At 45.0% G+C, this 144,179-nt stretch overlaps 5 protein-coding genes across 6 annotated transcripts in view; 2 read left to right on the top strand and 3 right to left on the bottom strand.

Annotated features, from left to right (window-relative positions):
* The first annotated feature begins 592 nt into the window (after positions 1 to 592).
* On the top strand, positions 593 to 20,895 carry LOC121555182 (cyclin-Y-like protein 1). The gene is made up of 10 exons (XM_041869012.2): positions 593 to 1,681; positions 11,114 to 11,194; positions 11,491 to 11,534; positions 13,548 to 13,648; positions 13,740 to 13,775; positions 13,942 to 13,993; positions 14,897 to 15,016; positions 17,288 to 17,454; positions 19,875 to 20,037; positions 20,229 to 20,895. Exons 1-10 carry the CDS (start codon positions 1,525 to 1,527, stop codon positions 20,343 to 20,345), a joined length of 1,038 nt encoding a protein of 345 aa, XP_041724946.1. The 5' UTR covers positions 593 to 1,524; the 3' UTR covers positions 20,346 to 20,895.
* Positions 20,896 to 20,997: 102 nt separating this feature from the next.
* LOC121555181 (frizzled-5-like) lies at positions 20,998 to 25,819 on the bottom strand. The gene has a single exon (XM_041869011.2). It carries the CDS (start codon positions 24,819 to 24,821, stop codon positions 23,070 to 23,072), a length of 1,752 nt encoding a protein of 583 aa, XP_041724945.1. The 5' UTR covers positions 24,822 to 25,819; the 3' UTR covers positions 20,998 to 23,069.
* Positions 25,820 to 48,258: 22,439 nt separating this feature from the next.
* On the bottom strand, positions 48,259 to 106,683 carry LOC121555155 (pleckstrin homology domain-containing family M member 3-like). 2 transcript variants are annotated; one of them, XM_041868963.2, is made up of 9 exons: positions 106,610 to 106,683; positions 103,077 to 104,138; positions 91,882 to 92,125; positions 90,852 to 91,636; positions 73,612 to 73,757; positions 73,197 to 73,390; positions 60,618 to 60,681; positions 54,160 to 54,317; positions 48,259 to 48,771 (listed from the first exon to the last, which is right to left on the bottom strand). In XM_041868963.2, the coding sequence occupies exons 2-9, from the start codon at positions 103,573 to 103,575 to the stop codon at positions 48,609 to 48,611; spliced, it is 2,253 nt and encodes a 750-aa protein (XP_041724897.2). In that variant the 5' UTR covers positions 103,576 to 104,138; positions 106,610 to 106,683; the 3' UTR covers positions 48,259 to 48,608. The 2 variants fall into 2 exon arrangements, with proteins under 2 accessions (XP_041724897.2, XP_045067930.1); XM_045211995.1 differs by lacking the exon at positions 106,610 to 106,683 and adding an exon at positions 104,479 to 104,782.
* A 7,811-nt stretch (positions 106,684 to 114,494) lies between these two features.
* On the bottom strand, positions 114,495 to 124,650 carry LOC121555197 (isocitrate dehydrogenase [NADP] cytoplasmic-like). The gene is made up of 9 exons (XM_041869038.2): positions 124,543 to 124,650; positions 123,834 to 123,963; positions 120,320 to 120,611; positions 119,327 to 119,429; positions 118,551 to 118,728; positions 117,986 to 118,137; positions 117,618 to 117,758; positions 117,133 to 117,295; positions 114,495 to 115,365 (listed from the first exon to the last, which is right to left on the bottom strand). Exons 2-9 carry the CDS (start codon positions 123,953 to 123,955, stop codon positions 115,278 to 115,280), a joined length of 1,239 nt encoding a protein of 412 aa, XP_041724972.1. The 5' UTR covers positions 123,956 to 123,963; positions 124,543 to 124,650; the 3' UTR covers positions 114,495 to 115,277.
* A 15,163-nt stretch (positions 124,651 to 139,813) lies between these two features.
* The window catches only part of LOC121555092 (potassium voltage-gated channel subfamily H member 3), a 169,131-nt gene continuing 164,765 nt past the window's right edge, over positions 139,814 to 144,179 (top strand). The window contains exon 1 of the mRNA XM_045211996.1: positions 139,814 to 140,232. Within this exon, the coding sequence (XP_045067931.1) occupies positions 140,157 to 140,232 (76 nt within the window). The 5' untranslated portion in view covers positions 139,814 to 140,156. The remainder of the gene's footprint in view (positions 140,233 to 144,179) is intronic.

The raw sequence follows: 144,179 nt of genomic DNA on the forward strand, positions 1-144,179 counted from the left end.
GGCCAATTGCGCGCCGCCCCATGGGTCTCCCGGTCGCGGCCGGCTACGACAGAGCCTGGATTCGAACCAGGATCTCTAGTGGCACAGCTAGCACTGTGATGCAGTGCCTTAGACCACTGCGCCACAAGTGATATTTGTTTCAGTAAGATTGGATTTTTAGCATTTATAGCAATGGTTATTAATTGTACTGCAGGGATGGAACGCTAGTCGAAGAAAATTGAGGTTGTGGTGGCAGCTGCAGAGAGGTATTTGGGTGTGCGAGACTTGACATCAGAAGAGTTACAGGGAGTGTTAAGGGGTGATGTCCCATCATTTCAGGTTGAGGGCATGAGGTAGGAGTGAATATATTTAAATAGTGGAGTAGGGTGGTGTTAATTATTAATAATATTTTAGAATTTGTGGGTGTAGTGTTAGATTGTAGGGTATTTCTTTACTGTATTTTTCAAGCAAAATATAAGGGAGTTGTACTCCAGTCTAGTAGGTGGCGGTAATGCAACAAATTGGATGCCAACCGCCGTTAAACCTCATCGAAGAAGAAGTAGAAGAAGAAGAAGAAGAAAAACGTACTGAACGGAACGCAGCGCAGGGAGCGGTGTGTTCGGAGTAGATGGTGGTGGTGGCGGGTAGCGGATCGCAGAACTGGCGGGTGGAGAGGAGGGGATAACGGAGGTTCTTCAATCCGAAAGTTGTGAGATCGACAATGAACTTCAACAAGACTTGACCAGATTACATTCGCTAAATGATTTGAAGCTCTCCGGTTTTGATTTCTTTGTCAAGCAGGCAGCTAGGTTAGTTTGTAGGCCTCAAGCCTCGGGATAAAGTTGTCGTCTGATCCTGAGATTGGGAATCCAAGAAGGGACTGGCGTGAGAGAGCTACCTCGGACAATTGGGAATCCCTGTTCGGAAACTATTGGGGATCGATGCTTGGAAGAACTAGCTAGTGGTATATGAGTGGAGTCGTTTTTTAATTGTTTAAACGGCAGCTCCGGAGGCGTTGATGCATATTGGCAAAGTTAAAGGGACTAGCTAACTAGTTAATCGCCCCTACAGACAATGTCCCATTGCTGCTAGCTTGCTGGCTAGCTGATTTTGCTAGCAAAGGAATGGATGAATGGGCAACCGCTTGTAATGCTCGGATTTAAACAGCTGGTTGATGACCTCAGTGTTAGAAATCATTTGTGTAGTTAGTTAGCAACTGTGTAAATAATAGAGCATACTAGAACAAACATCGATTTTTATTTTGCTGTACAGCCAGAAATCTGATTCATGGTGCGGACGGAGCACACACTCAGATGGACAGGAGTGCAATTTATTGACATTACTGGTCAGCAATTTAGTTTATAATTTAAGTGTTTCTCTCATCTGTTTTCATTATCGACTTGTTTTTTTAGAATCATAGGACATAGCTAAATCATAGGCTTATGTAATGTAGTTGTATGTAGCTGTAAAGCTAGCTATCTGGCATCCTTGATTTGAAGGAATTTTGCACTACTTAAATAGTGTTGAGGTTATCCCTGGTTTGGAATGGGGAATACGGTATCATGCTGCGTGTCGCCCGAGGGGAGCCCAAAGCTACCAAGGCAACCGGCGGACCGCCATGAAGACTACCAAATAATCACGGACGTGAGTGATGACACCGGCCCGTACCTGCAGCACATCAGCGACAGAGAGGTGCCAGACGGTAGGTGTCACACCCGCCCGCATAGCTGGGATTGGAAATATTTACAGAATGTCACTGACTGTGGTTACTAGAAAAACAGAACTGGTAGGGGTCTCTCCTGTGTCGGGTTGGTTTCCTCCAAATCCACATTTACATTGGCTGTGCTAGTTGCTGCAGTAGAGATACAGTACTAACATATACAGTGAGGGAAAAAAGTATTTGATCCCCTGCTGATTTTGTACATTTGCCCACTGACAAAGACATGATCAGTCTATAATTTTAATGGTAGGTTTATTTGAACAGTGAGAGACAGAATAACAACAAAAAAATGTTATAAATTGATTTGCATTTCAATGAGGGAAATAAGTATTTGACCCCTCTGCAAAACATGACTTAGTACTTGGTGGCAAAACCCTTGTTGGCAATCACAGAGGTCAGACGTTTCTTGTAGTTGGCCACCAGGTTTGCACACATCTCAGGAGGGATTTTGTCCCACTCCTCTTTGCAGATCTTCTCCAAGTCATTAAGGTTTCGAGCCTGACGTTTGGCAGCTCGAACCTTCAGCTCCCTCCACAGATTTTCTATGGGATTAAGGTCTGGAGACTGGCTAGGCCACTCCAGGACCTTAATGTGCTTCTTCTTGAGCCACTCATCTGTTGCCTTGGCCGTGTGTTTTGGGTCATTGTCATGCTGGAATACCCATCCACGACCCATTTTCAATGCCCTGGCTGAGGGAAGGAGGTTCTCACCCATGATTTGACGGTACATGGCCCCGTCCATCGTCCCTTTGATGCGGTGAAGTTGTCCTGTCCCCTTAGCAGAAAAACACACCCAAAGCATAATGTTTCCACCTCCATGTTTGACGGTGGGGATGGTGTTCTTGGGGTCATAGGCAGCATTCCTCCTCCTCCAAACACGGCGAGTTGAGTTGATGCCAAAGACCTCGATTTTGGTCTCATCTGACCACAACACTTTCACCTAGTTCTCCTCTGAATCATTCAGATGTTCATTGGCAAACTTCAGACGGGCATGTATATGTGCTTTCTTGAGCAGGGGGACCTTGCGGGCACTGCAGGATTTCAGTCCTTCACGGCGTAGTGTGTTACCAATTGTTTTCTTGATGACTATGGTCCCAGCTGCCTTGAGATCATTGACACGATCCTCCAGTGTAGTTCTGGGCTGATTCCTCACCGTTCTCATGATCATTGCAACTCCACGAGGTGAGATCTTGCATGGAGCCCCAGGCAGAGGGAGATTGACAGTTCTTTTGTGTTTCTTCCATTTGCGAATAATCGCACCAACTGTTGTCACCTTCTCACCAAGCTGCTTGGCGATGGTCTTGTAGCCCATTCCAGCCTTGTGTAGGTCTACAATCTTGTCCCTGACATCCTTGGAGAGCTCTTTGGTCTTGGCCATGGTGGAGAGTTTGGAATCTGATTGATTGATTGCTTCTGTGGACAGGTGTCTTATACAGGTAACAAGCTGAGATTAGGAGCACTCCCTTTAAGAGTGTGCTCCTAATCTCAGCTCGTTACCTGTATAAAAGACAACTGGGAGCCCAACATTTTTCTGATTAAGAGGGGGTCAAATACTTATTTCCCTCATTAAAATGCAAATCAATTTATAACATTTTTTACATGTGTTTTTCTGGATTTTTTTGTTGTTATTCTGTCTCTCACTGTTCAAATAAACCTACCATTAAAATTATAGACTGATCATTTCTTTGTCAGTGGGAAAACGTACAAAATCAGCAGGGGATCAAATACTTTTTTCCCTCACTGTACATAATCCATTTAGTATTTTTAACACACTATTTATCATACACCACCCTCTCAGAGGCCTGTAGCCAATGAAATTACATGCACATAAAGTTAGGTGAGATGAGGCTGCCAATTGGGAAGGAGGGATATTTGATCCACAGCCCCCTGGTGTCCCTCCCTTCCCTCCCAGCAGGGTTTGATGTTGCTGGTTGTTCACAGCTTTTTATTACTATTGATTGTAGGGCCTGTATGGTGTTGCACCCTTGGTAAAGCCACACACACACACTTCCTGCTGCTGCAACACCAGTGACACAAGCCTACCAGATGAGCTAAATCACTTCTATGCTCGCTTCGAGGAAAGCAACACTGAAGCATGCATGAGAGCGTCAGCTGTTCTGGATGACTATGTGATCACGCTCTCTGTAGCCGATGTAAGACTTTTAAGCAGGTCAAAATTCACAAGGCCGCAGGGCCAGACGGATTACCAGGACGTGTACTCCGAGCATGCGCTGACCAACTGGCAAGTGTCTTCACTGACATTTTCAACATGTCCCTGACTGAGTCTGTAATACCAACATGTTTCTAGCAGACCACCATAGTCCATGTGCCCAAGAACACTAAGATAACCTGTCTAAATGACTACCGACCCGTAGCACTCACGTCTGTAGCCATAAAGTGCTTTGAGAGGCTGGTCATGGCTCACATCAACACCATTATCCCATAACCCTAGACCCACTCAATTTGCATACCGCCCCAACAGATCCACAGATGATGCAATCTCTTTTGCTCTCCACACTGCCCTTTCCCACCTGGACAAAAGGAACACCTACGTGAGAATGCTATTCATTGACTACAGCTCAGTGTTCAACACCATAATACCCTCAAAGCTCATCACTAAGCTAAGGACCCTGGGACTAAACACCTCCCTCTGCAACTGGATCCTGGACTTCCTGACGGGCCGCCCCCAGGTGGTAAGGGTAGGTAACAACACATCTGCCACACTGATCCTCAACACGGGGGCCCCTCAGTGGTGCGTGCTCAGTCCCCTCCTGTACTCCCTGTTCACCCATGACTGCATGGCCAGGCACGACTCCAATACCATCATTAAGTTTGCAGACGACACAACAGTGGTAGGCCTGATCACCGACAACGATGAGACAGCCTGTAGGGAGGAGGTCAGAGACCTGGCCGTGTGGTGCCAGGATAACAACCTCTCCCTCAAAAGACAAAGGAGATGATTGTGGACTACAGGGGATAAAAGTGGAATGAGCACGCCCCCATTCTCATCGACGGGCTGTAGTGGAACAGGTTGAGAGCTTAAAGTTCCTTGGTGTCCACATCACCAACAAAGTAACATGGTCAAAACACACCAAGACAGTCGTGAAGAGGGCACGACAAAGCCTATTCCCCCTCAGGAGACTGAAAAGATTTGGCATGGGTCCTCAGTACAGAAGGTAGTGCGTACGGCCCAGTACATCACTGGGGCCAAGCTTCCTGCCATCCAGGACCTCTATACCAGGTGGTGTCAGACTCCAGCCACCCTAGTCATAGACTGTTCTCTCTGCTACCGCACGGCAAGCGGTACCGGAGTACCAAGTCTAGGTCCAAAAGGCTTCTTAACAATTTCTACCCCCAAGCCATAAGACTCCTGAACAGCTAATCATGGCTACCCAGACTATTTGCATTGCCACCCCACCCCCACCCACTATTTTACGCTGCTGCTACTCTGTTTATTATCTATACATAGTCACTTTAACTCTACCCACATGTACATATTACCTCAATTACCTCGACTAACCGTCTTACAGTTGGACGCCAAGCAGTTGCCATACCAAGCGGTGATGCAGCCAGTCAAGATGCTCTCAATGGTGCGGTTATAGAAACTTTTGAGGATCTGGGGACCCATGCCAAAGAAAATTCAGCCTCCTGATGGGAAAGAGGCCTCCTGTAGCTCAGTTGGTAGAGCATGGCGCTTGCAACGCCAGGGTTGTGGGAAATGTATGCACTCGCTAACTGTAAGTCGCTCTGGATAAGAGCGTCTGCTAAATGACTCAAATGTCAAATGTAAATGAAGAGGCGTTGTCGTGCCCTCTTCAAATCAAATTTGATTGGTTGCATACACATATTTCGCAGATGTTATTGCGAGTGTAGCGAAATGCTTGTGTTCCTAGCTCCAGCAGTGCAGTAGTATCTAACCATTCACAACGAGACAAGACGACTGTTGGTGTGTTTGGACTATGATAGGTCCTTGGTGATGTGGACACCGAGGAGCTTGACGCTCTCGACCCGCTCCACTACAGCCCCGTTGATGTGAATTGGGGCGCGCTCGGCCCTCCGTTTCCTGTAGCCCACAATCCTTTTTGTCTTGCTGAAGTTGAGGGAGAGGTTGTTGCCAGGTCTCTGACCTCCTCCCTAAAGGCTGTCTCATTGTTGGTGATCAGGCCTACCACCGTTGTGTCGTCGGCAAACTTAATGATTGTGTTGGAGTCGTGCACGGCCGCGCAGTCGTGGTTGAACAGGGAGTACAGGAGGGGATTAAGCACTCACGCCTGAGGGGCCCCCATGTTGAAGGTCAGCGTGGCGGATGTGTTGTTGCCTACCCTCACCACCTGGGGGCGCCCGTCAGGAAGTCCAGGATCCAGTTGCAGAGGGAGGTTTTCATTCCCAGCTTAGTGATGAGCTTGGAGGGCACTATGGTGTTGAACGCTGAGTTGTAGTCAGTAAACAGCATTCTCACATAGGTGTTCCTTTTGTCCAGGTGGGAAAGGGCGTGTGGAGTGCAATAGAGTTTGCGTGGTCAGTCAGGAGATAGACGATGCGTCCCAAATGGTACCTAATTTCCTATGTAGTGTACTAGCTACTTTTGACCAGAGTATTGCACTTTGGCATAGGGTGCCATTTGGGATGCACCCAGAAGATGGGGGTGGTGGGGCTGGTGGGTGGAAAATGGAGGAGACCCCTAAGAATCTATCTCCCAGCTATCACTGGCATCCTGACGATGTGGTACCACAGGACAGCTGCACCCCTCTTTCTCTGTCTCTGTCTCTGTCTCTGTCTCTCTCTCTGTCTCTGTCTCTCTCTCTCTCTCTCTCTCTCTCTCTCTCTCTCTCTCTCTCTCTCTCTCTCTCTCTCTCTCTCTCTCTGTGTGTCCATAACGTCAGATAGAGGTGGAAAGCTGTTTCAAACCAATACTATGAACACTCTTTTCTGAAAAGCCTTGTCAATGGATGACACACGTGATTTTCATAAAATGCCTTTCAGCTTGGTATATCCTAATAAAAGAGGAATTGCAGCGACGTTTTAGCAATCATTGCCATTAGCGGATGTAACATCTCTGCTCTCTGCAACGCCTCACCCACCCTACTGTAACTGACCGAGGCATTCCCTTGAGAGAGCACTTTCCCCGCTCCCCAGCCCCTCTGGTTTATTTTGGACTTCAGAGGGAGAGGGAGGGCTTGTCTGCTAGCACTAACCCTAGTGTGGTGGACCCAGGGTAAGGGTTAGACGGCCAATCCCTCCCTCTCTGTGTCCTTATGAAGGCAGTCCTCCAGCTTTTCATCACAGGTCTGGGATCAGCTGTAGGTGGATGATATAAAGAGGAGTAGACTGAACTGAGACAGGTATTGGGTATATCACCTGTTGTCTGTCTTTTGAGAGCCAGGAAATGAAACATTAGGCTATAGAGCTTAATCACCACGTTCAGACAGCCACTCTTCATCTTTGGCCTAGCACCGGTGACACATTTTAGCATTATAGGCTACTGCATCACCATCACAGCCTGATCACCCTGGTTCGGGCAGCCCATCCATCCTGCTGTCTGAACTGTGAAGACCAATAGGCCATTCATCTCACAGCAAGGACTTCCCTCAACAGACGCAACAATGGCCCTAATAATCAATAGAGCGGTTATCAGTGCTACCTGCTCTGCCTGGTGGCGGTCCCTTTCACCTATAACCTAGGGCTCAAAGCATGTTTCTGCACAAGCAGACAATAAAGTAGGCTAGCTCTCACTTGATCACTAAAGCATTTTTCATATGGATCATTACTAGGCTAAATGAGGGAATCTGTGGAGCCAGTTTTATTGTAATATGACCCAGACCTAGGCCTACTACTGCAATAGTGGGTACAGGGACATGGCAGATTCTTATATAGACCTACTACTGCAATAGTGGGTATGTATAGGCAATTGAGGAACGGTGTCTGCATGCTTCCCAGCCGAAACAGTTCAGAGGAGTTTGTGCATATATTATGACATTTTGGGACGTTTTGGATCGTTTTGGACTTCAGTGAGGGTTGTTCGGGCACACAAAATGTTTTCTAGAGGCAAGACAAAGTTCGGCGCCGAAGTCTATGCCCCTTCGTCGGTGATTGGTCAACAGTAGGGATGATTCAATTTTTTGTCATTCAACGAGAGACAACTGGTATTCATGCACATTTTTTCATTGAGAAATACTGCACCAAATGTCTTAGTTAGATATAAAATTGTGCGACTAAGATCTCCTCTGCAAAAATGTCAATTTATGATAGATTTCTTGAGTGATCTCAGATTAATTCTGACTATTTTGAGGAAGTGTATACTGCCAACCAGGGCTCAATGGACAAACCGTACTATTGCCTATTTTTTCTAGTTTTTCTAGGTTCGGTTCAGCTAGCCAAGTTCAGCTAAGCGCCAGCTGAACTGAAGCATGCTGACGCCTTAACATGCCAACCAGGGCTCACCCCCGCTTAGTGTTGCAAGGTATGCCCGCCCGGCACTCCTCTTAAACTGGAGCAGTGGACCCGGGACAGAAATACCATGACTTGCGACAGTCGGGCACAGAGGGCATGGAATGCCCCGGCAGGAAGACTCCAGTCCAGGGAGAGGCCAGGGAGTGATTGGTGGAGGGATAAGAGTGGAGCTTTGTGGCTGGGAAGAGGAGCTGAGGCTCCATCTTATCTAGGATGGAGTAATCACATGATGGTGTCTGACAGACTCATCTTAGTGGATCTGATAGGTGGTGGCTGAAGAACTTTGTGTGTCGCACTGTGGTTTTTGTTGTAAAAGGCTACATGTAGGCTAGTCTACCTGCTAGTCGCTCCTTTATGCTCTATATAGAGCACACTGTTTGGTTCGGTAGCGTGTCTGTAGATGGGTTGGCATGACTGGCACGGGCCCTCCGCCCTGCTCCCCCTTCCTGTTTCTCAGCGTGCTGGCCAGTGTGGAAGGGGTGTAGAGAGTGAGGACTCAATGTTCTCCACAGAGACCCCAGACAAAGGCCTCCTTGTTGCCCCCCTCCCTGCCAGTCCCATACCACCATCCCTGCCACAGAGCCACAGCCTGAGTGGGCAGGGGGCACACACTGCCAAGCCAACCCATCTGGCCCTGCCTGCCACGTCTGATCCAGAACAGGGGCACCCAATCCCAGACAGAGGTAGCTGTTAATACATTAGGGTTTGATCAGGATGTCTAATACCTAAACCTGATCATTGAGCCTGTGTGTAATGGACCTTTTATGTGGTGCGAATGAGATCATCATGCTTCTGCTGTCAAATAGTGTGTATGGTTACATAGCCTTGCTGCCCTACACAGATTTGTTTTATTTAATTCACTTACTTATTCATTCATTCATCTATCCATCCATCTAATTGGGTAGGGCTGGGAATTGCCAGGGACCTCACGATACAATATTATCACGATCCTTAGCTGCCGATAAGATATGTATTGTGATTCTCACGATTCTATATGTCTTGCGATTCGATATTTGGATTTGACTTTCCAAACATATTGCTCACTAACGCTTCGAACACACCAACTGCATCATTGCGTTTTGGTACACCAGAAGTACATTTAGCATGACAGAGCTCCAGAGTTCCTCTGTGGAGATGGGAGAACCTTCCAGAAGGACAACCATCTCTGCAGCACTCCACCAATCTGGCCTTTATGGTAAAGTGGCCAGACGAAAGCCACTCCTCAGTAAAAGGCACATGACAGCCCGCTTGGAGTTTGCCAAAAGGCACCTAACGGACTCTCAGACCATGAGAAACAAGGTTCTCTGGTCTAATGAAACCAAGATTGAACCAAGATTTGGCCTGAATGCCAAGTGTCACGTCTGGAGGAAACCTGGCACCATCCCTACGGTGAAGCATGGTGGTGGCAGCATCATGCTGTGGGGATATTTTTCAGCGTCAGGGACTGGGAGACTAGTCAGGGTTGCGGGAAAGATGAACGGAGCACGGAGTGCTCAGGACCTCAGACTGGGGTAAAGGTTCACCTTCCAACAGGACAACGACCCTAAGCACACAGCCAAGACAACGAGAGGATCTGCAGAGAAGAATGGGAGAAACTCCCCAAATACAGGTGTGCCAAGCTTGTAGCGTCATACCCAAGAAGACTCAAGGCTGTAATTGCTGCCAAAGGTGCTTCAACAAAGTACTGAGTAAAGGGTCTGAATACGTATGTAAATGTGATATTTCAGTTTTTTATTTTTTATAAATTAGCAAACATTACTAAACCTGTTTTTGCTTTGTCATTATGGGGTATTGTGTGTAGATTGAGAGAGAAAAAACAACAATGTAATACTTTTTAGAATAAGGCTGTATTGTAACAAAATGTGGAAAAAGTCAAGGGCTCTGAATACTTTCCGAATGCACTGTAACTGTATCCATTTTCCCCTAGGTATCACTAGGTACTGTAATAGCATGCATTCATTCCAGGTACTGCAGTACAGGGGTAGTTCAAATGGTTGAGTGATGACCTGCACTGGACTGTACATTATGAAACGGGTTGTTTGGATCCTGGATGCTGATTGGTTCATTGTTGTGGGACAACAACTCCCGCAAAATACCATGACGTGTTAATGTTATAAACCAACCTGTCTGCCTCTACAACCTGTGCAACAATGTATCATTTTACAAATGCGATCTCTCCCGTGCCAGCAAAGAGGCAAGCACTGGCTGTCACCAACCAGGACCATGGACAGTTCTTCCACTCGTGTGCCATCAACGGAAACTTCACTATTAACATCACCAACTAGCTTGGTTAGCTCTGACTCGCCAACCATAATAGTTGTTGCCTATGTAGCCCTATTGGATATTTATTAAATCAAGTTCTTGTCTCATCATCATTGAGTCCCTGCTAGATAGCTACATGCCAATGATTTGTTTAGCATAGCAACGTCAAAGGAATAGAAAGATTGGAAGGAACGACTGGGTCAGCAGGAGAAAATAAGTAGAAAGACCAGCCCGCTTGGGTAGCAAACTTTTTAGAATGTAAAAACTAATTTACTCCTTCAAATAATGTTTTTAATGAAAACATGTAATTAATATTTAAATATATGTTGGCAACAGTTTTATAAAAGCAATATTGCCCTCAAACCCAGGAATTATCATGTGACAACTTCGCCTTGGGCCTCAGAACAGCCCTTGTCGGGAGTTGTCACACGATAATTCCCGGGTTCTCAGGTGTTATTGCTTAAGGTACAGTAGGCAACAGGTCACTGTTCTGTCTGTATGGAATATCAGGTCTAATTTTTCTCTCACCGGCCTCGAGTCAACATAATCACCTCAGGTGAACTAAGGTAGTTTCCCCCCTTACACAGGCGGTTTTATGGATCACTAACCTTCCAAGTCAGGTTCTTCTGTTTCACTTCATCTGTGTCATTACCCTTGTTATCTACTCTGTTTCTAATGGTCAGTGGTGTCTGTGTTGTTCCAGAACTGGCCCAGGAGTCCAACCCATCAGACCATGCCCGAGCCAGCACAATCTTCCTCAGCAAGTCCCAGACAGACAGTGAATGTAAGGACTCTACTCTACCCTGCTCACAACACATCACACAGGAGAACTGATTATGATGCCATGTTAGCCCATACGACTCTGGTCTTACGCACTTTAGCTACTTGGTAAGGTGGTAACTCACCACCACCCTCTGTCTGCTCTAGCAAGCTATGTAGAGAGATGATACTGAGGCTACTGTAAGTGACTCTAATATGGCGCTCTCATAAGCACAATGTGACTCTTCACCGTTCTTCATCATTTTCAACATGACTGTTTTTGTCTGGGTCTGACATGGCCTATTTTCTTTTTCCTTCCAGTGCGAGACAAGAGGAAAAGCAATCACATAAACCATGTTAGTCATGTAAGTATTTCAATACGAAGATTTGAGTTTGTGTTAACAATAATGGATTGTGTGTGTGTGGCTACTGTGTGGGTATGGGAGAGTTGGGTTGCGATTTATGAGAATACATCTATAATCTCACACACTCGCCTCTTAACTTGGGTCACTGGAGGACAACACCAAACTCATGCATATGCAAATTTAACTATCTGACCATCACACCTTATTGGTCACCTCTTATAGGATGTAGCCCTTTACACTTATACCCGTATATGGGTTGAAAAGGGCAGATTTGGACACTGATACGCGCCTGAATTGGAACGCAGTGAGGGAAATGCTGTCAATTACCATGTATTTTGAAAGATAAGACGTTGAAGAGTCCAAATGTTCACTTCACATTTCCATATCATAAAACTCATGTGATATACAGTGTCAACGTTTATGATCACTGTGTTTGATATACAGTTACAGGATGACATGGCGTTATACCCTGGGTTGTCCTGAACAGAATGAGCCTATGTTGTATTGGGAAGAAAATGTGCCGGGACCACGTATCTGAATGCACTCATGACTCCATTCTATGCGACCAAAATTACCATCTGCTTCTCTGAATTACGTTGTGAAAGCATAACACTGTAAGATCGTTTTTTATAATTTAGTTAGTCATGTTGGCAATAGAACAAGCTTTCAGATTATGCCCACCTGACCCAGATTGTGATTTATAATGGACCGTTTTTGGATTGCGTAAACAGCAACAGTAATTGTGTGATGGCGGGGATGCAGGGCTGTGTTCCATAGAAAGCAACTACCAGTGTGCTTGCTCTAGTTCCTCAACAGCACAGCTAGGAGAGCTCCGAAAAACACCTTATAGTTGAAGACTTCTTTGAGTCATAGAAATGCATTGAAATGACTTAGGAACTGTGCACACCTTGGAGAGGTGGTTGGCTAGGAACTGTGCACACCTTGGAGAGGTGGTTGGCCACTTGGAAAAACCAGTTAGACCGATCACTCAAACCATTGTCATTGTTTTGTCTTATGTTGTACCTACCTCAACATTTCCAAGAATATTCTTATCATGTTACTGAATGTATCCAGAGTATTTTCAGATTTCGTTATCAACAAATGGGGCAAAATGTACAGTAAATGTATTCTAATCAACGGTGTAATGTTTGGATTCAGTCTTGTGTCAGGTAACTGTTGTCTTCACCTGTACTCTAATAATTTCCCCATAATCTCCATTTAATTGCTACCATGGTTATGCATATGCATTTCCATAATTCTTCTGTAAGAAACATTTCAATTCAGCCCTGTCCATATAAGCCAATTCAGCCCTATCCATATAATCCAATTCAGCCCTGTCCATATAAGCCAATTCAGCCCTGTCCATATAATCCAATTCAGCCCTGTCCATATAATCCAATTCAGCCCTGTCCATATAAGACAATTCCTAGAAGTGTAAGTGGTTAAGCAGAGGGTTGGCTGGGGTTATGGCTGCCCTCTTTTACACCGACCTCTGACCTCTATAATATAGCCCTGTGGAAACTAGCTAAGTGCCAAGACCTTTTGACCTGGTAAAAAGAAAAGGCAGGGCTGTGTTGCCCTTGCCTGCTACCCTACTGTGTGTGTGTGTGTTCATGTAGCCTGTGCTTGAGGTGACCACAACAAGCTGTAGCCCCTGTGGCTGTGGGGTCCTGTCAGCTAGAAGACAAACACAGATAAACAGGAGACCTGGTATGAATGTTTTGTGAGGGTCCACTGTCCACCCTCGACTCCACCTCATCTTATTCTCTCTGTATTATAGAACACACTTCCCTGACCCAAGGCTACATAGCCCAGTTTAGCCACATTTCAAACCAAACCTTTTACCTTGGAAGTAGTTTATGAGCCAGGAGTGACTGCAACCTATTGGTGATGTCATTATTTGGCTATGGCCACCACAGGCTAGCGTTAGCATCAATTACCTCCGAAGGATTGGGTACAACAGGGCCTACATTAGCATCGTCTGACTTCCATGTCACATATTTCCTTTTGCAGACCTCTCCTGGCCCTCTCTCTAAGAAGTACAGTTCCTGTTCCACCATCTTTATAGATGACAGCACGGTCAGCCAGCCTAACTTGAAAAGCACAATAAAATGGTGGGTACCCACTACCTTCATATATGCACACACAGGAAACCTTTTCTAGTTGAACTCTGGTCTAATGAATTCTGTCTTTCTCCTCTTCCAGTGTCACATTAGCAATATACTACCACATTAAAAACAGGTGAGTGGCAGTGTTTAACTTGTTCAGTTTAAGTATGCACAGGTATTAATTTAATGGGGGATCAGAAGGTGGCCTCTGGGCCTGGCAGAATGTCTGTATTGGACTAGGGACAGTGTATTTGGTTCATAGTGGAGGCGTTCACTCTCTGTTCCTCTGTATCTCTCAGGGACTCCGACAGGTCACTGGACATTTTTGATGAGAAGATGCACCCTTTATCGGTGAGTGGGCGGATCAATTTGACCATAATCCACTCAGGGTTAACAGGAAGTGAATAGCTGTTATGTGTTTACAGGAAGTGAATAGCTTTTATGTATTGTATTCTAAAGACCTGCTGCTAATACAGGTTTACATCAAAACAGAGGTCTGCAGTAGATGTGGCAGTATTGGTTTCTCAGCCCTTGTCTACATCAATATCTGGCATCACCCAGCCTCCTCACTCCCTTCTAGACCTTCCACTGGAACTGTATATGCCCCATAGCCCAGTGTACCTCTTAGCTCCAACTTCAGCATAGCACACACCACTGCAGGGGGAATGAATAAGATATAGTTTAGCTCTGGTAAGAAAGTCAACATAAACCCATTAGGAAATTTAGAAATTACTTAAATGTTTCCTTATCTTGTTGAGGGTAGTCTATGCGCTATTCAAGATTGAATGTGTGTTTTGTGTTGTATCTGAGCTGGTCTGTGTGTGTTGTCTCTGGGCTGGTCTGTGTGTTGTCTCTGGGCTGGTGCGTGTGTGTGACGTGTGTGTTGTCTGGGCTGGTGTGTGCTGTGTTGTCTCTGGGCTGGTGTGTGCTGTGTTGTCTCTGGGCTGGTGTGTGCTGTGTTGTCTCTGGGCTGGTGTGTGCTGTGTTGTCTCTGGGCTGGTGTGTGCTGTGTTGTCTCTGGGCTGGTGTGTGTTGTGTTGTCTCTGGGCTGGTGTGTGCTGTGTTGTCTCTGGGCTGGTGTGTGCTGTGTTGTCTCTGGGCTGGTGTGTGTTGTGTTGTCTCTGGGCTGGTGTGTGCTGTGTTGTCTCTGGGCTGGTGTGTGCTGTGTTGTCTCTGGGCTGGTGTGTGTTGTGTTGTCTCTGGGCTGGTGTGTGTTGTGTTGTCTCTGTGTCTAACACTGTCTTCTTCCTTCAGAGAGAGCAGGTTCCTGATGACTACTCTCGTACGGACCCTGAGCACAAACTCATCTACCGCTTTGTCAGAACTCTGTTCAGCGCTGCACAGCTCACTGCGGAGTGTGCCATCGTCACCTTGGTGAGGAGTCCAGTCCAGTCAGCAACCATACACTCCTAATCAAAACACGCGTATCAGCAGTTAATACATGGTTAATCAACTGATATGAAACCATACAGTAGATGTATTGTAGCTCAGCTGGTAGAGCATGGTGCTTGTAATGCCAGGGTAGTGGGTTTGATTCCCGGGACCACCCATACGTAAAATGAATGTACGCATGACTGAAGTCGCTTTGGATGAAAGCGTCTGCTAAATGGCATTTGTTATTATCATATACTGTATTATCCACTAGGTATTGTGGTGTTGTATTAACCTACATGATACGGTAGATGTATTGTGGTGTTGTATTAACCTACATGATACGGTAGATGTATTGTGGTGTTGTATTAACCTGCATGATACGGTAGATGTATTGTGGTGTTGTATTAACCTACATGATACGGTAGATGTATTGTGGTGTTGTATTAACCTGCATGATACGGTAGATGTATTGTGGTGTTGTATTAACCTGCATGATACGGTAGATGCGTTGTATTAACCTACATGATACGGTAGATGCGTTGTATTAACCTACATGATACGGTAGATGCGTTGTATTAACCTACATCAGGGGTGTCAAAGTCAAATGGACGGAGGGCCAAATAAAAAATTTAGCTACAAGCCGAGGGCCGGACTGTTCGAATGTTCATTGAAATTTTTTTAAATGACGCATATAGTCTAGTGAACCTAATTGAACCTACTGAAAACCTAACAAATATATTCCAATATGATCAGATAAATAAAGCAATATTTTCTTATGGCTCTGTCAGTAATCTTTAATTTTCAACAGACACAAAAGACAAATTTCCTTTATATAAAAATCCCCATAACATGAACATTAAATGAAAGAAACCGGTATTCAAGGCACCATCAGTAGCCTATATTTTCTATTTTAGCAAAAGTGGGCTAAATTTACTTCAAAGAAAAAAACAATAATAGCAATTTTCTATCATCCACTCAACTGAAATATTTTTAAAATATAATTGGATTGAAATACAATAAAATAAAGTGCAAAAATCTATTAATCAAAAACAACACTTTGTTTAAGGAGAAGTAACATGCAGTGAAAACAAATATTAAACTTTAACTTTTAAACTTGAACTGAGTAAAAACTCTAAATATGTGATTGCACAGTAATGTTCACTTGTTTGAGGTTGAGGGTGATACTTGGTGGTGTCCCATCTTTTCCACAAGTTCATCAATGTTCGGGGTAAGGCTCTGAGCTGAGGAAATCCTCAGAATTGAGTGGAGGTGTTCAGCACTACCTACTCAGTAAATGGCCGGGCTGATTTAGCGATCTCTTCTGCCAAAATAAAACTGGCCTTGACAGCAGCCTGGCCTTGTGATTTGGCTTTTTTGAACAGAGCCTGTCGAGATTTGAGGCCTCGTTTTAATTCCTCTGCCTTTTGTAGCCTTTGTTCCATGTCCATATTCTTGTTTTTGTCCGCGTGTTTCGTTTCATAATGTCGTCTCAGATTATACTCTTTCAGTACCACCACACTTTCTCCACACAGAAGACACACAGGTTTTCCAGCTACCTCCGAGAACATATACTCCGACTCCCACCTTGTTTGAAACCCCCGGTTCTCAGTGTCCACCTTCCGTTTTGCCATTTTTGATGGGTATCTGAAAGTTAATTTTACTGTGATGCTGACGACTGCTGTGCCAATAAATATTGAAATGAAGCAGCCTACTGCTCGGTGCGTCACCGTTGCATTGTGGGAAATGTAGTATTGGTGCGTGTAAAAGATCTGCGGGCTGCCGGCTTGCTGCGGTCTGCGGGCCGGTTCTAATAATAAATCAAGGTCATCCCAGGGGCCGTAAAAAACCTTCTCGCGGGCCGGATGTGGCCCGCGGGCCTTGACTCTGACATATGTGACCTACATGATACGGTAGATGTATTGTGGTGTTGTATTAACCTGCATCTGCACTAATGTACCACTAGGGTGCAGCAGAGTAATAGAAACCATTGACGAAGCACAGCAAGTCACATGAACAGAGTCTCAATGTGAACAGACAGTAGACCTGTATTTGATGATTACAATATGATTGGGCCTAATATATCAAGCATGCCTTATTTATTGGACTCCAAACATAACAAAGTACTATTTCTCACATGTGTGTATAATCAATAATATGCCCTTTTTCCTACAGATTTTCTATGTTGTATACATCACATTTCTGAATGGAAATAACCACCTCAGTTTTTTAGCACATGATCACTTTAAGACTTCTAACCTTCAACCCCACCAGGTGTACCTGGAGCGTCTGCTGACCTACGCTGAGATAGACATCGGTCCGTGCAACTGGAAGCGTATCGTACTGGGCGCCATCCTGCTGGCGTCTAAGGTGTGGGACGACCAGGCCGTGTGGAACGTAGACTACTGCCAGATCCTCAAAGACATCACTGTGGAGGACATGTGAGTGGACAGGACACACACACTGGAGACACACTCAAAATAGATACCCTTTTCTCACTATTGTGTCAACCTTTACTGTTCTGTTTCAGATATGTTCTGTTCACTTTGAAGGAGGAGGATGATTGGTAGTCATTGATGGAGAAGGAGGAGGCTGATTGGTAGTCATTGATGGAGAAGGAGGAGGCTGATTGGTAGTCATTGATGGAGAAGGAGGAGGCTGATTGGTAGTCATTGATGGAGAAGGAGGAGGCTGATTGGTAGTCATTGATGGAGAAGGAGGAGGCTGATTGGTAGTCATTGAAGGAGAAGGAGGAGGCTGATTGGTAGTCATTGAAGGAGAAGGAGGAGGCTGATTGGTAGTCATTGGAGGAGGAGGCTGATTGGTAGTCATTGAAGGAGGAGGCTGATTGGTAGTCATTGAAGGAGGAGGCTGATTGGTAGTCATTGAAGGATGAGGAGGAGGCTGATTGGTAGTCATTGAAGGAGGAGGAGGAGGAGGCTGATTGGTAGTCATTGAAGGAGGAGGAGGAGGAGACTGATTGGTAGTCATTGAAGGAGGAGGCTGATTGGTAGTCATTGAAGGAGGAGGCTGATTGGTAGTCATTGAAGGAGGAGGCTGATTGGTAGTCATTGAAGGATGAGGAGGAGGCTGATTGGTAGTCATTGAAGGAGGAGGAGGAGGAGGCTGATTGGTAGTCATTGAAGGAGGAGGCTGATTGGTAGTCATTGAAGGAGGAGGCTGATTGGTAGTCATTGAAGGATGAGGAGGAGGAGGCTGATTGGTAGTCATTGAAGGAGGCTAATTCATAGTCATACTTTTATGATTCATCATGTCCATGTTTCAGGTGGAGAACAGACGTAGACCGGAGCCTTCTTCCCCCCTGGTCTGATGATCATTCATTAGGCTGTTGTCTATAGTCTGGTACAGGAGTCCTATCCAGTCTCTAGCTCTGATCAGGGCTGTGTGAGATGAGGGCCCTGCTTTGGGCTCCAAGGGAGTGAGGACTAGACCCAGAGAGAGAGAGCGAGGGAGGCGGAGTACTGGTTGTATACAGGAGGCAATCTCCAAGCCATTAGTAGGCTTCTCCTTACTACACTACTGCCTTACATTCTAGTAGCTTTTAGAGTGGGCTGGGGTTGAGTCTTTTGTATGTCTATTAAGTTTGTTTGTTTGAGAGTGTACACGTGCCAAAAGGTCAAATAGGGGGTGCTTATATTTGTCCTGTTTCACACATGACAGTGTTGTGAAATAGAAATGTGTGTTTTGCATATCCCAACTCCTCCTTAGACACCCTTGGAGAGTGGGGGCACGTCCAGGGTCAGCCATTATTGACGGCAACCCAGGAGCAATTAGGGTTAAGTGCCTTGCTCAAGGGCAGATATATAAAAAAAACACGTATACCTAGTCGGCTCGGGAATTCGAACTACGGCTACTGGCCCAACGCTCTAACCTCTAGACTACCTGCCACCCTGTGAATGTGTGCTCTGTCTGTCTGTCTGTCTGTCTGTCTGTCTGTCTGTCTGTCTGTCTATGAGCCCATGTTCCTCCCTCTCTCTTCTCTCGATCTGCAGTCTATTTTCATCTCTTCCATTGAAGTGCTCTTTGTGAGCTGGGGGGTCTGGAGTGGCTCTCAGCGCTCCTACATAATGGCCGTAGCCCTCTCCCACTACATTAGTTACCCTGGGAGACCAGCCTTCCAACACACACACACACACACGCACACACACACCCCAGCCTCCAGCCACCCTGGCCCTCTCATGTCTCCTTTCCGACAAAGCATCCTTGATGCTGTCTCTGTGGTGACCGACCGGCATGCAGCTCTTTTGTCATCGTGGCGATAAGGATGATGAGATGGATCTGTACAGGAGAGACATGATATACCTGAAGCAAGCCGCTCTGTCAGAGAGCCAGTATGGGTCTTCATTATAGTGACAATGAAAAGGCTCAAGTTGTTGTGTGTTGAGTTGTATTTATTGTGGTGGTTTAGTTTTTTTTAATGTAATTCCTGTTTATGTCCTTTTGGGGGGGAAAAAAGCAAAAAAAAAAAGGTATCCTTGCAAAAAAGTATATATTTTGAATAATAAAGAAGCAATTTATGAATACAAATATAGTTTAGTCTCCCGAATGTGGGGGGTGGAGATGGGTTGAATAGCCCCCCTGCAGACATGTACCCTTCTCCTTGCTGCCGTAAGGGAAAGACAAGTGGAGTTTTAATTTGCTATTGATTAGACTCTCGCCCTATGAGGGCTGGCCTGTGGATGACGTTACTCCTATCACTGATCTAAGGTCCATTTGACATTTCTCCCCCACTCATTGTCAGGGTTTCATTTGGGGAGGTTGTTCCTAGATCTGTGCCTAAGAGCAACTTTTACTAGGAGTGTCTATATTAACCCTGTTTAATCTGCTCTCCCTTTGTCAGGAACGAGATGGAGCGTCACTTCCTGGAGCTGCTGCAGTTCAACATCAACGTCCCGGCCAGTGTTTACGCTAAGTACTACTTTGACCTGCGATCTCTGGCCGAGGACAACAACCTCTGCTTTCCCCTCGAGCCACTCGGCAACGAGAGGGCACAGAAACTGGAGGTAAGGTAGTTGTAGAGGGGTATGATGGAGCTTACAGGTATCAGTAGAGGTGGGAGAATGCATCTAGTAGCAGAAAAGATGGCAGCTGAGACGGAGAGCAAGACATGGGAATAGTCAAAGGGGGAAAGTGTTGGAATTCACCAGTGCATTAGGGATGAAGCCAATGAGCCTGTGTGTTGTGTGTTTTCCAGGCCATCTCCAGACTGTGTGAAGACAAGTACAAGGACCTGAGCCGAGCGGCCATGAGGAGGTCCTTCAGCGCTGACAACCTGGTGGGCATCCGCCGCTCCAACGCTGTGCTCTCATAGGCCAGCCACACTTCATCGCTGTTCTCTCATTAGTCAGCGACACGTCACTCCCAACACTGTTCTCTCATTGGATAGCCACACTCCCAACATTGTGCTTTCACTTGACAGACACAATGGTCGAGTTCGTTTCGCATGGCCCTGTGCCCCGGGTGGGTAGAGTTTGCTCATTTTAGACTATTCCATTGGTCCTTGAGTGAAATCTCCACCCACCCGGAGCACCGAGCCATGCAAAATGAACTCCACCAATATCTGACCTCTACAGCCCAACCAACACTCCCAGGATACCCGCCCCAAACCCTCTTACAAACCCCTCTGAGAGACTGGTCATGGGCAGCACCATAGGCCCACTCTCCCCTGCCTGTCTCAGACCTTGTGTGCAAAATCACTTCTTCACTACATAGAGAGAAAAAAAGACTCTGGGTTTTTTTGGTATATATTTTGTTGTTTTTTTGCTTACTATGTAGGCTACTAGCTGTAAAATGTACCTGTTTTTAAATTGAAAAGAATTTGCAGATGGAGTATTTTAAATAAACACTAATCATGTAACAAATCCTAGTGGCTTTCATTGGAGTGGAGATGAGAACCTACAAGTGTGGCAGCGCATTGTAAACATTTATATTTTACTTTAGACATTAAATGACATACTCAGAAACAGATTGGTCCACAGTTTTATTCTCTAGCAGTCAGAGATAAATGAAACCCAAGATTAGGGGAGAACTGCATCTTCATAAATATCTAGAAAAAAATCTTTATTGTAAAGTCTCAGCAATGAATTTGCCACATTTCATGTCCTTGAATGTAGTACACATAAAGCTGCAGTCCAGACTACTGAAGGACGCCAAAGCAGACTTACAAATGATGGGGTACAACACTCTCTCTCACACACACACACACACAGGGAATGTCAGGAAACAGGCTAATAAATGAAACAGACACTGGACCATTTACACACTAGTCTGGTTAGAAAAACACTGAAGCACAACAAAGTAGAAAGGCAGAAAACAGCAACTGGTTTTGGTTCACCCAGAGTTAACCATGTTCTAGTCTAGCTGTCCACCACAGTTCCTACAGCCAGTATATCCCTTGTGAGAAGACAGTTTTTTATGTGTAGGCCGGTAATTGAACAGAAATGTTTTGACCATTTTTTTAAACATTTGACTCAACGTGAGTGCTGACGCTGTCATTGAAAATGTATGCAGAGCCGTAGGAGATGTATCCAAGGGTTCAGTCTAGTTTACAGGCGATCGATACCTGTATGTTTACCATTGGGTTGGTGTGAACAGGTCCATTGTGTACCACTAGGGGGTGTAACACACAGACAACCAGGTGCACTTCCTCCATCCCTTTTCTTCTGGCCCTTGATACAGATCACTGATCTGACAAACAGATAGTAGTCCCTCCAAACCGCTTTAAAACATGTTCAATATCATGGCTATTCCAAAGCACTAAACTCAGTACAGCGGTTATCATCGAGCATGTGTTTTATAGAGGCTACTTTTGACATTGATTTCTAAAAGAAAATACTGGTTGAGAAAAGGATAGACTATAATTTGTTTACTGATACACTTGTAGGCTACACATCCATTTTCAGATTACCTCTTTGGAAGCTGATTTAACCATAGGTCCAGTCCAGAAACTGATCAACAGTTGGGCTAGAGATCCTCATCCTACTATCATGCTGACCGGCTAGGGTGTTCACAGACCAGTCAGTCAACCAAGCTGGATTTTACCGGGCAGAATAGGGTAAAAAGATTGTGTGTATTGGTACATACTGGATTAATTCAACTCGAGCAGCATGCAAACACATCCATACCACACATTTACTAGATTCATACAGAATATTGTGATTTAAATCACATCACTGGGGATCGCAAAGAAGCACATTAAATATTTTCATTGTGTTCCTAGAGTTGTTTAGTTCTCACCCATTACGGACCCAGTGTCCACACTGAATAATACCCTGGATAATGGGGGCATTCTGGGCCAGCTCAATCCATAGTATTTTATAGAGCATCATATATACAGGAATAAATAGTGAGTCTCATCTCTAATGGTCCAGATAGATGTACAGGAGTACAGATGTGCAGGTTATATGTCCATCAACAGTCCGATAAGAACACATCTCCCTTTTTCCCCTCTCAGAGAATGTTCTAGTGCCCTCAAACTAAACTCTGGACCTCGAAGCAAGTGTCACTGCGTTTTTTTCATTGTTGCCCTCTAATCAGGAACTGATATAGACCTGGGACACCAGGTGGGTGCAATTAATGATCAGGTAGAACAGAAAACCAGCAGGCTTCGTGCCTCGTAGGGTAAGAGTTGAATACCCCTGTGGGTCTGTTGAAGTAGTTGTAAAGCAGCAATGCGCACCAGTTGTACCAAAGAGCTCATATGATACAAACGTCCCATTTCTTTCAAAGAAATTCACATTGGGATTTCTACAATATCCCTCTTTTCTTTTCGGTTTAAAACACATTTTTTCCTGTTCTGTGTTCCAAGAAGAGAGTCAGTGAGGCAGGTTTGTCGATAACTGTTGTATTTACAACCTGTGGAATGACTTGGTTATCTCCTCCTCGTCCTCTGACCCTTTTGCTTCCAGAGAACTGCGTGGTGCTTTATCACATTCACCATCTTGTCCAATGTCCAGGTGAAGCCCGTTCTCATATGACAGGGAGGCTATCACTGGACACATGGCATTAGGGGCTCCTCTACCCTCTGAGGTCCCATTCACACGTGTGAGGGCGGGGCATGTTTGTGGTAGGACCCTGGTGGAAGAGCAGCCCCGGGGTGTCCCGTGAGGGCAGTACTGGCCTCGATGTACATGGAGGGGGGCACGGTGAGCATGGAGACCCAACAGGGGCAGCAGCGAGCAGTAAACCTCCTCCACGACTCCAGGGTCTTCCCAGACCAGATCCACACCCCCGACGTGATGCCCACCACCAGACACATGAAGTATTTCAACATGAAGACGGCGTAGTCTGGCCCCAGGCCCAGCCTCTGTCTCTCAGCCTGACAGGAGCAGGATAGAGCCTGGTCCCAGCCAGGCCTGTAGTGCTGTTCGTACACCAGGCAGGCTACTACTATAGTAGCAGGAACTGTGTAAAGCACCGTAAACAACCCAATCCGGATCATCAGCTTCTCCAGTTTATCTGTTTTGGTCCCTCCCTGTTTGATGATGCTGCGGATGCGGAACAGAGACACAAAGCCCGCTAGGAGGAACAGGGAGCCGGTGAAGAGGTAGACCACAAGGGGAGCTAACACAAACCCTCTCAGGCTCTCCAGACTCTGGTTCCCCACGTAGCAGATCCCTGCCACCGGGTCTCCGTCCACAGAGCTCAGAGCGAGGACCGCAATGGACTTGACACTGGGAATCAGCCAGGCAGCCAAGTGGAAGTACTGGGAGTAGCCAGCGATGGCCTCGTTGCCCCACTTCATTCCCGCGGCCAGGAACCAGGTGAGGGAGAGCACCACCCACCAGATGGAGCTGGACATGCTGAAGAAGTAGATGAGCAGGAAGACCAGGGTACACAGGGCGGGGCCCGTGGTGTCATACAGGATGTGCTTCTGGTCTCCGCTCCCAGCGCACGCCACCCTCTCGTGACCCGCCACTAGTCGTATAATGTAGCCCAGGGAGACAAAGAGATAGCAGGCAGCCAGGAAGATGATGGGTCTCTCGGGGTACTGGAAGCGCTCCATGTCGATGAGGAAGGTTGCCACCGTGGTCAGGGTGGAGATGAAGCACAGGACGGACCACAGGCCGATCCAAAAGGTGGTGAAGGTGCGTTCGTCCTGGGAGAAGTAAGGGTGGTGGCAGGGCTGGGCACAGTTATCCACAGGGCCAGTGTGGACCCGGTTGTATAAGGGGTGGGTGTCTTTTTTGATGGGCACCAGAGGGTCCCGACAGCGGCAGTCCCGGTCACACTCCTGTGGGGCGGGAGGCTTGGGGGCGGGCTGCCTGCGGCGGGTGCCCTTGGGGGTGGGTTTGGGGAAGGGAGGGGAGAGGGTGGTGGTCTCACTACTGTTCTGGTCCATACACAGAGTCTCGTCTCCCAGCTGAGGCAGCTGCTCACAACTCATCCTCTCTGGCCACTCAAAACCGTACTGGATCATGAGGGGGGAGCAGCCTCGCTTGGCCCGCTCACACACAGAGCGGCAGGGGGGCAGGGGCTTCTTGTAGTCCTGCAGACAGATAGGGGTGTACATGGAACACAGGAAAAAGAGCAGGTCTGGGGAGCAGCGGATGCGGACCAAGGGCCAGAACTGATGGACCTCCAGCCCCACCTCCTCCTGGCTGTCGTGGTTGAACTGGTTGGGCATGTAGGTGAGGTTGTACCCGATGCCCTTACACATGGGAACCGTGATGGGCTCGCACACTATGTCCTTGGAGGCGGCGTGCGCGAGCGGGGGCAGCTGGGAGAGGAGCAGCGCGAGCAGCCAGCGGACGACACCACACAGCGGGGGTTTGACTGTGGTCGCCATGGGGAAGTGGGATATTTCCTTTAAAAATATATAGGTAGAAAAATGACAGGAATTGCGCTGTGGACTTTAGTATTTTCTAAGCTCAGGCTTTCCTTTCATTTATGACTGCATCTCCGAAATATGAAATCCCAGGAGAGCGTAATTGCTCCAACAGTCCTCTGTTCTATAAATCACAGACAAGTTTCATTCCAGACTGCAGGTCGCGGGTTCTCTTCCAACAGCATGAACCATGGTGATTATAAATGCAGCAGCCAAGATCCGAAAACCCCTGAAATATAGTGCCAGTGTTTTATCCAATAAATCTTGTGAGGATTTCGGAAGATGGCCTATGAACACCAAGTCGACCGAGGCTCTAAAGAGGTTGCATTCAATTGTAAATCATTCACCAAGCTTTACAATTACTTGAGTTGAAAATTAATTTCCCTTTTCCTTGCATTTCGAGCACGCTGCAATAAATGTAACAACTGTAACCATAGGCTTAAGCCAGAAACAATTTCCTATTCCTCCAGTTTGTATTCCGCATGACAGGTGAAGTCACCCGTGCCTTGATAAGAGGAACCCCTCTCACCGCGTCTCTGTGAACAATAAAAGCACTTGGAAGCAAAACTGTTTTGAAAATAATCTAAATGTTTCGCTCCTTTATGGTGCGTAAAACGCCCCAATCGTTTAATTTAAAATCCAGATTACAATCCAATAAAAACTGAATCCACTCTTCATGCAGCCGCTCTCGGGGTCTGAACCTCAGGGTAGAAAACAGGTTTCGGATAAACGTCCACTTGCTCTACTCTCTTTCCAAAGTTTGGGAAACTCGTTACGCTTTTCTTTGTCCAACCAAATGTATCACTTGGACAACCACTGAGCCGTTTTATTCAAAACTTCAGCACTTGTTTTCCAAACTTGTCTCCAATGATATTAACAGGTGTCGCGCTACACATCTCAAAGTGCTTGAGCCGAAATAACTCGCTCTGCTGCCCAAGTGGAAGAGACCCCTGCTACAGAACGCCCACCTCATCCACAGCGCCAGCCCTCGAGCACTCAGTTATATTGACCAAGGACCGTTTGAATAGCTTCACCACGCCTACTCGCAGTCCAACGCCGCGCTCCTTGTACCTTTTGGACCAATCAGGACCTACGTTTGGGCTATAGCGTTGACCAAATCAGTTAATTTATGGTTTACCAAAATGTACCGGATGTGGAGGGACAGGTGGCATTTGGAGACATTAACGCACCTGCACTTCAAGGTGTAAACTGTATATGCATCGTGGGTCAAATAAATAAATAAAGAGAGTCAATGTAGGGACAAATGAAGGGTGGGGATCGTCTTGGAAAGTGTGTGTGTTCATGGGTTCCTGTAGGGGCCATAGGAAGTTGATGGCACTTTAATTGGGGAGAATGGGCTCATGGTAATGGCTGGAGTGGTATTAGTGGAATGGTATCAAATACATCAAATACATGGTTTCCATATGTTTGATGCCATTCCATTTGTGCCGTTCCAGCCATTATTTTGAGCTATTCTCCCCAGCAGCCTCCTGTGCTAGGGGCCCATTCCTGCAGCCTGATTCATCAACACAAACCTGCAGGAAAAAAAAACACATCATCTAGACATCACTTCCTATAGGTTCCTAGGTTCAGTCTCAGGGTCTTAGCTTGCACATGGTCAGGAACAACTCAAGGCCCTACCTACCCATGATAATAGTGCATTATTGGACCAGTCCAACTTTTGCCAATCTGCTATACTCACTGGTTTACAGATGTACAGTGAGGGAAAAAAGTATTTGATCCCCTGCTGATTTTGTACGTTTTCCCACTGACAAAGACATGATCAGTCTATAATTTTAATGGTAGGTTTATCTGAACAGTGAGAGACAGAATAACAAACAAAAAAATCCATAAAAACGCATGTACATTTTTTTATAAATTGATATGCATTTTAATGAGGGAAATAAGTATTTGACCCCTCTGCAAAACATTACTTAGTACTTGGTGGCAAAACCCTTGTTGGCAATCACAGAGGTCAGGCGTTTCTTGTAGTTGGCCACCAGGTTTGCACACATCTCAAGAGGGATTTTGTCCCACTCCTCTTTGCAGATCTTCTCCAAGTCATTAAGGTTTCGAGCCTGACGTTTGGCAACTCGAACCTTCAGCTCCCTCCACAGATTTTCTATGGGATTAAGGTCTGGAGACTGGCTAGGCCACTCCAGGACCTTAATGTGCTTCTTCTTGGGCCACTCCTTTGTTGCCTTGGCCGTGTGTTTTGGGTCATTGTCATGCTGGAATACCCATCCACGACCCATTTTCAATGCCCTGACTGAGGGAAGGAGGTTCTCACCCAAGATTTGACGGTACATGGCCCCTTCCATCGTCCCTTTGTTGCGGTGAAGTTGTCCTCTCCCCATAGCAGAAAAACACCCCCAAAGCATAATGTTTCCACCTCCATGTTTGACAGTGGGGATGGTGTTCTTGGGGTCATAGGCAGCGTTCCTCCTCCTCCAAACACGGCGAGTTGAGTTGATGCCAAAGAGCTCGATTTTGGTCTCATCTGACCACAACACTTTCACCCAGTTCTCCTCTGAATCAGATGTTCATTGGCAAACTTCAGACGGGCCTGTATATGTGCTTTCTTGAGCAGGGGGACCTTGCGGGCGCTGCAGGATTTCAGTCCTTCACGGCGTAGTGTGTTACCAATTGTTTTCTTGGTGACTATGGTCCCAGCTGCCTTGAGATCATTGACAAGATCCTCCCGTGTAGTTCTGGGCTGATTCCTCACCGTTCTCATGATCATTGCAACTCCATGAGGTGAGATCTTGCATGGAGCCCCAGGCAGAGGGAGATTGACAGTTCATTTGTGTTTCTTCCATTTGCGAATAATCGCACCAACTGTTGTCACCTTCTCACCAAGCTGCTTGGCGATGGTCTTGTAGCCCATTCCAGCCTTGTGTAGGTCTACAATCTTGTCCCTGACATCCTTGGAGAGCTCTTTGGTCTTGGCCATGGTGGAGAGTTTGGAATCTGATTAATTGATTGCTTCTGTGGACAGGTGTCTTTTATACAGGTAACAAGCTGAGATTAGGAGCACTCCCTTTAAGAGTGTGCTCCTAATCTCAGCTAGTTACCTGTATAAAAGACACCTGGGAGCCAGAACTCTTTCTTATTGAGAGGGGGTCAAATACTTATTTCCCTCATTAAAATGCAAATCAATTTATAACATTGACATGCGTTTTTCTGGATTGTTACTCTGTCTCTCACTGTTCAAATAAACCTACCATTAAAATTATAGACTGATCATTGGGCAAACGTACAAAATCAGCAGGGGATCAAATACTTTTTTCCCTCACTGTATTTTAAGGGATAGTATGCACTCACTGAAGAACCACCACCAAATTATTGCATGCTCATTGAACCACTCCTTATTACCAGACCTGTCTAGGCTCTGGCCCTCAGACAACTCTCATGCATTCTAAATGAGTGCAGACAGAGGGAGGGAGGGAGGGAAGTAGGGAGGGAAGTGGGAGGGAGGGAAGGAAGGAAGGAAGGAAGGAAGAAAGGAAGGAAGGAAGGAAGGAAGGAAGGAAGGAGGAGGGAGGGAGGGAGGGAGGGAGGGAGGGAGGGAGGGAGGGAGGGAGGGAAGGAAGGAAGGAAGGAAGGAAGGAAGGAAGGAAGGAAGGAAGGAAGGAAGGAAGGAAGGAAAGGAAGGAAGGAAGGAAGAGGGGGAGGAGGGAAGGAAGGAAGGAGGGAGGGAGGGAGGGAGGAGGAGGGAGGGAGGGAGGGAGGGAAGGGAGGGAGGGAAGGAAGGAAGGAAGGAAGGAAGGAAGGAAGGAAGGAAGGAAGGAAGGAAGGAAGGAAGGAAGGAAGGAAGGAAGGAAGGAAGGAAGGAAGGAAAGAAAGAAAGAAAGAAAGAAGGAAGGAAGGAAGGAAGGAAGGAAGGAAGGAAGGAGGGAGGGAGGTACAGTGCATCCGGAATGTATTCAGACTCCTTGACTTTTTTCAAATTTTGTTACGTTACAGCTTTATTCTAAAATTGATTACATTATTTTCCCCCCTCATCAAACTACACACAATACCCCATAATGACAAAGCAAAAACAGATTTTTAGAAATTGTTGCAAATTTATTTTTTTTAAAAAGGAAATATTTCATTTACATAAGTATTCAGACCCTTTACTCAGTACTTTTTTGAAGTACCTTTGGCAGCGATTACAGCCTCAAGTCTTCATGGGTAATGACGCTACAAGCGTGGCACACCTATATTTGGGGAGTTTCTCCTATTCTTCTCTGCAGATCCTCTCAAGCTCTGTCAGGTTGGATGGGGAGCGTCACTGCACAGCTATTTTCAGGTCTCTCAAGAGATGTTCGATTGGGTTCAAGTCCGGGCTCTGGCTGGGCCACTCAAGGACATTCAGAGACTTGTCCCGAAGCCACTCCTGCGTTGTCTTGGCTGTGTGCTTAGGGTCGTTGTCTTGTTGGAAGGCGAACCTTCGCCCCAGTCTGAGGTCCTGAGCACTCTGGAGCAGGTTTTCATCAAGGATCTCTCTGTGCTTTGCTCCGTTCATCTTTCCCTCGATCCTGACTAGTCTCCCAGTCCCTGCCGTTGAAAAACATCCCCACAGCATGATGTTGCCACCACCATGCTTCGCCGTAGGGATGGTGCCAGGTTTCCTCCAGACGTGACGCTTGGCATTCAGGACAAAGAGTTCAATCTTGATTTCATCAGACCGGAGAATCTTGTTTCTCATGGTCTGAGAGTCTTTAGGTGCCTTTTGGCAAACTCCTAGCGGGCTGTCATGTGCCTTTTACTGAGGAATGGCTTCCGTCTGGCCACTCTACCATACAGGCCTGATTGGTGGAGTGCTGTAGAGATGGTTGTCCTTCTGGAAGGTTCTCCCATCTCCACAGAGGAACTCTGGAGCTCTGTCAGAGTGACCATCGGGTTCTTGGTCACCTCCCTGACCAAGGCTCTTCTACCCCGATTGCTCAGTTTGGCCGGGTGGCAAGCTCTAGGAAGAGTCTTAGTGGTTCCAAACTTCTTCCATTTAAGAATGATGGAGGCCATTGGTTTTTGATCTGACATACACTGTCAACTGTGGGACCTTATATAGACAGATGAATGCCTTTCCAAATCATGTCCAATCAATTGAATTTACCACAGGTGGGTTTTTAATACATTTGCACAGATTTCTAAAAACCTGTTTTCGCTTTGTCATTATGGGGTATTGTGTGTAGATTGATGAGGATTTTATTTTATTTAATCAATTTCTGAATACTTTCCAAATGCACTGTAGGTAGGGAGAGAGGTAGGGAGGGAGGGAGGGCGGTAGGGAGGTACGTAGGTAGGTAGGTAGGTAGGTAGGTAGGTAGGTAGGTAGGTAGGGAGAGAGGTAGGGAGGGAGGTTGGGAGGTAGGTAGGTAGGTAGGTAGATAGGGAAGTAGGGAGAGAGGTAGGTAGGTAGGTAGGTAGGTAGGTAGGTAGGGAGAGAGAGAGAGAGGTAGGGAGGGAGGGAGGGAGGGAGGTTGGGAGGTAAGGTAAACAACAGGCATGCTTTGTGTGTTGACCTAGCAGGACTGAGTCAAGGCATGCATGACAATGGATCCAAAACGCAAGACATAGACTGCACTGTGTTCACATGGAGTTGCCTTTCCACAAAGCATGTATGTGTCCCAAATGGCACCCTATTCCCTATACAGTACACTACTTTTGACCAGAGCCCTATGGGGACGAAGGCCATGTTTTCACTCTTAGCCTGTTTCTCTTAACCTGTCTCTTTAAGGTCAGGGAACATTCATACAGGATAGGGTTGATATTTTCTCACACAACTATATTGCTCTCCTTGTCCTAACACTCAAACAGACTCCAACTATAGGCGTGGTTTGCTACTCTGATATAAACTGACTGTACAGTGTTTACCTAATTGCTTTGAAATACAAAGTACACCACATACCATAGGTGTAGATAGATAGCATTAGCATGAGTGTGTAGTGTGGTTGATGTGTGGGTACTAGAGACTCATAAGTATGCCCCACCTAAAACACAACATGAGTTATAGAATTGCTCAGGGGAATAGTTATGCTTTCTTTACTATGTGCAGTCAAACAAACAAGTAGACTTGAGGGATGTTTTGGAATTCTTTGTGGAGGAGAGGGTGGGTTGGACAACAGGCAGAAAAACAAGAGTGTGATAGTCCACCATTCTTCCCTACATCCCCTGGCTTGACACTCTTCTCCCACTCCCCCTCCCCCTCTCTCTCTCTCTCTCTCTCTCTCTCTCTCTCTCTCTCTCTCTCTCTCTCTCTCTCTCTCCCCCTCCATCTCTATCCATCCATCCATCCATCCATCCCTCTCTCTCTCTCTCTCTCTCTCTCTCTCTCTCTCTCTCTCTCTCTCTCTCGCACGCACACGCACACGGCACACACACACACACACACACTTATTTCCCACTCAGGTTGAGGCTTTCTGAAGTCCAAAGGTCTTGCAGGGTGTGTGTGTCTGTGTGCTAGCGCGTCTGTATGTCTGACTGACTGTGTGTCTTGCATTTCTACTGCCTGTTAACACCCAGATTCCATTGGCTAAACTGAATGTTGCCAATATAAATGAGTCAATAGAAAAGTTCACATTCCTGAAAGCCTCTGTGGTATCAATCAAAGACAGTGATACATACACACATACAAACACACTCTCACTAAAACATTAAAGGACACACACACGATGGGTCACTCTTGGTAAATGTCCCTGGTGCCTAAGATGTTTGACTAAGGGGGAAAAAGTAAGGAACTTGTCTGTCGGCCTTGCATTAAAGAACATCATTGGTTAAAGAAAACTGTGATAAATAAAAAAGTATACCAGTTTCATTTAAGGACCAAAGGATTGACAGCCGTCGCATATAGATTGCAAATTGGTTGGGAAGTGATTTTTGACGTACCGATCCCATGGCATAGTGTTTATGAACTGATACGCAAAACGACACCGGATTCAAAACGTAGAATCTTTCAATTTAAATTATTATATACAATTCTTGCTACCAATAGAATGTTATTTATATGGGGGATACAATCTTCCCAGCCCTGCAGATTTTGCTGCGAAGAGATAGAATCATTAGATAATTTGTTTTGGTACTGTCCAGTTGTAGCTTGTTTTTGGACACAGGTCCAGGAATGGCTAAAGGATTGCAATATTTACCTGGAGCTAACCTTGCAGATAGCATTACTGGGTGATCTGAAAAGTCATAGTCAATCAATCAATAATATAATAATACTTTTAGCAAAAATGTTTATTTTCAATTTACAATCTGTAGAAACAATGAGAATAGAAAGGTTATGAACTTCTGTAAAACATCACAGTACAGTTGAAAAATATATGGCAAATAGAAATCCTATATGGATGGTGTTAAGAGATAGATGGGTGGTGTTGAATGGAGTTGAAGGATGGGACTAATAACAACTAACAACAACTTATAACAAGAGGACTAATAACAACTAACAACAACTAATAACAAGATAACTAATAATGTAAGCATACTGTGTCCATAATAAGTATATAGGTTGTAGGTTGGGAGCTTTTGTGAAAGAGCACAGTTAGAAAGATATGGCATATACAGTGGGGAGAACAAGTATTTGATACACTGCCGATTTTGCAGGTTTTCCTACTTACAAAGCATGTAGAGGTCTGTAATTTTTATCATAGGTACACTTCAACTGTGAGATACTGAATCTAAAACAAAAATCCAGAAAATCACATTGTATGATTTTTAAGTAATTAATTTGCATTTTATTGCATGACGTAAGTATTTGATCACCTACCAACCAGTAAGAATTCCGGCTCTCACAGACCTGTTAGTTTTTCTTTAAGAAGCCCTCCTGTTCTCCACTCATTACCTGTATTAACTGCACCTGTTTGAACTCGTTACCTGTATAAAAGACACCTGTCCACACACTCAATCAAACAGACTCCAACCTCTCCACAATGGCCAAGACCAGAGAGCTGTGTAAGGACATCAGGGATAAAATTGTAGACCTGCACAAGGCTGGGATGGGCTACAGGACAATAGGCAAGCGGCTTGGTGAGAAGGCAACAACTGTTGGCGCAATTATTAGAAAATGGAAGAAGTTCAAGATGACGGTCAATCACCCTCGGTCTGGGGCTCCATGCAAGATCTCACCTCGTGGGGCATCAATGATCATGAGGAAGGTGAGGGATCAGCCCAGAACTACACGGCAGGACCTGGTCAATGACCTGAAGAGAGCTGGGACCACAGTCTCAAAGAAAACCATTAGTAACACACTACGCCGTCATGGATTAAAATCCTGCAGCGCACGCAAGGTCCCCCTGCTCAAGCCAGCGCATGTCCAGGCCCGTCTGAAGTTTGCCAATGACCATCTGGATGATCCAGAGGAGGAATGGGAGAAGGTCATGTGGTCTGATGAGACGAAAATATAGCTTTTTGGTCTAAACTCCACTCGTTTGGAGGAAGAAGAAGGATGAGTACAACCCCAAGAACACCATCCCAACCGTGAAGCATGGAGGTGGAAACATCATTCTTTGGGATGCTTTTCTGCAAAGGGAACAGGACGACTGCACCGTATTGAAGGGAGGATGGATGGGGCCATGTATCGCGAGATCTTGGCCAACAACCTCAGTAAGAGCATTGAAGATGGGTCGTGGCTGGGTCTTCTAGCATGACAACGACCCGAAACACACAGCCAGGGCAACTAAGGAGTGGCTCCGTAAGAAGCATCTCAAGGTCCTGGAGTAGCCTAGCCAGTCTCCAGACCTGAACCCAATAGAAAATCTTTGGAGGGAGCTGAAAGTCCGTATTGCCCAGCGACAGCCCCGAAACCTGAAGGATCTGAAGAAGGTCTGTATGGAGGAGTGGGCCAAAATCCCTGCTGCAGTGTGTGCAAACCTGGTCAAGACCTTCAGGAAACATATGATCTCTGTAATTGCAAACAAAGGTTTCTGTACCAAATATTGAGTTCTGCTTTTCTGATGTATCAAATACTTATGTCATGCAATAAAATGCAAATGAATTACTTAAAAATCATACAATGTGATTTTCTGGATTTTTGTTTTAGATTCCGTCTCTCACAGTTGAAATGTACCTATGATAAAAATTACAGACCTCTACATGCTTTGTAAGTAGGAAAACCTGCAAAATCGGCAGTGTATCAAATACTTGTTCTCCCCACTGTAGAAGCAAACCGGATGGACATCATGAAAATGATTGGAGAGGTTGATTGGAGAGGTTGAGGGTAGAAGAAGTCCATTTCAGTTAGCTTGGGTATGTGAGTGAAATGGAGTGCTGTGGCACATTGATCCCCAACCTGGCTCTTCCGTCCACACTCTTCCGTGGCACCTCTCTCCCTCTCCTCTCACCACCTCCCTCCTTCCAGGGCCAAGGATGAGCCTGCGTGCCCGTACAGGTGTCTACACAAAAGCCTTTATCCTGCTCCTCATTCAGACCATAGAAACTCTCTCTCACACACACACACACACACACACACACACACACACACACACACACACACACACACACACACACACACACACACACACACACACACACACACACACACATAAAAGGCTGATGACACAATGTTACAAATTTTCACGTTTGTAAATGCATTCTCATTTTCCTACCTCCACTCCCCCTTCCACTCTCTGGTTTATCCTTTATACAGTGGCTTGCGAAAATATTCACCCCCCTTGACATTTTTCCTATTTTGTTGCCTTACAACCTGGAATTAAAATGGATTTTTTGGGGGTTTGTATCATTTGATTTACACAACATGCCTACCACTTTGAAGATGCAAAATATTTTTTATTGTGAAACAAACAAGAAATTAGACAAAACAACTGAAAACTTGAGCGTGCATAACTATTCACCCCCCCCCAAAGTCAATACTTTGTAGAGCCACCTTTTGCAGCAATTACAGCTGCAAGTCTCTTGGGGTATGTCTCTATAAGCTTGGCACATCTAGCCACTGGGATTTTTGCCCATTCTTCAAGGTAAAACTGCTCCAGCTCCTTCAAGTTGGATGGGTTCCGCTGGTGTACAGCAATCTTTAAGTCATACCACAGATTCTCAATTGGATTGAGGTCTGGGTTTTGACTAGGCCATTCCAAGACATTTAAATGTTTCCCCTTAAACCATTTGAGTGTTGCTTTAGCAGTATGCTTAGGGTCATTGTCCTGCTGGAAGGTGAACCTCCGTCCCAGTCTCAAATCTCTGGAAGACTGAAACAAGTTTCCCTCAAGAATTTCCCTGTATTTAGGGCCATCCATCATTCCTTCAATTCTGGCCAGTTTCCCAGTCCCTGCCGATGAAAAACATCCCAACAGCATGATGCTGCCACCACCATGTCCTCGGGGTGATGAGAGGTGTTGGGTTTGCGCCAGACATAGTATTTTCCTTGATGGCCAAAAAGCTCAATTTTAGTCTCATCTGACCAGAGTACCTTCTTCCATATGTTTGGGGAGTCTCCCACATGGCTTTTGGCGAAACACCAAACGTGTTTGCTTATTTTTTTCTTTAAGCAATGGCTTTTTTCTGGCCACTCTTCCGTAAAGCCCAGCTCTGTGGAGTGTACGGCTTAAAGTGGTCCTATGGACAGATACTCCAATCTCCGCTGTGGAGCTTTGCAGCTCCTTCAGGGTTATCTTTGGTCTCTTTGTTGCCTCTCTGATTAATGCCCTCCTTGCCTGGTCCGTGAGTTTTGGTGGGCGGCCCTCTCTTGGCAGGTTTGTTGTGGTGCCATATTAGATTTAATGGTGCTCCGTGGGATGTTCAAAGTTTCTGATATTTTTTTATAACCCAAACCTGATCTGTACTTCTCCACAACTTTGTCCCTGACCTGTTTGGAGAGCTCCTTGGTCTTCATGGTGCTGCTTGCTTGGTGGTGCCCCTTGCTTAGTGGTGTTGCAGACTCTGGGGCCTTTCAGAACAGGTGTATACAGTGGGGGAAAAAGTATTTAGTCAGCCACCAATTGTGCAAGTTCTCCCACTTAAAAAGACGAGAGAGGCCTGTCATTTTCATCATAGGTACACGTCAACTATGACAGACAAATTGAGAAAAAAAAAATCAAGAAAATCACATTGTAGGATTTTTTATGAATTTATTTGCAAATTATGGTGGAAAATAAGTATTTGGTCACCTACAAACAAGCAAGATTTCTGGCTCTCACAGACCTGTAACTTCTTCTTTAAGAGGCTCCTCTGTTCTCCACTCGTTACCTGTATTAATGGCACCTGTTTGAACTTGTTATCAGTATAAAAGACACCTGTCCACAACCTCAAACAGTCACACTCAAAACTCCACTATGGCCAAGACCAAAGAGCTGTCAAAGGACACCAGAAACAAAATTGTAGACCTGCACCAGGCTGGGAAGACTGCATCTGCAATAGGTAAGCAGCTTGGTTTGAAGAAATCAACTGTGGTAGCAATTATTAGGAAATGGAAGACATACAAGACCACTGATAATCTCCCTCGATCTGGGGCTCCACGCAAGATCTCACCCCGTGGGGTCAAAATGATCACAAGAACGGTGAGCAGAAATCCCAGAACCACACGGGGGGACCTAGTGAATGACCTGCAGAGAGCTGGGACCAAAGTAACAAAGCCTACCATCAGTAACACACTACGCCGCCAGAGACTCAAATCCTGCAGTGCCAGACGTGTCCCCCTGCTTAAGCCAGTACATGTCCAGGCCCGTCTGAAGTTTGCTAGAGTGCATTTGGATGATCCAGAAGAGGATTGGGAGGAATGTCATATGGTCAGATGAAACCAAAATATAACTTTTTGGTAAAAACTCAACTCGTCGTGTTTGGAGGACAAAGAATGCTGAGTTGCATCCAAAGAACACCATACCTACTATGAAGCATGGGGGTGGAAACATCATGCTTTGGGGCTGTTTTTCTGCAAAGGGACCAGGACGACTGATCCGTGTAAAGGAAAGAATGAATGGGGCCATGTACCATGAGATTTTGAGTGAAAACCTCCTTCCATCAGCAAGGGCATTGAAGATGAAACATGGCTAGGTCTTTCAGCATGACAATGATCCCAAACACACCGCCCGGGCAACGAAGGAGTGGCTTCGTAAGAAGCATTTCAAGGTCCTGGAGTGGCCTAGCCAGTCTCCAGATCTCAACCCCATAGAAAATCTTTGGAGGGAGTTGAAAGTCCGTGTTGCCCAGAGACAGCCCCAAAACATCACTGCTCTAGAGGAGATCTGCATGGAGGAATGGGCCAAAATACCAGCAACAGTGTGTGAAAACCTTGTGAAGACTTACAGAAAACGTTTGACCTGTATCATTGCCAACAAAGGGTATATAACAAAGTATTGAGAAACTTTTGTTATTGACCAAATACTTATTTTCCACCATAATTTGCAAATAAATTCATAAAAAATCCTACAATGTAACTTTCTGGGAAAAAAAATTCTCATTTTGTCTGTCATAGTTGACGTGTACCTATGATGAAAATTACAGGCCTCTCTAATTTTTTTAAGTGGGAGAACTTGCACAATTGGTGGCTGACTAAATACTTTTTTTCCCCACTGTATATACTGAGATCACGTGACACTTAGATTGCACACAGGTGGACTTTATTTAACTAATTATGTGACTTCTGAAGGTAATTGGTTGCACCAGATCTTATTTAGGGGCTTCATAGCAAAGGGGGTGAATACATATGCACGCACCACTTTTCCGTAATTTTTACAAGTTATTTTTTTCATTTCACTTCACCAATTTTGACTATTTTGTGTATGTCCATTACATGAAATCCAAATAAAAATCAATTTAAATTACAGGTTGTTATGCAACAAAATAGGAAAAACGCCAAGGGGGATGAATACTTTTGCAAGGCACTGTATACAGAGACATGAGGTCAGGGTTACACAATACCGGACACAATTACTCATAAACACCCCTAATCCCACGTTTAGGGACCTACAATCATGTGTAAATCCCACATTTTGTGTGATAAGATGATGTAAATCCAATCTCATCTCTATAATAGCAGTATTTGGTATAACAGTCCTATTTTATTTCTACAGTGTTGTCACACAGTGAGGAGCCTCAGCCCATAAGTAGGGGCAAGAGTTTTTCCTGGTTGGTTGACATGGTAAGGGTAAAACATAACCTGACCCTATTTATAACACATAACTAGGGCCAGGAATATACCCTGACTAACTGACTATATCCATGAGCCTGGGCCCTGCAAACGACTCAATAACCAGTTCAGACTTTCAGTCAGAGGGCAAAGAGTTGACTGAGAGGGGTGTGACAGGTTATAGAGGGGGTTGGGGTGTGACAGGTTATAGAGGGGGTTGGGTTGTGACAGATTATAGAGCGGGTTGGGGTGGGTTAGGTTGTGACAGATTATAGAGGGGGTTGAGTTCTGACAGGTTATAGAGGGGATTGGGTTATGACAGGTTATAGAGGGGGTTGGGTTATGACAGGTTAGAGAGGGGGTTGGGTTGTGACAGGTTATAGGTAAACTCCATCTTTATTCAGTCAACTTGGGAAGTGGATTGGAATTCCACTTCAGGTTGGGTTCGGTGTTGACAGGTTATAGAGGGGGTTGGGGTGGGTTGTGACAGGTTAGAGAGGGGGTTGGGTTGTGACAGGTTATAGGGGGGGTTGGGTTGGGTTGTGACAGGTTAGAGAGGGGGTTGGGTTGGGTTGTGACAGGTTAGAGAGGGGATTGGGTTGGGTTGTGACAGGTTAGAGAGGGGATTAGGTTGGGTTGTGACAGGTTAGGAAGGGGTTGGGTTGTGACAGGTTAGAGAGGGGGTTGGGTTGGGTTGTGACAGGTTAGAGAGGGGGTTGGGTTGTGACAGGTTATAGGTCAACTCCATCTTTATTCAGTCAACTTGGGAAGTGGATTGGAATTCCACTTCAGGAATTAAAAAATCCTAATTGAAAATAAATGGCCTCTTTTAAATTCTTGAATAGGAATTTTAATTAATCTCCTGAATTGAAATAAAATGGAACTGACCCCAACCAATCTACTAACTTGAGAAAAGCACATGCTGTCTGAGCAGACCAACTATCTAAAGTTTCGATTCATAGGCTTTCACACAAGGACATAGGTCCAAACTAGAGGCCCCAGTCTGAATGTACCATGAGGCAATAGCAGCAGTACTAGCTACTCTCATTCCTCTGATCCAGGTTACCCGGAACAGCAGGGTCCTGTGTGCCTTTGTGTGGCTGCTCAACGTCAGGGGGACAGTGTGTGTGTGTGTGTGTGTCAGAGAACGGGGGGATGGTAGGGGGGGTCAAAGCCCTACTATTTTCCCCCTTTCACAAGCACCGACCCTCACCCCTCACGTTCCATCCCATGTTAACATTGCCCAACCCCCTCATCCCTCTCCCATCTGCACCCATCCTCTCTCCCATCATCTTTTTCTCCTTAAACCATCTTTTGTTTTCTTTTTCTGATGGCATTTCTCCTCTCTTGTTGTCAAGGCCCTAAATGAGTCTTGACTGGCCCCCGGGCCACTGGAGAAGCACAAAGGACCGTGTTCCGCTCGCTACAGTTGAGCCATTGTGGCCGCTGACAACGCACTAATTGGCGATGACAATTAAGCGCGGTCGACACTCAGGTTCAATTTGCCTGCTCCTCAATACAAAATCACAGGCAAATGAGTCAAGCGATACACACACACACATTGTTTTGTTACACTTTTCTCTTGCCTGGTTTGGGACTTGTTGGGAAGCCTGCAGACTCTTGCCTGGTTTGGAAACCTGCAGACTCGGGGAAGGGGAACAAGGACAGGAACTAAAGGCTGAGCTCATTTTCTTTCAACCATGTTTTGTCATGTCAGCAAACTACATGCAGAGTTAATTGTTTCAAAGTTCAGTGACATTTTACAGGGCTTTCATTCATTTTTTAGTCATTTAGCAGACGCTCTTATCCAGAGTGACTTACAATTAGTGAGTGCATACATTTTTTTTTCCATTTTCTTTTTCATACTGGCCCCCCGTGGGAATCGAACCCACAACCCTGGCGATGCAAGCGCCATGCTCTACCAACTGAGCTACACAGGGTAACTACAGTAGATGTATTTCCAAAAAAATAGATGGAATGTTTCAACCCCTCCACTCACTCATTTCATACATTTACAGAGAAAAAAAACACTAGTTAAAACTACCTCACACTGAAAATCTGTTTTAAATCTTGAAATGGTTACAAAGCCTGTAACCCCCGTATCCCCCAATGAAATAAATGTGTGAGGGCTCCATTTAGAAGAGAGAGAAGACAGAAAGGTAAGACTTCAACTCTGGCCTGCCCAACATTAAGAACTTAATGGAGTTTGGAATCTACAGAGCGGCGAGGCTCAAGGCCCCTCTAAAAACAACCCAAACCTTTCAGACCTCTCTGCCACTTCACGGAAGAAGAATAAAAGTGTCAGGTACACACGCACACACATATCCACGACAGGCGGGCATGTTCCAGCCCATCGTTGGGCCGCAGATGGATCCTCAGATGCCTGTGGATTACTGCCTGTCAGCTTTAGTGCTCAATCTCTCGCTCTCTCCCAGACCAGACCAGACCATGAGGAATGGCTGCTGCCTACCGCAGGACAGGAAAAAAGGCAGCGAGGAAAAGTAGAGCGTTGACAAAGTAAACTACATGGGGATTGGGAGGCCACCAGAGCAGGGGGGTGGTAGGAGAGTGCGTTTCTCAAGCTTTGTGTGGACTCAGTGGTTTGCCCTCACAGATGGAACAGGGATCCCATTGGCTGCTGTATGCCCTAACCACAGATCTAGGATCAGATTATAACACTTTTTTTTTTTATTATTATTATTATTATTTTTTTTGTCATTTAGCAGACGCTCTTATCCAGAGCGACTTACAGGAGCAATTAGGGTTAAGTGCCTCACCTACCTACTCCTATGCCAGGCTGGAGAGGTGGTAGAATGTGATCCAAGGTGGATCTTGTCTCACCCATTTATTAACTTCTATTTAACCAGGGAAAAACACATTGAGACCTAGGTCTCCTTTGCAAATGTGCCCTGGGAACAATACAGAAAATAAAATTATACACAATTTAAAACACAAAATTAAATAGCAAATATTATATACACAATAAACAATCAAACAAAACAAACACATTTATCAATATAAAAATCCCTAGCCTTTCTCCTAAACTGACCCAGAGACAACAACACATCTAAATGAAACGTTGCTTGTTGTAATCCAAGTTTCTATATTTCAACAATGATGTTAAGTAAATTGGTAGTTTATTAAGCAAGGCTTTATAAACAAAAACAGAATAATGAAGTGACCTACGTGTTTTTAGCGAGGTCCAACCAACTTTATGATAAAGGATGCTGTGGTGAGTGTCAAAACTGTCAGATGTTATAAAACGAAGTGCGCTATGATAAATTGTGTCCAAGGGCTTCAAAACACTGGTAGCTACATTCATGTATATAATATCGCCATAATCTATAACAGGAATCAATGTAGACTGAATGATTTGACTGTTTTCTACTATTTAATGAAAGGCAAGCCCTATTCCTATAGAAGAAGCCCAACTTCATTCTTAATTTCTTGACTAACTCGTCAACATGCTTTTTAAAAGGTAGCTTTTCGTCAATCCAGATGCCCAGATATTTTTAGACGGGGACACGATCAATGGGGGCACCATCTTATGTACTTATGCACAAGTCATCAGTTACATTATTACATGATTTGCAAAATAACATGTACTTGGTTTTACCAGCATGTAGTACCAACTTCAGGTCAACCAAGGCTTTCTGCAAGGTAGTAAAAGCGTCGAAAGAGCTGCCGTAGGGGCAGTAGCGTATACAACAGTGTTATCTGCGTACAGATGAAAGTTACAGTTTTGTACAGATAGACCAATGCTGTTAATATAAATAGTGAAAAGAACTGGACCAAGAATCAAACCCTGTGGGACACCTTTTGTTATGTCTAGAAATACTGATTTAACGCCATCAGTAAGTACACAGTGTTCTGTCTTTTAAATAATTCTCAAACCAGCTACAAGCAGCCCGATCTAAGCCAATCAAAGAGAGTTTCTGAACAAGTAAGGTGTGATCCACAGTGTTGAATGCCTTGGACAGGTCATGAAGAGGGCAGCACAGTGTTTCTTCGTATCTAAACAATTTATGACATCTTTTAAAACCATAGAAGTAGCAGAGATGGTACTATGACCTGGTCTGAACCCTGACTGTTTTACATTCAGAAAATATGTAGCAGTTAAAAGGGATCTAAGCTGAGTATTAATCAATGATTCCAGGATTTTTGCTAGGCAAGAGAGTTTGGAAATGGGACGATCATTATTTAGATCACTCGGGTCGCCACCTTTATGTAGAGGAAGCACATGGGCCGCCTTCCAAACTCTAGGGATAGTACTCAATATAATTGTCAAGTTAAAAATCTGTGTTAATGCTTCTGCAATCAATGGAGCAGAAAGCTGTAATAAGAAGGGATCAAACATATCAGCCCCAGTAGATTTTTTTACATTAATTATAAGTAGTTGTTCCAATACATCAGAAGGAGACAGTTGCTCCAGAGAGTAAAAGGATTCACTGGGGGTCGTCTGGTCCTCTATCAAGTCGACTAGCGGCTGGGAGATGGACGAGCAGTTTACTGACTGACCCGGGTCTATTAAACCAAGATTTTTTTCAAACAAAAAAAAACGGCGGACATAAAACGTTGATTAAAAGCATGACCTATCTCATTTTTTCCAATAATGATGTCAGAGTTCCGTATAACTTGCTTGGGTAGGGAAGGAGAGGAATTTCCACGCTTTAGCGCCTTAACTGTTTTCCAAAATGTAGATGGATCACCAGCAGAGACAGTGATAGAACTTAGGATGTAGCTTGATTTAGCCTTTTTTACTAAGGACGTGCATTTATTTATCAGTTGCCTGAAAAGCTGCCAGTCCACAACAGCATCAGTTAGTCTAGCTTTGGCCCAGGCATGATTTCTTGTTCTAAAGATATCTGAAAGTTCTGTAGAAAACCAGGGATTGTATCTATTTTTCAGTCTATAGCATTTAAAAGGAGCGTGTTTATCTGCCAGTGATATAAAAATAGATGAGAAATGCTCAAGAGCTAATTCAGGGTCAGGTATACACTTGATGGAGGAAAGTTCAGAAAAGTACAAGTCATGCATAAACGCTTGGGGAGAAATGTTTTTAAAATGTATCTTCCTAATAATACGGGGATCAGAATTATGCTGTCTAGTTTCTCTAATACAGGCTATAGGACAATTATCACTAAGGTCACTAGCAAACACACCAAAAGACATGTACTTATGGGGGTTATTAGTGAGAATTAAATCTAATGATGAGGGTCTATCTAGATTTTTCACATTTAACCGGGTGGGTTTTGTGATTAGCTGGGTTAGATTAAGATCAATACCAAATGTTCTTAAAGTTATCTGAGATAGGTGTCAGCCAGTCCAGGTTAAAGTCTTCCAAGACCACCAGAAAAAGTTTTAAATGCTCAGCTATGATAGTAGTCGCATCAACTAAAGCAGCAGGAGGCCTATACACTCCAGCAACAAATAAATGCACGTTTTGGCTCATGGTCACATCTAAAACCAGGATTTCACATTTCTGGGTTAGTGATATTAAGAGCACATGATGCTACAAAAGTGTATTTCACATACATGAGTGCGGGTTATATCCCAGTCAGTCTCTCAGAGCAGCCTTAAAATGGCCTTGTAACTCAGTCTTCTTTATAGAATCTTTTCTCTTTCCAAAAAGTGTCAAAGTTATCAATAAAGACAACATTGACAGAGTTACAATAACTCTTTAGCCAAACCTGAAGTGATAGCAACCTACTGAATCTACCGTGTCCACGTCTCATCGTGGGTATGGACCCGATATAATGGGATGCTTGTTTAGGTATTTCAGTTTTGCAATTAGTTCCATGAAGTCACTTTTAAGCAGTTCAGAGCTGGCCAACTTAGTGTCATTAAATCCCACATGTACTATAACAGTATCTATGAGGGCATGCCAATGGATTAACCCAATCTCTTAAGGATTCTTCCAGATCTTAACCTTTGAATAAGGATAGAACGGGGTGACGTGCCATCGTAAGCAACATAATACAATTCAGTATTAAAAAAAGGACACAAAGCGAGTGGTAGAATTCAATCAGATCCTTGATGCATCATCTTACATGACATTACAAGGCTGGTAGTATAGTGTGGTTTGTGACAGGTCCTCTGGCTGGCTGGTTCTTGGTTCTCCTCCAGGGAACCTGATCCATCTGGAAGTTAGGTTTGTAATTTGGGATTAGTGAGAGTCGAGAGTTAGTGTTTGGACCTCCACTGGCCCTAAACCAAACCCAATAGGAACCATCAGGGCCACTAACAGAACTATAAGAATAGAAATAGAACAGAACTGAATCAGTTGTTCCACTCTGTTACCATTCTTAGGTTTATTCTGACTCATAACCAGGGAATAATTATGTATTTCATATATAGTGCATAATGTATTGTCTAACTAGGGCCATGGGTTTTTCCAGACCATGTGTCACCAGAGAAGGACATTCTCTGTCTAGGCAATGCTTTTTAACTGGTTTACTTCTCCTGCTCTGGAAAAACTCCTTTCCTATAGTATATCATCATACACGTGTCTCCAATGTGAAATGACAATCCAGATCATAAAATCACTGCCCACACCACCCTGTGTTAAGTAGTTTGTTTTATTGGCATCAGTGGTATAAAAAAAAGCTAAGAAATAAACTGCAGGAGGAAGGAGGGATCGGGTATAGAGGTTGTCTGCTGGCTGTGATACAGATTGAAACAGAAAGATAGAACGGTAGGTAAACCTGAAACAGTGCTGAAGTCCAGACAGACATAATGTTGGTTGGTGCACAACATAAATACAATACATATTGGCCCAAAATAACAAAATGTAACAAAGGCAGAGTAAAATACTAAAATGAATAAAAACACAGTAATGAAAAGCAGGGTGCATTCAATAATTCAGAAACCAAGTGCTCATGGTGCGAAGGTTGGAGTAAATACATTGAAGTAAATAAATCCCTATTTGGTACTCCAAACAGAAAAACATGTCCAGGAGGATAATTCCCTTGGTTCAATGCCCTCATCAGTCCCTCAGTAGGGACAATATTGTCAACCATTTCCAGTGCACAGAATCCCTGATGTTTAAGGATCAGCACACATTAAGAGGAGCAGGTAGACTACTAATATTAGCTCTGTGACAGTCTGTAAGAGTCTGCACTCTGATAGACTTTAGTTATGTACATTTTACTGCATTCATGTACAGCGTTTTACTTCAAGGAACACAGAGGTTATATGCCCTTCCTGTCCACTCAGCACATTACTAGTAGTACATTGAGGAGCTTTGCTAGAAGCCAATTAAAAGAAAACATCACATTTAAGATATTATCTCCTTTTCTTTCCAGATTCGAGTAGACACCTTTAGTCAAGCAACAGTGACCATCGTTTTTGGACCTCGTCTATACAATGAACGAACAGAAACATGGTTCAATACTCCATGGGCAGCTGAGGCATGGTGACATGATTAAAGATAGAAGCCCATGCGTCAGTCACACACAAACTATATTATCGCTGTAGCAGGAACACGTCAACAGGCTGTTAAGGCAGGCGAACGTACAGACACTCAATAAATACCATTAATGAAATGTTCAAAAGCGTGTATACTCATCATGCATTCACACACAAAAAAAAGTGATTTATTGCACATACAACCCCCCAAAAAAGAACACTAGCAAAATAATTGATAGTGCAACATGTCAAAATGCTAATGTTCTGCATCTAAACAAGCACACCCACTTAGCTAGCTGTTATCTGGATCTTGTCCGGATCCAGGAGAGATGGGACGACATGGGGAGAAAAGGGACCAGTGATAAACAGAGGTTTATTCTAGAGAAAGCAGAGTATGACTATGAAGGCCTAGTTGCATAGGGAAGACAGTCAACTCAAGGTAAAGCTTCAGTCGTTGAAAGTGTTGCACGATTAAAGCACAGTACCTCAAAAAGGACAAGAAACAGAGGAGAGAGAAAGGCAACGATGCAAAGAAAAATGTATATTATTACCCAGTATAGTTCAAGTAATGGAAACACACACACACACACTAAACAAACTGCACACACACACACACTCAACTGCACGCACGCACGCACACACACTCAACCAACTGCACACACATGCAAATGCTTCCACATACACACACACACACAATTTATATGGCTCCAGAGTGAGAGCACTGAGCCATAGCAGTAACGTCAGAGTGAGTCCCAGCTCCTGTGGGTTTGTGATGGCTTGGCTTGTGTAACAGAACTAAGCCATGCATGGTGTTTTGCCTGGACTGAAATTTGGGCCTCCTGTGGCTGAGGCCTGGAGATGTAGGGCTGACCTGAAGGAGCTTTTCGTACTGAATATACTGGACAGTCAATAACTCCACCAGCCTCTTGCCTCAGAGGACAGGACTAGTTGCCCTTATTTAACCAGGATTAAGTATACATGATACATGATTTGAAAATGACTATTACTCAATCTCATTCTAGTTTCATGTCGGTCTTGATCATCCGTGTCCTCCACTTGGACCCTTCTAGTAAATATGTCTAGATAAAGGGTTGACGGGTTAGAGCAGGGTTTCCCAAACTTGGTCCTGGTCCTTGTCCGCCCCCGGTGCACGTTTTGGTTTTTGCCCTAGCACTACACTGCTGATTCAAATAACCAACTCATCATCAAACTGACATTATTTGAATCAGCTGGGTAGTGCTAGGGCAAAAACCAAAACGTGCACCCAGGGGTGCCCAAGGACCGAGTTTGGGAAACCCTGGGTTAGAAGGGTTCCAAATGGTAATAGGTGAGTTAAATAAGCAAACACATCCTTCAATACTGTGGCTACTAGCCTAGTCTGTGGCTTGACATCCTAATGAACATGCATAAATAGTGCAAAAACATGAAGGAGGGGGAGGAAGAGAGAGACTGAAGTGCAGAGACAGTGTGGGGACGGGGACGGGGGGACAGTATCCTAATGTAGACTTCAGATATATAGCGAGTTGCCACATCACACCAACTGGCACCAGCTGTCTTTCTCATAACCAGCTGTTGGGTCACCTGGTGTGTGTGTCTGTGTGGACAGGTCATCTCGTAAAACCTTCAGGTGGTGTGTTTGTGTGTGCGTGTGCCCAGAAAGTCAAAAGGACGCATCATAGTCTGTCTTCCTTTATTTGGTGTGTGTGTGTGTGTGTATATGTAGCACTATGAAGATATGGGACACACTCTTTTCACACCACTGATACAGCTACGAGACTTTTCCTAGCAGGTTAGGAGAGCATTTTCACAACCTAATTATTCTAACCGGCTATGTTAATTCCCCTAACCTGCTACGTAAGTTCTCCTAACCTGCTACGAAAAAGTCACTTCCGGTCAAGGGTTGGAACCAGTTCAGGGAACAGAACAAAATTATTTGCGGAACCGACAACAAAAATGAAAGCTATCTATACTGTTCCGGAACAGAACCGTTATTTTAAAAGCATGGTAACCAGTTAATAACGTTATTTTACGTTCCGGGCATTTTTTTCCAGTCCCACAAAAATCGTAACAAAGCGCCTTTGCAAAGCCCTCACTCTGTCACTCAGAAACGTATGTCGCGTTCACGTGCTAGTGGGAACTAGGAAACTCGAAAGTGTTCGACTTTCTAACTGGTTGAACGCGGCACCTGTATAACTACAACCATTTAGCAAGTCGGAAATGTTCAGAGTTCTGATTAGCATGTGAACGCGGCATTATTCCAGCGTCTTTGCCAGTGGGTGTGTGTGTAGGTTACCTGCCCCTCCCCTCTGAAGCATAGGTTAGTGTAGCTACTGACGGCATTACAAGCGTAATTCAGAAATTAGGGAGAGATGTTTAATTAGAGAAGAATGGATTTACTTTTTCAACGCTAGTTAAGGATACTATAGTTATCACGTTTCACAGTGGATTTATTAACTACAAAACAGTAAGACGTGTTTTGAATTCTAGTGCTGCTCTGCACACACAAGCTTGTTAGTTAGCTAGCTAGCTAACGTTTGCTCCGGTCCAACGTTAAACCAACTCGGAAGTTCAAAGAAATGTAAAGTTCCTCTAAAGAAGCACTCCTCCATAGGTATAATTATGTGGGCCTAATTCAGATCATGCATGTCAAAAGATGCCCAAGCTTCCTCCATTCTCTCTCCTGATTAAACCATGCTCTTACGGCAAAATACTATTTGCTCTTAACGACTTTCCTATGCAGATTAAATCGCTTAACCGCTCCACATCAAGCTGCTCTATCTGCACTGATCGGTGAAGTCATTTTATGTCGAGCTAAATGCAAAAAATATATATATTTCAGAGGTTTAAAAAGGAACAGAAAGGAACGATATAAACCAGTTCTTTTGGGTCGAACCGGTTCAGAACTTTATTTAGCTGGTCGGAACAGTGGAACGGAACAAAAAAAAATAATGGTTCTGTTCAGAACGGAATGATTGGAAAATAATTTTGGTTCCAACCCCTGCTTCCAGTCATAGCTGTATCAAAGGGACGTGAAAAGAGTGTTTCTCATGAAGATAGCAGAAAGCAGAGAGGCTAATAAGCAGAGCATTCTCCCAGGTGAGAGTGATGTCAGCTCAGAAAGCAGGTGTGTCTGCGAGAGCATGACTCTTAGTCATCAACACTTCTGTTACTGTGTATCCTGGCCGACTCTCACACACACACACACTTCTATTGACTTTGGTGAGAGCAGCTCTGCTGTTTCTGTGTATCTCCGGAAGTATAGTGTGTGTGTGTGTGTGTGATCAAGTGTCCTGGTAGGGCATTGTGAAGCAGCCTGGTATATCGTCGTTAGGGCTCCAGAAGGACGAGGGTCTCGTGTGGTGGAGCTCTCTGCGGACGCAGCGTGGACACGGCTGGGCTTTCTGACGACACACTGCATGGAACACCGCTCCGCAGACAGCACATCTGGATCACACACACACACAGCAGAGATACAAACATCAATACAACCAAAATCTGTAGTGAAAAAAGCATATTAGTTTGTAGGTTGGTCGATTTCACCGATATCAGAAATGTATGATTAATCAGAGGGAAAACACATCACTATAGTAAACATTTTGATAAACTTTAGTTTCCCTGGCCCTGTTCAGTTCAGCCCTGTCTGTCTGTAAGCATTAGCACCTGTTGCCACCCTGCCAGGTATCTATAGGACAGGACAGTATACTACACAGGTGGCTGTATCTCTCCATCCATCCATCCATCTGCTGAGCAATACATATGCATCTTTACGACATACAGTGCCTTCAGAAAGTATTCATACCCCTTGACTTATAGCCTGAATTCAAAGTGGATTAAATTGATTTATTTCTCACCCATCTACACACAATACCCCATAATGACAAAGTGCAAGTTTATTGAAAATGAAATACAGAAATATCTCATTTACATAAGTATTCACACCCCAGAGTCAATACATGTTAGAATCACCTTTGGCAGCGATTACAGTTGTGAATCTTTCTGGGTAAGTCTCTATGAGCTTTGCACACCTGTATTGTACAATACTTGCACATTATTCTTTTTAAAACTCTTCAAGCTCTGTCAAGTTGGTTGTTGATCATTGCTAGACAGCCATTTCAAGTCTTGCCATAGATTTTCAAGCCAATTTAAGCTAAAACTGTAACGCGGCAACTCAGGAACATTCGATGTTGTCTTGGTAAGTAACTCCAGTATATTTGGCCTTGTGTTTTAGGTTATTGTCCTACTGAAAGGTGGATTTGTCTCCCAGTGTCTGTTGGAAAGCAGACTGAACCAGGTTTTCCTCTAGGATTTTGCCTGTGCTTAGCTCTATTCCATTTCTTTTTATCCTAAAAACCTCCCTAGTCCTTGCCGATGACAAGCATACCCATAACATGATGCAGCCACCACCATGCTTGAAAATATGAAGGGTGGTAACTGGTAGTGATGTGTTGTGTTTGCCCCAAACACAATGCTTTGTATTCAGGACATAAAGTTCATTTCTTTGCCAAATTTTATGCAGTTTTACTTTAGTGCCTTGTTGCAAACAGAATGCATGTATTGGAATATTTGTATTCTGTACAGTGTCATGACTTGCCCTCATGGGTTGAGGATCAAACATGCCGGCTAGGCAAAGGTTTGAACACCCCCTTTCCTGGGGGCCAGTTTTATGACCGGTCGTAAATACCGTGCAGACTTTCTCTTCCTTGCCATGAAGCATTGGGAGAAAGGACCCCTTTGTTAACAAAGGAAGTCTTCCCGCCAAGACTCCAACATCCAAAAGTGGATAATGAAACAATATTACTACTTAAAATAATGTGGGAAATGGTCGGTAGGGACTTAAAGAACAATCATGTCAAATTCGTTACTATGTTGTAATGTCATTAAAGACGGTGGAACATCATAACTGTATCTCTGGGGGTGTACACTTCCCAGTTATGAGGTTTACATCTAATTGTTGTATAAAACGAATGATTAAGTATAATAATACTTTTGTGAAGATAACAATGTGATTTTAGCATTCTAGATGAGATGATTGTTTTCCATATTGATTTGTTCTCAGTCAGTGGCCATGCCCAGATGAGCACAAACATGATGGAATGCCCCTTTTACCCCGAGTGCATAAAAAGCCTTGAAAAACATTTTAACACCAGAACAGGAAGCCCACGGCTTAAAATGGTTGACACTCTACAAGACCAGCAGATGTGAAGCTGAAGCTACACGTTACAAAATGGTTAGACCAGAAAGACCAGAAAATGAGAAACAGAAACGGAGAAACTCTCAACCTCTACACGAGGTGAAGAAGAAGACAACGCACTAGACCTTATCATCTCAGTCTGCAGCTGGCATGTATAGTCGTCTAGAGAACTTTCACTAAAGACACGAGGTGGGAAGGACAATCCCTCTCAGACAACCGATCGTACACCTGAAGTAGCCATTCTAACCACTACTACGACCAGAAACTCTACCAAGGACATTGAGATCTCTGGTGGGCAAACCAGAGTCCTACATCATCAACTCAACTATCGAGGACAGCTACACGTAAATACATGTTGCATTTCTAATCCGAATTAGCGTTATTAGGGTGCATAAGTATTATGATTACTGTGAGCGTAATCTCCAAAGTAACCACGATAGTTTGAATCTCTCTCTCCCTTCCACTCTGACCCTCCTTCTACCCAAGCATTCATGCTAATGTTAGTCCAGTCCACTAGGGACCTGTTTTCATTGTATTACGTTAGTAATCAATAACCTGTGTGTGTTTGTATTGTGTTATTATTTAGTTAGTTAGTAAATAAATAATTAAGCCAATTTGTGTATTGCTGATTCATCAATAAGGTTAGGGTTCTTGCAGGTTCAAGGATTATGCGACGTTCAGAATGAGACTGATAAGACGTAATTATTTAATAAGTGATTGTTATCGATATATCACAATTCTTCTAAGAGTTTAATTCGGGAGATGGTAACTCGCTAAACAACTTCTTCCGTGGTGCCCCAAATTCCTAAATTAGTTCATTGTTACATGATTAATTTAATTGAGTGACAATTAAACATAGTTAGGTGATTAGATAAATAACAGTCATACATTAAAGTAAGTCACGTCACGACAACAGGCTTCCTTCTTTTCACTCTGTCATTTAGGTTAGTATTGTGGAGTAACTACAATGTTGTTGATCCATCCTCAGTTTTCTCCTATCACAACCATTCAACTCTGTAACTGTTTTAAAGTCACCATTGGCCTCATGGTGAAATCCTTGAGCAGTTTCCTTCCGCTCTGGCAACTGAGTTAGGAAGGATGCCTGTATATTTGTAGTGACTGGGTGTATTGATACACTATCCAAAGTGTAATTCATAACATCATCATGCTCAAAGGGATATTCAATGTCCTTTTTTTTTTTACCCATCTAACAATAGGTGCCCTTCTTCGCGAGGCATTGGAAAACCTCCCTGGTCTTTGTGGCTGAAGCTGTGTTTTAAATTCACTGCTCAACTGATGGACCTTACAGATAATTGTATGTGTGGGGTACAGAGATGAGGTAGGCATTCAGAAATCATGTTGAACACTATTATTGCACACATGCCATAACAAAGGTCTTGAATACTCATTGACATTTCAGCTTTTAATTGTTTTGTTTTTTTATTCAAAAAAACTAATTCCACTTTGACATGGGGTATTGTGCGTAGGCCAGTGACACAAAATCTCAATTTAATAAATTTTAAATTCAGGCTGTAAGACAACATAATGTGGAAAAAGTCAAGTCCTGTGAATCCTTTCTGAAGGCACTAAGTATCTTAATGACTAGAAGAAAAGAGGAGATCAGCCTTGTTTTGCATGCATCCTAAAACTTATGGAACATAGAACGGTGAAAGCTGTGCCTGAAAAGAACAACCTTTGGAGTGACATTTTGAAAGCTCAAAAGAGACTATGAATTGGAATACACAATGTTGTAGAACATGATTATGGAATGCTTCAGACTCAACATATCTATAGCATTGGCTATGACACTTGCACCAAAATGGGGCACCAGTCCAATAGAATCCAATTCTGCACCTCTTGATGGTTAACAGCATATATATAGCGGCCAAACAGACTGAGTGTTCAAGGTTATGTTATGAATGGGGTGGTAAAGCTGATGCAACCAGACCGGGAGAGGAGCAGGTCAAAGTCTGTCCCAGGACTAGGCTGTTACTCTTACTGCAGTAGAACTGGTGTACTATCAGTTAACGTGATACTTCCTTGCCAAGGCCAATAAACCCTGGTCAAGTAAAAGTTGAGGTGTGCCAGCCAGCCTGATAGTGAAGGGTGTGTGTACAGTACTGATCAGAGTGTGGGTGTGCCGAACACTGCAATGAAATCATTAGCTCTAGTCTACAGTATCTAGTAAAGAATGAATGAATGTTTCTGTGGGTTGTGATATCTTTATATTAGTATATGTATAGAATATATTCACTTGGCCTCCCGAGTGGCGCAGCGGTCTAAGACACTGCATCGCAGTGCTTGAGGCGTCACTACAGACCCGGGTTCGATCCCAGGCTGTGTCGCAGCCGGCCACGACCGGAAAAGACTTGGCCCAGCGTCGTTAGGGGAGGGTTTGGCTGGCCGGGATGTCCTTGTCCCATCGCGCTCTAGCGACTCCTTGCGGTGGGCCGGGCGCATGCACGCTGACTTCTGTCGCCAGCTGTACAGTGTTTCCTCCGACACATTGGTGCGGCTGGCTTCCGGGTTAAGCGAGTAGTGTGTCAAGAAGCAGCGCGGCTTGGCAGGGTCGTGTTTCAGAGGATGCATGGCTCTCGACCTTCACCTCTCCCGAGTCTGTACGGGAGTTGCAGCGATGGGACAAGACTGTAACTACCAATTGGATACCACGAAATTGGGGAGGAAAAGGGGTAAAAGTACCACAAACCGCTCAGGAAGGAGACGCGTTCTGTCTCCTAGAGATGAACGTACTTTGGTGCGAAAAGAGCAAATCAATCCCAGAACAACAGCAAAGGACCTTGTGAAGATGCTGGAGGAAACAGGTACAGAAGTATCTATATCCACAGTAAAACGAGTCCTATATCGACATAACCTGAAAGGCCGCTCAGCAAGGAAGAAGCCACTGCTCCAAAACCGCCATAAAAAAGCCAGACTACGGTTTGCAAATGCACATGGGGACAAAGATCGTACTTTTTGGAGAAATGTCCTCTGGTCTGATTAAACAAAAATATAACTGTTTGGCCATAATGATCATCGTTATGCTTGGAGGAAAAAGGGGGTAGCTTGCAAGCCGAAGAACACCATCCCAACCGTGAAACACGGGGTGGCAGCATCATGCTGTGGGGGTGCTTTGCTGCAGGAGGGACTGGTGCACTTCACAAAATAGATTGCATTATGAGGATTGCAATGTGGATATATTGAAGCAACATCTCAAGACATCAGTCAGGAAGTTAAAGCTTGGTCTTCCAAATGGACAATGACCCCAAGCATACATCCAAAGTTGTGGCAAAATGGCTTAAGGACAACAAAGTCAAGGTATTGGAGTGGCCATCACAAAGCCCTGACCTCAATCCTATAGAAGATTTGTGGGCAGAACTGAAAAAAGCGTTTGCGAGCAAGGAGGCCTACAAACCTAACTCAGTTACACCAGCTCTGTCAGGAGGATTAAATGTCAGGAATTGTGAAAAACTGAGTTTAAATGTATTTGGCTAAGGTGTATGTAAACTTCCGACTTCAACTGTATAACTCACATTTCTATATGAATTTGATCGGGTCGCCCAAAAAAGTTACATATTGCAGCTTTAAGGTTAGGATTGTGGGATATTGGGCTGATCCTAGATATGTGCATACAAGGGACTCACCTCTTAGTAGCGCTCTCCTGGAAGGGGTAGATGACCTGTCCGTTCTGACACATCTCACAGATGAAACCCTTCTCTCTGCACTGGCTGCAGCTGTAGACGTGGGAACTGGCAAACTTAATAACCTTGGAGAGGAAGGGAGCCAGCTTCCCATCTATCACCTGTAGAGAGAGAGAGAGGGAGGGGAAAAAATATATTAACATAATTTTCCTAATTCCATGTTATAGAATAAAAATGCATCATTTTCTAAATCAACCATTCCATTTCCCCATCTACAAGAATTCACTGCAGTCATATATTCTACTATAGAGAGAGAAGAAGACAGGAGAATTTTCCCTGAGAGGACAAACACTTTTGATACAGGTCCCAACGGGAGCCACTGCAACGCAGCGCAAAGACGAGATGGACAAGAGTTCGTCAGGAATTAACATCAAAACTAATAAAGACCCTGGGAGAAAGAACTGGAGGCTGGAGTGGCCTGGGAAGGGGGGGGTAACCGAGGGGGAAGTCCTTTTTTTGAGGGGCCGGTTTAGTAAAAAAAAATGATATGTGAATGCCATTTACTGCGCCGGGGGGCGCGTAGTTAAAAACCAGCAGGGCCTTTGATTCTTGGGGGCCTGGTAGAGAGAGCATTGTGGCCCCTTTGAATGGGTCTGGGGAAGGGAAGGGGCCCGGCCTGAGTGGACCTCCAGAGAACACTGAGGGAGGCTGAGACAAGTGGCTACACCTGGCAGCGCCCCGGCTGCACCAATTAAAGGGCCTGCCAGGCATTCATCAGCCTGGAGGAGAGAAGAGAAGGAGAAACGAGGAGAGAGAGAGGGAAGGAGAGGGTGAAGGAGGATGGGGCAGGGAGGGGGACTGAAGGAGAAAGGAGAGGAGACCACCCCAACCCCCACTCCTACACACGCATGCACAGGCATACGCACACACACACACTGGAGATGGATGACTGAAAAGGTGCTCTGCAGGGGAGGGGGAGGTTATGTCTGTATGGTTTGGACAGAGAATGACAGATTACATAATGTAATACTAACTGGTCAACAACAGCTCCTGACTAACTACTTAGAGCGGGGTTTCCCAACTGGCGGCACGCGGGCCGAATTTGGCCAGTGGGTGATTTTATTTGGCCCCCAAAGTTCTGAGCAAAACAATTAATGATACAAAAAAATACAAATAATGTTGGACATAAAGACTGTAACAACATTTTGGAAATGTGTTAATAGAGAGATATGTGATCGCATACAAATGTAAGCAAAGTTTGAAATTATTATGTTTTAGTCAAATAATATGTCTGTTTGGGCTTCTTGAGGTCAATTTGCAGTCTACAAATTATTTGTAATTATGTTCCGGCCCCCTGACCATCCGCTCAAGAAAAAAATCGTCCTGCGCTGTTCTGAAAGGCCCCAGAGTCTGCAACACCACTAAGCAAGGGGCACCACCAAGCAAGCGGCACCATGAAGACCAAGGAGCTCTCCAAACAGTTCAGGGACAAAGTTGTGGAGAAGTACAAATCAGGGTTGGGCTACAAAAAAATATCAGAAACTTTGAACATCCCACGGAGCACCATTAAATTATTAAAAAATGGAAAGAATATGGCACCACCAATAAATTAAAATAAATTGGTCATTTAGCAGACGCTCTTATCCAGAGCGACTTACAGGAGCAATTAGGGTGAAGTGCCTTGCTCAAGGGCACATCGACAGATTTTTCACCTAGTCGGCTCGGGGATTAGAACCAGCGACCTTTCGGTTACTGGCACAACGCTCTTAACCACTAAGCTACCTGCCGCCCCTCCACAACAAACCTGCCAAGAGAGGGCCGCCCACCAAAACTCACGGACCAGGCAAGGAGGGCATTAATCAGAGAGGCAACAAAGAGACCAAAGATAAGATATGGGGCGGCAGGTAGCTTAGTGGTTAAGAGCGTTGTGCCAGTAACCGAAAGGTCGCTGGTTCTAATCCCCGAGCCAACTAGGTGAAAAATCTGTCGATGTGCCCTTGAGCAAGGCACTTAACCCTAATTGCTCCTGTAAGTCGCTCTGGATAAGAGCGTCTGCTAAAATGACTAAAATGTTTTTTTAAATAACCCTGAAGGAGCTGCAAAGCTCCACAGCGGAGATTGGAGTATCTGTCCATAGGACCACTTTAAGCCGTACACTTCACAGAGCTAGGCTTTACGGAAGAGGGGCCAGAAAAAAGCCATTGCTTAAAGAAAAAAGTAAGCAAACACGTTTGGTGTTTGCCAAAAGGCACCCCAAACAAATGGAAGAAGGTACTCTGGTCAGATGAGACTAAAATTGAGCTTTTGGCCATCAAGGAAAACGCTATGTCTGGTGCAAACCCAACACCTCTCATCACCCCGAGAACACCATCCCCACAGTGAAGCATGATGGTGGCAGCATCATGCTGTGGGGATGTTTTTCATCGGCAGGGACTGGGAAACTGGTCAGAATTGAAGGAATGATGGATGGCGCTAAATACAGGGAAATTATTGAGGGAAACCTGTTTCAGTCTTCCAGAGATTTGAGACTGGGACGGAGGTTCACCTTCCAGCAGGACAATGACCCTAAGCATACTGCTAAAGCAGCACTTGAGTGGTTTAAGGGGAAACATTTAAACGTCTTGGAATGGCCTAGTCAAAGCCAAGACCTCAATCCAATTGAGAATCTGTGGTATGACTTAAAGATTGCTGTATACCAGCGGAACCCATCCAACTTGAAGGAGCTGGAGCAGTTTTGCCTTGAAGAATGGGCAAAAATCCCAGTGGCTAGATGTGCCTAGCTCATAGAGACATACCCGAAGAGACTTGCAGCTGTAATTGCTGCAAAAGGTGGCTCTACAAAGTATTGACTTTGTGGGGGTGAATAGTTATGAACGCTCAAGTTTTCTGTTTTTTTGTTTTATTTCTTGTTTGTTTTCACAAACAAATATATTTTGCATCTTCAAAGTGGTAGGCATGTTGTGTAAATCAAATAACACAAACCCCCCAACAAATCCATTTTAATTCCAGGTTGTAAAATTCCAAGGGGGGTGTTTACTTTCGCAAGCCACTGTATGCCACCCCTGATCAATGCTGACACCAGGGGTAATTAAGACACTCCATTTAGCTGAGCTGAATGAAACGACTGGCACCACACCACTCTGTGTTCTGACTGTGACTGATGCTCAGTGGACAGGGAGAGAGGGAGATTAAGGGAAACTGAGGGAGGGAGAGAGAAGGAGAGAGTGGCAGATGGAGAGAGCGAGGAAGAGGTAGAATAAGTAAGAGTGGATACATTCTCCTCAGAGAAGTGACCCTCCACCCAGAGCTGGTCTGAGGAAGGGAAGGGGTGCAGAGCAGAGCAGAGCAGAGCAGAGCAGAGAGGGGCCACCGTTCGTTTGTCCTGCCTACAGCTGTCTTCCTTCACTGCAGTGTCATTGTGACCCCCCCAACCCAACCCAACCAAATCCTCCTCATCCCTCACCCCTCATAAACTCACACCCCTCTGGCCCTGTCCCGTGCAGGGGGCTTTGTGGTCCAAACGGCTTAATCCCCTAAAACCTCTATTTAACACCCGCTACTTTATCCCTCTTCAGTGATCCCCTGATGAAGGCCCGGGCCTCCATTAGTAACGCTCAGAAAGCCACCCGGATTACACACATAAAGACAGGGTGAGCTCTGTTTGGATAACACCCTCCCTGCCACCCCACTCACCAAACAGGATTACCACCAGCCCCAGTGTGCAGAGAGTGTGTGTGTGAGTGAGAGATAGAGTTAGAATGTCTGTGTGTGGTATGGGAAAGAGAGGTAGTCGTGTTTTAGATTTTTCTTTAAAGCAGAAATACGTGCAACTTTGTGAGTTTAAAATCAACATCTTCCAGTTTACCAACAGCTCTCAAGATGACCAACATGCCCCTAACCCAGTGACAGTGTAGGGGCATACTGCCTGTGTCTATGCCTGCAGGATGTCTATGTGAAAGTGTTTGTGTCTCTACTAGAGAGTCCTTGAGTCTACGTCAGTGTGGCTACTACATGCCAGGGTGTCAGTGTGGGAATCTGCATCCCTGCACGTAAGTGCGTGTCACCGTGGCCACTGGGCCAGTCTGGGCCGGGTCCCTCAATGCCCTTTTGTCCCCTCCAGTTGTTTGTAGGTCGTTGGCAGGACCAGCGCTGCTGCCACGGCACACAATACAATTAGCATTTACATGGCAGTGCTCAGTCCTCCACAACAAGCCCATCTCTGCACTACCTTACAACAGGAAAAACAGAAACGTTTCAATGCAGCAACAAAAGGGCCAGTAGCCAAACTAGTCCAGCCTCTGGGCAGGCCCTGGGCAAACAAATACGGCAAACAGTACGATGCTTTAAAGACAGAAAGGCTGCTCTTAATAGGAGGCATTTGTTGGGATTTCAATAGCAAAGAGCCAAGTGCACTACTGCTTTCCATGAAGGACTGGGTCTAGTCTATAACTAGCCAGGGAGAGACTGTCTTTATTGAACCTCACTGTGAAACAATAAAAGCCAGGTTTGATGAACAAGCTTTGATTATTCAGGAGAAATAAAAGAAACAGCTTGTTAATATGGAAAGCCAATTAGCTATAAAGAGAGAGAGGGGAGGGGGAGAAAAAGAGAGATACAGAGAGAAGAGAGAGAAAGAGAGAGTGAGATGAATAGAGAGAGAGAGAGAGAGAGAGAGAGAGAGAGTGAGAGGGAAGGGTTGACAGAGAGAGAGAGAGAGAGAGAGAGAGAGAGGGAAGGGTTGACAGAGAGAGAGAGAGAGAGAGAGAGAGAGAGAGAGAGAGAGAGAGAGAGAGAGAGAGAGAGAGAGAGAGAGAGAGAGAGAGAGAGAGAGAGAGAGAGAGAGAGAGAGAGAGAGAGAGAGAGAGAGAGATGGATGGATAGAGAGAGGGGGAGTGGGAGAAGAGTGTCAAGCCAGGGGATGTAGGGAAGAATGGTGGACTATCACACTTTTGTTTTTCTGCCTGTTGATTCTGAATGTGTGTAATTAGTGAGCGGGCCAGGGGGAGAGGGGAACATGAAGGGGAGAGGGAGAGAGGTTGGGTGGTGCAGAGGGGGCTAGGTGGGAAAGATGGGGAGAGGAGTAGTGTGGAACAACTCCAGGCTGTAGGGGGAGGGGGATCAGAGAGAGAGAGAGAGAGAGGCAAGAGAGTACCCCAAACCAAAATAACCCTAATCCCAATAACAGTTATTCATGCCTCCATAACACAGCCTAGAAACTGCTAGTGAGATAGCTGAGGGAAACTCTTCCCACATCCCCACTGTAACTGGCAAAGGAGAATTTGTCCTCTGACTGTGAGCTCTTCTCTCAGCGCCTGGTGCTGCTAGCAGGTTGAGGTGTCAGAGACAGAGCACCTCTTCACTGGGGGAGACTGCTTTAGCTCCACAGGTCTGTCTGAGGCCGAGGAGAGACAGACGCTGGTCCTAGCAGCCATGCATTGTCCTGACACGTGTACACATTTATAAACTGGGTGGTTCGATCCCTGAATGCTGATTGGCTGAAAGCCATGGTATATCAGACCGTATTTACATTTACATTTAAATCATTTAGCAGACGCTCTTATCCAGAGCGACTTACAGTTTAGTCACATTATTATTATACTTTTTTATTTTATTTTTTTTTTTTTTCATACCCCCTGTGGGAATCGAACCCACAACCCATGCTCTATCAACTGAGCTACATCCCTGCCGGCCATTCCCTCCCCTACCCTGGACGACGCTGGGCCAATTGCGCGCCGCCCCATGGGTCTCCCGGTCACGGCCGGCTACGACAGAGTCTGGATTCGAACCAGGATCTCTAGTGGCACAGCTAGCACTGCGATGCAGTGCCTTAGACCACTGCGCCACTCGGGAGTTATACCACATGTATGACAAAACATTTATTTTTACTGCTCTAATTACGTTGGTAACCAGTTTATAATAGCAACAAGGCACCTCAGGGGTTTCTGGTATATGGCCAACATACCACGGCTAAGGGCTGTGTCCAGGCACTCCGTGTTGCGTTGTGACTAAGAACAGCCCTTACCCATGGTATATTGGTCATATACCACACCCCCTCGGACCTTATTGCTTAACTATAACACAGTATATATGAGTGTGTATCAGTGTGCCTGTAACAGTCAGACTCTGTCGTAGCCGGCCGCGACCGGGAGACCCATGGGACGGCGAACAATTAGCCAGCGTCGTCCAGGGTAGGGGAGGGAATGGCCGGCAGGGATGTAGCTCAGTTGGTAGAGCATGGCGTTTGCAACGCCAGGGTTGTGGGTTCGATTCCCACGGGGGGCCAGTATGAAAATGTATGCACTCACTTAACTGTAAGTCGCTCTGGATAAGAGCGTCTGCTAAATGACTAAAATGTAAAATGTAAATGTAAATGAAAGTGAGTGTTGCAATGAGTGTGTACACTATACAATATGTGTAGTGCGTGTGTGTGTGTGTGTGTGTGTAGTGTGTGAACATGTTACCTGTTGCAGGTCAGCCAATGAGTACAGGTGGACATGTTGCAGTAGATATTCTCTGGGGAAGATCCTTTGGAGAGAGAGAGCGAGAGATCAACAATTTTAGTTACGCAATTTTCTTAGAACCATAACTTAGATCCTTTCAGAATATTTTATAGTATATGCCATTTAGCAGACGCTTTTATCCAAAGCGACTTACAGCAGTGTGTGCAGTATTTTCGTATGGGTGGCCCCACCAATAAAAAGTATAATTCAATGTTGTGTGTAATTCTGTCTCTCACTGTACTGACCTGTAACATCAAAGCTGGTGAAAATGTGAAACACTGTTTAATGGTTTCTCATATATTAAACATGACAGGAAGGAGATTTGAGATTCATGTTGAGATTCATATAGGACGATAACAGAATGTACACTATGAGTCATGTCACACACACACACACACACGGACCATGATCATGCCTGTGTAACCGTGGCAACGGCGGGGCCAAATTGCAGAGAAAATTGGGGTTAATTCAATAGAATGAGAGTCTAGACAGGCTGGAGCAGAAGGGGAATGGGTGTTTAAAAGCTCTCTGCCTTATTATGGAGCGAAGTGGGGGTCTCTCTCTGCTCTCGCCGTCTCATCAGTCTCGCTATTACAGACCTCTGCACACCACTCTCTGCATAACCTACACACACACAGTAATTCACACACTTGTCCACACCAGCTCACATTACAGCTCAAGGATCCACAAAGTGACATAGCAAGAGATAGAGAGGTGGAGTTGGGAGTGAAAGATGGAGAGGGCGAGAGATGGGGTCATATGGACAATTTGGGTGCACTCTCTCTCTCTGCACTAATAACACTGTGAAGGGAGGCGCGCACACACATACACACACAATTCCTCTCCTGGGAGTGGAGAGGGGTGCACACACACACAGCTCTATGCAGGTACCATGGAAACCTTTGCGGGAAGGGGTTGTAGTATCTATATCAATTAAGTGAATTTGAGTGCATATAATGTATAAGTGGGTGCATATAATGTATAAGTGAGTGTGTGTGTGTGTGTGTGTGTGTGTGCGCATGAGTGTGTTCTGCAGATAGAGGTGCAGAGAGAGTGTGTGTTTCCCTACAGACAGATAGGGTTTATGTGGTCATTGTGAGAGGAGGAAGGAAGTCAGAGGTCCAGTCAGAGCAGGGCAGAGCCTCATTCACACATCAGCCCCAGGCCTCATTAGACTGGCTTCATTACAGCTCTAATCTGACACACACACACACACTGCAAAACACACACAGAGGCTCACATGCACACACACACACACACACAACGCTAACACACACACACAGGCTCGGACTCAGAGGGCGGGCTATTTGTTCAGCTGAAGATAAATTCCCTTTTCATGTGTTTATGGGAAGCCTTACAGTCATTAAGCGATAGACAGGGAGATGTGTGTGTGTGTGTGTCTTTACAGTTATTAAGTGATAGACAGGGAGGTTGGTGGACTTTCATTAGTGCTAAATTGTCAGAGAGAGCAGCTCCTACTGAGAGAGTGAAGCCAACAGTCAGACATGTCTCCCAAATGGCACCCTATTCCCTACAGTGCACTACTGTTGACCAGAGCCCAATTGGCCCTGGTCAAAAGTAGTGCACTTCATAGAGAATAAATCAAATCAAATGTTATTTGTCACCTACTTCTGAAAAACAACAGGTGTAGACTAACAGTGAAATGCTTACTTATGGGTCCTTTTCCAACAATACAGAGTTAAAGATAAAACATTTTTGGAATAAATACGAAGTGAATAACGAATAACAATAACGAGTAAAAGTATGGCTACATACAGGAAGTACCAGTAAAAGTAACATGGCTACATACAGGAAGTACCAGTAAAAGTAACATGGCTACATACAGGAAGTACCAGTAAAAGTAACATGGCTACATACAGGAAGTACCAGTAAAAGTAACATGGCTACATACAGGAAGTACCAGTAAAAGTAACATGGCTACATACAGGAAGTACCAGTAAAAGTAACATGGCTACATACAGGAAGTACCAGTAAAAGTAACATGGCTACATACAGGAAGTACCAGTAAAAGTAACATGGCTACATACAGGAAGTACCAGTAAAAGTAACATGGCTACATACAGGAAGTACCAGTAAAAGTAACATGGCTACATACAGGAAGTACCAGTAAAAGTAACATGGCTACATACAGGAAGTACCAGTAAAAGTAACATGGCTACATACAGGAAGTACCAGTAAAAGTAACATGGCTACATACAGGAAGTACCAGTAAAAGTAACATGGCTACATACAGGAAGTACCAGTAAAAGTAACATGGCTACATACAGGAAGTACCAGTAAAAGTAACATGGCTACATACAGGAAGTACCAGTAAAAGTAACATGGCTACATACAGGAAGTACCAGTAAAAGTAACATGGCTACATACAGGAAGTACCAGTAAAAATATGATTTGTTGTCCCAGGGACCATGGCCTGACCTGGAAATTATATATATATATATATATATATATATATATATATATAGTTCAAGTCGGAATTTTACATACACCTTAGCCAAATACATTTAAACTCAGTTTTTCACAATTCCTGACATGTAATCCTAGTAAAAATTCCCTGACAACAAAGTCAAGGATCACCAGTATATTTTAAGAATGTGAAATGTCAGAGTAATAGTAGAGAGACTGATTTATTTCAGCTTTTATTTCTTTCATCACATTCCCAGTGGGTCAGAAGTTTACATACACTCAATTAGTATTTGGTAGCATTGCCTTTAAATTGTTTACCTTGGGTCAAACGTTTCGGGTAGCCTTCCACAAGATTCCCACAATAAGTTGGGTGAATTATGGCCCATTCCTCATGACAGAGCTGGTGTAACTGAGTCAGGGCTTTGTGATGGCCACTCCAATACCTTGACTTTGTTGTCCTTTAGCCATTTTGCCACAACTTTGGAAGTATGCTTGGGGTCATTGTCCATTTGGAAGACCCATTTGCGACCAAGCTTTAACTTCCTGACTGGTGTCTTGAGATGTTGCTTCAATATATCCACATAATTTTACTTCCTCATGATGCCATATATTTTGTGAAGTGCTTCACGGTTGGGATGGTGTTCTTCAGCTTGCAAGTACCCCTTTTTCCTCCAAACATAACGATGGTCATTATGGCCAAACAGTTCTATTTTCTTTTAATCAGACCAGAGGACATTTCTCCAAAAAAGTACACTCTTTGTCCCCATGTGCAGTTGCACACCGTAGTCTGGCTTTTTTATGGCGGTTTTGGAGCAGTGGCTTCTTCCTTGCTGAGCGGCCTTTCAGGTTATGTCGATATAGGACTCATTTTACTGTGGAAATAGATACGTATGTACCTGTTTCCTCCAGCATCTTCACAAGGTCCTTTGCTGTTGTTCTGGGATTGATTTGCCCTTTTCGCACCAAAGTACGTTCATCTCTAGGAGACAGAACGCGTCTCCTTCCTGACCGGTATGACGGCTGCGTGGTCCCATGGAGTTTATACTTGCGTACTATTGTTTGTACAGATGAACGTGGTACCTTCAGGCATTTGGAAATTGTTCCCAAGGATGAACCAGACTTGTGGAGGTCTACAATTGTTTTTCTTGGCTGATTTCTTTTGATTTTCCCATGATGTCAAGCAAAGAGGCACTGAGTTTGAAGGTAGGCGTTGAAATACATCCACAGGTACACTTCCAATTGACTCAAATTATGTAAATTAGCCTATCAGAAGCTTCTAAAACCATGACAACATTTTCTGGAATTTTCCAAGCTGTTTAAAAGGCACAGTCAACTTAGTGTATGTAAACTTCTGACCCACTGGAATTGTGATACAGTGAATTATAAGTGAAATAATCTGTCTGTAAACAATTGTTGGAAAAATTACTTGTGTCATGCACAAAGTAGATCTCCTAACCGAATTGCCAAAACAATAGTTTGTTAACAAGAAATACAGTGGGGGAAAAAAGTATTTAGTCAGCCACCAATTGTGCAAGTTCTCCCACTTAAAAAGATGAGAGAGGCCTGTAATTTTCATCATAGGTACACGTCAACTATGACAGACAAATTGAGAATTTTTTTCTCTCCAGAAAATCACATTGTAGGATTTTTTATGAATTTATTTGCAAATTATGGTGGAAAATAAGTATTTGGTCACCTACAAACAAGCAAGATTTCTGGCTCTCACAGACCTGTAACTTCTTCTTTAAGAGGCTCCTCTGTCCTCCACTCGTTACCTGTATTAATGGCACCTGTTTGAACTTGTTCTCAGTATAAAAGACACCTGTCCACAACCTCAAACAGTCACACTCCAAACTCCACTATGGCCAAGACCAAAGAGCTGTCAAAGGACACCAGAAACAAAATTGTAGACCTGCACCAGGCTGGGAAGACTGAATCTGCAATAGGTAAGCAGCTTGGTTTGAAGAAATCAACTGTGGGAGCAATTATTAGGAAATAGAAGACATACAAGACCACTGATAATCTCCCTCGATCTGGGGCTCTACGCAAGATCTCACCCTGTGAGGTCAAAATGATCACAAGAACGGTGAGCAAAAATCCCAGAACCACACGGGGGGACCTAGTGAATGACCTGCAGAGAGCTGGGACCAAAGTAATAAAGCCTACCATCAGTAACACGCCGCCAGGGACTCAAATCCTGCAGTGCCAGACGTGTCCCCCTGCTTAAGCCAGTACATGTCCAGGCCCGTCTGAAGTTTGCTAGAGTGCATTTGGATGATCCAGAAGAGGATTGGGAGAATGTCATATGGTCAGATGAAACCAAAATATAACTTTTTGGTAAAAACTCAACTCGTCGTGTTTGGAGAACAAGGAATGCTGAGTTGCATCCAAAGAACCCCATACCTACTGTGAAGCATGGGGGTGGAAACATCATGCTTTGGGGCTGTTTTTCTGCAAAGGGACCAGGACGACTGATCCGTGTAAAGGAAAGAATTAATGGGGCCATGTATCGTGAGATTTTGAGTGAAAACCTCCTTCCATCAGCAAGGGCATTGAAGATGAAACGTGGCTGGGTCTTTCAGCATGACAATGATCCCAAACACACCGCCCGGGCAACGAAGGAGTGGCTTCGTAAGAAGCATTTCAAGGTCCTGGAGTGGCCTAGCCAGTCTCCAGATCTCAACCCCATAGAAAACTTTGGAGGGAGTTGAAAGTCCGTGTTGCCCAGCGACAGCCCCAAAACATCAATGCTCTAGAGGAGATCTGCATGGAGGAATGGGCCAAAATACCAGCAACAGTGTGTGAAAACCTTGTGAAGACTTACAGAAAACATTTGACCTGTGTCATTGCCAACAAAGGGTATTGAGAAACTTTTGTTATTGACCAAATACTTATTTTCCACCATAATTTGCAAATAAATTCATAAAAAATCCTACAATGTGATTTTCTGGATTTTTTTCTTCTAATTTTGTCTGTCATAGTTGACGTGTACCTATGATGGAAATTACAGACCTCTCTCATCTTTTTAAGTGGGAGAACTTGCACAATTGGTGGTTGACTAAATACTTTTTTTCCCCACTGTATGTGGAGTAGTTGAAAAACGAGTTTTAATGACTCCAACCTAAGTGTATGTAAACTTCCGACTTCAACTGTATATGTATATGTGTGTATATATATATATATATTATATATATATATATATATACATACACACATATATATATACAGTGGGGAGAACAAGTATTTGATACACTGCCGATTTTGCAGGTTTTCCTACTTACAAAGCATGTAGAGGTCTGTAATTTTTATCATAGGTACACTTCAACTGTGAGAGACGGAATCTAAAACAAAAATCCAGAAAATCACATTGTATGATTTTTAAGTAATTCATTTGCATTTTATTGCATGACATAAGTATTTGATCACCTACCAACCAGTAAGAATTCCGGCTCTCACAGACCTGTTAGTTTTTCTTTAAGAAGCCCTCCGGTTCTCCACTCATTACCTGTATTAACTGCACCTGTTTGAACTCGTTACCTGTATAAAAGACACCTGTCCACACACTCAATCAAAACAGACTCCAACCTCTCCACAATGGCCAAGACCAGAGAGCTGTGTAAGGACATCAGGGATAAAATTGTAGACCTGCACAAGGCTGGGATGGGCTACAGGACAATAGGCAAGCAGCTTGGTGAGAAGGCAACAACTGTTGGCACAATTATTAGAAAATGGAAGAAGTTCAAGATGATGGTCAATCACCCTCAGTCTGGGGCTCCATGCAAGATCTCACCTCGTGGGGCATCAATGATCATGAGGAAGGTGAGGGATCAGCCCAGAACTACACGGCAGGACCTGGTCAATGACCTGAAGAGAGCTGGGACCACAGTCTCAAAGAAAACCATTAGTAACACACTACGCCGTCATGGATTAAAATCCTGTAGCGCACGCAAGGTCCCCCTGCTCAAGCGGTCCAGGCCCGTCTGAAGTTTGCCAATGACCATCTGGATGATCCAGAGGAGGAATGGGAGAAGGTCATGTGGTCTGATGAGACAAAAATAGAGCTTTTGGTCTAAACTCCACTCGCCGTGTTTGGAGGAAGAAGAAGGATGAGTACAACCCCAAGAACACCATCCCAACCATGAAGCATGGAGGTGGAAACATCATTCTTTGGGGATGCTTTTCTGCAAAGGGGACAGGACGACTGCACCGTATTGAGGGGAGGATGGATGGGGCCATGTATCGCGAGATCTTGGCCAACAACCTCCTTCCCTCAGTAAGAGCATTGAAGATGGGTCGTGGCTGGGTCTTCCAGCATGACAACGACCCGAAACACACAGCCAGGGCAACTAAGGAGTGGCTCCGTAAGAAGCATCTCAAGGTCCTGGAGTGGCCTAGCCAGTCTCCAGACCTGAACCCAATAGAAAATCTTTGGAGGGAGCTGAAAGTCCGTATTGCACAGCGACAGCCCCGAAACCTGAAGGATCTGGAGAAGGTCTGTTTGGAGGAGTGGGCCAAAATCCCTGCTGCAGTGTGTGCAAACCTTGTCAAGACCTACAGGAAACGTATGATCTCTGTAATTGCAAACAAAGGTTTCTGTACCAAATATTAAGTTCTGCTTTTCTGATGTATCAAATACTTATGTCATGCAATAAAATGAAAATTAATTACTTAAAAATCATAAAATGTGATTTTCTGGATTTTTGTTTTAGATTCCGTCTCTCACAGTTGAAGTGTACCTATGATAAAAATTACAGACCTCTACATGCTTTGTAAGTAGGAAAACCTGCAAAATCGGCAGTGTATCAAATACTTGTTCTCCCCACTGTATGTATGCATGTGTGTGTATATATATATATATATATATATATATATATATATATATATATATATATTATATAGATAGATATATATACACACACACACACACATACATACATACATACATACATACATACATACATACATACATACATACACACATATACAGTACCAATCAAAGGTTTGGACACACCTACTCATTCAACGGTTTTTCTTCATTTTTACTATTTTCTACATTGTAGAATAACAGTGAAGACATCAAATCTATGAAATAACACATATGGAATTATGTAGTACCCAAAAAACTATTTTATCTTTTAGATACTTCAAAGTAGCCACCGTTTGCCTTGATGACAGCTTTGCACACTCTTGGCATTCTCTCAACCAGCTTCACCTGGAATGCTTTTCCAACAGTCTTGAAGGAGTTCCCACATATGCTGAGCACTTGTTGGCTGCTTTTCCTTCACTCTGCAGTCCAACTCATCCCAAACCATCTCAACTGGGTTGAGGTCAGGTGATTGTGGAGGCCAGGTCATCTGATGCAGCACTCCATCACTTTCCTTCTTGGTCAAATAGCCCTTACACAGCCTGGAGATGTGTTTTGGGTCATTATCCTGTTGAAAAACAAATGATAGTCCCACTTAGCGCCAACCAGATGGGATGGTGTATTGCTGCTGAATGCTGTGGTAGCCATGCTGGTTAAGTGTGCCTTGAATTCTAAATAAATCACAGACAGTGTCACCAGCAAAGCACACCCACACCATCACACCTCCTCATCCATGCTTCATTGTGGAAACCACACATACAGAGATCATCCGTTCACCTACTCTGCGTCTCACAAAGACACGGACTGATCAGACCAAAGGACAGATTTCCACCGGTCTAATGTCCATTGCTCGTGTTTCTTGGCCCAAGCAAGTCTCTTCTCTTATTGGTGTCCTTTAGTAGTAGTTTCTTTGCAGCAATTCGACCATGAAGGCCTGATTCACGCAGTCTCCTCTGAACAGTTGATGTTGAGATGTGTCTGTTACTTGAACTTTATTTGGGCTGCAATTTCTGAGGCTGGTAACTCTAATGAACTTATCCTCTGCAGCAGAGGTAACTCTGAGTCTTCTTTTCCTGTGGCAGTCCTCATGAGAGCCAGTTTCATCATAGCACTTGATGGTTTTTGCGACTGCACTTGAAGAAACTTTCAAAGTTCTTCACTTTTTCCGGATTGACTGACCTTCATGTCTTAAAGTAATGATGGACTGTCATTTCTCTTTGCTTGTTTGAGCTGTTCTTGCCATAATATGGACTTGGTCTTTCACCAAATAGGGCTATCTTCTGTATACCAACCCTACCTTGTCACAACACAACTGATTGGCTCAAACACATTAAGAAGGAAAGAAATTCCACACATTAACTTTTAACAAGGCACACCTGTTAATTGAAATGCATTCCAGGTGACTACCTCATGAAGCTGGTTGAGAGAATGCCAAGAGTGTGCAAAGCTGTCATCAAGGCAAAGGGTGGCTACTTTGAAGAATCTCAAATATAAAATATATTTTGATTTGTTTAACACTTTTTTGGTTATTACATGATTCCATACATGTTATTTCATAGTTTTGATGTCTTAACTATTATTCTACAATGTAGAAAATAGTAAAAATAAAGAAGAAACCTGGAATGAGTAGGTGTGTCCACATTTTTGACTGGTACTGTATAGGTAGGGGTAAAGTGACTAGGCAACAGGATATATAATAGACAGTAGCAGCAGCGTACTGTATATGATGAGTGTGAAAGTGTGTGTGAGGCGTCAGTATGCATGTGTGCGCATGTTATGTGTGTGGGGGCGTATGTAGTGTGTGTGTGTGTGTGTGTGTGTGTGTGTGTGTGTGTATATGTGTGTGTGTGTGTGTGTGTTGGGGTGTCAGTGTAAGTATGTGTGAGTAGGGTCCAGTGTGTGTGCATAGAGTCAGTGCAAGAGAGTGCAAAAAAGGGTCAATGCAGGTAGTCCGGGTGGCCATTTGATTAGCTATTTAGCAGTCTTGTTTAGCAGTCTTATGACTTGGTGGTGGGAGCTGTTCAGGGTCCTGTTGCCATTTGGAACGAAGCCTAAATCAGTGCAGAGCATCCATACCAGACAGAGGGAATGTACAGTCATGACATAATTGAGAAGACTAATCTAACTGCTACAGGGTTCACCAGAAGACTAATCTAACTGCTACAGGGTTCACCAGAAGACTAATCTAACTGCTACAGGGTTCACCAGAAGGCTAATCTAACTGCTACAGGGTTCACCAGAAGACTAATCTAACTGCTACAGGGTTCACCAGAAGACTAATCTAAATGCTACAGGGTTCACCAGAAGACTAATCTAACTGCTACAGGGTTCACCAGAAGACTAATCTAACTGCTACAGGGTTCACCAGAAGACTAATCTAAATGCTACAGGGTTCACCAGAAGACTAATCTAACTGCTACAGGGTTCACCAGCAGACTAATCTAACTGCTACAGGGTTCACCGGCAGACTAATCTAACTGCTACAGGGTTCAACAGACAGACAGCACTAGATACTGGAGGATATCAGTGTTCAGAGGAGCAGGACCAGAAGGTGTATCTCTGCAGTCATATTCCTCCAAAACATGTTTGGGACATATTACATGACTGACAACCCACTATGGTCTTCATAAGAACTTTGTTTCTACATTCTAAAGAACATACCCGGCCCAGAACCCCTTCCCAAAACTACAAATCACTGGAGACAGAAAAAGTGTGTTTTTAAAAGCCCTCCATCATAATTGTGATATCTAACCGGAGTGTCAGCCTCCAATAGAGAAATCCAGTAGCCGGCCAGTCTGCCGTTTGACTCCCTGCTAAATCCCCTGTGAGTTGTGTGTGATTGGGTCATGCTTGCTTGCTGGCTGGCTGGCTGGCTGGCAGGCAGGCAAGCAGGCAGGCTGGCTGGCTGGCAGGCAGGTTGGACAGTAACAACTTTTCAACTCCTCTCCTCTCATTGGTCAAGTGTTTGTGGTGGTGGTAACCCCTAGATACAGGCCTGTCTGTCTAACAGAGTAGAGCCAGCTACAATAGGAGACCACTAATCAGTGGTGACTTAGTGCGTCGACGGGACTGTATCAAATGTAAGACGTGTCTGTCACGCACACACCCACACAAGCACAGTGTATTGACTGTGAGGTGTTGACACTTCCTGTGGGTATCAGTGCTGGCTCCGACGCGGTTACAATCACACCCTGCTGGGGTAAGATCACAGTCAAGCCAGGGAGTGGGCAGTCAGTGTGTGGTTTGATAAGACTACAACTATTCTTAATTGATTACAACAGGTTTAATGAAGGAGTTCCTGACCTAGGCTTATGTGTGAAAGAGGACATGAAGTACAGAACCATGTCTTTAAACAGTATGTGACTGGTGCATGCCTGTGTTCATATGTGCATGTGTGTGGGTGCAGACTATCCACACGTATGCAGCAGATCTGTGTGTCTAACGTGTACTATGTGTGCGAATGTATGCCTCCCTGTGAGTGTGTGTGGGGTACGTCCGTGGGGTTCAGAGGTGTGTGTTAGATCAGTGCGGGCGGTGTGGGACGTGACAGCCCTCTCCCCTCTCCCAGGGGTTGAGAATAAACACAGGCCAGGCCTCCTCAGAGCCCCCTAGCCCCCTCCAGGCCGATCGTAGGCCCATAGAGGACCCATGGATGGCCGGGGGAAGGTTTTAGCGCCACCGGCCTCATTAATCCTGCAGTGTTTTGAAGTGCGGGGCATTAGTTGCCGCAGGCTAATGATGTAGTGGTAAACAGGGGCCCCTAGTGAGAGAGGAGCACTCCGGGGTCGCCACCACTGCCGTAAACACAGCGGCTAGATAAAGTCCCGCCTAACGTCCAGCCTTCTTCCCCTTCCGACAACCAGCTGGGATAACTCTGTGGGCCCAGGGGTGTGTGTGTGTGTGTGTGTGTGTGTGTGTGTGTGTGTGTGTGTGTGTGTGGAGGACGAGAGTCTCAGAGCCCCACTCTCTCTGTTCGTCTCTGTCTTCAAACAGACTGCAGCACAGCAGAGAGAGTGAGAGAGACATCAGAAGGACAGGTGAACCTGTCATGGTCTACAGTAGCCTCTACACTACACACTCACTGTAGATAGACGATATCAACCTGCCATTCCAGGACGGATAGGACTCCAAAAACACACAAGGACCATATTTTAGCTCAATACAAGTCATCTGGATGAAGGTTAAATATATTTTTTATATTTTTTTGCCAGGAATTGAGGGGGGGAAATAAGCTTCTCAATTACAAATTGACTGACCAGCGAACACTGCTTTCACAGACATGTTGATCGTTGATGTATTAAACAGAGCGAATGTGTGTGGAGTGTGAGGAGGGGGTTAGGGAGCGTCAGAGAGCGTCCATCACCCCAGAGACAGGCCTTTTAGTCTGGGCACCCTCACATAAACACAGTCCCCTCATTCCCATCATACACTCAAATACTGGCCTCAGAGTGGCCTTTAGGCCTACACTTCACACATTCATGCTCAACATGGACTAGGAATCAAGTCAACAAAAAGGCTTTCAATGAACATCCCCTATCCATCCATCCCTCCCCCTCCCCTGTCCAACCCTCCCCTCCCCCTGTCTATCCCTCCCCTCCCATCCCTCCCTCCCCTGTCCACATCTCTCCCTCCCATCCCTCCCTGCATCTCTCCCTCCCCCTCCCGTCCATCTCCTCCCCCTGTCCATCTTCCTGTCCATCCCTCCCCTCCCCTGTCCAACCCTCCCCTCCCCCTGTCCATCCCTCCCCTCCCATCCCTCCCTCCCCTGTCCACATCTCTCCCTCCCCTCCCATCCCTCCCTCCCCTGTCCACATCTCTCCCTCCCTCCCATCCCTCCCTCCCCTCCCCCTGTCCATCCCTCCCCTCCCATCCCTCCCTCCCCTGTCCACATCTCTCCCTCCCCTCCCATCCCTCCCTCCCCCTGTCCACATCTCTCCCTCCCCTCCCATCCCTCCCTCCCCTGTCCACATCTCTCCCTCCCTCCCATCCCTCCCTCCCCCTGTCCACATCTCTCCCTCCCCTCCCATCCCTCCCTCCCCTGTCCACATCTCTCCCTCCCCTCCCATCCCTCCCTCCCCTGTCCACATCTCTCCCTCCCCCTCCCGTCCATCCCTCCCCTCCCCCTGTCCATCCCTCCCCCCCTGTCCATCCCTCCCCTCCCCCAGTATGCTCTGAAGGACTGGAGCTTCTACCCCCCCATACAGCCTCTTCTACCCCACACTCCCCTCACACTTCCCTTCGCCTCTCACCTTCTACGGAGGTCCTCGGCTATGGCAGCGCGGCAGCTGAACAGGTATGCTCTGAGTGACTGGAGCTGCTGTCTCAGGCGTAGGACTGCAGCCAGGCCTTCACAGTGTTCATACAGACACGGGTTCAACTGCTGCACGTCCAGCAGGGGCTCCTCATAAACAAACTCCAGGAACTCCTTGGCCTGCTTGGACACCTGGACAGAACATGGAGAGGAGGGGTGGGTTGGGCTGTGTGTGTGTGTGTAAGGTCAAATCTTAACTTCAGAAGTGTATGTAACTAAAACTTTCCCACTCAGTGGGTGTTTCAGACTTTTTCTGTATGTTTCTGAATACGTTGCATGCGAGTGCATATGAACACATAAGTCGCTCTGCTAAATGACTCAAATGTGTGAAGAACATGTATCACTATTCTCACCTTGTGTCTGTTGGTGTCCCAGTTGTGCAGCAGGCGGGCAGGGATGAGGAACAGGTTGTCTTGGTGACAGCTCTGGCAGTAGTACCAGCCACTGTAGCAGCACACCTTGGCCTTGCCCCGCGACAACCCCACTGGCTTCTGACACCCTGCACAGAGATATAGGGGAGATACTGGGTGAGGGAGTGTATTTTGTGTGTGTGTGTGTGTATCCATATATGTACGTGTGTATGTGTCTACAGATAAACTAAATCACCAAACACTCTCTGTATCTAGAATTCAAAAGGTGAGTGATAAAGTCTCTCGTTTATTAGCTGTTATTACACGTTGCAACAGCCAGCCCATATACAGGTCAACAATTGAGGTGCTGTTGACCTCCACAGGTCAAAGGTCAGGAGATAGAAAAGCAGACTAGCTACGGTTAATGATTAGAGAGGAGAGTCCCAGTCTGAAACACTTAATATGTATCAGTTTATGGCACCTCTCTCTCTTAATGCCACACTAACCACTTGCAACCAAGCAAACCAACACCTATAACTACAAGGACCATCAAATTCCTGAAACATCCCCTGTTCAGTGAATCCCTCAAACCCAGTTGAGGCTGAGGCACAGATTAGAAGGTTTCCTCACTCCTCCTTGTAGTCACAATAAGAGGGGACTTCAATGCTCTGCTGTCTTATAAAAGGAAAGATCCTAGGCTTCTATTGAGGTCCTTTAGTAGCGCTGCTATCCTCTGAAAACTCTCTGCTTTGTCTTGGTCTCTTTGTTGTTCCTGTCTGCGTTCCCCCAAACACTCTGGGCCCACGCCACGGGCAACGCTCAGAACCCAAACAGGTGACCGCGGCAACGGCAGGTGTCCCTTATCCCCAGGACGATCTGGGAGGGACAGGGGCCCAGGAGCGCCACAGAGGAAGAAAGGAACAAGGGAAGAAGGAGAGGGAGAAGGTAATGGAGGGAGAGGGGGAAGGAGCGCAGACGGATACGGACTTGCACGCTCTTTGTCTTTTTTTGGTGGAGCGTAGCGCCTGCCTCTGTACTTCACAGAGACAAGAGAGGGGGAAGACATCAGACGTGGATAGAGAGAAATAAAGAAGGAAAGAGAAGGAGGAGAGAAAAACACAGAGAGGATAACACTGTCTCCAAAGCCAGACACCAACAGCGGCTATCAGAGCAGCAGATCTGGACTGGAGAGAGGCTCAGCATGAACCTTAATCAAGGCTTAATTAACTGATTGAACAACAGAAACATAATGCAATATGGAATTGTATTAAATAGTTTGGGGTATGGCCTCGTCTCCTTGGAGCCAGATGCTGATGACAGGTAGCCCTTTGCTGGGCAGCTGGCATCGAACCCCCCCCCCCCTCATTCCGACTATGACTGTAGAATAGGAAACAGAGTGAATTAGGTTATGCTGCTTGATGAAGTTAAACAAGCATTCAGATCAGCCTTCCTAATGGCACATTCAGATCAGCCTTCCTAATGGCACATTCAGATCAGCCTTCCTGATGGAACATTCAGATCAGCCTTCCTGATGGAACATTCAGATCAGGCTTCCTGATTGAACTTTCGTGAACTACATTACAAATCTCTGATTTCTGCTATTTATCTGCTGATGCTTTCTATTGGCTGTTGTTGAAACTCTGCCAATGAAGACCTAGAGGAAGTGATAGACTGGCGCTACTGCTCTAGGGCCACAGAGAGAAATCAAAGGGTAATAGGTCTCAACTAAAACATATACAGGGCCGGTTCAAGAGTATTCCTGGACCGAGATTAAGCCTAGCACTTTTAATGGAGATTCTTCGTTGAGCATGCTATTTAGGCCAAGTGTAAGATTAATCTGGGAGTTGGTTTTATATTCGCCATTGTGTACATAAGGGATGTCAATGCAAAAGCCTTACAGACCCCAAAGATGACTTGAACCCAAAAACCTCCCCAGCCAACATCTTTATTTATTTTTATTTTTATTTTTTCACCTTTATTTAACCAGGTAAGCCAGTTGAGAACAAGTTCTAATTTACAACTGCGACCTGGCCAAGATAAAGCAAAGCAGTGCGATAAAAACAACAACACAGAGTTACATATGGGGTAAACAAAACATAAAGTCAGAAAATACAGTGTGTGCGAATGTAGTAAGTTATGGAGGTAAGGCAATAAATAGGCCATAGTGCAAAATAATTACAATTAGTATTAACACTGGAATGATAGATGTGTAAGAGATTATGTGCAAATAGAGATACTGGGGTGCAAATTAGCAAAATAACTAACAATATGGGGATGAGGTAGTTGGGTGGGCTAATTTCAGAAAGGCTGTGTACAGGTGCAATTACCGTAATGTCTTCCTTAAGGTCCCCTCAAACTCTGGGGACAAACTTTGAGGCCCATTAGCTTCTAGTTCTACTCTATGATTCAGTCAGAGGGACACACTTAGGAGAACTCAACCCAATGCAATATAAGAGGCCCCATTATAAATGAGTAAGATAAATTACTAAGCAGGGACTGATGTGCTGTGCCCCTGTTTCTCTTGGAGAACGAGACCATCTCCTCCTTATGCCTTCCTTAAACCAAACCAATATGGCATAAATACAGAGTCTACACTGCCACTGGCTGAGGTTAGTAGCTAGCCACGCACCAGCCAACCACCATCAGGCACACTGGAGCTAATGACAACCTGAGGTTTTTGGGGCAGGGACCCCAAGCTATAAAAAGACAGAGTTGGTGTCTTCCCCCCTCAACTCTAGTCCCCTCTCTGGTCCTGGAAGCTGCAGTGCAGAGCGTACTACAGACCACGCAGCGGGGTGTCGGGGCTGCCCTGTCATCAGTGTAGAATCGCAGCACAAACCCACACGAACCACCCCTGCTCCATAAATACATCCACTCCCACAGAAACCAGCTTGCTCTGCTGGGTCTTGTGGACAGCACTGCTGTCACGGGTTATTAAAGAAAACAAACAAGAAACACCCTTGCACAAAAAAAATAAAAAAACACAAACGCATGCGGCGCTACTTCTTGGGTATATATTCCCCAAAGCCATAGCTCCCTAACACAGCTGGGAGCCTTCTAGTAGCCTTCTAGGGTAGAGTGTAGAGGGCAGAGGGATAGAGCCGTGGTGCTCATGGGAACAACATGTCCTCTTGGAAATCCTGTGTCCACCAGTGTGGGAAAGAAGAAGAGATATCAAACCATGGACCCCCCCCATCTCATGCTCCCACTTGAGAGGCCACCGTAGACTAGAACAGAAACACTGTTCTAATACTGAGGCCCCCCATGCCTACCTGCTATGGTGAATCTGTGGCCCTTGTTCCCCAGTCCCACAGCTAGAGAGGATCTTTCTGCTCTGTCGTCCCCAGAAGGGGGCTCCCACTCTGCCACGCTTTCAACTGTCCCACCGTTTCCACCACTGCACCATTCAGGGGACATTGGCCACTGTGTGTGTCTGCAGGGGGCAAAGACAAGAGGCCTCTGATTCGATGGGTCTCATTCAGGCTGATCAACACTCAAATTAAAATGTGTGCAAAGGAGAGAGAGAGAGAGAGAGAGAGAGAGAGAGAGAGAGAGAGAGAGAGAGAGAGAGAGAGAGAGAGAGAGAGAGAGAGAGAGAGAGAGAAACACAGAAAGAGAGAGAGACAGAAAGAGACAGAGAGAAGCACAGAGAGAGACAGAGAGACAGAAAGAGAGAGAGCGAAAGATTAGAGTGCAGTGAACACAGTGAGCGCATGCGACTGTGTGAGTGTGTATTTGTGTGTATGAGAAGGGTGGGGGATGCGCTGCCCATCTTTTGATGTGAACGCCCACCTCTCCCCCCCCACACCTTTTCCACCCTTCCATCTACAGACTCCCAGTTTCCCACCCAAAGCTACTCTCTCTTCCCCAACCACCCCACCACCCCTCTATTCTACCACCACCCCTCCATCCCTCTATTCACCACACCCCTCCATCCCTCTATTCTACACACCCCTCTACATCCCTCTATTCCCCCACCACCCCACCACCCCTCCCCGATGTTCCCCCTCTACATCCCCGATGTTCCCCCTCTAAATCCCCGATGTTCCCCCTCTACAGCTGGACAGTGCAGTTCTCCTCTCCTCTGTTCTCCTCTCCTCTGTTCTCCTCTCCTCTGTTCTCCTCTCCTCTGTTCTCCTCTCCTCTGTTCTCCTCTCCTCTGTTCTCCTCTCCTCTGTTCTCCTCTCCTCTGTTCTCCTCTCCTCTGTTCTCCTCTCCTCTGTTCTCCTCTCTCTACTCCTCTCCTCTCCTCTGTTCTCCTCTCCTCTGTTCTCCTCTCCTCTGTTCTCCTCTCCTCTGTTCTCCTCTCCTCTGTTCTCCTCTCCTCTGTTCTCCTCTCCTCTGTTCTCCTCTCCTCTGTTCTCCTCTCCTCTGTTCTCCTCTCCTCTGTTCTCCTCTCCTCTGTTCTCCTCTCCTCTGTTCTCCTCTCCTCTGTTCTCCTCTCCTCTGTTCTCCTCTCCTCTGTTCTCCTCTCCTCCTTGTCCCTACAAAGCCCTCTCCTCTGAGGACCCTGTGAATCCACACAGGCTGAATGACCAGGGTCATGCAAACTTTGAGAAGAACCTGGGGGTACATTCTGCCCCCCATAGAGGTGTAGATATGACATTGGGGGGTCTCAGGCTTCAAACGAACACCGGCCACAAAAGAACAACCCTGTGTTCCTCCATGTGTAATTAGCAGAATAAATATTGCTAATGAAATACCGGTTCAATATGGGTTTGATGTGAACAATCACTTGCCGTGGATGGGTGTGGGGCTTGCATTTGCATATGTGGTGCAATTCTATTGAGTTGAAACAAATTGACAAAGACAACATGCGGGAAGGGCACTGGCCTTTCATGGAGAGTCCTGCACGACTGGTAGTAAAAGCCTGCCATGTCCCAAAAATATATAGACCAGTGTAGACGATTGTATAGATTGGCTAAGTGCATTCGGAAAGTATTCAGACCCCTTCCCTTTTTCCACATTTTGTTACGTTACAGCCTTATTCTAAAATGGATTGAATACATTTTTTTCCTGATCAATCTACACAAAATACCCCATAATGGCAAAGCAAAAACAGGTTTTTAGAAATTATTTTAAAAAAAAGATATATATATATTATGTAGATATATTGAAGCAACATCTCAAGACATCAGTCAGGAAGTTAAAGCTTGGTCGCAAATGGGTCTTCGAAATGGACAATGACCCCAAGCATACTTCCAAAGTTGTGGCAAAATGGCTTAAGGACAACAAAGTCAAGGTATTGGAGGGGCCATCACAAAGCCCTGACCTCAATCCTATACAACATTTGTGGGCAGAACTGAAAAGGCGTGTGCAAGCAAGGAGGCCTACAAACCTGACTCAGTTACACCAGCTCTGTCAGGAGGAATGGGTCAAAATTCACCCAACTTATTGTGGGAAGCTTGTAGAAGGCTACCTGAAACGTTTGGCGCAATTTACACAATTTAAAAGGCAATGCTACAAAATACTAATTGGGAGTATGTAAACTTCTGACCCACTGGGAATGTGATGAAAGAAATAAAAGCTGAAATAAATACTTCTCTCTACTATTATTCTGACATTTCACATTCTTAAAATAAAGTGGTGATCCTAACTGACCTAAGACAGGGGATTTTTACTAGGATTAAATTTCAGGAATTGTGAAAAACGGAGTTTAAATGTATTTGGCTAAGGTGTATGTAAACTTCAGACTTCAACTATATATACACACACTTTACTTACATAAGTATTCAGACCCTTTCCTATGAGACTCGAAATTGAGCTCAGGTGCTTCCTGTTTCCATTGATCATCCTTGAGATGTTTCTTCAAGTTTGGAACCACTAAGACTCTTCCTAGAGCTGGTCGCCCGGCCAAACTGAGCAATCGGGGGAGATCGGCCTTGGTTAGGGAGGTGACCAAGAACCCGACAGAGCTCCAGACCTCCACCAATCAGGCCTTTATGGTAGTGGCCAGACGGAAGCCACTCCTCAGTGAAAGGCACATGAAGGCCCGCTTGGAGTTTGCCAAAATGCACCTAAAGGACTCTCAGACCATGAGAAACAAGATTCTCTGGTCTGATGAAACCAAAATTGAACTCCTTGGCCTGAATGCCAAGCGTCACGTCTGGAGGAAACCTGGCACCATCCCTACGGTGAAGCATGGTGGTGGCAGCATCATGCTGTGGAACGTTTTTCATCGGCAGGGACTGGGAGACTAGTCAGGATCGAGGGAAAGATGAACGGAGCAAAGTACAGAGAGATCCTTGATGAAAAACTGCTCAAGTGCACTCAGGACCTCAGACTGGGGCGAAGGTTCACCTTCCAACAGGACAACGACCCTAAGCACACAGCCAAGACAACACAGGAGTGGCTTCAGGACAAGTCTCTGAGTGTCCTTGAGTGGCCCAGCCAGAGCCCGGACTTGAACCCGATCGAACATCTCTGAAAATAGCTGTGCAGCGACGCTCCCCATCCAACCTGACAGAGCTTGAGAGGATCTGCAGTGTATAATGGGAGAAACTCCCAAATACAGGTATGCCAAGATTGTAGCGTCATACCAAAGAAGAATCGAGGCTCTAATCGCTGCCAAAGGTGCTTCAACAAAGTACTGGGTAAAGGGTCTGAATACTTATGTAAATGCAATATCTCCATTTTTTATTTTTAATACATTTGCAAAACTTTCTAAGAACCTGTTTTTCCTTTGTCATTATGGGGTATTGTGTGTAGATGAGGGGAAAAAACAATTTAATCAATTTTAGAATAAGGCTGTAATGTAACAAAATGTGGAAAAAGTCAAGGGGTCTGAATACTTTACGAATGCACTGTAGTGCATTCAAATAGTAGTATTCATCTGGCCAGTCACAATCTAATAGATGCATACAGGTCTTAAGTTCAATATTAATCAAGAACTGTTACATTTTCTGTGTTCAGCCAGGCCCAGAACATTTTTGAGAATGTTGTTTGTGGTTCATGTGAGTAACTAGCTTTGAGACGCCATGCCAAAACATGCCGCTATTCTAACGAGGACATTCTGATTTCTCTCTCCAGTCAAGAATAAAGCTGAGAGAGAAACGGTAAAGAGATTGAGTTAGCAAAACACTTTTTTGGGGAGAAGAAGCTATCAGGGAAAAGGACAGGGCAAGGCAGGGGGAAGGCAGACACAGAGATTCTCAAGGATTGTTTTTTGTTTATTTTGTTGTTGCATTTTTCTATCCATTGTGCTCTGGCCTCTTTTACAAATTCCTAGTCCACTAAGTTGCTGAGGTCTGATGGGTAATTAGGAGACATCAGAGCCCAGCTGAAAGGAGGGTGCACATGCTCCCCCAGAGCCCCCCCTAGAACCTTCACACAGGCAGAGGAGAGGGGGCTAATCCACCATCCATCCTTTGTGGGGGGGGGTGGTAACAAATTGGGACCAGGGGGTGTCGGGCAGTGGGGTGTTGGTGGGGGGATAGAAGAGGCACAGGGTGCTCAATCACAGACCCCTAACAGACAGAGAGGCGAGGGGCAAAAGCCACAGTAATGGGGACCCCTGAACCCCCTCCTACACTCCCTGGACATTGTGCTCTCTGTCAGACCCCACAATGGTAACTTCCCCTCCGTCAGACCCCACACTGGTAACTTCCCCTCTCTATCAGACCCCACACTGGTAACTTCCCCTCTCTATCAGACCCCACACTGGTAACTTCCCCTCTCTATCAGACCCCACACTGGTAACTTCCCCTCTCTATCACACCCCACACTGGTAACTTTGCCTCTCTATCAGACCCCACACTGGTAACTTCCCCTCTCTATCACACCCCACACTGGTAACTTCCCCTATCTATCAGACCCCACACTGGTAACTTCCCCTCTCTATCAGACCCCACACTGGTAACTTCCCCTCTCTATCACACCCCACACTGGTAACTTCCCCTATCTATCAGACCCCACACTGGTAACTTCCCCTCTCTATCAGACCCCACACTGGTAACTTTCCCTCTCTGTCAGACACTACACTGGTAACTTCTCCTCTCTGCCAGACCCCACACTGGTAACTTCTCCTCTCTGTCAGACCCCACAAATTGTAACTTCCCCTCTCTGCCAGACCCCACACTGGTAACTTCCCCTCTCTATCACACCCCACACTGGTAACTTCCCCTCTCCGCCAGACCCCACACTGGTAACTTCCCCTCTCTATCAGACCCCACACTGGTAACTTCCCCTCTCTGCCAGACCCCACACTGGTAACTTCCCCTCCGTCAGACCCCACACTGGTAACTTCTCCTCTCTATCAGACCCCACACTGGTAACTTCCCCTCTCTATCACACCCCACACTGGTAACTTCCCCTCTCTGCCAGACCCCACACTGGTAACTTTCCCTCTCTGTCAGACACTACACTGGTAACTTCTCCTCTCCGCCAGACCCCACACTGGTAACTTCCCCTCTCTATCACACCCCACACTGGTAACTTCCCCTCTCCGCCAGACCCCACACTGGTAACTTCCCCTCTCTATCAGACCCCACACTGGTAACTTCTCCTCTCTATCAGACCCCACACTGGTAACTTCCCCTCTCCGTCAGACCCCACACTGGTAACTTCCCCTCTCTGCCAGACCCCACACTGGTAACTTCCCCTCCGTCAGACCCCACACTGGTAACTTCTCCTCTCTATCAGACCCCACACTGGTAACTTCCCCTCTCTATCACACCCCACACTGGTAACTTCCCCTCTCCGCCAGACCCCACACTGGTAACTTCCCCTCTCTATCACACCCCACACTGGTAACTTCCCCTCTCCGCCAGACCCCACACTGGTAACTTCCCCTCTCTATCAGACCCCACACTGGTAACTTCTCCTCTCTATCACACCCCACACTGGTAACTTCCCCTCCGTCAGACCCCACACTGGTAACTTCCCCTCTCTATCACACCCCACACTGGTAACTTCCCCTCTCCGCCAGACCCCACACTGGTAACTTCCCCTCTCTATCAGACCCCACACTGGTAACTTCTCCTCTCTATCACACCCCACACTGGTAACTTCCCCTCCGTCAGACCCCACACTGGTAACTTCCCCTCTCTATCAGACCCCACAATGGCAACTTCCCCTCTCCGTCAGACCCCACAATGGCAACTTCCCCTCTCCGTCAGTCCCCACAATGGCCACTTCCCCTCTCCGTCAGTCCCCACAATGGCCACTTCCCCTCTCCGTCAGTCCCCACAATGGCAACTTCCCCTCTCCGTCAGTCCCCACAATGGCCACTTCCCCTCTCTGTCAGACCCCACAATGGCAACTTCCCCTCTCCGTCAGGCCCCACAATGGCAACTTCCCCTCTCCGTCAGACCCCACAATGGCAACTTCCCCTCTCTGATTCCCCCCTCTCATCATCTCTCTTTTCCTCTTTCCCTGCTGTCCTCACGCCCCCTAACAGAGCCGTGGTGGCCAGGGATATTTGTTTAGGGAAAAGTGATTAAAGTGTAATACAACAGTCTGGCCCCTGACTCTCTGTCCTAAGATAAGTGACTGACAAGACCAAGCAGTCAAAAGGAAACTGGCACTCTACCAAGGAGCCAAGCAGGGTGATTGGTGGGAAGAAGGAAGAAAGAGAGAGAGCGAGCTGGCTAAAAATACTTGAATCAGTTATAGAACCCATTGCCCTTTATGGTTGTGAGGTCTGAGGTCCGCTCACCAACCAAGAATTCACAAAATGGGACAAACACCAAATAATGCAAAAATATTACATTTACATGTATATTTACATCATTTAGCAGACGCTCTTATCCAGAGCGACTTACAAAATATCCTCTGCGTACAACGAAAAACACCAAATAATGCATGCAGAGCAGAATTAGGCCGATACCCGCTAATGATCAAAATCCAGAAAAGAGCCGTTAAATTCTATAACCACTTAAAAGGAAGCGATTGTCCCCTCCTGTACTCCCTGTTCACCCATGACTGCATGGCCAGGCACGACTCCAACACCATCATTAAGTTTGCCGACGACACAACAGTGGTAGGCCTGATCACCGACAACGATGAGACAGCCTATAGGGAGGAGGTCAGAGACCTGGCCGTGTGGTGCCAGGATAACAACCTCTCCCTCAACGTGACCAAGACAAAGGAGATGATTGTGGACTACAGGAAAAAAAAGAGGACTGAGCACGCCCCCATTCTCATCGACGGGGTAGTGGAACAGGTTGAGAGCTTCAAGTTCCTTGGTGTTCACATCACCAACTAACTATCATGGTCCAAACACACCAAGACAGTCGTGAAGATGGCACGACAAAGCCTATTCCCCCTCAGGAGACTGAAAAGATTTGGCACGGGTCCTCAGATCCTCAAAAAGTTCTACAGCTAAACCATCGAGAGCATCCTGACTGGTTGCATCACCGCCTGGTATGGCAACTGCTCGGCCTTCGACCGCAAGGCACTACAGAGGGTATTGCGTACGGCCCAGTACATCACTGGGGCCAAGCTTCCTGCCATCCAGGACCTCTATACCAGGCGGTGTCAGAGGAAGGCCCTCAAAATTGACTCCAGCCACCCTAGTCATAGACTGTTCTCTCTGCTACCGCACGGCATGCGGTACCGGAGCGCCAAGTCTAGGTCCAAAAGGCTTCTCAACAGCTTCTACCCCCAAGCCATAAGACTCCTGAACAGCTAATCATGGCTACCCAGACTATTTGCACTGCCCCCCATCTTTTTATGCTGCTGCTACTCTGTTAATTATTTATGCATAGTCACTTTAACTCTACCCACATGTACATATTACCTCAACTAGCCGGTGCCCCCGCACATTGACTCTACACCGGTACCCCCCTGTATATAGCCTCCCTACTGTTATTTTATTTTACTTCTGCTCTTTTTTTCTCAACACTTTTTTGTTGTTGTTGTTGTTTTATTTTACTTTTTTATTATTATTAGAAATGCATTGTTGGTTAAGGGCTGTAAGTAAGCATTTCCCGGTAATGTCTACAGCTGTTGTATTCGGCGCATGTGGCATTAAAAAAAAAAATGATTTGAGAGAGAGAGCGAGGAAAAAGAGAGAGTTGGACAGAAAGAGGGAGAGAGAGGGAGAGAGCGGGAGAGGGGACAGAAAGAGTGAGCGAGAGAGCGAGAGAGAGGGGACAGAGAGAGAGATAGAGTAGAGAGTTCAGTGAACACAGTGAGAGCATGAGACGAGCGAGTCTGAATGAACGAGAGAGAAAGGAAAAAGGAGAAATGGGGAGAGAACGAGAGAGCGTAATAAAAGAGGTTTGTGAACAGAGCATGGAAAAAGCTGTATCCAGCTGTTATTCTAAGCTTGGGTCTTGACACATCTCATTCAAACAGCTCTGCAGCCAAAGCGAACAGAGCCCCTGAATCAAACAATTAGCTTCCGCATTGACCACATCATCCCGGCCGCCTGTCTTTGATTCTAAAAAGGGATTTTTTCCTCCGCTTTATGCCGGCCAATTATTGTCAGGTGCCCGCTATCCTTGTTCAGAGGACCTTTCAGACAGCATGCATTAATAGAGGACTGGTTACAGAAGAGAAGGAGGAAAGCACCTCATTCATCCCCTTTTAGTGAGCACATATTTCACACCCAGAGACCAAACGCAGCGCCGCCATGGCTCCATTTACTGAGCTCTCTGTCAGCTTGTGAAGTCTCTCTCTATCTGGTAGTGAGATATCAGTTAGGGCCAAGAGGATGAGGCCCCAACAGATTTAGTGGGCAATAGGACATCTCTAGGGGGAATTATGAACTGTAGCTATAACTCTAGGTTACAGTTTACATTAAGTTGCTCTTATAACTGTGTAGTAACACTGGATTTACACTTGTATTAACATTGTAATAACAAGTTACATAGCTAGTACTTGAGTAATTGCATTTCAATTGCATAGTAATGGAACTCATATATTAAAGACAGGCCATAGTGAATACTAAAACATCTACCACTGGACAATGGGCAGTATGTGTGTGTGAAAGGTGTTTATTTGGGGGAGGGGGGGGTCTGTGACCCCCCAGTAGTGCAACAGGTGACTGGTCTGAGCTCAAAGGTCTGGTGGTGGTGGGTGAGAGCCCCAGACACCTTGATCCCCAGCCGCCCTTTTGAAGCCAACCCCAACAAAGCTGCTTTGCCACCGCACAGGACTCCGGGGAATACCATGGAAAATAAAGACTAACTAAAAGGGCTTGAGTTTGGGTTCAGGTGAGCTCATATAAAATGACAGACTAAAAAATCTGATGTTCTACCAAGTGTTGCCTTGGAGAGCTGCTGTTTGTCTGTGTTTGTTTGTTTGTTTGTTAATTTGGAGAGAAAGAGGCACGGCGAAAGATTCAAGGACACTGGTCTCACTCAGGTCTGGACATGCCGGTCGAGTTTGCGTCGTAAAACGTGGTGAAATGTGGGTTGAGGAATAGATAAGTCCCACGCACCTGCGAACACACACTTCCTTGTGTAACCTCAAAAAGGGGCTGAGGTCAAAGGTCAAGGTTGACGAGGAGGATAAGGGACGAGTCCTTCTGATAGGGTTTAGGATATTATGGCCCCATTGGCTAATGTCACACTGGACTTCTTCAACAGGGCCTATGCTTATCTCTGTTTACAGTGGGGGAAAAAAGTATTTAGTCAGCCACCAATTGTGCAAGTTCTCCCACTTAAAAAGATGAGAGAGGCCTGTAATTTTCATCATAGGTACACGTCAAATATGACAGACAAAATGAGAAAAAATAATCCTGAAAATCACATTGTAGGATTTTTAATGAATGTATTTGCAAATTATGGTGGAAAATAAGTATTTGGTCAATAACAAAAGTTTCTCAATACTTTGTTATATACCCTTTGTTGGCAATGACACAGGTCAAACGTTTTCTGTAAGTCTTCACAAGGTTTTCACACACTGTTGCTGGTATTTTGGCCCATTCCTCCATGCAGATCTCCTCTAGAGCATTGATGTTTTGGGGCTGTCGCTGGGCAACACAGACTTTCAACTCCCTCCAAAGATTTTCTATGGGGTTCAGATCTGGAGACTGGCTAGGCCACTCCAGGACCTTGAAATGCTTCATACGAAGCCACTCCTTCGTTGCCCGGGCGGTGTGTTTGGGATCATTGTCATGCTGAAAAGACCCAGCCACGTTTCATCTTCAATGCCCTTGCTGATGGAAGGAGGTTTTCACTCAAAATCTCACGATACATGGCCCCATTCATTCTTTCCTTTACACGGATCAGTCGTCCTGGTCCCTTTGCAGAAGAACAGCCCCAAAGCATGATGTTTCAACCCCCATGCTTCACAGTAGGTATGGTGTTCTTTGGATGCAACTCAGCATTCTTTGTCCTCCAAACACGGCGAGTTGAGTTTTTACCAAAAAGTTATATTTTGGTTTCATCTGACCATATGACATTCTCCCAATCCTCTTCTGGATCATCCAAATGCACTCTAGCAAACTTCAGACAGGCCTGGACACGTCTGGCACTGCAGGATTTGAGTCCCTGGCGGCGTAGTGTGTTACTGATGGTAGGCTTTGTTACTTTGGTCCCAGCTCTCTGCAGGTCATTCACTAGGTCCCCCCGTGTGGTTCTGGGATCATTTTGACCCCACGGGGTGAGATCTTGCGTGGAGCCCCAGATCGAGGGAGATTATCAGTGGTCTTGTATGTCTTCCATTTCCTAATAATTGCTCCCACAGTTGATTTCTTCAAACCAAGCTGCTTACCTATTGCAGATTCAGTCTTCCCAGCCTGGTGCAGGTCTACAATTTTGTTTCTGGTGTCCTTTGACAGCTCTTTGGTCTTGGCCATAGTGGAGTTTGGAGTGTGACTGTTTGAGGTTGTGGATAGGTGTCTTTTATACTGATAACAAGTTCAAACAGGTGCCATTAATACAGGTAACGAGTGGAGGACAGAGGAGCCTCTTAAAGAAGAAGTTACAGGTCTGTGAGAGCCAGAAATCTTGCTTGTTTGTAGGTGACCAAATACTTATTTTCCACCATAATTTGCAAATAAATTCATTAAAAATCCTACAATGTGATTTTCTGGATTTTCTCTCTCTCATTTTGTCTGTCATAGTTGACGTGTACCTATGATGAAAATTACAGGCCTCTCTCATCTTTTTAAGTGGGAGAACTTGCACAATTGGTGGCTGACTAAATACTTTTTTCCCCCACTGTATATGTTCTACTCAGATTGGACTGAGAGACAAGGACTGTACTGCACCATCTGACAGTCCTTAGCTAGCTGACCTACTAACCGCCACTGAAGTATACAACAAGTTACCAAGAATGCCCACTGAACACAGTACACACATCAGCAGATTGAGATTGTGTGAAGTATGCAAACCTCAGTACATGTTTTCAGACCACTACTAACCTATGCGGTCTCTTTCGGTAGTGAACATACACTACATTACCAAAAGTATGTGGACACCTGCTCGTCGAACATCTCATTCCAGAATCATGGGCATTAATATGGAGTTGGTCCCCCCTTTGCTGCTATAACAGCCTCCACTCTTATGGGAAGGCTTTCCACTAGATGTTGGAACATTGCTGCGGGGACTTGCTTCCATTTAGTCACAAGAGCATTAATAAGGTCAGGAACTGATGTTGGTTGATTAGGCCTGGCTCGCAGTCAGCATTCCAATTCATCCCAAAGGTGTTTGATGGTGTTGAGGTCAGGGCTCTGTGCATGCCAGTCATGTTCTTCCACACCGATGTTGACAAACCATTTCTGTATGGACCTCGCTTTGTACACAGGGGCATTGTCATGCTGAAACAGGAAAGGGCCTTCCCCAAACTGTTGCCACAAAGTTGGAAGCACAGAATCGTCTAGAATGTCATTGTATGCTGTAGCGTTAAGATTTCCCTTCACTGGAACTAGGGGCCTAGTCCGAACCATGAAAAACAGCCACAGACCATTATTACTCCTCCACCAAACTTTACAGTTGGCACTATGAATTGGGGCAGGTAGCGTTCTCCTGGCATCCGCCAAACCCAGATTTGTCCGTCGGACCGCCAGATGGTGAAGCGTGATTCATCACTCCAGAATCCAATGGCGGTGAGCTTTACACCACTCCAGCCGATGCTTGGCATTGTGCATGGTGATCTTAGGCTTGTGTGCGGCTGCTTGGCCATGGAAACCCATTTCATGAAGCTCCCGACGAACAGTTCTTGTGCTGATGTTGCTTCCAGAGGCAGTTTGGAACTTGGTAGTGAGTGTTGCAAACGAGGACAGACGATTTTTATGTGCTACGCGCTTCAGCACTCGGCGGTCCCGTTCTGTGAGCTTGTGTGGCCTACCAATTCGCGGCTGAGCCGTTGTTTCTCCTAGACGTTTCCACCTCACAATAACAGAATTACAGTTGAGCGGGGCAGCTCTAGCAGGGCAGAAGTTTTAAGGAACTGACTTGTTGGAAAGGTGGCATCCTATGACGCTCTTCAGTATGGCCATTCTATTGCCAATATTTGTCTATGGAGATTGCATGGCTGTGTGCTCGATTTAATACACCTGTCAGCAACAGATGTGCCTGAAATAGCCGAATCCACTAATTTGAAGGGGTGTCCACATAGTTTTCTATATACACTACCGTTCCAAAGTTTGGGGTCACTTAGAAATTTCATTTTTTTTGTCCATTAAAATAACATAAAATTGATCCGAAATACAGTGTAGACATTGTTAATGTTGTAAATGGCTATTGTAGCTGGAAACGGCTGATTTTTTATGGAATATCTACATAGGCGTACAGAGGCCCATTATCAGCAACCATCAGTCCTGTGTTCCAATGGCACGTTGTGTTTGCTAATCCAAGTTTATCATTTTAAAAGGCTAATTGATCATTAGAAAACTATTTTGCAATAATGTTAGCACAGCTGAAAAGAGTTGTGCTGATTAAAGAAGCAATACAACCAGCCTTCTTGAGACTAGTTGAGTATCTGGAGCATCAGCAATTGTGGGTTCGATTACAGAATCAAAATGGCCAGAAACAAATAACTTTCTTCTGAAACTCGTTAGTCTATTCTTGTTCTGAGAAATGAAGGCTATTCCATGCGAGAAATTGCCAAGAAACTGAAGATCTCGTACAATGCTGTGTACTACTCCCTTCACAGAACAGCGCAAACTGGCTTTAACCAGAATAGAAAGAGGAGTGGGAGGCCCCGGTGCACAACTGAGCAAGAGGACAAATACATTAGAGTGTCTTGTTTGAGAAACAGATGCCTCTCAGGTCCTCAACTGGCAGCTTCATTAAATAGTACCTGCAAAACACCAGACTCAACGTCAACAGTGAAGAGGCGACTCCGGGATGCTGACCTTCTTGTTGCAAAGAAAAAGCCATATCTCAGACTGGCCAATAAAAATAAAATATTAAGATGGGCAAAAGAACACAGACACTGGACAGGGGAAGATTGGAAAAAAGTGTTATGGACAGACAAATCGAAGTTTGAGGTGTTCGGATCACAAAGAAGAACATTTGTGAGACGCAGACCAAATGAAAAGATGCTGGAGGAGTGCTTGATGCCATCTGTCAAGCATAGTGGAGGCAATGTGATGGTCTGGGGGTGCTTTGGTGGTGGTAAAGTGGGAGATTTGTACAGGGTAAAATGGATCTTGAAGAGGAAGGCTATCACTACATTTTGCAACTACAACAGGACAATGACCCAAAGCACAGATCCAAACTATGCAATAACTATTTAGGGAAGAAGCAGTCAGCTGGTATTCTGTCTATAATGGAGTGGCCAGCACAGTCACCGGATCTCAACCCTATTGAGCTGTTGTGGGAGCAGCTTGACCGTATGGTACGTAAGAAGTGCCCATCAAGCCAACCCAACTTGTGGGAGGTGCTTCAGGAAGCATGGGGTGAAATCACTTCTGATTACCTCAACAAATTGACAACTAGAACGCCAAAGGTCTGCAAGGCTGTAATAGCTGCAAAGCAAAGTTTAAAGGACACAATTATTATTTATACTAACCTTGTCAATGACTACATTTCCTATGCATTTTGCTATATTTCCTATTCAAACTCATTTCATGTATGTTTTCATGGAAAACAAGGACATTTCTAAGTGACCCCAAACTTTTGAACGGTAGTGTATATCAGTAGATTTTTTACTAATGACAGTGGTTACCTCTTGGGTCAAAATTTTGTTGTAAAAATCTTTCCATAAACAGTAGAGATATGTAGATGAACTGTGTTGAACTATGTTGGGTGTGATGTGACAGGATATTCTTCTAGTTAAGAATGTGTCACTTTAGTACTGTGTGTGTGTGTGTGTGTGTGTAGCTGGTAACAGGTGGAGGTCTCTACCTGCACACCGGAAGCTCTGGGTAGTCAGGCCCTTCTCCACAGCCAGGCAGGTGAGGATACTGAGGAAGCTGGTGGTGACTGACTGTCTCTTGGCCCTCTGGGTGTCCCTCTGCCTCCTCTCCCTGGAGGGCTTGCTCCTCAGCAGAACCCCCGTCCCCATCGACACTGCACCCGGCTGGGCCTGGCCGGAGCTCTGTCCCTCCTCCCCCTGGGGCCTCTGGGCCGCCACGGCCGTCCGCAGGGCCTCCACCCAGTCCTGGGCCTTGAGTTGGCTCTCAGCCCGCAGACGGAGCACCTCGCTGGGGAAGACGGCTTGGAAGTGGGCAGCGCTGACCCCCTCAGCCTCGTCCCTCTGCACGGCCAGGCAGGAGGCCAGCGGGTAGTGGAGGACGGGCTCAGACACGGGTCCCCGGCCCTCGGTGGGAAAGGCCTGCAGCGTGGAGCGACTCAGTACGAAGGTGAAGGCCCTCCAGTTCTGGTCAGTCAGCTGGTGGAGGAGCCCAGCCTTGAGGACATCCGCACAGCACTGCGTGAACAGGGGCAGGGCCGTGGGCCGGGCTGGGGGGAGATTGGATGATCGAGGGGCCAGGGCAGCCTCAGCAGGACCACAGGGGTCTGGTCTGGTGTCGAGACCTCCAGATGAGACGGATGACGACGGGGATAAGGCTGGAAGCGGCTCTGCATTTTTGTGGGCGGGCCGGGCAGCCAGTACTCTCTCCCAGATCAGCCTCCTCCAGTCTAGCGCCTCCCACTGGCAGGCGGCACGTAACTGCAGGCGGGTGGAGCTGTTGAAGAAGAGGTCAGTGAGTGATCTTTTAACACATGTTGCTATGAGAGAAATAATATTGCAACAAAGCTTCAATTGCAACTCATATTCAAGTGAGTGCAGGCCGTTTTTTCATGTTTATGTGATTGACATAAACATTTACTTAGATTTATCCAGGAAGACCTGTTGAGGTCAGAAGACTTCTTTTACGAGGGAGAACTGGCAAAAGGATTAGAGTTGAGCACCATGGTGTTCTCCCTTTACCTGTTGAAGAAGAGGGCCTGGAGGACTCGCCCGTCCTGGGGCGGCTGGGGCTGGCTGACCCCCTGGCAGTGGGACAGGGAGTAGGCAGTGCAGAGCTGCCGGTTACCGCTGCTGTCCAGGCTATAGAGACGCAGCTCACAAGGGGTCAGCTCTACGTGACAGACGCTCCATCGACCCTTCTGACCCTCACGATGCTCCAGGGAACCCTGTTTCACCACACTGCCGCTGCTGCTCTCCTTATGGGCTGCAACAAACACAGCATATTCAGCGACAGGATCATCTGCTGCTGTCCTTATGGGCTGCAACAAACACAGTATATTCAGCAATAGGATCATCTGCTGCTGTCGTTATGGGCTGTAACAAACACAGCATATTCAGCGACAGGATCATTTGCTGCTGTCCATATGGCAACTCACAACATTTGAGGGCCACCAATCTGATAGCACTTCTGTATATATATATATAGTACCAGTCAAAAGTTTGGACACACCTACTCATTCAAGGGTTCTTCTTTATTTGTACTATTTTATACATTGTAGAATAATAGTGAAGACATCAAAATTATGAAATAACACATATGGAATCATGTAGTAACCAAAAAAGTTTAAACAAATCAAAATATATTTTATATTTGAGATTCTTCAAAGTAGCCACCCTTTGCCTTGATGACAGTTTTGCACACTCTTGGCATTCTCTCAACCAGCTTCATGAGGTAGTCACCTGGAATGCATTTCAATTAACAGGTGTGCCTTGTTAAAAGTTAATGCGTTTGAGCCAATCAGTTGTGTTGTGACAAGGTAGGGTTGGTATACAGAAGATGGTCTTTTACCAAATAGGGCTAAGTCCATATTATGGCAAGAACAGCTCAAATAAGCAAAGTGCAGTCGCAAAAACCATCAAGCGCTATGATGAAACTGGCTCTCATGAGGACCGCCACAGGAAAGGAAGACCCAGAGTTACCTCTGCTGCAGAGGATAAGTTCATTAGAGTTACCAGCCTCAGAAATCGGCAATTAACTGCACCTCAGATTGCAGCCCAAATAAATGAGTTTAAGTAACAGACACATCTCAACATCAACTGTTCAGAGGAGACTGAATCAGGCTGTCATGGTTGAATTGCTGCAAAGATACCACTACTAAAGGACACCAATAATAAGAAGAGACTTGCTTGGGCCAAGAAACACGAGCAAAGGACATTAGACCGGTGGAAATATGTCCTTTGGTCTGATGAGTCCAAATGTGAGATTTTTGGTTCCAACTGCCGTGTCTTTGTGAGAAGCAGAGTAGGTGAACGGATGATCTCCGCATGTGTAGTTCCCATCGTGAAGCATGGAGGAGGAGGTGTGATGGTGTGGGGGTGCTTTGCTGGTGACACTGTCAGTGATTTATTTAGAATTCAAGGCATACTTAACCAGCATGGCTACAACAGTATTCTGCAGCGATACGCCATTACATTTTAGTCATTTAGCAGACGCTCTTATCCAGAGCGACTTACAGTTAGTGCATACATTATTTTTTATTTTATACTGGCCCCCCGTGGGAATCGAACCCACAACCCTGGCGTTGCAAACACCATGCTCTACCAACTGAGCTACATCCCTGCCGGCCATTCCCTCCCCTACCCTGGAAGACGCTGGGCCAATTTTTTTTTTTTGTGGGGGTGGGGTAAGGGGGGGGTAGAAGGATTACTTTATCCTATCCCAGGTATTCCTTAAAGAGGTGGGGTTTCAAGTGTCCCCGGAAGGTGGTGAGTGCCTCCGCTGTCCTGCCGTCGTGAGGGAGCTTGTTCCACCATTGGGGTGCCAGAGCAGGGAACAGTTTTGACTGGGCTGAGCGGGAACTGTGCTTCCGCAGAGGTAGGGGGGCCAGCAGGCCAGAGGTGGATGAACGCAATGCCCTCGTTTGGGTGTAGGGACCAAGAAGGAGAGTGATGGAGTGCTGCATCAGATGACCTAGCCTCCACAATCACCCGACCCCAACCAAGTGAAGGAAAAGCAGCCAACAAGTGCTCAGCATATGTGGGAACTCCTTCAAGACTGTTGGAAAAGTATTCCAGGTGAAGCTGGTTGAGAGAATGACAAGAGTGTGCAAAGCTGTCATCAAGGCAAAGGGTGGCTACTTTGAATTTCATTTACATTTTAGTCATTTAGCAGACGCTCTTATCCAGAGCGACTTACAGTTAGTGAATACATATTTTTTTTATACTGGCCCCTCGTGGGAATCGAACCCACAACCCTGGCATTGCAAACGCCATGCTCTATCAACTGAGCTACATCCCTGCCGGCCATTCCCTCCCCTAACCTGGACGACGCTGGGCCAATTGTGCGCCGCCCATGAGTCTCCCGGTCGCGGCCGGCGGCGACAGAGCCTGGATTCGAACCAGGATTTCTAGTGGCACAGTTAGCACTGCGATACAGTGCCTTAGACCACTGCGCCACTCAGGAGCACAACACAATACAAACACACACAGGTTATTGATTACTGGCTTGGTGCGGGGAGCAGGAACGGGCCGTACCGGACTGGCGACGCGCACCACTGGCCTGGTGCGGGAAGCAGGAACAGGCCGGGCCGGGCTGGCGACGCGCACCACTGGCTTGGTGCGAGAGACAGGAACAGGCCGGACCGGGCTGGCGATGCGCACCACTGGCTTGATGCGAGGAGCAGGAACGGGCCGAACCATACTGGGAACACCCACCACTGGCTTAGTGCGGGAATCAGGAACGGGCCGGACCGGACTGGCGACACGCACCACTTGATTGGTGCGAGGAGCGGGACTGGGTTCCTTCATTAACCCCCGCTCCTTCTGCTGCCTAACCAGCTCCTCTCGCCGTGCCTCTACACTTTCCTTCTGTTCCCTCTGAACCAATGACCCCCTTAATCTGGCGGCCTCCTCTGCTAAACGGCTGAACCGCTCTATCGTGGCCTCCTGCTGCCTCGTCGTCCACGGCGTGAGCCCCCCCCTAAAAATTTTTGGGGCTTGTCTCTCCCCCGTGATCATGGCCTCCATCCCTCTTGCCAGACTCTCGCTCATCTCCTCCCAAGTCCATCCTCTCTCCTCGTCACGCTGCTTGATCCAGGATTGGTGGGATCTTCTGTCACGATCGTTTACGGACGAGACGGACCAAGGCGCAGCGTGATATTCATTCATGTTTATTGACGACTAAACACACGACAAAACAACAAACGAAACGTGTTTGGAGGAGGATGAATGCTGCCTATGACCCCAAGAACACCACCCCCACTGTCAAACATGGAAGTGGAAACATTATGCTTTGGGGGTGTTTTTCTGCTAAGGGGACAGGACAACTTCACCGCATCAATGGGACGATGGACGGTCCTCCTTCCCTCAGCCAGGGCATTGAAAATGGGTCGTGGATGGGTATTCCAGCATGACAATATCAGGGTAAAACAACTCTAGGCCTAGAATATCATATCAGGGGAACACAACTCTTGGGTTAGGGTTACGTATACTTGTTTTCATCCTTATCCTTATCAGAAACCTAGTTACACTCTGTAGCTCAATTGGTAGATTAGATCCCCGGGACATAACCATACGTAAACATTTATGCACACATGACTGTAAGTCGCTTTGGATAAAAGCGTCTGCTAAATGGCATATTATTATTATTAACAGGTGTGTGTAGTCCTTCACATTTACATTTACATTTAAGTCATTTAGCAGACGCTCTTATCCAGAGCGACTTACAGTTAGTGAATACATTTTTTTTTTTTTATACTGGCCCCCCGTGGGAATCGAACCCACAACCCTGCTCTATCAACTGAGCTACATCCCTGCCGGCCATTCCCTCCCCTACCCTGGACGACGCTGGGCCAATTGTGCGCCGCCCATGAGTCTCCCGGTCGCGGCCGGCTGCGACAGAGCCTGGATTCGAACCAGGATCTCTAGTGGCACAGTTAGCACTGCGATGCAGTGCCTTAGACCACTGCGCCACTCAGGATTAACTGATAATCAATTGGCAGGGATTAAGAAAAAAAAAGTAGGACAACTACAGTTCATTTCAGTGCATCCCTGTACTAGCCTTTACTGTTAAGGCCGCTACACACTTCACCCCGTGATCATGGCCTCCATCCCTCTTGCCAGACTCTCGCTCATCTCCTCCCAAGTCCATCCTCTCTCCTCGTCACGCTGCTTGATCCAGGATTGGTGGGATCTTCTGTCACGATCGTTTACGGACGAGACGGACCAAGGCGCAGCGTGATATGCATTCATGTTTATTGACGACTAAACACACGACAAAACAACAAACGAAACGTGTTTGGAGGAGGATGAATGCTGCCTATGACCCCAAGAACACCACCCCCACTGTCAAACATGGAAGTGGAAACATTATGCTTTGGGGGTGTTTTTCTGCTAAGGGGACAGGACAACTTCACCGCATCAATGGGACGATGGACGGTCCTCCTTCCCTCAGCCAGGGCATTGAAAATGGGTCGTGGATGGGTATTCCAGCATGACAATATCAGGGTAACACAACTCTAGGCCTAGAATATCATATCAGGGGAACACAACTCTTGGGTTAGGGTTACGTATACTTGTTTTCATCCTTATCCTTATCAGAAACCTAGTTACACTCTGTAGCTCAATTGGTAGATTAGATCCCCGGGACATAACCATACGTAAAAATGTATGCACACATGACTGTAAGTCGCTTTGGATAAAAGCGTCTGCTAAATGGCATATTATTATTATTAACAGGTGTGTGTAGTCCTTGACATTTACATTTACATTTAAGTCATTTAGCAGACGCTCTTATCCAGAGCGACTTACAGTTAGTGAATAATTTTTTTTTTTTTTATACTGGCCCCCCGTGGGAATCGAACCCACAACCCTGGCGTTGCAAACGCCATTGCTCTATCAACTGAGCTACATCCCTGCCGGCCATTCCCTCCCCTAACCTGGACGACGCTGGGCCAATTGTGCGCCGCCCATGAGTCTCCCGGTCGCGGCCGGCTGCGACAGAGCCTGGATTCGAACCAGGATCTCTAGTGGCACAGTTAGCACTGCGATGCAGTGCCTTAGACCACTGCGCCACTCAGGATTAACTGATAATCAATTGGCAGGGATTAAGAAAAAAAAAGTAGGACAACTACAGTTCATTTCAGTGCATCCCTGTACTAGCCTTTACTGTTAAGGCCGCTACACACTTCACGTAAACTACGCAAACGCAGCATCTGAATGTCGTTTTCGCACGTAGTTCTACGTACTTTTGTGTGGCTCAAATTTTGGAATGGACCGTATACGACGCTCCGTCGCTCTGTTTGCATGAAGTGTGTAGCGGCCTTTATTGTTACTACTGTTACTAACCACTGTTACTACTGTTACTAACCACTGTTACTACTGTTACTAACCACTGTTACTCCTGTTACTAACCACTGTTACTAACCACTGTTACTAACCACTGTTACTACTGTTACTAACCACTGTTACTCCTGTTACTAACCACTGTTACTCCTGTTACTAACCACTGTTACTAACCACTGTTATTAACCACTGTTACTAACCACTGTTATTAACCACTGTTATTAACCACTGTTACTACTGTTACTAACCACTGTTATTAACCACTGTTACTACTGTTACTAACCACTGTTACTACTGTTACTAACCACTGTTACTCCTGTTACTAACCACTGTTACTAACCACTGTTATTAACCACTGTTACTACTGTTACTAACCACTGTTACTACTGTTACTAACCACTGTTACTCCTGTTACTAACCACTGTTACTACTGTTCCTAACCACTGTTATTAACCACTGTTACTACTGTTACTAACCACTGTTATTAACCACTGCTACTACTGTTACTAACCACTGTTAACAATGTTACTAACCACTGTTACTCCTGTTAATAACCACTGTTACTAACCACTGTTACTACTGTTACTAACCACTGTTATTAACCACTGTTACTACTGTTACTAACCACTGTTACTACCCACTGTTACTAACCACTGTTACTAACCACTGTTACTAACCACTGTTACTAACCACTGTTACTACTGTTACTAACCACTGTTACTACTGTTCCTAACCACTGTTATTAACCACTGTTACTACTGTTACTAACCACTGTTATTAACCACTGTTACTAACCACTGTTACTCCTGTTACTAACCACTGTTACTAACCACTGTTACTACTGTTACTAACCACTGTTATTAACCACTGTTACTACTGTTACTAACCACTGTTACTACCCACTGTTACTAACCACTGTTACTACTGTTACTAACCACTGTTATTAACCACTGTTACTACTGTTACTAACCACTGTTATTAACCACTGTTACTACTGTTACTAACCACTGTTACTACTGTTACTAACCACTGTTACTCCTGTTACTAACCACTGTTATTAACCACTGTTACTAACCACTGTTATTAACCACTGTTACTACTGTTACTAACCACTGTTATTAACCACTGTTACTAACCACTGTTATTAACCACTGTTACTACTGTTACTAACCACTGTTATTAACCACTGTTACTACTGTTACTAACCACTGTTACTCCTGTTACTAACCACTGTTACTACTGTTACTAACAACTGTTACTCCTGTTACTAACCACTGTTACTACTGTTACTAACCACTGTTACTCCTGTTACTAACCACTGTTACTACTGTTCCTAACCACTGTTATTAACCACTGTTACTACTGTTACTAACCACTGTTATTAACCACTGCTATTACTGTTACTAACCACTGTTAACAATGTTACTAACCACTGTTACTCCTGTTACTAACCACTGTTACTAACCACTGTTACTACTGTTACTAACCACTGTTATTAACCACTGTTACTACTGTTACTAACCACTGTTACTACCCACTGTTACTAACCACTGTTACTAACCACTGTTACTAACCACTGTTACTAACCACTGTTACTACTGTTACTAACAACTGTTACTACTGTTACTAACAACTGTTACTACTGTTCCTAACCACTGTTATTAACCACTGTTACTACTGTTACTAACCACTGTTATTAACCACTGTTACTAACCACTGTTACTCCTGTTACTAACCACTGTTACTAACCACTGTTACTACTGTTACTAACCACTGTTATTAACCACTGTTACTACTGTTACTAACCACTGTTACTACCCACTGTTACTAACCACTGTTACTAACCACTGTTACTCCTGTTACTAACCACTGTTACTAACCACTGTTACTACTGTTACTAACCACTGTTATTAACCACTGTTACTACTGTTACTAACCACTGTTACTAACCATTGTTACTAACCACTGTTACTACTGTTACTAACCACTGTTACTACTGTTACTAACCACTGTTACTGTGAGAGGAGCAGATGCCAAGAGCAAAGCCCGGGGCAGACGACCAGACCGCTGTGCTTTGGCTTTCGGGAGCCACTCAGACGAGGGTGGGGGGTGCTAGGGGGCTCGCCTGTCCCCCTGGGCTTCAAAGGCTCCTGTGAGCATGTGGGTGTGGAGCAGGTCACTGTTCATTTCACGCTACAGAGGAAGCAAGGCACACGGACATGACTCAATTAGCAGTCTGCGCTTTGCTCTGCTTTGCTGGGCTTGGTCAACCAGCAGCGGTCTAGCCCTACAAAGTCCTACAACTCCACTGAATTTAACTGGCTGTCCTGGCCTGTCCTGGCCACCTGATGCGATAGCTTTGCTGAAACGTCACAGGGACTTAACATTAACGTGACGTGAATGGTCTGGCCCAGAGGCAGGTGAGGAGAGGACATCTTATGAACTCATTGTTGGTGTCTGAGCCGTCACTTCATATTATACTCAACTTACAATGGTGCCTTGTAGCTGTGCTTTGTCCCCTATTGATAGCTTAATAGCTTCACTAAATGAACTAGCCTAATAATTTTAGAAAATGCTCATAAAAACTAGGCTAAATGTGGTTAAAATGGACAATGGTCCCTTTACCCCCCTCTAGTTCCCTTTCCTTCCTGCTTTTTAAATAACTGAGGTAAAGAACGGTGGTGGTGTGTCCCAGGGTTCTCCCCAAATCATTTATTTTCCTTTTCTTTCTTTGCTTTCATATAAGGCCATTTTTTGCTCTAGATTGCAGGAAATGGCAGTTAGAGCCGTGTGTTTTGGTATTTTACTAGGATTCCCATTAGCTGTTGCAAAAGCTACTCTTCCTGAGGTCCACACAAAACATGACATAATACAGAACATTAATAGACAAGAACAGCTCAAGGACAGAACTACATAAAACATTTTTAAAGGCACACGTAGCCTACATATGAATACATACACACAAACTATCTAGGTCAAATAGGGGAGAGGAGTTGTGCCGTGAGGTGTTGCTTTATCTGTTTTTTGAAACCAGGTTTGCTGTCTATTTGAGCAATATGAGATGGAACGGAGTTGACGCTGTGAGACCTAAACAAGCTAATGTTACGCCACACAGCCTCGGACCCAATTGCCTCAACCCTGCTGTCAAAACGCTGAACTAGGATATCCCACTTCAGTTCAGCTGGCGCCTAGCTGAACTCGGCTAGCTGAACCGAACGAGTGTGCTCGCATATTCCCTTAAAATACGTTCGCTTGAAAAATGAGAAAATAAAATTGCTAATAGTACCGTTTGTCTATTTTGAGATGCCGTAGCCAGTATACGCTTCCTCAAAATAGTCAGAATTAATCTAAAATTACTCAAGGAATCTGTCATTAATTTTGACATTTTTGCAGAGGAGATTTTGTCACGTAATTCTACATCTAAGTAAGATGTTTGGTGTAGTATTTTTCAATGAAAAAATGTGCATGAAAACGAGTCGTCTCTTGTTGAATGACAACAAAGACTTTATTGACGAATCCCTACTGTTGACCAATCACCAACGAAGGGGAGTAGAGTTCAGCTCCGAAATTCAGCTTGCCTCTAGAAAACGTTTTGTGTGCCCGAACAACCCTCACTGAAGTCCAAAACGAACAAAAACGTCACACAGTGTCATTATAACATATGCACGAACTCTTCCGAACTGTTTCGGCTGGGAAGCAGCTACCTTAAGGCTTACACGGGGACGTGATCATAAACACTGTAGCAGGGGCCAGGGTGTAATTTGGGGGGAGGTTTGTACCGGGAATAGGGAGTACTGGTTAGGTTAGCTCACTTAGCTAAACCTGCCAAAGACATAAAGGGCAGATAGAATTGCTAGAGCAGTCACTCTTACTGTAATGACTGACTGCCACACCCAGACAGAACAAGGACTGGGACAGCCAATCATAACAACAACTGCCATTTTATAACTTTGGCCTTTAAAGAAGTAGTAGTTGGTGATTCCTGGACACCATGACAGACAGACCCAAAGAGGACAGGAATAACTATTTTTTTCCCAGTAAAGACAACATTCCTAACATAGAGATACATATATTAAGTGTTCTACTTAATTCTGTGGTGTCCCTAATTAAATCAAAAGCCAAAAGAACAGAGATTCATTAGATGAATGAACCAATGGAAAGACCAATTAACAGGTAATAAAGCTAGGCTATACATTCAAATCCCTGAGGTACATGTCTGGTCGAATGTCTTAAGACGACAATAAAAAAATTAACGAGTAGAGTGGTAAATTAAGTAAAACCCCTACAGCACTATAACACTGACAGCTGAAGGTAGATGGCTCAGTGACGCCCACTCTCTCGCGCTGGCGCATGCTGAAATCAACAGATCCATCAGCATTAGTGTGTGTGTGTGTGTGTGTGTGTGTTGCTGCTGCTGAGGAAATCAGTAAATGTCACCCCACCAGGACACAGCAGCAGTGCGTGGGCTGGGCTCGTTATAGGGAACCGTTACCGGTGGCGGTGGTACAGGGTGAGCGCATTCTTGCATGCCAGCGGCTCCAAAGCCTCCTTCCCCTATTGCATCCGATGTGAAAACATTAACTGCAGAGGACCCCCATGTTATTCAAGGTAGTGGAGAGTTAGGGGATGTCATGGTTTTCTCTCTTAGCAATTAAACGGATATGCTGAGGTTTTTCCTAAGAAGAGATAGGCCCTAGCCTAGGCCTACCTACACAGTACACACGTCATCAAATGTCATGGAAATATGTTACAGGGCATGAGAGGATACAATTAGGCTAGAGTGTATAAAAGCATTGCCAACTATAATGACTGGCAAACAGCAGTATATCTTCTGATGCTAAGTGCTGTTGAATGCAGCCCTCAGCTTTTACCATCCTCTTGTGAAGCCTAACTATCCATCCGTCCATCCCTCCTCCCTGCCTAGAGCCAACTAAGGCCTTTTCAGTCCTATGCTAATCCTTCCTAATTTGAGGGATAATTGGGCCTCTCTCTTTCTCCTCATTTGGGTCTGTTTGGTGACAGAATGCATCCTATTACATCCTATTATGGTCTTTGGTGAAGATCTTCACACTCACATCCCTAAACAAACAAAAACAAGCAGACTAAACAATGGGTCAGGGAGGTTGGTATTATTCACCACATCCTGACAGGCCACTGCTGTGGAAGCTCAGTTCCAGAAGAATCCTATGCTGGCTGCTGCAGTACAGCTTAGGCCCAATTGTTTTCTGTAGGATGCTGAAATCATCTTCATAACGTGGAAGTGGAAGCTAGTCCTAAACTGAATCTATTCTCTGACATAGGCTATCAAGACACATTTCCTCTAAGTACTTAAACTGGGCAATATATTGCTTGAATTAATGTGATAATGATAAATAGAAAGATACGTTTATAACAAGCATGTGCACCACAGTTTTATTTTTTATTATCCTTTAAACTACTACTGCTAGTTTGATGGTTATAGCCATCAATTGTCCCATTAACGATCACCCATATTAGTAAACTTATTTCATTTCAAACTTTCCATAACGAACAATATCAGCAAAATCCCTACGATAATTTGATCGGTATGGTCGGCGTCCATAATTTGATCGGTATGGTCGGCGTCCATAATTTGATCGGTATGGTCAGCGTCCATAATTTGATCGGTATGGTCGGCGTCCATAATTTAATTGGTATGGTCAGTGTCAATAATTTTCGGTTTATCGTCCTAGCTCTACTAAGTACATGTCATGATAGCCTATTTAGCAAACATTTTAAAGATTTGTTTGAAGCTCATAGACACTGATATTGATTTGAGTATCAACCAATAATAAATAGGCAGTATGTCCTTATCAGCTAACCAAAGAAGGACACACTCTTCCTTCCTGCCTTACCTTCTTCTCTCTGGTCGTTGAGAGCCATGTTCTTCAGTGTGTTCTTGTCCACAGCAGGCAGGCCGTTAGCGTTGTCCATGTAGGACGGCCGGTAGTTAACATCAGACCGCGAGCGGTTATGGCCTTTCTTAAAGGCGGCGTTGGAGGAGTTAGAGGAGGTGTTGTTGGTGTCCTTGGTGTGGGCAGCCAGGTCGTTAGTGGAACGAGCACGGCTCCTTTTCCCCTGCCTCAGACCCAGCACGCTGAAGGCCGAGGGTTGGTCAGCCCAGGCCACGTTACGCGGGGACACCTCAGTCCCCTGTTCCCCGGCCAGCAGGCCCCACACCCCGCTAGAGCTCAGCTTCCCCAGGGCTACAGACATCTCCTGCAGCTTGGGGTGGTGCTGCCTGGGCTGCCATACCCCCTCCCCTCCCTGGACTCCACCTCCATCCAGGCAGTGTAGGAAGTCCTCAGTGGCCTCCAGGGCAGGGCTAATATCCTCCACCTCCAGCCCCTCCATGGTGCTCCTTGGCTGGGCCCCGCGTGGAGGCTGTTAGGGCAGGCGGGGTGGTGGTGGTTCTCTATGGGGCTGGGTGGTTCTCTGGGCAGGGGAGGATCCAAGCGGCTCTGGACCTCGCAGCTGAAGCATCTGCAGTCTGAGCCCCAGAGGGAGGCCGCCTAAGTGGATGGTGTTCCTCGAGGGCTGGGCTCCTTCCAGGAAAACAATTCCTCTTTAACACAGCTCTGTTAATCAACTAGCTAGAGGCGGACACTCCTATTGAGTTTATGCTAGCTCTGGCCTTTGCCAGAAATTCTCATGGCACAGTTTTGGGGTGGCACTGCTTTTCTTACACAGGCCAATGGCTCTCTCTCTCTCTGTGTGTGTGTGTGTGTGTGTGTGTGTGTGTGTGTGTGTGTGTGTGTGTGTGTGTGTGTGTGTGAGTGAGTGAGTGAGTGAGTGAGTGAGAGAGAGAGAAAAATAGCTCTCACATGAATCCACATGAGGATGTGTGTAACAAAGAAGAATGTTCCTCCTCCACGTTGGATGATGATGTCATCAAAAGGGGACAATTTGAGGCTTCACTGTGTCATGGGAAAGAAAAGGGAACAAAAAAAGGAAGCATGTCAGTTGATTATCAGATATGTTAAGCAATGAACAAGGCTTAGCAAGCTTAACATTTCCTGATCTCATCAAACAACATACGCATTATCCAGTTGACAGATAACAACAGTTTACAAACACTGCCAACAATCTTGGCTCATAAACCTATTGTAAATCAAAGACAATTACCTACAATCAATCTGTTGCCCTCAACCATCGGATGCTCCCTCGACTGTTCGGATCAACCCAGGTAGAGGGAGTAAATGGAATAGCCTAGTCTAACACACAGACAGCTAACCTGTGCCTCAGGCATGGACCAACCTGGTTTGGGCGGGGTTCACACTCCAGACAGTTTAGCCTCTCACTGTCAGGGTTTGTTCTAATTGTTCTCTTCCTCCGCGAAGCAGCGTCTGACTCCTCATCCCTCGCTACCTCTCTCCCTCTTCCTCTGTCACTGACAGGCCCATCAATTTTCCTTCCATCCCCTTGCTCCCTCCCAGCTCTGGTTCTTTCACTTTCTTCCAGACATGAATTATTTAGAGGACATCGCCACTAGCCAGTCCCTGGATGGCATACAGTCAGCACTTCACTGGGAAAGGGGGGGTGGGTGATGTAAGGAGAGGGAGTGAGGAGAGGAGAGGGGCTGAGGTAAGTTGGAGGGACGGAGGGACGGAGAGGAGAGGGGTGAGTTGGAGGGAGGGAGGGGGTGAGGTGAGGAGATGGGGTGAGGTGAGAGGGTGAGGAGGTGAGGGGGTGAGGTGAGAAGGAGAGGGGGTGAGGAGAGGAGGTGAGGTGAAAAGGAGAGGGGATGAGGAGAGGGGGTGAAGTTACGGGGTGAAGAGAGAGGGTGAGGTTAGGGCTGGGCAATATATCAAATTAATTTGATTGTTTTAGCATGATATTCCAAATGCCTGTATCACAACAATCGAGTTTTATAAAAAATAAATGTGTTTATGTCTGCTTGTTTTCATGTTGTCTTTTTGGTCTCGCCATCTGTGCTGTGCACCTTCCCAGTTACAAACACACACACCAAGCCCTGCCTCCTGCCACTCACAACAACAAAGATGAGAGATCACTTCTTCCTCTCTGACAAGCAGTTTCAATTCGCTATTTGCATTTGAGGTTTGGTCCAAGAGAATCAGACATATGGACTTTTGGTCATGTAGTGTATATATCGTGAATCGCCCATAAGTCTGAAAAAAAAAAGATATCATTTTTAGGCCATATCGCCCAGGAGAGGGGATGGGGTGGAGGGAGGGATGAGGTGGAAGGAGGGGTGAGGTGGATGGATCAAGGAGGATTGATCAAGGAGGGCAGCCAGGCCAGATGAGGCTGTGCTTCGGAATGTCGTCACTGTGACAACAAGCCCCTGGGGGAGCCCTGGGCAGGGTGTGACTCTGCAACTCCAGGTACAACTTCAGCTACAGTAGCTACAGGTATCTGACTCATCAATCTCTCTACAGCAATGAGTTCACTGCATCCTCCAATGAAACATTATGTCATCATCGCTATGTTCATAGCAAATTATCATCCCACAGACAATCATCCTGCACTAAAGAGAACGCCCGGCCCAAAACTAGAAAAACATATTCAACCATCCCCAAGAGCACATGTAAAAAAGGAACCACAAATCATATCCTGGTGACATTTGACATGAGTGACCTAGTGCATGACTGTTTGAGGCAAGCAGCACCAGAAGCAGCAGAGTCACGACAGTGTGTCCTCAACTTCCCCAGCAGACTAGCTGGTGTGACACAGAAGCACACTGTCCCTCCTCACTGACTGTCTATTTATATCCCTCTCACACATCAGGCATCAAATCTTCCCTCATTGCAGTAGCTAGGACCGGTGTGTGTGTGTGTGCATCAGCATGTAGTCTACACATCTGTATTTTATCTATTCATTTGACATGAATGAGGTAACTAACTGAAGGACTGGCTCTGGTGTAGTTAGCAATTCATTGATCAATACAAGGGGACAGCGCTGTCAAGACAGGTGCCTTCCTTACAACTTCTGACAACAGTGCAACAATGCAATCAATGCAGCTATCCTAGCTAGCTAGCTAGTTAGTTAGTTCCTGTTTTACATAGACATCCAGACCAGCTACATCCTGGTTGAGTGGTTCACTGACATAGTTAGCTAGCTAGTTAGCTTGTCCCAAACTAGCACAGAAACAACACTTAGTAGAGCTTGCCTACCAAACTAGCGAGATAAACGGCTCCGTTAGCTAGCAGGTGTGAATGTCCATCATCTAGCTAGCAAGCTAACGTTAGCTAACAACGTCAGCTAGCCTCCATCCTTGAACAATGTCATTTCGATTCTAGGGTTAAAACCATCTAGCTACTCACGCAAATATTTATCAATATTTGTTCATATCGTTGTTCGAACAAAAACACCAGCTAAATACCCACAGACGCGGTCTCGAAATAATAATTAACAAGTCGTGACTCACCTGATTCTGTTTACAAATATGTCATTTTCTGGTCCGTCAGAGAAAAACGTTCACCGGATAGACCTGATAGTTCCTTCATTAAATGTTCCGTCTCTTGCAACTTGTGTGAGTTGGCCATGCATTCTGGAGAAGGGGTGTCCTGATTCTCAACCATTCATTTTCCACAGATCAGTTCAGAGAAATTACTGTAGAGAGTTGTCAATTCTGCAATGGCATGGGAAGAATAATTTATTCTATAAGTAATAATACAATAGTATGGTAATACTAACATGATAATTCTGGTGCAATTATAATCTCAACATGAATGGAAACAACATAATAATTATTCCACAAGTGTCTGTAATAATAATTGAGAAACTTTTGGTGAGTTGCCAAACCTTTCAGTTACTGCATCTGTGCCTAATTTATTCTGCATCCCTATGTCTCATTCTCCCTGTGTGTTTTACATGAAAATAACATTGCTTTTTCATAACTGAACATTTAATGTCCTTTTAAATGACTCCAACCCTGTTTCATACCCATTCCCCCAAAATCACACAAATTAACCTACAGTTGCTGCAAAACCAATATAATACTAATTTTGTGACTAAGGCAGATGACAGCAGCGGGGGGCCACATATCAAACTGAAAATCCTCCTACAAAGGTCATAAAGACATTTCTCTAATGACGAATCTGAGTGGAGGGGTGGAGGAAAGGGGGATGAGAAGGGAGAGAACGGAGCATATTTTTTCCTAATGGGGCAAAGCTAGCGATGCTTGAAGCTACCCAACGTCCATTGTGCTGGCCCTACAGAAATAGAAACACTAGTCTCTTTCAAGCCAGCGAGAGAAACACAATAATTATCGTGGGCTCTCTCGGCTAAATCTGCGACCTCCCCTCCCTCAGTCCCTCAGAGCCCCCCTGTACCCTTTCTATGTGCTTATTGTCTAGGCTCGTTTAAAAAATCATTCTCTAATGAAGGAGGAGGGGGCCCTGCCCGGGCTAATGTGCTCAAATATGTTCCTCTCCGGAGCATTGTTGTGGGATAATGGCTCTATGAGCCGCAGCTGTAAACTTGCAGACGCCATATTGTGCATGACCTACAGAGAGCTGCATGTGAACTCTTGCTAAATGCTATTTGTCCCAGCAAACTCTCCTCTCTTTTATTTTGTTCTGAGAGGAGAGACAATTATGGCAGTCAGCGATTGAGCCTAGCTGCCTTTGGTAGAGATGCAGGAGGAAGCAGAGAGGGACTTATAGTTGGATACGTTTTATAGCTCAATACTATAATGGATAAATGCATTTTCAAATGGGATATACAAATAAATAGAGCAATATAGTATGATAACCTCAAGGACACCATGGCATTTAACACAACTGTATAACATGTAGCACGAACTACTAATATTGAATGGTATTGGTTGCTTCCTTCGGATACTCGAAATGAATAATGTTAATTCGCCAAGTAAAGTAGAAATGCAAATTTGTCCCATATTGATTATATTTGTGGAGTACAATGTCCTGGTCAGTGACATTGTCATATTATTTGTCATCTTCTTCCAGAAAGACACAACAAACCTTTCAATCTAAGTGGATACGAGATTGACATTGCAAATAAGGTAGAGTCAACTTCAAGAACAAGACCATTTCTATCCATATCCCCTTCTAATTTTTACATCTAACAGCACTCTCTCCCTGCCTCGTTCCTTGACCTACACACTCCAGTCTCCCTCCCTCTATTTCTCTGTCTATCTCTCCCATCCATCTCCCCCTGTATTTTGATTATACCCTCCTGTACTGATGACTAAATTATGATTGGGTTTAAGGATGGCAGTGCTTTCATCTGGCCGGTGTTGTTCTGCTCTCTCCCTCTCCAACACAAAGGGCCCGCTACCTCTGCTCTGCTCGCCCGCTTTTGAAGAGTAGAGTGGCTGTTGGGTCCCCATGGAAACGGCAGCGAGGAGGCCTCTTATGTCCTATCTACCGGAGCAAGGTGTTCTCATATCAGAACAGAAACTAAGTTAAAACACAGACAGACAGACACAAAGAAAAACACAGCTCTTATCTTATAACTCTTTGGAAAGGAAGTGATTTCAGGAGAAATAGGTGCAATTTGTCTGTGTATTATGATCTGTTTTCTTTATGCTGGAACAGCATTTTTTGCCAGAATGTCTGTTTGATATGCAATGCTAAGTCCCTTAGACATCCAGTACATTTCAATCCTAGGTAAAAAGGTAAAACAGAACAATCATGTGCCATTATGTTGCCATTATACATGCTGTACCATAGGGCCTGTAAAGGGCATAGTATGTTATAATTAAGCAATAAGGCACGAAGGGGTGTGGTATATGGCCAATATACCACAGCTAAAGGCTGTTCTTACGCACGACGCAACGCGGAGTTGGCCATATACCACACCCCCTCGGGCCTTATTACTTAAATATCATTTATATAGGATATGAGAGTGAGGATTGACAAAGACTGCATTGAAAGGCAGCCCAATGTGTAGCAATAAACATTTAGGACCACAAAACGAGAGATCCTGAATGTGTTCAAAGCAAGGACTAAAACAACAGTGTCAACATGCAGTACCTGATCAAAAGTATGTGGACACCTGCTCGTCGAACATCTCATTCCAAAATCATGGGCATTTTGTTGTGTCCCCTGTTGTGTCCCCTGTAGCTCAGTTGGTAGAGCATGGCACTTGCAACTCCAGGGTTGTGGGTTCGTTTCCCACGGGGGGCCAGTATGAAAATGTATGCACTCACTAACTGTAAGTCGCTCTGGATAAGAGCGTCTGCTAAATGACTAAAATGTAATTAATATGGAGTTGGTCCCCCCTTTGCTGCTATAACAGCCTCCACTCTTATGGGAAGGCTTTCCACTAGATGTTGGAACATTGCTGCTGGGACTTGCTTACATTTAGTCACAAGAGCATTAGTGAGGTCAGGAACTGATGTTGGTTGATTAGGCCTGGCTCGCAGTCGGCGTTCCAATTCATCCCAAAGGTGTTCGATGGGCATGAGGTCAGGGCTCTATACAGGCCAGTCAAGTTCTTCCACACTGATCTCGATAAACCATTTCTGTATGGACCTTGCTTTGTACATTGTCATGCTGATACAGGATAAGGCCTTCCCCAAACTGTTGCCACAAAGTTGGAAGCACAGAATCGTTTAGAATTTCATTGTATCCTGTAGCGTTAAGATTTCCCTTCACTGGAACTAAGGGGCCTAGCCCGAACCATTATTCCTCCTCCAACAAACTTTACAGTTGGCACTATGCATTGGGGCAGGTAGCGTTCTCCTGACATCAGCCCAATGGTGGGGAGCTTTACATCACTCCAGCCGACGCTTGGCATTGCGCATGGTGAGCTTAGGCTTGTGTGCGTCTGCTCAGCCATGGAAACCCATTTTATGAAGCTCCCGACTAACAGTTATTGTGCTGACGTTGCTTCCAGAGGTGGTTTGGAACTCGGTAGTGAGTGTTGCAACTGAGGACAGAAGATTTTTTACACGCTACGCGCTTCAGCACTCGGCAGTCCCGTTCTGTGAGCTTGTGTGGCCTAGACATTTCCACTTCACAATAACAGCCCTTACAGTGGACCGGGGCAGCTCTAGCAGGGCAGAAATGACGAACTGACTTGTTGAAAAGGTGGCATCCTATGACGGTGCCACGTTGAAAGTCACTGAGCTCTTCAGTAAGGCCATTCTACTGCCGATGTTTGTCTATGGAGATTGCGGGTGTGGCTGAAATAGCCAAATCCACTACTTTTAAGGGCTGTCCACGTGCTTTTGTATATATAGTGTATAAGCACCCTGAAGAGACAGCTTCCTGTCTGGATGTAGTCTCCATAGAGATACAACTAGGGGAGAGTGGGGTGAGCTGAGTCAAAGGGTTTCTAGGAAACCATACAGAAAATATTTTGGAAGAGGTCATCATTAATTCATGGAGTCTGTGAAGGACAAAACCACATGGGAAAAGCAGTAAGCAAGTTAGGTCCAAAAAAGTATAATTAATGTATTGTGTTCTAGGTTTCATGATGCTTGTATCTAAACTAAAGTAGATCGTTTTGCGATTGTTTTGTACATCAGTTGGGGTCTCTATAAGCTACAGTATGAGGTCCTAAACCTAGCATGAAAGTGCATCCTTGTAGCTGTGTGGGTAATATAGTCAAATTGTTTGCCTTGGAATAAGTTGAGCCAATGGCCATGGGGTAAGTTGAGCCAATGGCCACCATACCCCATACAAATGACTACATTTAGTCTATTTTATGCATAATATGCATAGTATTTTTGCAACGTGTCATGCATATGAACTCAAGATCGTGAATTTGTATTGTTACAGAGCAGACATAATCATGCCCTGTGAAGGGAAGAATCCATTTGCGCAGCAACAAGGGATGAAAAAGAAATAGAGAATGACACTGAAACGGACTGAGAAAAAACATTAGCTATACATATCAAGAATCTTCTGACCAGTTTCATGGGCTTAGTAACCTTAAATGCAGAGAACTTGCCTACGAATTGGCACATCGAAACAACATCCCAGACAACTGGTAAAGAAATGGAAGGGTAAGTGATATCGAACTGAGAGATCTTTATCTGAATGTAGGCATATATTTAAGATATATAGTATACCACACCCCCATTCCATGAATTAAACTTTGACCTACCAGCACCATCATCCAGTGTCACAGGATATCAGCACCCACTTACCCCAATGCGCCTCAATTTACAGTGAGGGAAAAAAGTATTTGATCCCCTGCTGATTTTGTACGTTTGACCACTGACAAAGACATGATCAGTCTATAATTTTAATGGTAGGTTTATTTGAACAGTGAGAGACAGAATAACAACAACAAAATCCAGAAAAAGCATGTCAGAAATTTTATAAATTGATTTGCATTTTAATGAGGGAAATAAGTATTTGACCCCTCTGCAAAACATGACTTAGTACTTGGTGGCAAAACCCTTGTTGGAAATCACAGAGGTCAGACGTTTCTTGTAGTTGGACACCAGGTTTGCACACATCTCAGGAGGGATTTTGTCCCACTCCTCTTTGCAGATCTTCTCCAAGTCATTAGGGTTTCGAGGCTGACGTTTGGCAACTCGAACCTTCAGCTCCCTCCACAGATTTTCTATGGGATTAAGGTCTGGAGACTGGCTAGGCCACTCCAGGACCTTAATGTGCTTATTCTTGAGCCACTCCTTTGTTGCCTTGGCCGTGTGTTTCGGGTCATTGTCATGCTGGAATACCCATCCACGACCCATTTTCAATGCCCTGGCTGAGGGAAGGAGGTTCTCACCCAAGATTTGATGGTACATGGCCCCGTCCATCGTCCCTTTGATGCGGAGAAGTTGTCCTGTCCCCTTAGCAGAAAAACACCCCCAAAGCATAATGTTTCCACCTCCATGTTTGACAGTGGGGATGGTGTTCTTGGGGTCATAGGCAGCATTCCTCCTCCTCCAAACACGGCGAGTTGAGTTGATGCCAAAGAGCTCCATTTTGGTCTCATCTGACCACAACACTTTCACCCAGTTCTCCTCTGAATCATTCAGATGTTCATTGGCAAACTTCAGACGGGCCTGTATATGTGCTTTCTTGAGCAGGGGGACCTTGCGGGCGCTGCAGGATTTCAGTCGTTCACGGCGTAGTGTGTTACCAATTGTTTTCTTGGTGACTATGGTCCCAGCTGCTTTGAGATCATTGACAAGATCCTCCCGTGTAGTTCTGGGCTGATTCCTCACCGTTCTCATGATCATTGTAACTCCACGAGGTGAGATCTTGCATGGAGCCCCAGGCCGAGGGAGATTGACAGTCTTTTGTGTTTCTTACATTTGCGAATAATCGCACCAACTGTTGTCACCTTCTCACCAAGCTGCTTGGCGATGGTCTTGTAGCCCATGCCAGCCTTGTGTAGGTCTACAATCTTGTCCCTGACATCCTTGGAGAGCTCTTTGGTCTTGGCCATGGTGGAGAGTTTGGAATCTGATTGATTGATTGATTGCTTCTGTGGACAGGTGTCTTTTATACAGGTAACAAGCTGAGATTAGGAGCACTCCCTTTAAGAGTGTGCTCCTAATCTCAGCTCGTTACCTGTATAAAAGACACCTGGGAGCCAGAAATCTTTCTAATTGAGAGGGGGTCAAATACTTATTTCCCTTGTAGTGTCTTACAGTCCAGGATATGCTGACCGTTGCAGAAAGTGTGTTAGAGGAAAACTTGGCTCTAAGATTTTGCTGATGTTGCAAAATGGTGTAACAGATGAACTTTACTCTACTTTGCTGAAACATCTGGAAAGCATTACTAATGTTCATGGAAAGATGATATGGGGAGAGATGTGAAAAAGACTAGGGATTGGTTTTTAGAATCACACCATATTACGTCATAAATGATATAAAACCATGTCTTGAACAATAGAATAGCAGAATAGCGAATTACAGATTTTGGCTGTTGCTGTCTCCAGATATCTGCAGTATCTGTCAAATTCCGATGCTGGAACTTTTGTTATAATAAACCTTTATAAACAGAGTACAGTGTCGGCGGATTCCTTATCATTACAGCATGGACCAGCAAAGGTGTGTCTTTTAGACACTACACCCTCATTAAAATGCAAATCAATTTATAACATTTTTGACATGCGTCTTTCTGGATTTTTTTGTTGTTATTCTGTCTCTCACTGTTCAAATAAACGTACCAGTAAAATTATAGACTGATTATTTCTTTGTCAGTGGGCAAACGTACAAAATCAGCAGGGGATCAAAAACTTTTTTCCCTCACTGTACATAAGTTGTGCCAAGAGACCACTTTTTTTGAACAAGCAATGTTTTCAAAACTGTTATGTTTACATGAATTCTGATTATTTCCAGGGATACACAATATCCTGAAATATATGTAGATATCTTTGTTAGAAAGACTACTAGATTTACCTTGACGTAGGTGATGCTGAATGTAAAAAAAGGGCTCAACATAGCCCACTCTCCGCTGTAGAAAGGCTGATGTTCTATCTCTATGGTAGTCGCCTACTCGTTGACCTTGTGAATATAGACCTTTTTAGAAATCATTATTTTTTGCTGGAGGCTTTCTTTAAGACTTCCAAATAAGTTTTGGTTCACAAATACCAGCTAATGTGTTTACTCCCTCTGAGAGCTGATAGATCAAGAAGACCCACATCAACAAGCAACACGCCATGTCCTGTTGGCCCATCCATCCATCCATCCCGGTTTTGAAAATAGTAACCACTGTTCCCATTCACAGCTAATCATCCTGCTCTTTCAGTGGCACAGCCATCTATGTGGAGCCTCAGACTGGTAAATGAGACTTTCTTCTCCCGGACCAAATCCAATTACGTTGGGACAATAGTAGCAGCCCTACAGGCTTTGATACCTTTTTGGAAGCCTTGGTTCTCGCCATCTTCCATTGGATGTCCAAGTGCCTCCGTTTCCTTTATTTCCCTCTGGGTCTATCCACCCATTTCCACTTGCGCTAGGATTAACCGCGTGGATTGCATCTGGTGCAAAAAGCTAATCATGCCAAGGGTGCTCCTGACTATGTACATGTGGAAGGTGCACCACTGTAGGCCTATACTCCATGTGGACATATCATACACAGTCATCCATACAGTGCTTTATAAGGATTTGAGGGATGTTGTGCTGCAACTGATAATACATTGGATATAGCCCATTGTTATACATCTTATCTCTGCATGAAATGGAAGAAGCTATTACACCTGATAAACAATGTCACACAGATTACAATGGCACCATCTGGGGGCAAACTGTAAGAAACTTTAAAATCTTCCAAAGTATTTTTTGTAAGATCGTGGCGCTAGATAAACATCGTTTTACAACACAACATTTTTAAATGGTGTAATAGACAAGAAATACTGAACGCACAAGACCACAATTTTCTCCAAAGCCCATTTATTGAGTTAATATTCTGACCACACAGACTGTCGAGTACAAACCTACATCCCCTGGTTCTGTGTGCTTACTGGCAGATGAAGGTACATTGACACTGGTTTCTATATGAGGGGTAAGGTGTTAACATAGTAAACACACAAAGACAACAAGCAGGCTTAAAACGATCTCTTCCACAACGAGTGAGTGACGCTACTATAGCTTTGTGTGAATCAATGACACCATCAAGTCAAGACTGTCAAAAAACTCAAAACAGGCTTTCTTCTACTACAGTAGTTGTCATGGAATATATTATGGTATGACAGACCGAGGTCACTTGACATAAAACAAGGCAACAAAAGGGTACGACTACCCTCAAACTCAGGCAGGACTGTCTCCGATCACTGCTCACTGACCGACAACACCAAAGGAAATGACATCAACGCCAACTATAGGGGACCCTAGTGCAAGTTTAGAGTTTAATGAGTCTACATGAATATTCATATTGCCAAGCAACAGCAAGCAGGGGGAGAGTGGGACAGCAATGGCAAGTAGTTCAGACGGGAATGATGCATTAGCTTTAGGAGGACATCCCCTCCCCCTGGACAAGACACCTCCTTTAGCCGACAGACTGCTGGTGGTGGGAATGAATAAGTCCAGAGGGTCCTAGGTCTTCTAGAAGCTCTGGTTAGGTTCTGGGCAGACAGTCCCCCGTCAGTGGTTCAGTGTTGGCCCATAGTCCCGGGTGTCAATAGTGTGTGGGTGAAGTTGGTAGATGAGGTGATCACAGTTAGGGTTGGTTGAACATCTTGGTCTTCAGGTTCTCTGACAGTTTATCCAGGAACTCAAAGGTGTTCAGGTAGTCTGAGCGTTTGGTACTAAAAAGGGAGGAGAGGAGAAGAGTAAGATGAAGGAAAGAGAGGAGAGAAAGAAAGACAGTTGGAGTCAGTCTAGTTTCATAATCAGGTTTACTGTGTATGCATGCACGTACGTACGTACGTACAGTTGAAGTCGGAAGTTTACATACACCTTAGCCAAATACATTTAAACTCAGTTTTTCACAATTCCTGACATTTAATCCTAGTAAAAATTCCCTGTCTTAGGTCAGTTAGGATCACCACTTTATTTTAAGAATGTGAAATGTCAGAATAATAGTAGAGAGTGATTTATTTCAGCTTTTATTTCTTTCATCACATTCCCAGTGGGTCAGAAGTGTACATACACTCAATTAGTATTTGGTAGCATTGCCTTTAAATTGTGTAACTTGGGTCAAACGTTTCGGGTAGTCTTCCACAATAAGTTGGGTGAATTTTGGCCCATTCCTCCTGACAGAGCTGGTGTAACTGAGTCAGGTTTGTAGGCCTCCTTGCTCGCAAACGCTTTTTCAGTTCTGCCCACAGATTTTCTATAGGATTGAGGTCAGGGCTTTGTGATGGCCACTCCAATACCTTGACTTTGTTGTCCTTAAGCCATTTTGCCACAACTTTGGAAGTATGCTTGGGTTCATTGTCCATTTGGAAGACCCATTTGCGACCAAGCTTTAACTTCCTGACTGATGTCTTGAGATGTTGCTTCAATATATCCACATAATTTTCCATCCTCATGATGCAAATCTATTTTGTGAAGTGCACCAGTCCCTCCTGCAGCAAAGCACCCCTACAGCTTGATGCTGCCACCCCCGTGCTTCACGGTTGGGATGGTGTTCTTCGGCTTGCAAGCAACCCCCTTTTTCCTCCAAACATAACGATGGTCATTATGGCCAAACAGTTATATTTTTGTTTCATCAGACCAGAGGACATTTCTCCAAAAAGTACAATCTTTGACCCCATGTGCAGTTGCACACCGTAGTCTGGCTTTTTTATGGCGGTTTTGGAGCAGTGGCTTTTTCCTTGCTGAGCGGCCTTTCAGGTTATGTCAATATAGGACTCGTTTTACTGTGGATATAGATACTTTTGTACCTGTTTCCTCCAGCATCTTCACAAGGTCCTTTGCTGTTGTTCTGGGATTGATTTGCACTTTCGCACCAAAGTACGTTCATCTCTAGGAGACAGAACGCGTCTCCTTCCTGAGCGGTATGACGGCTGCGTGGTCCCATGGTGTTTATACTTGCATACTATTGTTTGTACAGATGAATGTGGTACCTTCAGGCATTTGGAAATTGCTCCCAAGGATGAACCAGACTTGTGGAGGTCTACAATTTTTCTTCTGAGGTCTTGGTTGATTTATTTTGATTTTCCCATGATGTCAAGCAAAGAGGCACTGAGTTTGAAGGTAGGCCTTGAAATACATCCACAGGTACACCTCCAATTGACTCAAATGATGTCAATTAGCCTATCAGAAGCTTCTAAAGCCATGACATCATTTTCTGGAATTTTCCAAGCTGTTTAAAAGGCACAGTCAACTTAGTGTATGTAACCTTCTGACCCACTGGAATTGTGATACAGTGAATTTTAAGTGAAATAATCTGTCTGTAAACAATTGTTGGAAAAATTACTTGTGTCATGCACAAAGTAGATGTCCTAACCGACTTGTCAAAACTATAGTTTGTTAACAAGACATTTGTGGGGTGGTTGAAAAACAAGTTTTAATGACTCCAATCTAAGTGTATGTAAACTTCCGACTTCAACTGTATGTGTGATACTCACTCCGCCATGCCTTTGATGCAGATAGCCAGATCCTTGGTCATAAAGCCAGCCTCGATGGTCTCGACGCAGATTACCTCCAGGGCCTCGGCAAACACACGCAGCTCTGCGTTGTCATCCAGCTTCGCCCGGTGCAGCAGCCCCCGCGACCAAGCAAAGATGGACGCTGCGCACACACACAGGACATTTCAAAACATTGAGCTCTTTTCCTAGGTCCTTGTGTTGCCTGTGTTTCTCTTAGCTGGGGTGTAATCATTAGTCCAAACATATAGAAACTGTTTTCTTGGACAAATTCAGGTAGGTCCCTCCCAGTTACGTTTCGATTAAGAAATGTTTTGCAACAGAATCGGCGTAATGAATACACCCCTGCTACATTCAGATCTACACACAGAAGGGAAAAGAGCTAGGCTAAAAGGTTTTTTAGAGCAGGCATTATCAGTCAGAGACAGAATGAAATAGAACATATATTGTATCAGTGTCTAATTTACCGATGGGGTTGGTGGATGTCTCCTTGCCCTGCTGGTGCTGTCTGTAGTGGCGCGTAACTGTGCCGTGGGCCGCCTCTGACTCTACCGTACGACCGTCAGGACAGATGAGCACACTGGTCATCATACCAAGGGACCCATAACCTGGGGGACACACAGAGACATTAAATACATCTGTCACAAAGTACTTAACAGCTAACTGGATGTAAACAACACTCAGAGCCAGTATTACCAAGACAACATAAAAGCAGCATTCTCCTTAGTGTTCTCGAACTAAAAGTCTAACTCAATTTCTATTGGGATACAGTGTCTTAGAATATTCCAGAGTACGACTGTACTAGACTGGAGTGGACTTAACTAGCTGGTCTTACCTTGGGCTACAGAGTCAGACTGGACGTCTCCGTCGTAGTTCTTGCAGGCCCAGATGAATCCTCCATCAGACTTCATGGCCTGAGCCACCATGTCATCAATCAGACGATGCTCATACCAGATCCCCTTCTGCTCAAATTTAGAGCGGTACTGCCTTCGACACACAGGAACAGGTACGAGAACAGGGTTTACACACCTAAACCTCATACTGTCTTTTCTAAAGGAGTCAGACATTGAAAATATGCATAGTAATAATAATAATAATAATAATAATAATAATATGCCATTTAGCAGACGCTTTTATCCAAAGCGACTTACAGTCATGCGTGCATACATTTTTGTGTATTGGTGGTCCCGGGGATCGAACCCACTACCTTGGCGTTACAAGCGCCGTGCTCTACCAGCTCTACCAGCGGGGCTTGTCTGCCATTGACCCATTATCATCAACCATACTTTGTATGTGACTCATGTTTCATGAGTCTTGACTACATGCTGAAAAATATATTGTCAATAGGGACAATAAAGATTTACTCGACTCAAATGTTGTCTGAGGCCAGGCAGACTTACTTCTCGTAGATCTCCTGGAAGATATCTTTGAAGCGTCCGTCGTACTTCTTGAGGATGGTGTTCTTGGTGCTGAGGTACAGAGGCCAGGCTTTTTGCAGCCCCATCTGGAAGGAGCTGTGGGCAAAGTCCCTGATGGAGCTGTCTGTGTTGTACATCCCCAGAGCCACGCCACCTGAACCTGGAAGACAGACAGACGCATCAATCTCATGAAGATACTGTCCACGCTCACATAAACACACAAGACACACTAAGACAGCCTTTTTGGAGAAGGTGCAAACAGAGCGATGGAGCGAACCTTAATCTCACCCTCTAGTTAATCAAAGTTCAATGTTTGTCTACAGTATGTGCAGGAGAGGGAGATACATGGCTGATTTATAACTCAGAGTTAAAATCAGATAACGGCGTTCTCGTATTGTAATATTTACACTGCAAGCATATATAAAGATAGCCTATGGTGCCAGCCTGTGTATGTCATATGGGGCGGCAGGTAGCTTAGATATGGGGCGGCAGGTAGCTTTGGTAAGAGTGTTGTGCCAGTAACTGAAAGGTCACTGGTTCTAATCCCCGAGCTGACTAGGTGAAAAATCTGTCGATGTGCCCTTAAGCAAGGCACTTAACCTTAATTGCTCCTGTAAGTCGCTCTGGATAAGAGCGTCTGCTAAATGACTAAAATGTTTAAAAAATACAATATTATATACGGGACACAATCTATACTGGACATTATTTCCCTTACATTTTAAGATTGATTTTTCATCGACAAGTAAACGTGGTTTTACCTTCAAAATCATGGACAACAAAGTTCATTGGCTCCCCAGTCTTGGGTGTGAATTTCATCTCCAGTCTCCCAGGTCCAGGTACCACAAAGTCGGTGGCCTTGTACTGCAAAGGGGGAGAGAGGGAGAGGTCATAGATGTAACAGACAAGGGCTCTATCTAGTGGAGAAAAACAGAAGTGCAATCCCTGTCTGGGGCAACCAGGCACTGGACTACTGTTCACTGGGTAGATGACAGTAACCTGTAATCTTGGAATAGATGACAGGTTACATTGCTGTTAGAGAGCTGAAATACAGATATGTCTGTCCAAAATGAAACATTGTTCTGAGTGGCTTCAACCAATCAGGAGTGTGGATGCAACCAAAAAAGCAATCCGAAATAGCACTGTAATATAATATAAAAAACATGTATCCTGCTTATCAATCATCCAGGCCATACAGTGACGTGATTCTCAAATACAGTAACCAACCAAAAGGTCAAGTTCCCACCTAATTGGAGTTAAAGCGCATTGACTATGGCATGGTGCCATGTAGAGGTTTGATTGTTCTCTAGCTGCAGTACAGTATGAATGACGTAGCACTTTGAGATGTGGAGCCAGTGTGTCAACACATGGTCTAAAGGCCAACGCATCCATTTAATCAGTGACTGACAGAGCCTTCAGTGACAACACCATTCCCCCACCTGCCCATCTGTCTCTCTGTGAGCAGGCCCAACAACCACATCTCTAGTCTGCATGAAGTTAACATGTGATCAACTTGATACTGTACAATATCACCCTTAACGTGTTAAAAGAGACGGGGTACCACTAACACATTGCTTCATTTACCTATGGCGTAGCATAGCATCCATCCTTTCTCTCGAGGTAATCAGATTCAAGGAAGTGAGGGAGGAAGGGCCTAGAGAGAAACCTAGAGAGCCAATCATTAAGGGGGCATAAATACGTTTTGATGAATGGTTAGTAAGGGTTCTACTGCTGAAGGGTTCGTAAAAGGTTACCTGGTCTCCGTGGGCGTGCCTGCCAATGATGATGGGTTTGACCCAGCCGGGCACCAGGCGGGGGATGTTCTTACAGATGATGGGCTCCCTGAACACGGTGCCTCCCAGGATGTTACGGATGGTCCCGTTGGGCGAGCGCCACATCTGCTTCAGCTTGAACTCCTCCATCCGGTTTTCGTCCGGCGTGATGGTAGCACACTTAATGCCCACATTGTAGCGTCGCGTTGCCTCCGCCGCCTCAACCGTCACCTTGTCGTCCGTGGCGTTGCGGTTCTCCATGCCCAGGTCGTAGCTGAGGAAAGGGCAGGGAGGGTAGCAGGGGAGAGGCGCAGGGAGGGGGGAAATGAGCGGCAGGGAGGAAGGAGGAGAATTGTTACCTTTAGGGTTCATGGGAGGACAAATGCTATGAAAAGTGTGTGGGCCTGTGAAACCAATCTCTGGGACATATTCTTCGTATTAAAGTTGGCTTTATTCTGATTCTAACATGTTTAATGCTGATACATTTACTGTGTGTTTTTGTTTGATGTCATTTAGCCTTCTATAATAAAGTCAGTGGGGATTCCCAATCCAAAGCCTACCTCTGATGACTGAACCACCTGATCAGGGAGTCCCCTACTCTATCAGGTCTAACACAGAGCCACTCTGTAGCAAGCAGCACGGGACACAGCAAACAACAAAACCTTCCTGTTTCAAATGCAGCAGGAATTAAACACTTGCAAAAAGTAGAATGTGTTTGTGTCAAACAGAGCAACATTCAATCAGTGTGAAATTATGTAAATCAGATAGTGTCGTCACCATAGAGTAAGCTTGGTGAGAGGCTGAACCAGAAATAGTATAGAAGATGCTAACATGTGAACAAAGAGGCCAGTCTTCGCAGGCTGCTGCTGCGTGACTGAACTAATGAATTTCTCCTCTGAAAGACCCAACACATCCTAGCAGGCGATGGGGGTGCTCTGGATTTCCACTAGTTACCGCAAGCACAAAGTCAAAATTGGCTAGATTGTAAAATATTTGCCTTTTTGGTCTTAAATTTAAGGTTAGGCATAAGGTTAGTAGTGTGGTTAAGGTTGTTTAAAACTTGATTTTAAGAAGAGAAATGGTATAAATAGGTGCGGTTTATGACTTTGTGGCTGTGGTAGCTAGTGACAACTGACGCCCTACTCCTGGTGGCATTGAGCTATTAGAGTTTGTGCTATTAGTTCATATAAACAACGTATTATTTCTACATACAGTACAATAGTTAATGAGAGACTGGGTTGTCTGCTCACACAAACTACAACAATGCAAGAAGCAAGACTGGTTGATTGATTTAACTAACACTAAATTGAAAATCCCCCCACAAATTCACAACTAAATGTGTGCACTACACTCATATGTCCAAAAAGACAAGACTAAGCATAAATACCTATACATTTCCTTGTAGGCCTTTCCTTGCGGAAACTGGGTATTGTTTAACAACCTTTCACCCAGTTTCTCCCTCCCCTCCCCTTAGCCCAGTACTACAACAATGTGCTGCTCCACAGACATAGGTCAGATCAGAGATATTAGGATGCAGACAACCACAGGTTAGATGTGCAACTCAACGTAATTGGGAAATCAGCACATCTGAGACTGTGTGATACAGCACTACAGGCTTTGTGTAATGGTGTGAGCTGGAGATAAGCTGCTGCGCCTCCTGAGGGGGGTGTGCACTGTGGTTGACCAAGATGAACCATCCTCTCCACCCACATCCCCCACCACACCAAATGCATTCCTAAGACTTGTAAAACGAATGAGGGTGCCCTACAGACAGAAACAGCAGGAATAACACAAACCTGCAAGAAAAAAAAACTCAAGCTATCCTTCTCGCTTGACCAACTTCATAGATGCCAATAATTTGATTCATTTTTGAATTACTGGAGAAAATTAAAAAAAACATCCCTGGACATTTGTAATAAACATGACCACAGAGGTCAGGTCATGGGTAATCACTTCCGCCCAAATGCGCGAAGAGTCTGCTGGACCAACGTGTCAAACTTTACCTTTGTTAGCCAATACAGAAAGCCCGGGAGAAACTCCCGGCGCATAGGCATCAGCTTATTCTACCAACCAATCATCTCCCACAACACCTTCCCCCTAACCCTCCCCCGTACAATAGCACACCACAAGCACACAGAGCCACGCCTCAGTCGTGTGATTCGCTAAAATTAAATGACAAATAGTTTACTCATTAAAGTCACTCCCATAGAATTCTAATGGCCACTCCCACTAAGACCAGCTTTGAATCATTGATGTACCAGGCTTATTATGTGCTGTGCGCAATAGCCTGGGGACAAGGTTAGGTCATGGGTTTGGAACACTGGGAGGTGTGTATTTTCACTATGACTAAGGCTACGTGGTCCTGTTGGTTATAGAATAACTATTACAACATATCATGTTGCATCAATACTGAAAATATTGTGAAAGAAGTAAGAACTTCTAAGCTCTTAACACAGACCTTATGCATTTTGCCTTTAACTGGCAGTTCTCAAAAACATCAAAAGTTTCTAACTGTTTTAAGACAGAACTGAAAAACTAATGTACAATTGTGATAATCACAGCGCTGCAGCCAATGTTGTGTGTGTGTTTAATATCAGTCCACAGTCTGAAGGTCTAGCGTAAAAAGAGGAGTGGACTGGAGCATAGGACTTGAACAGTTCGAATTTGACAGACCAGAGTTGTACATCTTGGAAAGCATTCGTTCTGGTTTGTACTCTATCAACCACGCCACATCTAGATCAACTAGTCTGCTGACGTCATGTGATCAGATTGTCTGGGGGTTTGGGTAATACACTGCTCTATAAAAAACAGCTAAACCTAGGAACAAACTGGTCCTCAGAATTTGAATAAGCATTTGTCTTTTCAAAAACGGTCAATTATTATGCAAGTCCCTTAGATCTGGGCAGCACCTCTCTCTTCTACCGAACACTGGAAACACGTGCTGAACAGACATCAAACACAGGATAACATGAGAGTACAATAAAGAAGCCGTTGCACAATAATATGCATTGACAACTAACACACCTGTCCTTGGTGATATCGTGCTAGTGTCAAGGGTTAGTGCAGTGCACAGCTATGGTCAGCATTTCAACATCACGTCTTACAGAATCTTTAGACAGACATATATTGAATAGAAAAGACATGCTTGTCTATCATGTAGATTCAGAACACTGATACGACTCCGCTCTATTCATTCCAGTTCTGTTATATTTTCTATATATTTAATGTATAGGAAATGTGTCGAAACTGGGAGGGACTACCTGAACTTGTCCAATAAGAAGTGCTCATTTTCATTGCAAAATGTGAAGTATAAAGTAATCCTTCTACTCCCCCCTCCCCCACCCCCCCATAAAAAAACAGAAAAAAAAAAACAGGTGGTTGTCCCACTGGCTATCATAAGTTGAATGCACCAATTTGTAAGTCGGTCTGGATAAGAGCGTCTGCTAAATGATGTAAATGTAATACAGTCCCTGGTGTATCAGCAGGTTTAAGTCACCTGTGCAGGTCCATCTCCAGGTAGGGGAAGATGAGCTTCTCCTTAATGAGCTCCCAGATTACTCTGGTCATCTCATCCCCCTGCATCTCCACCACCGACCCTGCCTTGATCTTCTGGGACATCCTGGAACCTGGGGGAGGGAAAGTTGTGTGAAGTTGTGTGTGTGTGGGGGGGAAGGCAGCAGAACAAGAAAGTGGCAACTGGCAAGCCTTCTGAACATGGAAGTTATTTCAGCAGTGATACAGTCAAGGCCATTTCCCCTGGTCTAAAGTACATACAAATTGAATAAACTTCATTTATAACTGGAACTGCAAGTTACTAGACCAGTGAGTCAGCATTTTTATTCTATGAACGCAGTTTACTCCATTTGGTTAAACTGGGACAGTCTCAAAAGACATTCCAACCTCTAGTTTTACAAGTCTAACAACTTCACCTCAACCAGAATTAGTTTCAAATCAAATTTTATTGTGGGTTTTAGCACTTTTTGCCCATTTCTCAAAACTGAAAATGGATACCCTACATTAGCTACAAGCAATATCAAGGCAAGAAACCTTGAGATAAAATGTATCCAATCAACAAGGCATTATTGGTGCTACAGTTTTTAATCGATACATTGCTTCTTCTGAAAACTGACCAAATAAAAGCGTTTAGGCACAATATGCCTACGCTTGAAAAGCATAACCTTGTAGCAGATATTATGAGTGCCTACCTTCGTTTTCTAACAGAACCACAGTCTGCGGGTAATAGTTGAGGCGGTAGAGCGTCTTGTTCTACACCAACTGGTTTTACAAGGCTGCGACTACTATCTGCGGGAGGAGAGGCGCGGTTCCATATAAATTGACGAGTCAACCTGGAGAGAGTTCGATTACACCGAACTGGGGTAAACAGGGCTTTTGCCCGTCACCAGGCAAAAGCGGTGAGGGAGGAGAGCCTGGCTCAAATCGAGTTTGACAGGGCCATAATGTCAACAAAACAGCATGATGAATCGTTCAGAAACATAAAAAAATTATTTTCTATTAAATAAATGCTACACATTTCTAGGTAGTTTTCCTTGGAAGGCAGATATAGCGATATACATGTTTTTATAATGAGCAAAACTTTTGCATGTAAAAACACTGGCCTACAAAGAACTACGTCATTTTTGTTTTCAGCCGACTTAATCGTCGGCTTTGACCGGTGAACCCGGCTCACCCTCGGTAGCCAGCCCGGTTTCAAAACGAATGTAATCAATGCTAAACCGGGTTTGCACGGGGAATTAATCGAATCCCCTTCTGGTTAGCGCAAGCGCAAGTGAACCAATCAGGGGAAATGTCAAAACCTAAACCAGAGACGTTTTTGTTCTCAATGAAATAATGTATTAAGGAGACCAGACCCAGCTGCTATTGCATTGGTGTCTATAGGAGAAACACCCAGTTAAGTAGACTGAAACTGAAAATAAATTTTAATGGTAAACGGCCTTAGTTCACTATCTTCATTTATCCACCAGTTTTGCCTAAACCAGCCAATAGCGTTATCCCACACAGCTACAGGAGGGTGTTTATGGGCGGGTAGCTGTTTTTTTTTTTAAAGAGGGTTGTTTGTGCTACGCGGCGGTCTCAATTGCACTGCGCTAATCCTTTTATTTTATTTTTTATCATCTATCAGTTAATGTTAAATTATTAGGAAATGCAGATGATTTAGATTTTCCCAAACAAATCTATTTAAACACACTAACCTAGGCTATCACAATTCTGGCGTTCCTACTTTATCGCCGTGTGTAATCGTCGTCTCTGCAGCTTTTTGGACATAGAAAGTTAATTGAGAAGGTGGCCTCATTAATGCACAATTGTGAAAACGTATGATCATACATATGTATGCCTACAATTATGCCAGTCGCTTTCAATGTTTTGATCAGGTCGATGTTGCTACAGCACGGTGGGCTTCTTTTTAAAGTGAAACGTTGTGCAACACATTTCTACACGAGCATTATGGTGCTGTGCCGTTGGTGATTTGGCAATGTGATCATAAACTTAAAGAAAACACCCAGGCCACAGTGATGTAGCAACATCGGTCTGATCAAAATACAGTGTACAAAACATTAGGAACAACTTCCTAATATGGAGTTGCACCCTCTTTTGCACTCAGAACAGCCTCAATTCGTCGGGGCATGGACTCTACAAGGTGTCGAAAGCATTCCACAGGGATGCTGGCCCATGTTGAGTCCAATACTTCCCACAGTTGTGTCAAGTTGGTTGGAGGTCCTTTGGGTGGAGAAGCATTCTTGATACACACAGGAAACTGTTGAGCATGAGAAACCCAGCAGCGTTGCAGTTCTTGACACAAACCGGATCGCCTGGCACCTACTACATACCCCATTCATAGGCACTTAAATATTTGTCATGCCCAGTCACCCTCTCAATTGCACACATACACAATCCATGTCGAAAGGCTTAAAAATCCTTATTCAACCTGTCTCCTCCCCTTCATCTACACTGATTGAAGTAGATTTAACAAGTGACACCAATAAGGGATCATAGCTTTCACCTGGTCAGTCTATGTTATGGAAAGAGCAGGTGTCCTTAATGTTTTGTACACTCAGTGTGTATATATACACACACACTGAACAGAAATATAAATGCAACATATAAAGTGTTGGTTTCATGAGCTGAAAAAAAAGATCCCAGAAATGTTCCATATGCACAAAAAGCTTATATATCTAAAATGTGATTGAGCATTTCTACTTTGCCAAGATAATCCATCCAACAGTCAGGTGTGGCATATCAAGAAGCTGATTAAACAGCATGATCATTACACAAGTGCACCTTCTGCTGGGGACAATAAAAGGCCACTCTAAAATGTGCAGATTAATCACACAACACAATGCCACAGATCTCTCAAGTTGAGGGAGTGTGCAATTGGCCAAAGCTGTTGCCAGAGAATTGAATGTTCATTTCTCTACCATAAGCCACCTTCAACGTCGTTTTAGAAAATTTGGCAGTACATCCAACCGGCCTCACAAATGCAGACCACGTGTAACCACGCCAGCCCAGGACCTCCACATCCGGACAGCTGATGAAACCGGGTTTGTACAACCAAAGAATTTCTGCACACACTCATCCTCACTAGCGTCTTGACCTGACTGTAGTTCGGCATCGTAACCGACTTCAGTGGGCAAATGCTCCCCTTCGATGTCCACTGGAACGCTGGAGAAGTGTGCTCTTCACGGATGAATCCCGGTTTCAACTGTACCAGGCAGATATGTGGGTGAGCGGTTTGCTGATGTCAACGTTGTGAACAGAGTGCCCCATGGTGGCGGTGGGGTTATGGTATGGGCAGGCATAAGCTACGGACAACGAACACAATTGCATTTTATCAATGGCAATTTGAATGCACAGTTACCATGACGAGATCCTGAGGCCCATTGTCATGCCATTCATCCGCCACCATTACCTCATGTTTCAGCATGATAATGCACAGCCCCATGTCGCAAGGATCTGTACACAATTCCTGGAAGCTGAAAATGTTCCAGTTCTTCCATGGCCTGCATACTTACCAGACATGTCACTGTTACGGATACGTGGTCCTCTGTAGCTCAATTGGTAGAGCATGGCGCTTGTAACGCCAGGGTAGTGGGTTCGATCCCCGGGACCACCCATACGTAAAAATGTATGCACACATGACTGTAAGTCGCTTTGGATAAAAGCGTCTGCTAAATGGCATACAGGTATCCTGTATGTGTTTTTGTGTTTTCCCTCTCCTTCTGCCCTAATCACAGGTGTCCTTTGTGTTCCTGATTGGTGGTCGTTGGGGTGTCCCACCTGTCCGACATCCGTTTATCTGCTGATTGCTGAGGTGGACCAATCAGTGGATATTCCTCTGCATTGCACCACCTGTTTCTGGTTTTTCACTCACATCACACATCGTATTGTTTTAAAAGCCAGTCAGTTGTGTTTGCTGACAGAGACTCTTTTTGTTTGTGAGTATGGATACTGTGGTGTCCTGTTTTTTGTGTACTCAATCATTTGCTGGTTACTCTATATGGTAACTATGTTGTGTGTTCCTGGGAAAGGGGGGATTTAGCAAGTTGCCCTTGGGCACACATTACCCGTAGAAAGAACATTGTCTAAAAACACTAGTTAGACCTGAGCGGACTACCCACTGTATTTTTGTATGGTTAGCAGTAGCTTAGCGGTTCTTGAGGCAGGCAAGATCAGTTTAGGGGTTTTTGACATGATTGTTTTATTCCTTGGGTCCTGCTCAGCCCTTTTTCCCCAAACCTTTACCGTGTGTTCATAATAAACATTTTGTGTTTGACGGTAGCTTATGGTTGTCGTGTATTTTTGTTCTCACTGTTTCCGTGTCACTATTCTAATTTGCATGAGTTATGTTACGGGTCTCTTTTCCATCCACCCTAGACTTTTAAAGCCACGGGGTTCGTAACAGTCACCCATTGAGCATGTTTGGGATGCTCTGGATTGATGTGTACGACAGCATGTTCCAGTTCTCGCCAATATCCAGCAACTTAGCACAGCCATTGAAGAGGAGTGGGACAACTTTCCACATGCCACAATCAACAGCCTGATCAACTCTATGCGAAGAAGATGTGTCGCACTGCATGAGGCAAATGGTGGTCACACCAGATACTGACAGGTTTTCTGATCTACGCCCCTACCTTTTAAGGTATCTGAACAACAGATGCATATCTGAATTCCCAGTAATGTGAAATCCATAGATTAGGGCCTATTTTTTTTTTTTTTATTGACTGATTTCCTTATATGAACTGTAACTCGGTCAAATCTTAATTGTTGCATTTCTATTCTATCTATATATATATATATAAATATATATACACTCAGCAAAAATAGAAGCATCCCTTTTTCAGGACCCTGTCTTTCAAAGATAATTCGTAAAAATCCAAATAACTTCACAGATCTTCATTGTAAAGGGTTTAAACACTGTTTCCCATGCTTGTTCAATGAACCATAAACAATGAATGAACATGCACCTGTGGAACGGTCGTTAAGATACTAACAGCTTACAGACGGTAGGCAATTAAGGTCACAGTTATGAAAACTTAGGACACTAAAGAGGCCTTTCTACTGACTCTGAAAAACACAAAAAGAAAGATGCCCAGGGTCCCTGCTCATCTGCATGAACGTGCCTTAGGCATGCTGCAAGGAGGCATGAGGACTGCAGATGTGGCCAGGGCAATAAATTGCAATGTCCGTACTGTGAGACACCTAAGACAGCGCTACAGGGAGACAGGACGGACAGCTGATCGTCCTAGCAGTGGCAGACCATGTGTAACAACACCTGCACAGGATCGGTACATCCGAACATCACACCTGCAGGACAGGTACAGGATGGCAACAACAACTGCCCGAGTTACACCAGGAATGCACAATCCCTCCATCAGTGCTCAGACTGTCCGCAATAGGCTGAGAGAGGCTGGACTGAGGGCTTGTAGGCCTGTTCTAAGGCAGGTCCTCACCAGACATCACCGGCAACAACGTTGCCTATGGGCACAAACCCACCGTCGCTGGACCAGACAAGACTGGCAAAAAGTGCTCTTCACGGACGAGTCGTGGTTTTGTCTCACCAGGGGTGATGGTCGGATTCGCGTTTATCGTCAAAGGAATGAGCGTTACACCGAGGCCTGTACTCTGGAGCGGGATCGATTTGGAGGTGGAGGGTCCGTCATGGTATGTGGCAGTGTGTCACAGCATCATCGGACTGAGCATGTTGCCATTGCAGGCAATCTCAACGCTGTGTGTGACAGGGAAGACATCCTCCTCCCTCATGTGGTACCCTTCCTGCAGGCTCATCCTGACATGACCCTCCAGCATGACAATGCCACCAGCCATACTGCTCGTTCTATGCATGATTTCCTGCAAGACAGGAATGTCAGTGTTCTGCCATGGCCAGCGAAGAGCCCGGATCTCAATCCCATTGAGCATGTCTGGGACCTTTTGGATCGGAGGGTGAGGGCTAGGGCCATTCCCCCCAGAAATGTCCGGGAACTTGCAGGTGCCTTGGTGGAAGAGTGGGGTAACATCTCACAGCAAGAACTGGCAAATCTGGTGCAGTCCATGAGGAGGAGATGCACTGCAGTACTTAATGCAGCTGGTGGCCACACCAGATACTGACTGTTACTTTTGATTTTGTGACACATTATTCAATTTCTGTCAGTCACATGTCTGTGGTACTTGTTCAGTTTATGTCTCAGTTGTTGAATCTTGTTATGTTCATACAAATATTTACACATGTTAAGTTTGCTGAAAATAAACGCAATTGACAGTGAGAGGATGTTTCTTTTTTGCTGAGTTTATATACAGTGCATTCGGAAAGTATTCAGACCCACATTTTGTTACATTACAGCCTTATTCCAAAATTGATGAAATAAATAAAAATCCTCATCAATCTACACACAATACCCCATCATGACAGAGTGAAAACAGGATGGTATACATTTTTGCAAATGTATTACAAATAAAACACAGCAATACCTTATTTACATAAGTATTCAGACCCTTCTCTATGAGACTCGAAATTGAGCTCAGGCGCATCCTTTTTCCATTGAGTCCACCTGTGGTAAATTCAATTGATTGGACAAGATATGGAAAGGCACACCCCTGTCTATATAAGGTCCCACAGTTGACAGTGCATGTCAGAGCAAAAACCAAGCCATGAGGTCGAAGGAATTGTCCATAGAGCTCCGAGGCAGGATTGTGTCGAAGGCACAGATCTGGGGAAGGGTACCAAAACATTTTTGCAGCATTGAAGGTCCCCAAGAACACAGTGGCCTCCATCATTCTTAAATGGAAGACGTTTGGAACCACCAAGACTCTTCCTAGAGCTGGCCGCCCGGCCAAACTGAGCAAGCGGGGGAGAAGGACCTTGTTCAGGGAGGTGACCAAGAACCCGATGGTCACACTGACAGAGCTCCAGAGTTCCTCTGTGGAGATGGAAGAACCTTCCAGATGGACAACCATCTCTGTAGCACTCCACCAATCAGGCCTTTATGGTAATAGCCAGACGGAAGCCACTCCTCAGTAAAAGGCAAAAGGCACCTCAGACCACGAGAAACAAGATTCTCTGGTCTGATGAAACCAAGATTGAACTCTTTGGCCTGAATACCAAGCGTCACGTCTGGAGGAAACCTGGCACCATCCCTACGGTGAAGCATGGTGGTGGCAGCATCATGCTGTGGGGATGTTTTTCAGCGGCAGGGACTGGGAGACTAGTCAGGATCGAGGAAAAGATGAACGGAGCAAAGTACAGAGAGATCCTTGATGAAAACCTGCTCCAGAGCGCTCAGCACCTCAGATTGGGGTGAAGGTTCACCTTCCAACAGGACAACGACCCTAAGCAAACAGCCAAGGCAACGCAGGAGTGGTTCGGGCCAAGTCTCTGAATGTCCTTGAGTGGCCTAGCCAGAGCCCGGACTTGAACCTCATCGAACATCTCTGAAGAGTTTGGACAAGCCTACTCAGTCCAGGGTTTTTCTTTATTTTGACAGCTTTGCAAGAGTGTGCAAAGCTGTCATCAAGGGAAAGGGTGGCTACTTTGAAGAATCTAAAATCTAAAATATATTTTGATTTGTTTAACACTTTTTTGGTTACTACATGATTCCATATGTGTTATTTCATAGTTTTGATGTCTTCACTATTATTCTACAATGTAGAAAATAGTAAAAAAATATATACACAGTGCCTTCGGAAAGTATTCAGACCCCTTGACCTTTTCCACATTTTATTACGTTACAGCCGTATTCTAAAATGTATTCAATTGTTTTTTCCCCCTCATCAATCTACACACAATACCCCATAATGACAGAGCAAAAACACGTTTTTATAAATTTTTGCAAATGTTAAAAATAATAAACTTAAATATTACTTACATAAGTATTCATTTGTTGAAGCACCTTTGGCAGCGATTACAGCTTCGAGTCTTCTTGGGTATGAAGCTACAAGTTTGGCACATCTGTATTTTGGGAGTTTCTCCCATTCCTCTCTGCAGATCCTCTCAAGCTCTGTCAGGTTGGATGGGGAGCATCGCTGCACAGCTATTTTCAGGTCTCTCCAGAGATGTTCGATCGGGTTCAAGTCCGGGCTCTGGCTGGGCCACTCAAGGACATTCAGAGACTTGTCTTGGCAGTGTGCTTAGGGTCGTTGTCCTGTTGGAAGGTGAACCTTCACCCCAGTCTGAGGTCCTGAGCACTCTAGAGCAGGTTTTCATCAAGGATCTCTCTGTACTACCCATCTTTCCCTCGATCCTGACTAGTCTCCCAGTCATTGCAACTGAAAAACACCCCCACAGCATGATGCTGCCACCACCATGCTTCACCGTATGGATGGTATTGGACAGGTGATGAGCGGTGCCTGGTTTCCTCCAGACGTGACGCTTGGCATTCAGGCCAAAGAGTTCAATCTTGGTTTCATCAGACCAGAGAATTTTGTTTCTCATGGTCTGAGAGTCCTTTAGGTGCCTTTTGGCAAACTCCAAGCATACAGTAATGTTTATTTTACTGAGGAGTGGCTTCCGTCTGACCACTACCATAAAGGCCTGATTGGTGGAGTGCTACAGAGATGGTTGTCCATCTGGAAGTGACCATCGGGTTCTTGGTCACCTCCCTGACCCCTTCTCCCCCGATTGCTCAGTTTGGCCGGGCGGCCAGCTCTAGGAGGAGTCTTGGTGGTTCCAAACTTCTTCAATTTAAGAATGATGGAGGCCACTGTGTTCTTGAGGACCTTCAATGCTGCAGAAATGTTTTGGTACCCTTCCCCAGATCTGTGCCTCAACACAATCCTGTCTCTGAGCTCTACAGACAATTCCTTCGACCTCATGGCTTGGTTTTTGCTCTGACATGCACTGTCAACTGTGGAACCTCTTATAGACAGGTGTGTGCCTTTCCAAATCATGTCCAAAACAACTGAATTTACCACAGGTGGACTCCAATCAAGTTGTAGAAACATCTCAAGAATGATCAATGGAAACAGGATGCACCTTAGCTCAATTACAAGTCTCATAGCAAAAGGTCTGAATACTTCTGTAAATAAGGTATTTCTGTTCTTTATTTTTAATAAATGTGCAAAACTTTCTACAAACATGTTTTCGTTTTGTCATTATGGGGTATTCTATGTAGACTGCTGAGGATGTAAAAAAATAAAATCCATTTTAGAATAAGGCTGTAAAGTAACAACATTTTGAAAAAGTCAAGGGGTCTGAATACTTTCCGAAGGCACTGTACCTCCTCTCAGTCGACAACAGTCTTCTAATGGCTATATGAAATGTTGTCCCCTCAATTAACTCCACACTGTAATAAGCTAATTGCCAATGTCAGGCTGGGTCTGTAGCTCTATTTGGCATATCCCATATATTTAAAAAAAAATATGATTTGAAGAAGTTTGCTGGCAAGCTTGTAAAGTGGCGAATTAAAGTAGCCTCTTCTGCTAGCTATCTTACAAACTTGCTCAATTTCGAATAACGTTTCAACTTTATCTAACCTATAGTTTATTATCATATAACTTTGGCTTCACATATTTGAATTAAATAATAAACTTTGCTTGCTTTAATACATTGAAAAATAACTTGCTTATTGGTAGGCTAAATTACTTGCAACTTGCAAGTTGGTCAACCACCATCCTCTTGTGTCCTCATGCTGGAATGGGAGTTGGTTTTTGAATCGGAATAGCTGTTAAATTTTGAATTGATCCAAATGGTTCCCCTTTTTTTTTATGTAAGAGCTTTTATTAAACACATTATTTCCTTTTGCTTCTATGTAGGATTTAGTTTGCAACAGCACAGGTTTGTATGAACTTTGCTGTTTGCCACTCAGACCTTGGCAACAATGTTGCAAAATATGAATTAGTTCTTTTTTTATGGGCCTACAAATAAAGACGTAATTTAGCGGTAAAAATGAATGACCATTGAATGTGGCATGATCACAACCAGTCATGATGCCATCTGATTGTCAAACAAATCACTTCAAAAAGTAAGCTACCTGTTCATGTTCCTCCACTCCAAAATAATCCAAACAGTGCAATTCATGTAGGCTATACTCGGGCCATTTGATGAATGGAAATAGACATTTGTTTACAAAACCTCAAAATGGGTGTATAATGACATTCGGGGATTGCAATTGATTAGGCCTACATTAATTGATGCGTCTTGCTGACAAATTGACCTTTTTTGTAGCCTGAAAAATCCGGACACCTGAAATGGGGTTGAAACTGTCCCGGGAAAAACGGGAAAATGACCCTAAATGACTGTACATGGTCAATCCGATATCTGAAATGGCCGTACAGTATTTACTGCGATGCAGCCTCTGCAGACGTCTGGGATTTTATACTTCTTGCATTTTGTGAAGCACAGCAGAGCTATTGTGAAGTAAGTTGTCAAGGAAGTGAGTTTGTGTTTATACTGGACCTCCCGCACCCACCCACCTACGGTCAACCAATCATGTCAATGCAGAGCTATAGGCTACGGAGCGCTCTGCTTTGTTACAACAGTTGAAAGGCCCACAAGGATGTGGGACAGAGTTTGATTTGGCCTCTGCATGACTCCGGGGCTCAGCAATTGCGTCACACCCTCCATATGAAGCCTCCGACCACATTGTCATATCAAGCATAAATTGGCTTTTACACACAAGGTCAATTTACTAGACTAAGCTACAATGTGTAGGCCTATTACCATGAACTTCGAATAGGCCTACCCGTAGCCAGTGATGTAGTGGTAAAAAGACAAAATTGGGTGGGTAAACTCGCCCGTCGCGGTGAAAAAAGTAACGCTCCCTATACTCAATGCATTTTTCTGAAAAAGGTGGGTATACTGCGTTTAGTTGCGTTTACACTCCACTAGGCCTGCACCACTGCCGGTAGCCTGCCCTCTCAGCGGAGGCAATTTTACACACACGAACACACACATAACAGGTAGCCTACATTGAATATAATACACGAGTTGAATCAAAACATGTTTGCACCGTAGTTCATGAGTTGTCCATAATTCATGACTTGAATGCTTGGAGTCTTCACAGATCGTGTGACATAAAACACTACCTTTCTGTCTTTATATTCATTACATTTATGAGTGTTATTTGTAATTATTAAGCATTTAACAATTGAATTAGAACATTGAACTTAAACCCTGTAAGATTCCTGGATCTTGGAGATCTCGGAAAATGCACTGCAGCCTAAGTTAACTATGCCTACGTAACATTTAATTGTTTCGCTGTGAAAACAGTTTTCATGGACACACAAATCCAAATAATGTAGACCTATCAAATGCTTCTAACCGAAAGAGTGACCTATAGGCTGGATTGGATGCGCATTGGTGTCTAGCTGTTGGCTAGTTGTCTAGTGATATTATAGACCATCATCAACTGATCCAGGAAAGAAAACAAATGGTCTACTTCTTGTGGCCACGGAGAACACCAATACCCGCACGCACCTGAAAAACAAAGCAATGAGCGCTCTAACAGCTGACTGACAACAGCAAACAATGTTAAATCAACAGATAAATCTAATGCATTGGAATAAATAAATGCTATTTTTTATCAAAGTCGCATGGCAAACAAATGGCAAAAATGAGCTAGTACAATGTAAATGTACACTGCTCAAAAAAATAAAGGGAACACTTAAACAACACAATGTAACTCCAAGTCAATCACACTTCTGTGAATCAAACTGTCCATTTAGGAAGCAACACTGATTGACAATACATTTCACATGCTGTTGTGCAAATGGAATAGACAACAGGTGGAAATTATAGGCAATTAGCAAGACACCCCCAATAAAGAAGTGGTTCTGCAGGTGGTGACCACAGACCACTTCTCAGTTCCTATGCTTCCTGGCTGATGTTTTGGTCACTTTTGAATGCTGGCGGTGCTTTCACTCTAGTGGTAGCATGAGACGGAGTCTACAACCCACACAAGTGGCTCAGGTAGTGCAGCTCATCCAGGATGGCACATAAATGCGAGCTGTGGCAAGAAGGTTTGCTGTGTCTGTCAGCGTAGTGTCCAGAGCATGGAGGCGCTACCAGGAGACAGGCCAGTACATCAGGAGACGTGGAGGAGGCCGTAGGAGGGCAACAACCCAGCACCAGGACCGCTACCTCCGCCTTTGTGCAAGGAGGAGCAGGAGGAGCACTGCCAGAGTCCTGCAAAATGACCTCCAGCAGGCCACAAATGTGCATGTGTCTGCTCAAACGGTTAGAAACAGACTCCATGAGGGTGGTATGAGGGCCCGACGTCCACAGGTGGGGGTTGTGCTTACAGTCCAACACCGTGCAGGACGTTTGGCATTTGCCAGAGAACACCAAGATTGGCAAATTCGCCACTGGCGCCCTGTGCTCTTCACAGATGAAAGCAGGTTCACACTGAGCACGTGACAGACGTGACAGAGTCTGGAGACGCCGTGGAGAACGTTCTGCTGCCTGCAACATCCTCCAGCATGACCGGTTTGGCGGTGGGTCAGTCATGGTGTGGGGTGGCATTTCTTCGCCAGAGGTAGCCTGACTGCCATTAGGTACCGAGATGAGATCCTTAGACCCCTTGTGAGACTATATGCTGGTGCGGTTGGCCCTGGGTTCCTCCTAATGCAAGACAATGCTAGACCTCATGTGGCTGGAGTGTGTCAGCAGTTCCTGCAAGAGGAAGGCATTGATGCTATGGACTGGCCCGCCCGTTCCCCAGACCTGAATCCTATTGAGCACATCTGGGACATCATGTCCCGCTCCATCCACCAACGCCACGTTGCACCACAGACTGTCCAGGAGTTGGCGGATGCTTTAGTCCAGGTCTGGGAGGAGATCCCTCAGGAGACCATCCGCCACCTCATCAGGAGCATGCCCAGGCGTTGTAGGGAGGTCATACAGGCACGTGGAGGCCACATACACTACTGAGCCTCATTTTGACTTGTTTTAAGGACATTACATCAAAGTTGGATCAGCCTGTAGTGTGGTTTTCCACTTTAATTTTGAGGGTGACTCCAAATCCAGACCTCCATGGGGTTGATACATTTGATTTCCATTGATAATTTTTGTGTGATTTTGTTGTCAGCACATTCAACTATGTAAAGAAAAAAGTATTTAATAAGATGATTTCATTCATTCAGATCTAGAATGTGTTGTTTAAGTGTTCCCTTTATTTTTTTTAGCAGTGTATTTAAAGGAGCTCAGCTGAGGCCAAATTCAGCACTATTGAGTGGACAGCACAGTGGACAGGGAGACGATTTTGGCATGACAGAGTGGTGGGGGTGTTCGTTTCATTTGAAAGCTTTTATTTTCATATTTACCACTGCATTTTAAACAAATAGGAGAATGGTTAAATTAGCATTATTTAGAGACCCCTCAAAGTTGGACTTTTGTTGCATTTAGGGGAGCTAATGACTCATTCAGGGGAGCTGAGTCCCCCCTGGCTTTCCCGTAATTCGCACCCTGCCTATATAAGCTTATTTAGTAAAGGGTTCTTTAATCTCTTCAAAAGAACCAAAGGGTACTATAGGTCTTTAGGAACCATTATTTCTATATGGTCGATATATAGAGGGGGTTCAGTGTCGAGGTTGTTGAGCAAATAATCTATTGGATAAATAACTCAAAATAAGTCAATATGCCTGGGTAGTGCACGAAAATAATAATTACATTTATAAAGGTTAGTACTCAGGCCATAAGAAAATGAGAACAACTTGGCCAGAAGATGGCAGGATGTCACTTATCAAACTTTAGGCTACTAGCAGAAAGGCAGCCTCTGGAGGACCGTTGAGGATTTTCAGTCCTTGGAAATGTGTTTTCTCAGCCTGCCTTTCTCTATAGCAGGGGTCTCCAACAGGTAGGCTAGATCTCGAGCTACCACCAGCATAGCTCGCAGCCCACCAATGAGTAGATCGCCAAGCAATTCTGAAAGTAAGCTTCATGCATTTTTTTATTTGTTCCATCGAAAGCTGTCATAAACATAAAGCTCCATGCTACTATCCAATCAAAGCCACATTGACATTATTCATCCCCGGTTAGCCACTATTTGCTTAAAAAGTCAGATGTAGCCTAACACAATATCTGCCAATTAATTTCAAGCAATATTGCTTTGTCTGTTGTCTGTATGGTGCCCGCGTTTGTTTATCACTCCATGTAGCCAGTTAGCAATGCTAATGATAACCATATTGTGGGTAGACAGAAAGACTTTCTCCAATAACCTTCTCAATTAAATGTTAACTGCAAAGTAGGCTTACCTGACAGAACTATACTGAACAAAAATATAAACACAACATGTAAAGTGTTGGTCCCATGTTCCATGAGCTGAAATAAAATATCCCAGAAATGTTTCATATGAACAAAAAGCTTAACTCTCTCAAATTGTGTGCACAAATGTGTTTACATCCCTCTTAGTGAGCATTTCACCATTGCCAAGATAATCCATCCACCTGACAGGTGTGGCATATCAAGAAGCTGATTAAACAGCATGATCATTACACAGCTGCACCTTGTGCTGGGGACAATAAAAGGCCACTCCATTGAAATTACAGGTTGTAACGCAACAAAATAGGAAAAACGCCAAGGGGGATGAATACTTTTGGAAGGCACTGTATATTGACACATCTCTTGTACACCAAGGACCCGGGGAGGATTTGCAGGGTAGAGGAGAAGAGAAGAATGTGCCTAGGCCTATTTAAAAGTTACAACAACATGTTTGTAATGAATACTCTGAGAAAAAGGTGTAGATTCACACGCTGAGCGTGGCAGGTGTTTATTTCGCCTTTGCAAAAGGCAGTAATCGTGGTCACAGGCAGGCAATGGTCATTCACAGGTAGGCAAACAGGCAGGATAGTCAAAAACTAGGACTGAAGGCTATAACTGGTTCTCACAAACGAGCTAGGAAAAGGCTTAATTGAGTCAAAACGAACAATACCTCACAAGCACAAACAGAATGAACTGAACTAAATAAAGAGCTAATGAGACCAGGTGAGTAACTAACACAGGTGAAATCAATGAACAAAAATGAAAGACAGGACTACTACGTTCAAGAACACAAAGAAACAGGGCTACGTTCAAGAACACAAGGTTGACTAAGAAAATAAATACAGAACCTTACAATGTTTCATTTTTTAAAAGTAGCTCTCAAGCTAGAAAAGGTTGGAGACCCCTACTCTATAGGCTACTAAGGCTAATGGCGCAATACTAAAACATAAAACAAATCGAATTACTTCTCAAGGGAAGTGTGTTGGACTGAACAAACGGTGTGCTTATTCATTGATGATGAACCTTCTGCAGTCCATGCCCTTTACGCAGTTCTGAATGTACCCTATTCACTCCCACACAAACAGCCTTGGCTAGAGAGCAGAGGAGGCACCACAACATTCTCAAAACACGACGAGAACGCGAGGAACATGTCAAAAGCTTTCAACTCTGCAACATATGTTGTAGCAATGGAGTTCTCCCCAGAGAAAACATAATTGGGTTTTCGTTTCTCAGTGAACAAGTTTTGTAGGGCTATTGTTTATGTGTTATTGTATGTTGGGTGACAGGTAAAATTTGATTTCTGAATCGCTGACCCGCTCCCTTGAAGCACAGCCACTGTCACTATAGCAACTGCGACAGCTGTTTGGCCTATCCGCGCCAATTATTGAGTTTTAGGCTGACTTGTTTAAACAGAAATTTGATTTGTTCCTGGACATTGCCTATATTTTCGGATTATGGAGGGAGTTTGAGATATAGCATATTACAACAGTGGATCTCCTTTATTTTGTTGAAAAGCGGGATCTTGTAGCCTAGCTACTATTGTCAAACCCCCATCCTATCCCCAAAGGAAAGTCTGTGGGCATCACATGGGATCGTCACCCCTGCCAAGCCTCCAATGTACCCAGGAGCATTGGTCTCTGGAACTATAGACCCCAAATATCACGTGACATGACATCTGCTCGCAGTAGTAACCAAGAGAAACAAAGCAACTGCAAGGAGGAGGAGAGCGCGCGCTCTATTGCTTACCGCGGAGGAGGAGCTTGTCTCCGGAGTTCAGTTCACAGCATCAGTACCGAAACTTGCGCTGTCCTTACCCTGCGCTGTTTCTTCTAGACAAAAAGAATAATAATCTAAGCTATTTATAGCTGGTAATCTATAGCTAAAGGCTGGTGCCAGATTTGGGTTCTCCAAGACCGGGTATGCGCGTTTCCTTTTGAAGGATATGGTCACAACCCCGGTCTCAAAGTGGAGCCACGCACATCTCGGATCGGCGCGCTCCTCCAGGGGCTAGGATGCGCGCCCGGAACGTCAAGGTTCTTTCCCGGGTTTGGGTCTGAACAGGAATCCACTGCCCCGGGGCGCCGAGGCAGGAGGACCCAGTCGACCCGTACCAGGATGCCGGTGATGAGAGGTCTGCTGGCTCCGCAGAACACCTTCCTGGACACCATCGCCACCCGCTTCGATGGCACCCGTAAGTAACCAACCTCCAGGTCATAAAGCCGTATAGGTCGCCTAAAAGCCTCTACTGTTTTTAACTTTCAGGGCTTGCTTTATAGCCTACCCAGTAATATCTTAGTGACAAAGCACCGGTCTCCACACTGAAAGGATTGCTCCACTGAAATCAATTTGATTGGTGTGTTTCCACGCAGGAAACGGACATTTCCATTCTACTTTCATTTCCATTTATTGACAGTATATGCCTATTCATCCCATTTGTGCGTTAAAGCATTGTCTTTACCGTGTTATTATAATCGATAGCTGATGTTTTCTTAAATTGGCTTTAGCAAAAAGTTTGCATATTGTTTTGTGTGCTTTCTTGGTTCAGTGGTTTCTGTCCGGCGCACAACTGAGCTCCGCATGCTTGAAGGGGTCATTGTAGTCTATAATAAACACATCGTATTATAACCCTTTCTCTGCCTACTATTGTAGCCTACGGGGTGCATGTTGGTGCTGTCATCTTCAGGACAGGAATACCGGTTTACTTAACGGAGGAATAAACACACATGTTCTTCGTTGGTGTTTTAACCAGAACGGGGGAATGCCCTTTCTTTATTTTCGCACATGCGCAGTCATACATCTCTCATAGGGCATGACTGTACCAGTGTAAGAACACAATTTAATAACATATTAGTCTATATGTTAACAGTGCATAATAATACACAGCAAATGCAGTTATTGCTACATCGGGACATGACTGATTTAGACATCACATTCAGAAATCCGCATAAAACAATTTCCAAGTTTACAATTGTGCACGTGGATAGATCGGGCTTGATTCTTAAGTGTCGGGGTAATTGAGCGCACCTGCTATGTTTAACTGCAATACTGCAGTCCATTGTTTAATACTGCACTGGCTGCTAATGTCCATCTACCACCTTTCACCTCAGCTGTCTCCAACCTAGCTCTCGAAAACCCTTCTCCATATTTAGGGTTTACAGCGCTTACATTCGCTCACTGATGGGGCCACGTGAACTACAATTCCAACGCGGTGTTTTAAGGTTTAGAAACGTCAATAATCATCAAATCAAATTGTATTTGTCACATGCGCGGAAAAAAACAGGTGTAGACCTTACAGTGAAATGCTTACTTACAAGCCCTTAACCAACAATGCAGTTTTAAGAAAAATGAGTGTAAAGAAAATATAGATAAGTAAAAAATAAAAAACGAACTAATTAAAGAGCTGCAGTAAGATAACAGTAGCTAGGCTATAAACAGGGGGTGACTGGTACAGAGTCAATGTGGGGGCAACAGGTTAGTCGAGGTAATTGAGGTAATATGTACATGTAGGTGGAGTTAAAGTGACTATGCATAGATAATAAACAGAGAGTGGCAGCGGGGGGTAGTCCAGGTAAATTTGATTAGCTGTTCAGGCTTGCGGGTAGAAGCTGTTAAGAAGCCTTTTGGATCTAGACTTGGCGCTCAGGTACGCTTGCCGTCTGGTAGCAGAGAGAACAGTCTATGACTAGGGTGGCTGGAGTCTTTGACAACTTTTAGGGCCTTCCTCTGACACCGTCTGGTATAGAGGTCCTGGATGGCAGGAAGCTTGGCCCCAGTGATGTACTGGGCCGTACGAACTACCCTCTGTAGTGCCTTGCAGTCAGAGGCCGAGCAGTTGCCATACCAGGCAGTGATGCAATTAGTCAGGATGCTCTCGATGGTGCAGCTCCTGAGGGGGAATAGGCTTTGTCGGGCACCACACGGCCAGGTCTGACCTCCTCCCTATAGGCTGTCTCATGTTGTGTCGTCGACAAACTTAATGATGGTGTTGGAGTCGTGCCTGGCCATGCAGTCATGGGTGAACAGGGAGTACAGGAGGGGACTGAGCATGCACCCCTGAGGGGCCCCGTGTTGAGGATCAGCATGGCAGATGTGTTGTTACCTACCCTTACCACCTGGGGGAGGCCCGTCAGGAAGTCCAGGATCCAGTTGCAGAGGGAGGTGTTTAGTCCCAGGGTCTTTAGGTTAGTGATGAGCTTTGAGGGCACCATGGTGTTGAATACTGAGCTGTAGTCAATGAAAAGCATTCTCACGTAGGTGTTCCTTTTGTCCAGGTGGGAACGGGCAGTGTGGAGTGCAATAGAGATTGCATCATCTGTGGATCTGTTGGGGCGGTATGCAAATTGGAGTGGGTCTAGGGTGTCTGGGATAATGGTGTTGATGTGAGCCATGACCAGCCTTTCAAAGCACTTCATGGTTACAGACGTGAGTGCTACGGGTCTGTAGTCATTTAGGCAGGTTACCTTAGGGTTCTTGGACACAGGGACTATGGTGGTCTGCTTGAAACATGTTGGTATTACAGACTCAGTCAGGGACAGGTTGAAAATGTCAGTGAAGACACTTGCAAGTTGGTCAGCGCATGCTCGGAGTACACATCCTGGTAATCCGTCTTGTGAATGTTGACCTGTTTAAAGGTCTTACTCACATCAGCTACGGAGAGCGTGATCACACAGTCGTCCGGAACAGCTGATGCTCTCATGCATGCTTCAGTGTTGCTTGCTTCAAAGCGAGCATAGAAGTAATTTAGCTCGTCTGGTAGGCTTGTGTCACTGGGCAGCTCGCGGCTGTGCTTCCATTTGTAGTCTGTAATAGTTTGCAAGCCCTGCCACATCCAACGAGCGTAGTACGATTCAATCTTAGTCCTGTATTGACGCTTTGCCTCTTTGATGGTTCGTCGGAGGGCATAGCGGGATTTCTTATAAGCGTCCGGGTTAGAGTCTCACTCCTTGAAAGCGGCAGCTCTACCCTTTAGCTCAGTGCGGATGTTGCCCCAACCATGGCTTCTGGTTGGGGTATGTACGTACGGTCACTGTGAGGACGACGTCATCGATGCACTTATTGATGAAGCCAGTGACTGATGTGGTGTACTCCTGAATGCCATCAGAAGAATCCCGGAACATATTCCAGTCTGTGCTAGCAAAACAGTCCTGTAGCTTAGCATCTGCGTCATCTGACCACTTTTTTTTATTGACCGAGTCACTGGTGCTTCCTGCTTTCGTTTTTGCCTGTAAGCAGGGATCAGGAGGATAGAATTATGGTCAGATTTGCCAAATGGAGGGCGAGGAAGAGTTTTGTACGCGTCTCTGTGTGTGGAGTAAAGGTGGTCTAGAGTTTTTTTCCCTCTGGTTGCACATTTAACATGCTGGTAGAAATTAGGTAAAACAGATTTAAGTTTCCCTGCATTAAAGTCCCCGGCCACTAGGAGCGCCGCCTCTGGATGAGCGTTTTCCTGTTTGCTTATGGCCTTATACAGCTCATTGAGTGCGGTCTTAGTGCCAGCATCGGTTTGTGTTGGTAAATAGACAGCAACGAAAAATATAGATGAAAACTCTCTTGGTAATTAGTGTGGTCTACAGCTTATCATGAGATACTCTACCTCAGGCGAGCAAAACCTAGAGACTTCCTTAATATTTGATTTTGTGCACCAGCTGTTGTTTACAAATATATACAGACCGCCACCCTTTGTCTTACCGGAGGCGGCTGTTCTATCCTGCCGATGCAGTGTAAACCCCGCCAGCTGTATGTTATCCATGTTGTCGTTCAGCCATGACTCGGTGAAACATAAGATTTAGCCTCCTGTAGCTCAGTTGGTAGAGCATGGCGCTTGCAACACCAGGGTTGTGGGTTCGATTCCCATGGGGGGCCAGTATGAAAAATGTATGCACTCACTAACTGTAAGTCGCTCTGGATAAGAGCGTCTGCTAAATGACTAAAATGAAAAAATTACAGTTATTAATGTCCCGTTGGTAGGATATTCGTGATCGTAGCTCGTCTATTTTGTTATCCAACGATTGTACGTTAGCTAATAGGACTGATAGTAGAGGCAGGTTACCTATTCGCCGTCGGATCCTTACAAGGCACCCCGACCTACGTCCCCAATATCTCTGTCTCTTTCTCCTGCGAATGACAGGGCCTTGTCGG

Source organism: Coregonus clupeaformis, chromosome 40 (genome assembly GCF_020615455.1).
Source record: "Coregonus clupeaformis isolate EN_2021a chromosome 40, ASM2061545v1, whole genome shotgun sequence".
In the NCBI taxonomy this organism is placed as follows: domain Eukaryota; kingdom Metazoa; phylum Chordata; class Actinopteri; order Salmoniformes; family Salmonidae; genus Coregonus; species Coregonus clupeaformis.

Coding starts and splice junctions, on each gene's coding strand:
- LOC121555155 (XM_041868963.2), bottom strand. CDS start 103,575: ATGGAGGGGCTGGAGGTGGAGGATATTAGCCCTGCCCTGGAGGCCACT. Junction 91,637..91,881: donor CAGGCCCTCTTCTTCAACAG/GTAAAGGGAGAA, acceptor CTTCTTCAACAG/CTCCACCCGCCTGCAGTTAC. Junction 73,758..90,851: donor CCAGAGCTTCCGGTGTGCAG/GTAGAGACCTCC, acceptor ATCTCTGTGCAG/GGTGTCAGAAGCCAGTGGGG.
- LOC121555182 (XM_041869012.2), top strand. CDS start 1,525: ATGGGGAATACGGTATCATGCTGCGTGTCGCCCGAGGGGAGCCCAAAG. Junction 11,195..11,490: donor GTCCCAGACAGACAGTGAAT/GTAAGGACTCTA, acceptor TTTTCCTTCCAG/TGCGAGACAAGAGGAAAAGC. Junction 17,455..19,874: donor GACATCACTGTGGAGGACAT/GTGAGTGGACAG, acceptor TCCCTTTGTCAG/GAACGAGATGGAGCGTCACT.
- LOC121555181 (XM_041869011.2), bottom strand. CDS start 24,821: ATGGCGACCACAGTCAAACCCCCGCTGTGTGGTGTCGTCCGCTGGCTG.
- LOC121555197 (XM_041869038.2), bottom strand. CDS start 123,955: ATGTCCCAGAAGATCAAGGCAGGGTCGGTGGTGGAGATGCAGGGGGAT. Junction 117,759..117,985: donor GTCTGACTCTGTAGCCCAAG/GTAAGACCAGCT, acceptor TGTGTCCCCCAG/GTTATGGGTCCCTTGGTATG. Junction 117,296..117,617: donor GACATCCACCAACCCCATCG/GTAAATTAGACA, acceptor GTGTGTGCGCAG/CGTCCATCTTTGCTTGGTCG.